The 144179-nt window shown below is 37.8% G+C and overlaps 3 protein-coding genes and 1 long non-coding RNA gene across 9 annotated transcripts in view; 2 read left to right on the forward strand and 2 right to left on the reverse strand.

Moving 5' to 3' along the window:
• The first annotated feature begins 6036 nt into the window (after positions 1-6036).
• LOC139982523 (uncharacterized) lies at positions 6037-81479 on the forward strand. The gene is made up of 20 exons (XM_071995416.1): positions 6037-6777; positions 42781-42856; positions 43028-43342; positions 43739-44386; positions 45216-45554; positions 45762-45869; positions 46345-46388; positions 47686-47710; positions 49495-51011; positions 53961-54166; positions 56236-56312; positions 60117-60169; positions 63109-63156; positions 64857-64904; positions 66427-66474; positions 73834-73881; positions 74938-74985; positions 76340-76387; positions 79285-79310; positions 79784-81479. The coding sequence occupies exons 2-20, from the start codon at positions 42802-42804 to the stop codon at positions 79818-79820; spliced, it is 3738 nt and encodes a 1245-aa protein (XP_071851517.1). The 5' UTR covers positions 6037-6777; positions 42781-42801; the 3' UTR covers positions 79821-81479.
• LOC139982522 (uncharacterized) lies at positions 11343-15230 on the reverse strand. The gene has a single exon (XM_071995415.1). The coding sequence runs from the start codon at positions 15228-15230 to the stop codon at positions 11343-11345; it is 3888 nt and encodes a 1295-aa protein (XP_071851516.1).
• Positions 81480-88438: 6959 nt separating the features above from the next.
• Positions 88439-118063, forward strand: LOC139982675 (uncharacterized). 6 transcript variants are annotated; one of them, XR_011798237.1, is made up of 25 exons: positions 89457-89471; positions 89848-90046; positions 90485-90540; positions 92131-92329; positions 92768-94598; positions 95037-95092; positions 96673-96871; positions 97310-97365; positions 98946-99144; positions 99583-99638; positions 101219-101417; positions 101856-101911; positions 103492-103690; positions 104129-104184; positions 105765-105963; positions 106402-108235; positions 108674-108729; positions 110310-110508; positions 110947-111002; positions 112583-112781; positions 113220-113275; positions 114856-115054; positions 115493-115548; positions 117129-117327; positions 117766-118063. It is a non-coding gene; the product is annotated as an uncharacterized lncRNA (long non-coding RNA). The 6 variants fall into 6 exon arrangements; XR_011798236.1 differs by lacking the exon at positions 89457-89471 and having other exon boundaries at positions 89588-90046; positions 106402-106457; positions 108037-108235; positions 117766-118058; XR_011798235.1 differs by lacking the exon at positions 89457-89471 and having other exon boundaries at positions 89588-90046; positions 92768-92823; positions 94400-94598; positions 117766-118058.
• A 2186-nt stretch (positions 118064-120249) lies between these two features.
• LOC139982124 (uncharacterized) overlaps positions 120250-144179 on the reverse strand; it is a 40108-nt gene continuing 16178 nt past the window's right edge. The window contains exons 4-19 of the mRNA XM_071994702.1: positions 142359-143009; positions 141392-141739; positions 140568-140666; positions 139162-139208; positions 137936-137969; positions 135632-137115; positions 134727-134944; positions 133897-133973; positions 133310-133362; positions 132715-132834; positions 130131-130339; positions 126040-126116; positions 124351-124415; positions 123601-123648; positions 123059-123084; positions 120250-122266 (exon numbers count right to left, since the gene is read on the reverse strand). Of these exons, the coding sequence (XP_071850803.1) occupies positions 122176-122266; positions 123059-123084; positions 123601-123648; positions 124351-124415; positions 126040-126116; positions 130131-130339; positions 132715-132834; positions 133310-133362; positions 133897-133973; positions 134727-134944; positions 135632-137115; positions 137936-137969; positions 139162-139208; positions 140568-140666; positions 141392-141739; positions 142359-143009 (3647 nt within the window). The 3' untranslated portion in view covers positions 120250-122175. The remainder of the gene's footprint in view (positions 122267-123058; positions 123085-123600; positions 123649-124350; positions 124416-126039; positions 126117-130130; positions 130340-132714; positions 132835-133309; positions 133363-133896; positions 133974-134726; positions 134945-135631; positions 137116-137935; positions 137970-139161; positions 139209-140567; positions 140667-141391; positions 141740-142358; positions 143010-144179) is intronic.

Here is a 144179-nt window from a genome sequence, read left to right on the forward strand (position 1 = left end):
TATTAAATTAATACTTCATACTGGGTATAGTCAATTACGACGATAAGTGAGGTTGTTTCTTTTTTCCTAATAGCATATATCCCAAAACTTTAAAGTGTACCTGTATTAAAGATGAAATAAAAATAGTATAACGGTTACAAAAACAACTTTGCCTTCAATAAGTTCCCTATAGTGTTACGTTGGGTGCCCCGGCTCAATAAGTTCAGGGCTGAATTATTAAATAAGTAGAATTAACAGCAGATAAATATCATCTACATACTCAGATTTAATTGTAGAACATGTGTCTGAAGTGCACTCTGTTAAGTCTGGGATGTAGGTCTTTCTCTCATTCGCAAAACAAGAGTGTTTAAGTCATTTAGCTTCATGAGAAGGGGCAACATCTCTTTGTAACATTAACTCTTTGTCTGAGATATTTACTTATAATTTACTAATGCGTTAGAAAAAGGCCTTGACTAACCACATGTTTATACACATGAGATGCAACAGGTTGTAATCTGCGGTCATGCATGAGGATTTAGTAGAAGTTTGTATGACTGTGATGTTGGTGAGTGGTGAATAAACATGGGAACATGAAGTAAGTTGTCACTCTTAGTGCTAAGTGGTATTCATGCTTAAAGTGATGTAAAGGTGATATAACTTCATACTACATAACAGTAGCCTAGAATGTGATATGTAACTACCCGTAATAGTGATGTAAACGTATGGGTGTACATATGTAGCGGACGCACTCCACGTGTGAAGTGTGGACTATATGTTTATCTTTCGATTTGCAGTGTATACGTGTACTAATATGCTGTTTATAACACACAAGATTAGCAACTGCAGCCGATGTACAATCTACCAAATCGCCACGATTCAATGAATAATTATAACAATTTCTATGCGATTGTCTCCGTTACCTTAGGCGATGAATACCAGTGTTGCTTTGTTTTACTAACCGATTTAGAAATAACACATACATACATTGTTGGTCGCTACGGTCACGCATCATTGGCTAAGACACTCTGCACTATGAAAGGATCAGTCGCGGTTAGCAGGGTTGTATTCATTTTCGTGGTTTTCAAATATGAAGCTAATAGTGTAGACTAAAAGAGGAAGTTCGAATGACTATGACGGGTAGAGGTAAACATTGAATTTAATCAGTAACAGTCTTGAAGGACAAATTTAATGTGAAATTTCCCAAAACCTATATTTTCCGGGCACCTAAAATTCCAACTTTTATAAGTAAAACAGAACTATATACTGGATTGATGAACAAATGTACATTGGTTAAGACGTTTGTCAACAGATAATAGCATCGCCCCATCATATATCCCATCACATATCCCATCATTCCATCTATCCATCCATCTATATGTGGATGTGTATATATAAATGTAGATTTTTGGATTCTGCTTCCCCTTGGAGCCCTATTGAGCTATTCAACATAATTACATTATACCTTCAACCCAATCAATATTATAGTTATATTTTGAACTAAAGCTACACAACTAACTCAACATCTTTGCCAGTAAGATGTTCATCTCACTATTTCAATGAACTTCGAAGTACTCTTTTTTTACGGTAACCTATAAAACACTACAACATGCTGAATTTGAGTAAACGTTTTGTTGTGTTTTCATTTTATGTGGCACCATTCTTTTCACAAAGTGTACAAGTTCACCAATTACTATCAATATAATCAAATCAGTGAAATTTTAAACTTTAGGGTACGTAAGTTAGACAACACGTATCATACATCGTCGTGCCCCTCTCGGCTGTTAAGACGGGGTTGTATTGGTTTGCAGATTGTAGAGCGTGCTGTGTGTGTTAAATCTTTACTGTACAACAAGAATATCAGACTGCTAGAAGCGCGCTATTGTTGTTAAATTTCATTGTTACAATGTATTTTATTAACTAGTGACTATAGATACAATGCTACTATTCGTGTGGCCATTTGATTACATTTCAGTCACAGACCACTCGTCTCGTGGATTTAAAAAAAAAGATCAGAATGTGTCGTAAAAATTGATCTTCGGTAAATAAGAGGTATTTGTAACTGATTTGAACGTATTCAGTGTATGAACTTGAATTCTTAACTTAGAAGTTTTGATGTGATTTAGTTTTCAAAATTGTTTGATCTTCAGAAGAGTGGTAGCAAACAGAATACGCGGGACAACGGTACGGTGTAACACTATCCGTTGAACGTTTGAATACAACAGACTGTACATGTGTGTAATCAGTAACAAGAAATCCGTAGTCATAACCGATAACGTGCTACTATGGTTGGCTACTGAACCGTATCATGCCTGAACAACAATTGGAATTCATAGACACACGTAGTACTGATATAATGAAATAAATCAGACAAAGGAGCCTATTCGCTCGAAATCGTTTTGCTAAAGAATTGTGTTTATACTTATATTGCGTCTTGTTTTGTTACACCGCACCGTTGCTACAACCTCAATTATGAACATATTGTTAGGATTGTTGGAGATTCCAGAAGATTACACAGTTATGGAAACGACAAACACACAATTAAGTTGCCACCAATGCATGTTGTGAAGCAAATATTAACTATTTTCCCAGCCTACTGTGTGTCTACTCACCAGTGGAACAATTCCTACCACTGACTAATCCCCTCAATGAACACTGCGGATTGATTACAACCTCATTTGAAAACAAACAACTGTTCCATGCTTTGAATCAAAATATTGTACCCTCACCTTTCTTAATGAATCCCCTCTCCCTTTAAATCATGTAATGTTACATGAAGAAGCCACGGGCATGAGCATATACATGGAAAATACATTATTGATGGGCTGATTAAATAAGCATTCTTCATTGGTATAGTACACTCTACCTTCCTACAATGGCATTTCAGGTCAGACGGTTACGCAATATATATTGTAGAACAAATGGAACTGATTAATCATGGTGTTCAATCAACAATAGCAGTCAGTAGAAAATTGTCATTTTCCTGTGTTTTAACCACTTTTGTACAGACAATTACTACTTTCTAAGTGCTAACCATATATTCACAGTATTCTGTTCACGATGTCATCACCAATGGCTTTAATAATGTAGCTATAATCCTTTTCACAGTTCTGATACCTATGTGGGTAATGACCGATACCGCATCAGAGGCATATGCCTTTTCAGGCACTTTTCACAAATTAGCAACAGACATGGTGGTAGCATCGAATGATGCAGTGTTTCCTAAAAAGCAATTATCCCCAAATTTCAAAGCGTACCTGCATTAAAGATCAAATAAAAATATTGCAACAGGTACAAATAACTAACTTTGAAACTTCATTAAGTAACCTAGTTTATTATGTGATATGTCACCCCTCGTAATAGTGATTATCGTTTTCTTTGATGTAATCGTATCGGTTTACATATGTAATGGAAGTTCACACCGTGTGATGTGTGTACTATAAGGGTTTCTATAAGTTTACTTTCGATTTACAATATATACGTGTAAAAGTGTGCTGTTTATAACACACAAGTTGGAACCATTTCAGCCAAAGTACGATCTACCAAATCGTCACACCTGAATGAATAATTATAACATAATTTCTATGTGATTGTCTCCGTTACCGTGGGCGACGAATACCAGTGCTGCTTTGTTTAACTAACCAATTTAGAAATAACACCTAAATACCATTGTTGCTTGCTACCGTCATACATCATTGACTAAGACAGACTGCACATAATATGAAGGAATTGCTCGTGGTTAGCTGGGTTGTATGCATTTTGCGGTTCTCCAAAGTAAAAACTAATAGTATGAACTAAAAGAGGAAGTTCATATGACTATGACGGGTAAAGGTGGAGATTGGATCAAATCAGTATTAGTTTTTAAGGACAAATTTAATGTTACATTTCTGAAAACCAATATTTTACCCGTGCCCGTTGGCCGTTATTCAAGCTATTTATAAATACAACAGAACTATGCACTGAATTGCTGAATAGATGTACATTAGTTAAGACGTTTTCAATAGGTAACAGCATCGCTTCCATTAATATTCACCAGGCTAGTAAGAACATATTCATATAGTGTACTGTATAACATGGACCTACCCAGCGATCGCCCCCCCCCCCCGCCCCCTTGAGTACCCCGAAAAATTAAATTTAAGTAAGAGCAGGAAGTATCACAAGAGCACTCTTTTCAGGTTGAAGGACGCTGAGCGACCGTCCTCAATTTTCCCCTGAAAGTTCATCTGCCACTACGGAGGCTCAATGGGGACATAGGATAGGGGGGAAAGATGTCCTCAAATCTCTAACCTTTTGACTTTTTATCTCAAAATATTTACTTTTAGCTTTAAATTTGGACTTTTAATAATAAAATGTTGACTTTTAAAGTCAAATTTTGACATTTTTTGGTGACTTTTGAATTCATAACTTTGAGATAAAAGGTGCAAAATTGTGAACTTAAAGTCAAAATCTTGAAATACAAATTAAAAAATTGTGAGATTTGGGGACACATTTTTTTCTCGAATTGGTTCATATTAAGTCAGCGTATATACGTAATACAATAATGCTCTCCTTATTGTTCAGTTCCTGCAAAGAGGGAGGCATTTTGGGCAAATATTTTCTTTGTACCTCATATCGCTTCAAAGTGTAATAATGTTCTCTTTTTGAAAATTCTGGCGCATCCCCTCATATTTCCAATTTCTAACCTCCTCCCTGCTGTATACATTACTGCTTAACTGTGGGATATATATTACTGTAGAGGTTAGGATTCCGCTTACCCTAGGAACCCTTTTTAACTGTATGTAGGTATGTATATTAGATCCTCCTGCAAGCAGGAACTCGCAAAGAAGCCTCATAGGCTTATTAAAACCACAAGCTGACCGAAGTCAGTCTCTTACATTCATATTTAACGTCCATAATTATGAATTGTTAATTGTCAACAACTCTGTAACTGGACGACATACATTAATCTGGGAGTGACTCGAACCGGGGACCTTATGATTGAAAGGCACGATTAAGTTTGTACACGTGAAGTTTGTTTACATGATGTTCAACATCAAAATGTCGCGCTTGCAAGGATCAGTTTCATTTGTATTCAAATACTGCCTTGGTTTGATTAGATGTAAGTGTTACAACCCCTAGAAAATGTTTTCTTGTACTTGATCGCTCTACTCGAAAAGACATAAAGGGTAAGGTTGTTACTGCAATCGATTCCAACTTTCAGATATATAATTGAAAATGGCACTTGTAAGTGTGGGATGAGGCAGGGTGGTAGCGCAGTCTTGGATTCTTGCAAGTTTTATAGTTTGTTGTTTGTGCGCTATATCTAATAGTCGACGTGTCGCATTAGTGTACTATTACTTAATTTATGTATGCATTGGTAAATCCCTGGGATATATGGCAAGGATACCTCGGATCACAGACCTTAAAAACGAAGTAACAACGGGCATTTCATGGATATACCCAAAAGAATTGGCTAGTTTTTGCTTCGATTTGCTGGTTTAACTTCTTACAATTAAGTTCCGCTGAAGTTCTACCTTGTTGGCAGGTTGGAAGGTCACACTAATCGACCACTATAGATATCCCCGAAAACTCCCCGTATGCAACACACACATGCCACAGTATGTTATGTAATAAGTAGATGTCGGCACATGATCATATGGAAATTAAATAACTCTTTGGTGTGCTATGGAAATCCAGCTGTGAAGTTCACATATTTTAATTATTTTACTACTTGTAAGAGAGAAAAAAAATGGAGTATGTGAAAAAGTGCGTGGTCACTGATGAACCAACAATTGCCTTTGGTATTTCTTTTTGCTAAGGCTTGCGAGTCCTAACAAAGATCAACGTTACGATTGACTAGTTCTTGCATAGTTGCAATCAGTTCTCACTATTAGCAAATCATCGAGTAAAGGTGGATTGGTATATTAAGTATTAAACTGTCTGTTGTGTTGTCCAAAACAATACTGTTGGAGGTCGCACGTGATGCAGTTAATGATATTTAGATATAGTCATATAAAACAATTCCGTGATCATAAATCTCAGGAGTATTCGAGGAGAATATTAACGTGCCCTAAGCAACAAATGGTAGATTCCGTATGCGTCATAACACTAAGCAATACAAAAAGTGACCTTTTATGATAGAAATGTTCACACGCCATTGCATAACAACAATGATTTGCATCTTATTAGTAGCAAATCATTACCATACACGACCATAGTATTTTTCGTATTGCTCAGAATTTAAAGCGTTGTGGGAATATAATGAAAAGTATTTGACGCAAAGGCAGTAAAGGTGAGACTCAAGTCACTACTTGGAACTGTTTAGTAACTTCGTTCGGTCACATTTGTTATTGTTAATTTATATACCTCAAAAACTTCATTAGTTTTTATAAGTTTGGAAATGTTTTGGAAACTCTGTGAGCCTACTTGTAAACAATCATTTGTGTTCGCTTTCGCCTTCCTTTGCCCAAATATTTAATTGTGTACACGTTGACAAACGATTTTTTTTCCTTTTGGATATGTAAGTTTAACAGCCTTAGATGCAATTTAAAAATAATGACCACGGAAATTGTGGAAGTGAATACCCAATATTAAAGACATTATTGAAAAAGGATTATATGACTTTAATGTTCCGTTTGAATTCTTCATCGTCAGTTGGATGGTTGTAAATTTTGATATTTCAAAAACACTAACTCGTTGTATCTTAAAATACCAGGATCTTCTCATGGCCGTGGATCAAAGAAATTGAAGAAAAAAAATTACATTTACTTAGTGTTTAATAACTCTCATCAAAGGATAGTCTGAAAGCTTTTATTAGTGAAGGTAAGTTTCTTTTTTTCGGTAATCTCCATTTTTCTAGGCAAGTCCTGGGCATATCAATATAATCGTAAAATTCCTCACGTAACTTAGACTGTAGACAACAAACGATGAAAACTGATCAAAGAAATAACAATATGTCAACTAGGCAAGACTAATATCAATTCATTGAAGAGCTCCCTCTAAACATTGCACTCTGAAACCAAAGAAAAGTTTATTTTGATAACAATGAACAGATCATAAACATCAACATTAAGATTAAAAAACAGGTATTTGCACAAAATGAAAGTGCGTTTGCGATTGGTTATGAACCACTGTGTACGAACGCAGTGAATAAGATGTTGGTCATGAAAAGCTTTAGTGTAGTTAAAAAACATCACTCAAAGAGTAAACCATATTGGTTGATGTGGAATCAAATTTGCATCGGAAAGGTACAATTTTTGAATTTATTCAATTATACGTGTTTGAAATTATTTTCATTGGAATAAATTATCTGATGGGGAAGATGATGTCACTCATAAAGACTAAAATATGACAATTTAACATTACTAGTTTATACCTTAAAACCTTGCGCTAGTTGTAGATTGGATCGTGCACAGTGAGTCACGTATGGTGGATCGTGTATAGGTAATCCTGTACAGTAAATCATATATTGTGTATCGCACACATTGGATCCTGTATATTGGATCATGTATACTGGATTATGTATAGTGGATCGTACATATTGAATCATGCATATTGGACTGTGTACAATGGCTCATTTAAATATAATCTTGTCTATAGGATATTGCGTTGGGGATCCAGCTTAGTGATCCAGTATATTGATCCTACAAGTGGATCCAGTAAAGTGGATCATGTATATTAGATCCAGTATAGTGGATTATTGAAAGTTAATCCAGCATAGTGGATCATGTAGTGTGGATCCATTATAGTTTATCGTATATATTGATCCTGCAAAGTAGATCCAGTATAATCGAACATGTAGACTGGACCTTGCGTTGTGGATACAGAATAGCGATCTTGAATATTGATCATTTGAAGTAGATCCTGTATAGTCGATCGTGTATTTCGGATCCAGCCTAGTGTCTTTTTGGATGTCACAGTTATTTACTAGAACAGCACCTGGCTTGCTGGGTGCAACATTCATTTACTAAAACATAACTTGACTTGCTGGATGTAACAGTCGTATCTTAAAACAGCACCTGGCTTGCGTGGTGTACCAGTCATATCTTATAATAGCACCGGTTTGCTGTCTGTAACAATAATTTACTAGAATAGTACTTGGCCTGCTGGGTGTAACAGTCAAGATCTCATATATGGTACCACTTGCATGCTATGCAGAAGTAATATTTCATAAGTCTTGTAGATTCTAGAGTGTCCCATATTGACGGTGGATTTTTCAAGAATTCAAAAGTGAGGATAGAGGTTGCATATATAGAGGTTCAGTTTAAAGAACTTTTGGATTGACATCAATTTGATAATGTTACACAATACATGTCAGAAGAGAAGCAATTGTGAAATATTGTTGAAATGTATGTATGTACCTTAAAGCCCGGGTTGTGTCCAAGAAAACTCCTGTTCATCGTGTATTTTGAATGGCTCATAATGGATCGTGCATAGTGTATCAGGTATTGTTGTAGATCGTCATAGCGGATCTTGCACAGTAGGTTTGTTACAGTGGATACCCTATAGTGGATCCTGTATAGTTTATCGTGTATCGTAGATCCAATTATGCTATGACAACATCTGGCTAAATTATTGCTGTGTTTTCAGTGTGTTACAAAATGTTATCATGTATGTTCTTTTAACAGAAGGCAAATGTTGAAGAAACACCTCTAATCAATATAAACCTGATCCTGTTGCTGGTTTTCGCCTCAACAAAGTGTCATTTACCTTCAACACCAAAACCTGCAAAAATGTATTTTATCGAAGGAAATGATTTTGACATATTCTAATCTTTTTGAAGATTATAATTTCCCAATTTTAAAAGACCTGTAAGAACTGTTAACAAAATGTAAGAACAGAACTGTTCATAATTTTCAACAAAGTTTGACCCAGGATAATGATTGGATCCCTACCTACCTCAAAATGTATGGACGTCATCTTTCACCTACCATCAATCCCATGCAAATAGGTTATTGTTAATGTATATGCAGATTGACCCAACCCTGAAGTACATTTAGAATAATTATCCATCGAACCCAGTGATGGGTTATATCAATTGACTGATCCATGGCTCAAAATAGTCCTGATGGAAGAGATTTCAGATTTTTCACATTGTTTTAGCATTTCTTGTTTTAGCGTTTTCAGTTATTTAAGCATTAATGGGAAAAATTAGTGATCATGTTTACTATTGCTACTCACACAACTTTATTTCTCAAAAAACACTTGATCGCGGTCATTCTTTAACTCTAGTAGCTCACTAAAGTACGATTATTGGCATCACATATTATTTGATAGTGAAATAATGGAACTTACGAACGAGATTTTAGAGTGTAGTATGGTCTTCACAAATTTTGGAATACTTTAATTTGCCAGAAGTTTTAGCATACAATAAAAAAAAAAACATTGTTAAATCAAACACCCTTTCCGTCCCAACCTATGCAACATGACTTCAAAGCTGTGCTCCTAGTATGGTTAATGTATTGAAATATGCTGTGCACGAAGCGTCTTGGCTCCCTGACGTACCAGTTTCACAGCTAGCATTACTGAATGCATTTAAACTTGTTTCACAACAGTAAAAATATTCCAACAATACATGCATATAAGAAGTTAACATAATCATATGTCATCCGACACGTCAAAACTTGATGTAAGTGTATATCTTGGTTAAATTGCTTTTGGTGTTGCTATAAAAAGTAACACTAAGAAAGTCACACCTGTAGAAAGAAAAATGCAGAGCATAACATTTTTAAGTTAATTTCACCCATTCATGACATGCAATAGCAGAGAGATACAATTTGGGACTGGCTTTTGCTTCCATAGCCTGCTTTGTAATATCTTAATTTTGAATTGTTACGTTGGAATGCGAGAGGTCTCGATAACTAATTTTTAACGAGACACAAGCCTGGGTTCGTTTCCGTAAGGAACACAGACAAATTGACGAGTCTAGAGATTTTAAATGAGAACGTAAACTATATTGAACAATGGATTTCGAACCAACAACAACAAGTGGTAATTACAAATATATAGAAAATTACTCACAAACTTAACAAGATCGGATACACTTTAAAACACGCTGGTCTCTTCCAACGGCGATATCCCTCAGCGGCCACGACCTTGACGACGACGATTCTCGGTCCGTTGTACCGCGAAATTTACTGGTCCTCGACGAAGTTTCTCGCGATCCCAGAAACAGCAGTCACCTTCTTTCCGGCGATGCTCCAAAATAGAAGACGGACTTCCAGCCACAATCGAGTGAAGCACAAATCGAACTTCTCGCCGACTAAATATAACCAGAGTCAGTCCAAAATCAGCTTTATAGCCACCAACTCCTGGCGTAACGAACTTCCTCAACGGAGACAGAAATTCTTCACCATCTCCGAAATAAAGACTGGAAAACTGTAGTTTCACAGCAAAGTCCTCTTCAAACTTCTGAATGGAACTGTAGAATCAATCTTGTAATCGATATCTCAATCCTTCAGAAACTATTGGCAGTTGAGCACTGACGATATATAGTAGAATGGTATAATATGTGTCGTCGCTTGTATTCGTACAGAAACTGAGAAACTCTCCGATCTGGGCGGGTTTATATATGATTCGCCATGTCAAGAATCATCTAGATCTTTCTCGATACACTTGACCCAGTTTCTCTATTCTTGGAAGTCCTTTGCATATCTCGCGAACGTTCCAGAGAATCCACGAAGATTGCACAGCTTAACGGGACTTCACGTAAACCGACGTTAACCCGAGACCAGCGCGTCATCATAAGGAATATACCAGAACAATCGTGTATTATAACATTGTGACACGGTAACCCGACCTAATTTCTCAAATACTGATTTATCACGTAGGCAATTTCAATTACTCTCCACAATATAACATTAGGTTTCTCACTAGCAGTGACTAGCGTTAGGCTACAATGGGCCCTCGTAACACCCTCCCCCTTAAAGGAAAGTTTGAACGTAATGAAAACTTTCTTATCTCTTACATTCCGCTATATCTTATCACATACTATATCATAAAATATGAACTTTGTTACACTTGAACAAATTTTCGTTAAACATTCATCAAACAACTTTTAAGTTATGCATAATAAATAATTCTGAGTGTTCTTTATACACATGCATAGTGACATTATCTTTGTCTTGTCATATATACAATAAATTTATGTGAATCTGGACAAAGCATCTGCCATCACATTGTCTTTTCCTTTTATGTGCCTCACATCAAGATTGTACTCTTGTAAGTTAAACTCCATCTCATTAATCTTTGATTCTTATTCTTCATTCTATGTATGAAAGTGAGAGGATTATGATCAGTGAACACAAGCACAGGGTAGACAGTAGTATGCAAATATACATCGAAATGTTGCAGTGATAACAAGAGTGCAAGACATTCCTTTTCAATAGTTAATAATTTCTCTGGTGCTTATCAAACTTCTTTGAATAATAGCATATTGGGTGGTCAACTTGATCCTCGCCCTCTTGCAATACAACACTGCCACATCCTATGTCACTAGCATCGACAGCCAATTTGAATTGCTTATAAAAGTTGGGTGCGGCAAGTATTGGTGAACCCATGAGGATTGACTTAATCTTGTGGAAGGCACGTTCACATTTATCTGTCCAACAGAATGTAACATTCTTCTTCATTAAGTCCGTCAGTGGACTAGCAATGTCCGAGAAGTTCGGACAGAACTTCCTATAATATCCGACCATACCCAAGAATCTCATAAGCGCCTTCTTGTTTGTAGGTGCTGGATATTGCTCTATTGCCTCCACTTTGGCCTTCAGTGGTTTGACTTGACCTTGACCTACGACATGTCCTAAGTAAGTCACTGAGGCATGGCAAAACTCACTCTTCGTCAAATTAACAGTCAACTTCGCCTTAGACAGTTTCTGAAACAACTGTCGAAGTTGACTCATGTGTTGCTCCCATGTTTGACTGTACACAATCAAGTCATCGACATAGGCTTCACAACCATCTATTTCCATTACAATTTGGTTAACCATCCTTTGAAATGTTGCAGGAGCATTTTTTAATCCGAAAGGCATAACTTTGTATTGATATAAGCCAAATGGCGTACAAAATGCAGTGATCTCTTTAGCATGCTCAGTGAGCGGAACTTGCCAGTACCCTTTCAGAAGGTCGAATTTACTCACAAATTTAGCATTTCTAATTTTGTCAATGCAATCATCAATTCTAGGTATGGGATATGAGTCAGTCTTTGATTTTTCATTGACTGCTCTCATATCTGCCACAAGTCTATATGTACCATCTGGTTTCGGTATCAGAATACATGGTGAACTCCATTCACTACTACTTGGCTCTATTATATCATTATCTAACATATAATTTATCTCTTTTTTGAGATGTTCCATTTTCAATGGATTCACACGGTACGGATGTTGTTTGATGGGCGTGGTGTCACCAACATCAATGTCATGAAACGCAGCGTTTGTTCTCGATGGTGTGTCGGGAAAGATATTCTGATAATATTTTACCAATTCTGTCATTTCAATTTGCTGCGTGCCAGATAAGTGGGAAAATTTTTGCTCCAAATTTCTAAGCACATCAGAGTTTTGTAGTTTTATACTATACTCTTTGTTTTTAATTCCGGTATTTGTGTCACTCGTCACATCAGGTTCAACATCCGTACCTTGGGTGACATCAGCATGCGTTGAAGAGCAGATAGGCTTTGGCACACTATCGTTTCTCGCTATGTACTTCTTTAACATATTAATATGACACAATTGTCTACTCTTACGCCTACCTGGTGTCTTGACTACATAATCTACGTCACCCATCTTCGACTCAACTTCATATGGGCCAAAATATCTAGCTTGTAATGGTTGGCCTTGAATTGGAAATAATACCAAAACTTTATCTCCTGGTTGGAACACTCTATTCTTTGCATTTTTGTCATACCATTGTTTCATTTTGGCTTGACCTTGCTCCAAATTCTGTTTGGCTATTTCGTTTGCCCTATTAAGCCTATGCTTAAAGTTTGATACATAGTCCAACAAATTAGTGGTAGATGTTTCACTGAGCCACTTTTTTTTTAGGTGTTTTAACGGACCACGGACTGTATGTCCGAACACTAGCTCAAATGGGCTAAATCCCAGCGTTTCTTGCACTGCTTCTCTAGCAGCAAACAACAACAAGTGCACACCCTCATCCCAGTCTTTCCGGAATTCAAGGAAGTACGTCCTGATCATATTTTTTAGGGTTTGGTGGAATCTCTCTAGAGCACCCTGTGATTCCGGATGATACGCACTTGAAAGGTGCTGGTCTATCCCTAATTGATACATAACCTGCTGAAACAATCCGGAGGTGAAATTAGATCCTTGATCAGACTGAATACTTTTTGGAAGGCCAACCAGAGTGAAGAACTTTGTCAAGGCCTTCACAACTGTAGTTGCCTTAATATTCCTCAGCGGAATAGCTTCAGGAAAGCGGGTCGATGTACACATGATGGTTAGGACATATTGATTGCCTGATTTCGTTTTTGGGAGAGGACCAACGCAATCTATAATGACTCTACTAAAAGGCTCATCAAAAGCAGGGATTGGTTTCAAAGGTGCAGGTGGTATTTTCTGGTTGGGCTTCCCAACCACCTGACATGTATGGCACGACCTACAGTAATCAGCCACATCACTCCTGATTTTGGGCAACCAAAAATGTTTTAGAATCCTATCACAGGTTTTCCTAACGCCTAAATGTCCTGCCATTGGACTATCATGGGCCATGCTCATGATGTCACTGTGGTACACCTTGGGTACAACAATTTGGTGTACCACTTGCCATTCCTCATCTGCAGGTGCATCTAGAGGTCGCCAATTTCTCATCACCACGCCATTTTGTTTGTAGAAGCAGACAGGGTTATCCTCCGCTTCTTGTGGGGTCACTGCCCCTTTAACTAAATCTATTAGTTCAGGATCACGACTTTGTTCTAAAATCAATTTGTTGCGGCTCAAAGGATCTTCATCCCTCCCTACCTTTTGATTATCTCCCGAACTACTTTCTGCGTCATTCAACACCTCAAAAAATCTGTCTTCCAACTTGAATACATCACCCTGACAGCTCTCAGACTCCTCCACTTCCGAGACTGCCTTTGTACTCATTGATCTATTCATTACACACGCAGGATATATTTCATCTTCCTCGTGGCTACTAACATTAGAGGGCGTATATGTAACAATGGGGTTAGGGAGAACCTTATCCCCTGCCAGGTCATTTCCAAGCATCATGGAAACACCTTTTATCGGCAATTCCGACATAACTCCAACCAGCACTTGGCCGGACACCAAACCACACTCTAGGTTTACTCTGTGTAAGGGAACACTGATAATCTCCATCTTTATCCCATGGATTAGTGTACATGTTCCAGTCGAACTCTGTTCACCAAAGGGCAACGTTTCTTCTAAAATGAGCGACTGTGAACAACCTGTGTCCCTAAAAATCTTAATTTGTTGGGGCGAACAATCATCACTAATTGATATGCTACCCTCCATAATGAATGGTTGGAATACCTTATTCACTTGATTTTTAGCAAATTCCTTCCTTTGGATTTCTTTGTCAATTCGATTCGAATTCCTCTGTGAGGCAACATATCCAACTGTATTAGGAGGTGATTTTGAGGATCCCTCCTGTTTTCTTTGAGAATTTTGATTTTGCAACAGATAACATTGTGACATGAGATGACCAGGTTTGCTACAATTATAGCAAGTAACTTGCTTTTTGAATCCACTCCCACTTGGTGGTTTCGTGCCCCCAGAATTCCCTTTGCCGCTGTTTGCCTTTGAATCGGGTGTCCCTTTTACCTCTGTTTTTATTTTGGGTTTCTGGCTCCTAGCCTGGTAAAACTTATTTGGGCTCAGTTTGTGGGTCAGGGCATAGTCATCTGCTTTCGTTGCCGCATCATGCAAGGTGTCAATCATTCTCTCATCAATATGAGTTTTGATGTCGGGGTGGATACATCTTTTAAATTCCTCAATTAGGAACAATTGTCGTAATTTGACAAAATTCTCCCCTACATCCTTAGAGTGGAGCCACCTATCAAACATTTGCTCCTTTATTCTGGCAAATTCTACATGTGTCTGATTATCATTTTTTCTAGCCCCCCTAAATTTCTGTCGGTATGCCTCTGGCACCAGCTCATAGGCTTTGAGGATCGCCTGCTTCACTTCATCGTAGTTTTCACTCTTTTCCATAGGGAGAGCCGAATACACTTCCCGTGCCTTCCCAACAAAACTACTCTGTAAAAGCAGCGTCCACACCTCTTTCGGCCACTTCATATTCGCAGCCACTTTCTCAAAATGTCGAAAATATTGATCTACCTCTATTTCGGTAAATTTCGGCACCAATTTTATGTATCTCGAGGCATCAAAATATGGTTGTGATCGATGAGCTGACGAGGATGATGATGAGTCAGATTCTCATTTATACTTTGCCCGAATTCTAATTCCTTCAGGTGTGTTTCAGATTCGAGCCGTTTTAGTTCCAGCTCCAATCTGACTTCTTGCTCCAGCTTTTGCTGTTCTAATCTGATTTTTTTTTCATTTCGATTTCTAACTGTTTTAGCTGAACGGCGTCACCGCCGATTTCTGTCAGAATTTCAACCCTTTTTTTCCAAGCATGACTCATCGAGAATTTCTTCGTCAACTAATACATCGATCAACCCATTCTTAACAATTTGTTTCCTCGTTGCTTGCTTTACGCCCAAGCTATAATATTTGGCTAATGCCATCAAATCTGGCTTCTTTAGGCCATCAAATTTCTCCCAAGTTACATCTTTGAGAAATTCCTCTGGCTCGAACTCCATGTTCTCTCACGTTTTCTCTCTAGACAATTTTCAAAACAATAATTTTCACAAATGAATTCCTTTCAAACGAATAGGTCACAAATGTTGTTACGTTGGAATGCGAGAGGTCTCGATAACTAATTTTTAACGAGACACAAGCCTGGGTTCGTTTCCGTAAGGAACACAGACAAATTGACGAGTCTAGAGATTTTAAATGAGAACGTAAACTATATTGAACAATGGATTTCGAACCAACAACAACAAGTGGAATTACAAATATATAGAAAATTACTCACAACCTTAACAAGATAGGATACACTTTAAAACACGCTGGTCTCTTCCAACGGCGATATCCCTCAGCGGCCACGACCTTGACGACGATTCTCGGTCCGTTGTACCGCGAAATTCACTGGTCCTCGACGAAGTTTCTCGCGATCCCAGAAACAGCAGTCACCTTCTTTCCGGCGATGCTCCAAAATAGAAGACGGATTTCCAGCCACAATCGAGTGAAGCACAAATCGAACTTCTCGCCGACTAAATATAACCAGAGTCAGTCCAAAATCAGCTTTATAGCCACCAACTCCTGGCGTAACGAACTTCCTCAACGGAGACAGAAATTCTTCACCATCTCCGAAATAAAGACTGGAAAACTGTAGTTTCACAGCAAAGTCCTCTTCAAACTTCTGAATGGAACTGTAGAATCAATCTTGTAATCGATATCTCAATCCTTCAGAAACTATTGGCAGTTGAGCACTGACGATATATAGTAGAATGGTATAATATGTGTCGTCGCTTGTATTCGTACAGCAACTGAGAAACTCTCCGATCTGGGCGGGTTTATATACGATTCGCCATGACAAGAATCATCTAGATCTTTCTCGATACACTTGACCCAGTTTCTCTATTCTTGGAAGTCCTTTGCATATCTCGCGAACGTTCCAGAGAATCCACGAAGATTGCACAGCTTAACGGGACTTCACGTAAACCGACGTTAACCCGAGACCAGCGCGTCATCATAAGGAATATACCAGAACAATCGTGTATTATAACATTGTGACACGGTAACCCGACCTAATTTCTCAAAAACTGATTTATCACGTAGGCAATTTCAATTACTCTCCACATTATAACATTAGGTTTCTCACTAGCAGTGACTAGCGTTAGGCTACAATGGGCCCTCGTAACAGAATGAACTGAACAACCCTAGCTTACGTGGTCAGTGATGAGCTTTTTGGGAACATCAATTCTAACAACACGAATCAAAGTTTACGCTGATGTGGATGAAAAATATGCTTTTCAATATCTGATCTTTGACATGAATTCAATAACAAGGATTACGTTTTATTCTTATCTCTGGACTGGTAATTGAACATAAGATACAGTCGGATTGAATGACTTCTTAAAATAAGTAAATGTTCTTTCCAAAATGTACACATCATTACGGTAACATGTCTCCTATAAGACTAGTGTACTTTCCTAGTCTACCAAGACGCCGCTGGTGTAATTTTAGCACTGCGCCCTCGGTGACCTCTCATACGGGTCACCGCATAAATCTCGTGCGTTTTTTGACTGCGTTTTAATACACACCTTCGCTGTCGTTTTCTAGCAGGAATCCTACAGTTTGCAACGAGATGCTTTAATTCACTGCCCAGTATGCTCTTGATTTTGACAGTATTCAGTCTCGTATTTTTCGTAGGGATTTCGCCCACTTTGTGTATTAAGATTCTACACGTGAAAGACTGCAAAGCACCGTGGTAGGCTGACGTTATGTACCGTAGCTAGGCAGACATCGCATTGCGTGTAATACTTGTATTATTGTACGTGCTTAGTTCTTCTCTCCCAGGAGTTGCGGGGTTCTCTAGGCTTCCCTTCGGAGAAAAAGGCCTTAACCAGGCGTAACTCGGGCGTTCTGTGTGGATTACTGGGACTTCGTGTCGCCAATTCTTAGGCTCTCCTCCGGAGAGATAAGCCTTAGCCCGTTGGTGTCTGTCAGACCAGCACTGCTTTCTCCGGCTCTTACAATCTCCATCTCACTGCAGTACAGATCTTGCTATAGGTGGACCCGTGCTTGTTCTGTTTGACGTTCACACAGGCGAATTTGAAGCCCTGGTTGCAGACCAAGTGCCTACGGCTATAACTCCTGCTCTACCACTTTCCCCCGTCGTCACCAACTTCAATTCTAGACGAACAATCCTTCGGACGGGACACCTCAAGCACCACGAACAACCGATCCGGAAACGATATCACAAGCGGAGACCAGCTCCAACCCTTCGGCTCATGTCAAACCAAAGAACTATGACAGAGCCAAAGGGTAGGTTCCGAAGGCCAAATCTGTTTCAACAAGTATAACCACTGCCTCGGCGTAAGTCTCCGTCATGACCTCATCCTCCCAGCAGACTCCCAGGTCCGCAAAAGACCAGACCACCACTATGTGTCGATACCAGGAGAGTCCAGGGACCGCAGCCACTCACCAGTGCGTCGTCCCTCGCCGACGCGCGATGAGACCTCTGCGGACTCTGACAGGGGTTTAGGAGGGACCCGCGGCCCGTAAGACAAGGGCACATACAGCATTGTTCCATGTAGTTGCCTCCCCCGTCCACGGAACCACCTTCCTCCGAGTTCGCCTCGCTACTCTCACGGCTTACGTAGGCCCTCCCCCCCCCCCCCCCCCGAGTGCAACACCTAGCTTGTGCGACTGCGCCCCAGCCGGCCTTAGACCAGGTAGAAGCGACGGTTGGGGAAGCCCAGTCGAGGACGTCCTGTCACCCGGAGCCGACTCAGAGGAATATATTTGAAGCAGACGGATACTACCTCCCATTTGAAATCATAGCAAGGCCGCGGCTATCTCCAAGCAGTGATTGGGCTTTGAAGACCCTCCGGCAGAGACCACGGCACCCAAGTCGTCATCTATACTGGGCAAAACGAATGAAGCGCCAGCAGACGACTCTCACGTTCCCGTGGACCCGCTTTGATTTTAACGAGTAGAGGTCCTTCAAAGGAGGTAGACTGCCTTCACCACGAAGCTGGACAGACAAAATGGGTGAACAGGGATGTTTGGAAACGGTTGTTTTGTCTTTTGCCAATCCGCGGATGGTAAGAATTGACTCTATGACTGGTTGAGCTTTAATTTAAGAACCCACATAGCATTTCACGTCGGCCTTCCTGTTGGTAAACGAAGTACTTGTGCGGAACCATCAACAACTGCCGGAGGACCTAGACCAAACCAAAGACCGCGTGGCCTCACAAATCATGTGGAATCTGCGAACACTTACAAAACTGGTCTACGACTAGTTTACGAGGATCGCTTAACGTTGTAGCAGCAGTCAGCTGGATGAAAAGCGAGTCCAGAAAAAGACTGGCTACCTCAACTATCTCAAGCTCGGCGACACATTCTGCCAAGAGCTAAACCGCCACGACACGCTCGCGAAATCGTGCTTTTCTTATCCGCAGGCCCGGAAACGCCGTCAATTGCGTAGCGAGTATCCTTACTGTCAAAAGGAACAAACCGACGTTTAATGTACCACGACCGTGGGGATGTCCACCCTGCCACGGATACAGTGTATCTGGCAGTATCGGGGGGAGGGGACACCGGTTACTCTAAAACATGGCAAAACTGGCAAAATATTGACCCAGATCCGTGGCTTCCTCGGGAGGACACCCCAATACCCACGGACCCGAGCCAGAAACGTGACCTCGAAAACTGGCGAAGTGCACGATATTGGAGGAGATGGGATGGTAGGGAGCCCTCTTTTTCTCGTTCTACCGATAGTAACCCAAAAGCTATTGTACAAGGGCTTCGTCCGGCTTACTCGGTTTCGCATAGAAAATCTCGCACTGGTCATCCCAAGCCTAACACAGGGCCTATTGGCAGCGACGGTCAAACTCAAGGGCGCGTACCTTCACGCCCCAATCGACGTCGACTCTCAAAGATTCCTCGCCTTCTTGTACAGGGGGGATGACTACAACTTCGCGGTGCTACCCTTTGGCCGCTGTTCTTCTTCGCCGCTTTTCTTCACAAGGGTAGTGGGCGCCATAGCGGACCAACGCCGGAAGGCGCCTGCCTTAACCAAAACCCCGACGACTGGTTTGTCATGTAGGCTCAAATGAATCAGACCCTCACGACAGGCACGACTCGGTTGGGTTATCAGCCGGAAAAAATCGCGTCTAACCCCAGACCAGGAAATTGCCCTGAGACCCTCGAATTCCGCGCATTAAAGGCCATCTTTGGGATAGGGATAGTGGGTGTGGTCCCATACTATCGACTTAGAATATTACATATGCAGCTACAGCTACTCAGTCACTTGAACCCGGGTCAATGAATCCTAGACACGTGGGTGCAACTAGCCGGCCTAGACAATGCCCACAATGCCCAGGAGGTCGAAGACCGCTTTCATATACCACGAATGGACAATGGACCAAAGCTGTGGCCATTTGAAAGCCATGGCACAGACCAGGAGATCCAGAGATTTACTTCACTCCTCTCTTACATATCTCCTACAACACTGACACACTAGCACTGCGCCTCCGGTGACCTTTTGCCACACGTCACCGAGCACTCTCTCTTCCTTCCGAATTTACCATTCCGAAGGAAAACGCGTGATTTTCGCTTCTTTTTTTACATTAGGATCTCGCCTCGTTTTGAATTACGGTACCTTACACGTGTTTCAGTTGTGAGAGACATTGTACATTTCACTTACGTGTTGTACCGTTAAGACCTTGATTCGTGTATTTTTTTCAGATTACTGCTCGTTAAGGTCTCTCTCTCCGGTGTTCCCATTATTGTTGGGTTCCACGAGACGTTTTTAGGGGCTTTTCGGCCCCCGTGAGTTCCTCCTGTGGAGTTAAGGCCATCACGAACTTTCTAGTTCTGTTCACTCAAGATCTGTGTAGGCCTTATTCTTTCGTACCGTGTGTTTTTTGCGGTTTTTATTTTTTTCCCGGCTTATCGTCCTTTTAAAGGAATCAGGATGTCTAAGGACGGGAGAGTTACGATTAAATGCTCGTTCTTTCGCCCGTGCGCGCCTGGGACGAGCACGCACTATTCTCGCAGTAGAGATCTTACACTTGACGGGAACCGTGTACCATCTGTGTCACTTTCACACTGGCTAATTGGACGGAATCGGAAGCCTGGCTGGAAGCAAAAGGACAACGGTTACAGCTCCAACTGGACCACCTTCTTCCCACGTTGCCTACTCCGGTGCCAGACCAGCCTGCTCTGCAGTCTACAGTCTAAACCAAAACTCCGGATGACACGCCGCGAACTCAGTGGACAACCGACCCGGAGACAGCTTCGAGAGCGGGGAAAAACTCGAACTCTAGGGCTAAGGTCAAGTACAAGACCTATAACAGAGCCAAAGGGTAGGCACCAAAACCAGTTTGGTTGCAAAGGGTAGGGCCGCTTCCACTGCGGGAGCCTCTGTTGCGCCATCTGCAATTCATGAGCGGAATCTTGGGCTGCTCAAGACCAGACACACAGGTCTGCGTCAGTTAAAAAGGAAAACGGGGCACGTAGCCACTCGCCGGTGCGTCGTCCTTCGCCGATCCCCGACGAATCTTCGGCTGACTCAGACACGGGTTTTAGGAAAGATCCCCGATCGCTACAGGCGGAACATAAACGACGTAGGTCTGCGGAGGCACCGCTTCCGCCTATAAGACCCCCTCTTCCGGTTGTGCGTGGCTGCTCTCACAGCTCATATCGGTCATATCGCCAATCGTCAAACACCTGACACCCGCCTCCCAGCGTCCCCATGAAGAACCTCAGCCCCAAAATCATCGTCCAAACTGTGATCGACCAACGAAACGCCAGAAGACGATTCCGCCTTCCTCCCTGTGGACCAACTCTGCCTTGAACGGGTGGAGGTCTTCCAGAAACAACGGATCGAATCCCGCCGACGCAACGTGCTGACAGCAGTAGGCTGGCCAGCGGGGGAGCAAAAGAGAGACTGAAGACCATCTCTATCCTGGGAGAAAACCTATTCAATAGCCAGTTGAGCAATACGGTCCAACAGGAACTTGACCAACGCTACACGCTAGCAAAATTGGGTTTTTCCCGCCCGGACGCTCGCATGGCCGATAGGCAATCACATCTTTACCGACGCCTAGAACAAGCGAAACTACCAAGGGGTAGGGAACAATGACCCGCTTACTGGAAACGGGGCAACGCCGCCAAGACTTACAGGGAGGGAAGACCCGGCAGGTCGCCAAGTGTTCCCGGGGACACAGGTACGGCCAACTCTTAGTTAGTGAGAGACCACTCCTACGGTTACAGGCTCCAGTTATTCCGGAACGTCTGCAAAGAGATGGACCCAGGTCCGTGGGTCCTGCAGGTGATCTCGAGGGATTACCCCATCGAGTTCTCTCGGACTTACCCAGAGGGAAGAGGCGGAAAGGACATCCCGACCCGGGCCGGAGATTTTCCCTCGAAATCGAGCTCTATGCGTTACTGGCAAAGAGGACAATAGTGGAGGCGACGGAAGGGGAGGGACCACTCTTCCGCTTGTAATTCTTACTAAAGCCAAAAAAGGACCCGTCATGGCGAACAATACACAACCTCAAGTCGTTGAGCAACCGTAACGTCCGGCCGACTCGTTTTCGCATGGAGACTCTCTCGATAGTCATCCCAAACCTCATTTGGGGATATTTGGGCGTCATCCGTCTACCTCAAAGGCGCATACCTCTACGTTTTCGTCGATGTCGCGTCACAACGATTTCTAGAATCCGCGAACAAAAGAAGAAACCAGAAGTTCGTGTCGCTACCTTTCGAACTCTCGACCTCACCGTGAGTCTTCAAAAGAGTAGCGGGCACCGTGGTCGCAGACCTACGCCGAAGCGGAGTGACTCTCTAAGCTTACCTCGACGACTGGCTTATCACGGGGAGGTCGCACCGAGTCGCTCTATTCAATCTAGGTCGCACGACCGAGCGCCTCAATCAACTCGGTTAGGTTGTCAACAGGGAAAATCACAGCTCCTTGACCCAAACCATTCAGTTCCTGGTTGTGATTCTAGTCTTCAACACCAGTTGGGGGACACCGTCCTCAGGGCGGGTCACCAACTCCCAATAAACCGTCTGCCGCCTCCTCAATATGTTGCCTTCGACATTGTGGACGTAGTACTATTCTGTCGTGAATTCGACCCCTCAAATTGCTCCGATCACTACGATCCAGAGTAGGACATACACGATACACGAGTTCCGCTGAACGGTGTCGACACGGCCCACCTCTCTTGGTGGCTCGCAAAGGAGAACTTGGTTTAGAGACACCCCTTATCTCTATCTCCTCAGATGCGCCCTTGCAAGGCTGGGGTTTTGTTTGGACGACGATTTCAGGGGAGTAGGAGCCGGTCTGGCGACAGGTCCATATCAACGCACTCGAGATGGAGGCACTATTCAGAGCTCTTCGCCACTTCGAGTGTCACCTTCGGCCTTGGTCAATAGGCAGGGGGACGAAGTCCCGATCGCTGTGTGCCGCGACGTGGGACATTCTGCTCTGATGCCGGAGCAACAACATCTCTCTAAGGGCCTCACACATTGCAGGGAAAGAGGGCCCACACCCCAACGGAGTGATCCCTGCAGAAAGGCACATGTCGGAACTTGTTCCGCCTGTTCTGGACCCCGAACTTTGACTTGTTCGCTTCGACGACCAACGCCAAACTCTTAGTCTATTGACGTTGGATGCGTTCTCGAGGAAGGGGATGAAGGCGTACGCCCCCTCTGCCTAATACACAAGGTGCTTCTCAAACTGAACCTTCTAGATCTTCTAGCAGGAACCCTACGCAGTCTTCTGAACTCACCCCACTTAGTGAGCTTGGGGCGGCCCGAGTTAGTCTACCTCATTTACGGTCCCTGAATTTGACGCGTGGCCGTTTTCTTATCTTCTCATAGATAAGCAATAATATTTGCCCTCACAGCAGGATAGGCCCAGATATACCGGACACGTCCACCCGGACATATTCCCCGGGACATATTCATCCTGACATATCCATCCGGACATACTCATCCGGACATATCCACCAGAACATATCCATCCAGTCCGGACACCGAACGAACCACGCCATCTACGCTCTCAACCTAACATTTACCAGGGGAGTGCCTTAATTTTGCTTATCCCTTGGGCAGGCTTCGGGCACTTCGTCGTGGATTTTCGCACCCCCTTTCGTGTTGGGTCTCCCACCCGACACGTACCTCCCGCTGCGGTTTCTTGGCCACAGCGGTATTGGGCAAATCCGGAAGGAAGAGAGAGTGCGCGGTGACCTGTGGGACCTGTGCTTAAATTATACCAGTGGCGTCTAGGTAGACTGGGATATGTGCGTTAGTGTTGTAGGAGACATGTAAGTATTGTCGTTCGTAAATACCCAAACCAGAGAGTTTTGGGGTTTCGAACGAGTGACACCGGTCCGATAACGTCTGACGGCATTGACCTGCTCCCTCACTGAAATCAATGCCGTTGAAAAGTCTGCCAAATCCCCGACATCCGCCGTAGTCGGAGAAACCTGGCAATCGGCACACCATTTTCGGTACACCCGGAATCTCGAATCGTACAGGCGAAAAGTGGAATGTCGCCTGTCGTTGGTCGCTATCGAGGCAGCCTCCTCCTAAACGCCCTACAAGTTCCACGTAACCAGGTTAAGCGACACTTTGTTATCATGGACAGTGCTCCCATGCTTCCTCACATGAGCAAACGTGGGAAATTGTACCCGTGAGGGTTGGTCCAGTCGAGGGTTAGTGCGTCCTCGACCTACTCCCCGGGGCTCAGGACACGAGCCAAAAAGCGAGCCAACTTGCAATTGAGGTCGGACGCGAAGATGTATATCTCAGGAACGCCGAAAATCTCGAAGACCCAGGTGTCGAGGGATTATTTTGTTTGCGCCTTCGACAGTCGTAACAGGGCGTCTGCAATCGAGTTGCTAGACACCGGCAACGGGCGTAAAAAGGGAAGGAGTTGAAACTAGGAGGCAACATGAATAAGCGGCAAAGAGGTACTAGGTCCAACAAGCTCGGCAGATATCCCGACAAAACCAGTCAAGCGCGGGCATGTAGCGTAGACGGCGTAGGATGGACCGACTTTTGCACCTTATCATGGGTCGGGAAAAATAGTACTCTATATATAAATGGGGGAGGGGGAGTGTACCAGTAAAGATTAGTCCAGTCGAGGGCCATTTCGTCCTAGACCCACTACCCGGGGCTCACGTGCCACATAGCAAACCAACTTGCAATTAAGAGCGGACGCTAATATGTCTATCCCGGGGACGCCAAAAGCCTCGAAGAATGTAGAGACGACCAACGTATCGAGAGATCACTCTGTTGGCGCCTTCCACAGTCGTAACAGGGCGTCTGCAATCGAGTTGTGAGACACCGGAAGGGGGATTGCCCTCAGCAAGCTACCATGTATGTCACTTGCTGTGACGGTGCCAAAAGAGATTTCGCTTTCTTGATCAACCACCTTAATATTGAAGTCACATTCAAGAATTTCCGGGTGTCGGAACAAGGTCTTCTCGTTACTCCGCCACAATCAACCAATCGTCTAAATAGACCAAAATCAGGGCTACAGTCTAATCAAGTAAGCTGCTACTGTGTGAACTAATCTGGTGAAGGTTCGGAAAGATGTGGACATGCCGAATGGAAGGGCCTAGAATCGGTAAGAAGCCCCGTTGTAACAAAAGTTCAAGAACGGGTTGTGATCCACGAAAACCTGGACATGAATATATGCCTCCTGTAGTTCAACTAAGCAGGCCTGCGTGGAACCGCAAAGGGCGGATGAAGTTGTTCAGTGGCCGTGTATTGAGAATTAGGGTCCCCAGCGGCAGGACTTCGATGGAGTTATGAGAAGGCCGGCAAACGCTCGGATTCTCCCTCATCAAGAGGGCCAGCACAAGGAGGCATGGGTCCTTCGATTAGTCATTTGCGTAAGAGTTGACCCCTCCCGGTCTCCGTTGGTACTAGAAGAAATCGGGTTTGACATTGCGCTTACCAGATTGAAACCAACTCTGCGGTGTGTTCTTTGGTCGTGGGCATCGAGGCCCCTACGGCAACTTGGAAAGCGCAAACGAACGCCTCGACCGCTCGTAAATGGTTTCATGGCTCTGCCGCGAAGTGGCATGGGATGAGTAGGTTCCGTGGTCTCACTACGTCCGGCTAAACGACCCACTGGAACGAGCCTCCGAAGAGGTCTGATCCGGAAAGTGGGGTACCCATAAGAGCGCCGGCGATGTCCGACAATCGCAGCAGAGAAAAGACGTTTCGCCGATGTAGAGAAGCCGTTCGAAGCGTCGCACGAGAAAACTGGTCACTCGAACGGCGCACAATAAGGGCCAGTGTCCTGTGCTTTAGTTTAACCATAGAGGAATCTCGGATTGTAAGGGCTCGCAAAAGCCACACCGAGATAATGTGCTGAAGTGCCGAAATCTTAAAGTCAAACTGGGCCGAACGATCGAAGCTCCTGAGGTCCTCCTTGGACCCTTGGGCCAATGGGAGAACTTAACGACAATCCACGCGATCCCACGCCTCCTGGGGCATCGGACAAGGTATTGTTCTTGCCTCAATCGTATCAACTTGCCGAGGGGACGCGGATACGCTGACCAAGCTCTTTCCGCCAATCGGGTAAATCGATCCCAAGACTCTCCATCTACGTGTAGGGAAGGGGGAGGCTAAGGTCGTGCCTCGCCCACCGGAGCCTGAATTCTGAGCCAGGAGTACCTGGCGGGCTGAGCTACGACGGGAAGTGAGCTACACTAGAAGTTACATGAAGCTGACGGACTAAATGTCCGTAGCTCTCCTCCGAGAGGACGTCCCCAGACGGCTCGACGTCCGGGCCAGGAGAGGTAAAGCGGTCATCGTCCGACGGGACTAAAACCACCTCTAACTGGACTCCGGAAGAAGACTGGTAGGAACGTGGCTATTTCTGTTAGTGCAAACACCACCTATGTCCGAAAGCGAGTCCTCGGGATGGACAACTTCCGGTTCGGATCGGAGAAGTAACAAATAGAACTGTAGCAATGCCCTTATGGCGGCGGAGGAGTCACCACTGCAAACGTGCAGAGTACCACTTAGGGCCCTGGCGAAGGACATTGACCGACTCCTTCAAGCCCATGAGGAGATAAACCACCGACGGATTCTCCGGCCGTACTGAAGAGTGGTGAGAGGAGCGTTTCCGACTCCCGTTTGCTAGACGAGGACTCAGAAGAGGAGGACGCGGGTCTCTGTTTTTTGGTTAGTCTCTGTAATGCAGCTGGAGAGCAGCCTCTAGTTTCGACAAGGGTCTGGTAACAAGCGGGTGGCTGCTCTAACGGTCGTCGAATCATGATGGCCTCGGTAACGTTAAAAGTCGGTGGTAGTTCCACTTGCTTCCTCCGACGCCGGTCCGGTTTAGTTGGCCTCGAACCCCTTGTGAAGAAGGACCCGTGTGCCGACACAAGGGGCCTACGTGATATCAAGCCCGTCTGTGCCACCACAGACATGGGGAACTCCGCGACGGGTCGGCCAACGTGGCCGACGTCGTGAGAGTGTCTGTACTAAATACTCCTATTGCTAGCATTAGCAAGCATGCAACCGGTAGAGGCGAAGAGGAGGAGGAGAAGGGGAAGAACGATCGAATCCAGACATTCCAGCGGGCAAGTCAGATTTCCCGCGTATAGATACCACGCACTCCCCCAAAAAAGTCTCTCCATCAAGGCGGAGTAGCAGCGGGACCAGACCTGCTGTTCGTGCCTCGGAAGAATTACTATTTACCTCAGTGGATGTAGCAGCGGGGTCAAAATTAGAGCTATTCAACAACTACACTTCTAGGAGCTTTCGTTCAGGAGTTAAGGGCCAAAAAAACGTGAAAACTCCCGACGGACTATATTTGAGCCCCCCCCCCCCTTATCACTTTGAGACTGAGGGAGGAGGCCAATAGACTCCTTACTAGAGGCTTACCCTAGTGTAACGTCTGAACCAAACCAGAACCCGGGTTCGGATGAGGAAGAGAAGGGGCCAAACGTTAGAGTCACCACTTCCGAAACCGTTGGAAAGAAGACCTCAGAGCTCCACCGAAGAATGGCGTGGTACTTCAAAACTGTGCCTGTGGGTAGAACAGAAGCAGGCCCGAAGGCTAATTGAGAAAAAAATCGATACAATCCACATGAACATGTTACAAAACTATAAGGAAAGGGGCACCCAAAGGATTCCCAAAGCTTCCGTAGCAAACAAGGATTACGCCCTAGAGCGCTCGAACAAGCCTAAAGGCATATGTAAAACCAAGAACATATGAAACCCTAACCTACATACAGCACGTACAACGGAGCAACAACCAAGGGGCGTAGTGGAGAAACAAGCCCATGCGAGGCCCGGAACGGAGCCGCTAATGTTCCGCGGAGGAGGGAGGCCCAAAAGGGGCTCAAATTGCCTACCTATCTCCGATCAGGGGTGGGGGGGGGGCAAAAGCACAACTCGCACCCGAGGCAAGACCGACGAACTCCCACACAAATCAATAAGGAGGGAAGTCGCCGAGCACGCTACGCTACGGCCGAACACGAGAGGAAGTAAAAACCCTTCCCCGACGTACACGTGTGGAAAATGTAGTCTCAAACGGACTAATAAGGAGTACACTCACCAAATCGGGGGTAAAGTGCTTCAATGTGAACTGAGCGAGTGCCACATTCACGCACAAAGACCTGCGATGTCGAATTGCTCTTAACAGTGTAAGTCACAGGGTAAGAATGACCAGGCCAAGGCACCGGATCTAGCCAGACGGAACTGGCTAGACCGGCTGCCATTTGCAGGCTACGGTATAGATGGTGGTAGCTTTTTGTGAGTTGTGCGCTGATGGCGCGGGAAAATGCAGAAGTTATTTGTCCAGAAATTAAAGAGTTCCCGATGTTAGTTTGGTATACACAGAGCATATTAAAGGTCGTTCACCGATATAACAAAATTTGATTAATGTTTCAGTCTTGAAAGCGTAGTATCTTTGGTTATAGTACAACTTTTGAATTTATATCTATTGTTTTTTTTCCTTCCGGTTTGTAGCTTTCCTTTATAACCTATGCAACTCTTTAAGTTCTAAGATAATCATACGAGGAAATTACCTCATTAACTTACTTATGTTTCACTTGTTCATTCTATACCGCTGTAAAAGGCCCTCTACATCTTCATGTCTTGCTTTTCATCCTCCATTTCACATATTCATGTTCACCAGACACTGCATATTTACTTTTGTTTCGTAACACCGTAGTAGTCAGGATTTTGTTAGATGATGTGGACAGTGTTTTACTGTAGGAAGTATTAGGAATAACTATAAACCACATTATAAAATTCATGGCTAAACACCATTTTAAAATATGCTCTTGAATTATACATTAACTAGATATTAATTAACATTCTGAAATTGTTGTTAAATGCATTCTTATGTTCATTGTTTCTCTTTTGTGAATCATTTGGTGAACTTTTACTAAATACCATTTCACATAGAGAGTGCCTGTGTCATGTCGGACTCTACAAATTACTATAAAAGCAGTGGATGGAATATTCCATAATATATTGTGCTGTAGTTGGTCATAATATATGTACCCTCTTATTTATGTAGGATACAGGTCACGTAACGTATGATCACCAGGTTAGCTGATTCATATATCGAGACTTGCAAATCAGTCTTCGCTCCCGTCTTGAATCGTTTGTTTCGGTATTAGCCCTGGCTCCGACTATTATGGTCGTCTTTGTATGTTTTGTGTTCGTCTTTATGCACTTTAGTTTGCATAGTTATAGAAATCTACTTCGGTATCGAGACCTCGTTTGGAACCATTTCGTTTATGTGCGTGTTTTTCTATGTATCATTAAAAGCTTCATGCCGAAGCTTTGTCTGCACCATGGCTGACTGTAGTAATAGAATACAAAATCTACTCAGCGCCCGTTCTTCGCTCGTTTAACTTTGTGTTATATTCTTTGCATGAAATAGCCAAATTCAAGGCTCGTGGTTACTAACACATAACTATTCCACCCGCTTTTGTTTTCAACAGAAATCCTCAGCAGGGAATATTTGGGTGCCACAGAATATTACACTGTATATTAGGGTTATAATAGTAGATGATCCTCGAGTTAGATAAACATTTACCGAAAGGCAGGATACTACTGTATCCTTGTGAAACAGAAAGCCTGACTATGACACGGCAATCTGTTATTACATTTTCAGCTTCCATTTTGGCCGTGTTTTGTGTTAAATGTTCAGAGAAAAAGAAAAATAACATTAAAAATGAATCACGTTGAGAATATTAAACACTGAGCGAAAGTGAATTTATAATATGTATTTCGCTATCGCCCTACAGAATCCAGAAAGGTAGAATACGTTGAACACAATAACTAATATACTTCCTGATTCTAACTCAAAAGTGTAAGTGTTGAAATGGAGGAAGCAGGATCATATCCTGGTTTTAATTGTTACATGGTTTCTTTTTACATTTTTAAAGCGTGGAAAATCAAATTGGTTTCAAACATACGGCATATCAGTGTGCAGTAAAGGGCTGTATGGATTTAACTTCCTGATTATTCCCTTAGAAATTAAATATCTGTGTCTATAGAAGGTATATATTAAATACGCTAGCTACTGGCACTAAGGGCTTAAAAAGGTATACTAGGTAAAGTTAATAAGTACGTCAATAACATACGTGTACTATTTCAGATATATATTTTCCGTGAAAGCAAGCCGAAGAAAGTATCATAATCATGCATATAGTAGTTTTCACTACACAGTGTTGGGCCCACTGATTCCAGGAATACTGCGAGTAAAAGAAATAAAATTGAGAATATAGACAAGGCGCATCATTAACCTAGACCTAAATAACACGATATCGGTAATCAGTCGTAGCATTGATTTTATATCTTCATATGTACACTACATGTATGAAGCTATGTTGTAATGAAGAACTAAGTAATGGTAAACTGATTATGTGATTTGTTTGTTCAGTCATTACTATATTAAACTAACACACTACTATTTTACTATTTAATGTCTTGATTATTCTCTTCTACACATTTGTGTAACATACGCTATATTTGTACTCCGTCAATAGAAAAAAAAAACCTGTATTATGTTAGTAACGATGTTTAAGGGAAAACAAAGAACAGAACTATTCTATCCCATGAAGCTGTTGATATATTACCATATTTCTCAAATGAACTTCTATTCTAATCGTAGTTGATATTTTAAACGAACAGTTTGTATCGCTTAAAAAATGAAACTGTGATTCTAGTGGAAATAAAAACCAACCTAGAACCATCAACAAATTCTATAACTGCAGACTTATATAATATACGGCATAATGTTAAAATATCACCAAGTAAGTGTTAAGCAAAAAACGTTCTCATTCACATGTATATCAGACAGACAGTTTGTGTTGAAGATAATGTGTCTTGACGTTAAAAAGTATTGTGCCATGCTAGAAATCAATCAAAAAAGTAAACTTTATTTAGCTGGAAATAATATCTTCCGTGATGTTATCCAGTAGTGTTTTTCCATGAGCGTTTAATATTTGCATAAGGGTTGAATGTTTGCATGATGGTTGAATATTTGAATGAGATAGAGAATTGGTAGACAATAATGCGTCAACTGTCTAGTAACATGACACAGGAATATTAAAAAATTGTGTACCTAGAATTAAACGTGATGACAGCATGCACCTACACTATAAAAATACGGGGACTCTTCCCACCAATTTTGGGGGTAGTATGACCTCAAGAACCGGGCATATCAAACTTTTCCCACGAAAATGATTTTCCTTAATTACATTTTGTAGTGAATGTTTTCCTCGGGTAGTGGAAGATTATTAGCCAATGAGCTTTTAAACGTCACGGACATTAACCAATGAGAATTGTTAACTTGTTCACGTCATATGCAAAACCACTCAAATCGTCGAAACGGTATGACACAGCCAGCTTGAAACTTATGAAAACCAGATGAAAACTTATCAAAAGATTTGGTATTGGTATGTAATCCTTTCAAATTATTCCAGGGGCGTAGCCAGTTTTTCAGCGTGGGGAGGTGCCAAAGTCAAATTTATGTCCCCATTTCCAGGCACATAGCGGTGGATCGTCGTCCTGGGGAGAGGTTCAGGGGAAGGGGTGTCCCGCTTTTGAATTTATTTTCTTGAAAAGGGCTTAGATGCAACATGGTGCTATTATTTCAATATTTTAACTACATTCTTGAACTAAAATTTTCCTTTTTTGGTGCAAAATCTTTACCAATGTTTGGGGAAAAACACCCAAATAAATAATAATCCGGTTATATGACATATTGAAAAGAAGTATATGTACATAAACATATATGGCCACCCAGAGAGACACTGCATTTACGGGCGTAACGCGCATATTTTTGAGGTTACCGTTTATTACATTCTATATGGCGGTTGCCCCCCCCCCCCCCCCGTTCATGTAGCGCACGTATTCTTGACATGACTTTCCATTACATTCTCGTTAGTAGTTAATGTCCCTTATCATCGGCCTCTATCTCCCAGGTTCGAGAACATTATATGACATATTCGTAGTCCATAGATTTACAAAATATTTTGATTTTCTTTCTCACCCATTAAAGAACATGAGCACCAAACAACAAACACACTTATCCGCTCTCAACCCCAATCCCCTTGAATCAGGACTGTGATTGTGCGATCGTCAGGTGTGTATCACCATTCTTCTACACATGATCTTAGCAACAATACAAATGAGAAGCAATTGTTCATCACATTTGTTCTTAGTTTATTATTCACGTAATGTCAGAAATAACTTAGAGCACGATATCCTGATTTAGGGTCCCATACTTGCAGTTTCCTTATTTGCTCTTCCTTTCAACAACCCATCGTTTTTGTAATAATGTATATTATTACTACATACTAGCTGAAACCTAGATACCAAAACAAAAGAAAAGTTTTTTAAGTTAAAAATTATTTCATCCAAAAAAGCCCATTCAAAGTTTAAACGTATCAAAACTAGTTATTGGTAGTATTTTCTTACCATAAGCTGAGTAGCTCACATCCAATCGTTGTTGTGAGTAGTGGCTTAAACCATGACTATGACACGAAACATTTCAATTTCTTCAGCTGTTTGCAGCGCAAATCGTATCCTTGTGGCAAGATGGTGCATTGCGTTGGTTGTAGTGTTTCTTTCTGATCGTGATAGTCCTTCGTTACCCACCGTAATATGTATTCACTGCAGATCTGCTACCAGTAGCGATACATGATACGGATGTAGTTTCATTGTAAGGAATGAAAAGCGTATCTCCATTATCAAGATATGAATGCCCGTCTGCAGTCATAGATACCGTCGATGGAACTGATGGTGACAAGAAAATTACAAAGAAAGACAAAATTTTAAGGAAATATAAGTAGCCACTGTTCAGTTATGACACGAAGCAAAAGGAATGATTGAATATTAACAAATGTGTTATTCTCGTTTGGCGATATATTATATCTGGTTGATCGGAGAATAAATTAACCTATGATGTAAAGTGCACACGATTTAACAAAAATCGTCTCATAAACCAGCAATCCCCAACCGCTCCCATTTCCACTGCTTCAAGAAAGAAAGAAAAAAAAGACCTGAAAAGGGAGCTTGGAATAATCAATCTGTGGTGGCTTTGTGACATACATGACAACACAAACTACTACAAATCTTCCAAGTCTAAGAAATACGTTAGTTTAGTCTCGTTGTTCTTGATGCATCCGTTCTTTCCAATATTGAGCAACTAGATCGGCTGGATGTTTAATGAATGATTTTGAAGAAAGTACAAGTTCTTGCTCAATTTACTGCGCATTAAGAGACGTTCCAAAATGAGAACTTTTTCTTGGAATTTCCAATCAATCAGTGTTCCTCAGTGTGACAAACATTAAACAAGCAGATTCATTATAAGATTTCGCTAACTCAATACACCAGCAGGAATTGCAGCATGAGCCATGTTAAGGAAAAGAAACTTGTAAACATACGTATATAGTTGCCTTCATGTTACTTTTCTGAAATATTGTCTGACTCAAACATCATGTCTTAGCATGGACTATAACAATCAGTGTAAATCTAATAAAGCACCGTTTCATTAACGTGAACAGTCACGTGCACACACTAAGGGACGGAGTTTGAATAATTCTCCCATATAAATCACCTTAAACGAGCTTAAACTCTTATGAACACTTTTTACACAAAGTCACTGAACAATTCTTTGTTAATTTTTACCTCAATTTATAGATGTGGTTCCATCTAGAAATATTCTTTTGAAGTACGAGCAGTGGACTTAGCTTGAATAGAGATGTAACTTAAAAGGTGACGTCACGAATCGTTACTTAGTATGTAGAACATTGCAATACATTGGTACCTAATGTTTTCATCATAAAAATAAACCCTAGCATGCTACACGATAACTGCAACTTACCGCGCTACTTAATAATTTCGTACGGCTGCCGTAGAGAGCTGGTTGAAGTGCTTTGGTGATACATGTAGGAACATTAAACTATTATGGATTCACGGGAACATCTAAGTCATGAATATTACTTAATGGAAACAAACAAGCGATTGAATAAATTGCATAGGCTTATTATGAGCAGAACCTCATTTATTCGTTTGCCAATTTTATGTGGATTCACTTCATCTTTGTTAGAAGTTTCAGCGAAATGTGTGCCCTTAATCACGTTGTAATGTTATCAAAACAATAACAATCACGTGTATAGCCATACAATACGTGATTTACCAAATTGAAAGAAAACCTATAAATTATATTATAAATTAAATTATATTAAATTATATAATTAATTTGCTGTATCTTGTAGTTTATTATATCATTTAATATGAGATAGTGGAACAGAATGTTCTTTTTTATCTTTTTAATCCAACTTATGGTAACGTACTGTTTACCTTATGATGATGCCAACGATATACCTATTACCAAAGAATATATAACTATAAATACTGAAAGCTGATACTGCATGACGTAATGTGACATATAGTGGGAGATAAATCACGTACAAATCTCAAAAATTTGGTTTTGCGTCTGATATATTTACGAATGCTTAACATATTCCCAGTTAACTTGTTTACTAAGGAAACAAGTACTCATTTTGCGTAACAAGAAGCAAAACAGGAAACAAACTCGTCAGAGTATAAGCCCGCATTGTCATCATTACGTGAAAAGTTGAAGAAATTGAAAGCTTTATAAATCATTACGTGTTTTCCAGGATATTGTTGAATAACCGGTCGCCTATTTTTTCCACTCCGATATGTCAAATGTTTCATAGTAGGCGGAACTTGTGTGTTACGTCACATATATAATTACATACACTGTACGCGGTCAGCTGCACGCGCGAAGTATGAACTGTGTGTACGTACGCACGCATATTGCACGTACAAGGCATATAAACCTGCTCCTCCTAAACTGACAGAGTTTAATAAGAAATATGAATGAGTATAGTGGTCGGTCAATGTTGTCTTTCTAGACTGAAGGTAATGGTTGCTATCAAATTTTAAATGGAGGTTATTTAACAAGTTCATGAACGCAAGTGTTCCGAGTCAGCCAGACTATGCTTGTCTAAGTAACCGACACTAGCCTACAGTGTCATTACGGGTACAAATGTGTACGGTCGTTGAAACAAACAGTTGTCAAATCGTGATTTTTCTGTTCCTGGCTATGACACGGTAATCTGTTATTGCATATTCAGCTTTATTTGCAGTGTTTTAATAATAATAATAATAATAATAATAATATAAAACATTTATATAGCGCCTAACATCACAAAGGCCACTAAGCGCTTTACAATAAAAGGTGAAACAGAAAAATACAAAACTACAAAACTGAAAATATCAAACAACGAATAAAAACACTAACAAAACATCTAAAAGATCAGGAGATACAAATAGACATGGTAAAAAGGCGGATAAAGGTATAAGAAAGTTAAAGTATGGAAAAAGTTATGAAATGTCATTGTTAAAAAGATATGTTTTTAAACGGCTCTTAAAAATAGTCACAGATGGAGCGGTTCTGATGTCAACCGGGAGCTTGTTCCAAATGTCTGGGGCTGCTGCTGCAAAGGCTCGGTGACCGTAGAACGACGTGTTGGTGTTCTTGGGGGGCTCCAATAGGGCAAGAGATGCAGAACGAAGTAACCGGGGTGGTGTGTAAGGCAATAAAAGTTCAGAGATGTAAGTAGGTCCCTGATTGTTAAGGGCTTTGTATGTAAGAAGCGAGACTTTGAAAACAACCCTGTCTCTAATCGGTAGCCAATGAAAATCTCGGAGAACTGGTGTAATGTGCTGATGGTCATTGCGCTTTATCTTAGTGACAAGTCTCGCTGCAGCATTCTGAACTAACTGGAGTCTCCCAAGGTCACGAGCCGGAAGACCATAAAACAATTTTGGGTTAAATGACCAGATGTTAAAGAAAAATAAATCAAGCGGGTATAAATAGCTTTAATAATGAAATTCCTTTGAAAATGTTAAACAGTGAGCGAAAGTGAATATATAATGTGAATATTGCTTTCGCCCTATAAAATCCAGAAAGATAGAATACGTTAAACACAATAACTTATATCACTTCCTGATTCTAACTCAAAAGTGTAAGTGTCGAAATGGAGAAAACAGGATCATATCCTGGTTTTAATTGTTACATCGTTTCTGTTTCTTGTAAAGTGTGGGAAATGAAATTGGTTTCAAGTGTACATCACTTATTTGTGTTGTAGATGGCCTTAGGTAAGGCAATATGAATTTGACTTTCTGACTATTCCCTTAGAGACTACATATATGTGTCGATATAATGTATATATGAAATACGCTAGCTACTGACACTTAGGGCTTAATCATGGATACTGCAAATACAAGCAACTGACATATTAGTACTATTTGAGATAAATGTTTTGGTGAAAATGCAAAGCAAGCTGAAGAGCAGGCTCGTAGCAAAGGGGGGTGGGGGGTGGGGATGTGGTTCAATCGACTGTTTGATGATTGTTTTATTGAAATTAAAATACTTCAAACCATCAACAATTTTAATTACTGCAGACTTAAACAATATATTTTGTTAAAATACCACCAAATTAAAAGACATCAGTAAGAAGGATGAATGAATGTAGTCACAGTTGTTTTCGAGACCGTGCTATCAACATTTAAAATAAGGTTATTAAACAAGTTAAAGAACGCAAGTGTTCCGAGTCAGTCAAACCTAACTAGACTAGTAGCCGACACTAGCCTACAGTGTCAATACGGGAACGAATGTGTACGGTCGTTAGCCACGGTTAGACTACTATAAACAAAAACCATTGTCAAATCGTTTGTTTTGTTTGTTCCTTTCAATGTGCATCTAAAGCGGTTTGAAGATACCTAATGATTCATTCTAATTTCAACTATTGTGTAAAAACTCATGTACAGTGGCGTGACCGGAAAATCGATCAAAAAGCCCCATGGTTACGTCACTACTAAGAAAAAAACATGCCACTTTTCAGTGTTGTACGTTCGCCACAAGTAGCTACGGTGTATATCGTATGTATTTAACAACGGTAAACTAGGTAACATTGGGTGTGATAGTGTATTAGTACACGTACTATTAATGTACACCCGCGATCAGGGCAATCGCCGTAAGGTTGACAATAAACCACGCCTATTATGATCATTTGGAAACATCGAAATGGGAACAAAAATTGTGCAACCTGGTTGACAGACAGTAAACAAACAAACTACGTGAGCGAGTAAGGAAACGTGTGTAATATGAGAGTGTAATGCTATGAGTCTTAACAGAGTCTCCACGTTAACGTATCTCGTAATTTTAGCAAACGCAGTGTTTTGCATACAATTGAAATTAACATTCACAACAGTAGCATGCACATGATTTCAAAGGTAGTGGGGAAAGGAATTCAAATTTCCCCTGAAAGGATTAAGAGCTGAACATCTGTGAAATACCAGAGGTGAACGACGGATGTTTTACACGTATGAGGGGATTGCTTGGGGTCATACCCTTCATCAACATATATAATTAACGTTAAATTATGGGTCATAATTTAGTCGTAATATAGGTCCATTTGGTTAACTTTTAAGGCAACATCGTGCTAGTAAATTAGTTTGGACCAAAAATTACCCCGATCGATTTAAGAAGTTACTTTAATTTTTATCATTGGAGGGCCACATGCGAATAAATTATATCATATAACAGAGGCCCTACTGCGGATCATTGAGGCCGGCCCCATCTGGGGTCATTTGACAGATTTTTTTTTTCGAAATATAAATATACTTGGAAAGGTTATCGAATTTGATTACATACCTCCAGGATTACAGATGACTTTGTAATCGCACTAGTGCTTTACTTGTAAAAATGAACGTTACTTCTCTCCATTCAATACTTCATAGTCGTAATCTGGATTATGTGAAGCCACATGTCCGTCGAGGATGACAAAAACTTGAAACAAAGAACATACAAACTGAAACAAAGAGTAAATTTAAGAAAATATAAATATATACATACATATATATATATACATATATATATATATATATATATATATATATATATATATATACATATATATATATATATATATATTATATATATAATTTTTATTATATGACACTTTCGACCCGATTGCAGACACCATCAGGAAGAACAATCAACCAACACTACATGGTCCCAAAAGTTCTAGAGTTCTATTGTTTACAGTCAATGTCTTAGACCTAAACGCATTTGCTACAACCGATGTGATTTTGAACACCAGGTATCCATTTTAACTGGTTATTTCTTGAACGTTGGATGCCCCCTTCACTTAATAAGTTGAGCCGTGCGGACTTATTAAAATACAAGTCTAAAGGTCTCAACACACGCATTCCGTTTGTTACCAGTTACAACCCCCCCCCCCCCCCATCAAATCCTTCATTCGCTCCATCAAACAGGATTTTGCTGTATTCCAAGACGATCAGTCTGTATGAGAATCGTTTAAAGTATCTCCTATGCTAGCATTTCGTCAACCCCCAACCTTAAATTTCTACTTCCTTCCGCCAGACTCCCCCACTCAGTTTCCACATCCGCAGGCAATTTTCCTTGGGATAAAACTCAATGCAAAATATGCCCCCATATTACCCCAGGCACTGTGGTCAAGATTCCTATTGTCGACTATAGTCTAAGACCCCATTCCCTCTCTTGTGATTTTATTAATGTTATTTACATTTTCTACTGTATACTTTGCAAAGAGGGCAATTGTGTAGGTGAAACAGGCTCCCGGTTCAGCCTTCGTTTAATAATCACAAAAAAAAATCTATTCGTGATAATTTTGCAAGGTTCCCAGTTTCCGAACATTTCAATCTTCATAGTCATTCTCTCAAAAACCTAAAATGTGTTTAATTGCCTCGAACTTCATGCCAGTTACTGTACGTAAACGTTAAGAAATCGATTGGATCTCTCGTATTAAGTGTCACATCGCCGGGCGTTATATTATTACCTCGTACTACTTCAACATTTAAAGTTGAATTTGAACAGTTTACACCACTAAAAAAAAACATCTTGAGTTTTGTTTTGGCTTAATGTAAATTACAATCCATCTGCAAAAAAGTTCAATGTTTTAGAAGCTTAACGAGAAAGCTTCCATTCCTCTAGGTCTTCGACGAATAACATGACACCTAGTGTTACCAATATATGATAAGAACCAGAACTGATAAGAAAAGAAAAAAAAGAGAGCAATGTTTCAATAAATACGCACACAAAAAAGCATCACACAACTAAAATGAAAGCAGGAAATACATTACAAATCACCGGTTATGGTCTTTATTGATATTGCTTTCACTTTACTTTCGAATATTTGTATCTCACAGTTTAACTACATCATTATCTTATGTACTATTACAAGGTAATTTCAGTCTTTATATTCAAGATATTTGTTACTCATTGTCTCTTTTAAGACCTTTTTATAAAGAAATATTGACTAAATGTATGGACATGACATGCTGTGATCCGGTGTTAGGTTGGGTGGGTGGTCTCCAGTGGGGATATCCCTCTAAGTTATGAGTGATTGAATGTAAAATGCAAGCATTGCTTTATTTGATAACTTATTGATAACATGTTGAAGAAATTATGTTGCGTCGAACATAAATACCATACACCTACATGATATGGTTTTAACCTAGACCAAATAGGTATGTGGGACGAGGTTACCTATATCTTCCACATCAATGTACGTGGCTGAGTCAATGGTTGTCTTGTGGTCGGTTATCCCTATTACAAAAACCTGGTGTAAAACAGACGGAGAAAAGGGGCATTTGCTTTATCAATGTCAGTGCACTCTATTCTAAATTTTCTCTCTTTTGCTACTTTCTTAAAGTAAAACATATACATTTGGGTTTGTTCTTTGGGAGCCGTGATGTTTCACAATATAACAGTTGCATTTAGTAGTGATATTTTACTATGGAGTCTAATTTAATAAAATACCGTTACAAATTCATGAATTGGGTCGCATTCAATATTGTCAGTTAGTAATGTCATTCTCTAACGTAAGTGTGGGTTTTTATTAAACTAAGATATTGCAGAGAATAGCATAACTTCCATTGAAGGTACTTCGTAGATGCTGGCTGTCCATACCAAATTGATGTTTGGATTTACATCATACATATAACACTATTATCAATATATTTAAGTAGTAAATTTGAAGCATTCAAAGAGTAAATTAGGAAACTATTTCATTATCTTCCGGTTTTTTGTTGTAAAATGTGTCCTTTTCTCATTTGTTTTTAACAAAAATAATATGTAATCAGTAAAAGCAAAGGAACGAAATACGCAGGGTCAATCAATACATTAATTTACGTTATAAAATATGCAACTAGACTGTAATATAAATTAAACGTTGTACTTAGGTTTAATATAAATAATAATAATAATAATAACAATAATAATATAAAAGTATAAATACAATATTTCAAAGTAGATTAAGAAAGTACACTTCATTTTATATATGATTTTGAACTCAAAGCATGTCCTCGCCTTAGTAGGTTTTCCCAAAAATCAGTACCTCGTTTTCAGTGAACGTTAGCTCTACACGTGATCAGTGATCTGTGTAAATTACATCAAGTTAACAGGAGTACTTACAAAGTGTTACATTTATTCCTAATCGTAATTAAATAATATTGGTTTAATTTGTTCTTCAATAAACATATCAAAGAATTCTTAAGGAAATACATGTGAGGAAGTTTTTTTACAACCCTGGTAACCTAAAAACAATGGGGCAAAAGTGCATGTTAACATTTTTCATTAATTAACATAAATACATATTTTACTAAACTGTAATATTTTAAATGAATGAAGGGCTCAAATACTGATCACCCAGTAATGGTTGTTTAAGAAACTGGTATTAGTTCAGAACTTACCAAATGAGGTGTAACGCAAAGTTAATCCATCAACTGAATGATTTCCAACACTGTTGCTTTGACAGGAGATATTTCCATTTTCATAAACAGCTTGGATAGAAACTGTTACCATCGTGTCGAATGTTTCATGTTTACCTGTTCCATGGATTATTGTAATGTTCGATGTTCCGTATACTATGTTATCTACTAGCAAAGTTAGGTTAACCTCAGGTCGACTTCCATTAGCAAAACACGTAAGCGAAGTTAGGTGATCTTGTTGCAGATAAATGTGGTTACCGCTAGCTGTGTACATCTTGCTGGACGTTATGTACACAAGTGGAGGAGCTAGGAAAGAATTTGGTAGAATCATTATTATAAATCCATGTATTGTCTCTAAACGTGGCGTCATGTGTAATATCAATATGAAATGAAGTTATGCAAAGCAGTATGTTTGTTGAGAAACATTTGGCTCGTCTAACAGTAAAGACGGTGGTACACCGATAACACCGATAAATAGGAGAAAAATTATGTAATTTATCTATACAGTTGGAAATGCTTCATTCTTTTCACAACTATTGAAACAGAAACAGCAGATTATATAACACTAAATGTTGTCTAATTTACTGTTTCTCAGCATTTACCATTTTTAAGCACTATTGTAGTTTCCCTTTTTGATGGTCATGTTTTGGAAAATCAATCTAATATAATAATTCATATTCATATTAACATGGCATCATTCCTAACGCTTTGTGATATCTTGTCGGATTGATAAATGCCAATGTAAGCTTGATTTACATAAACATCGTAGCCAACTTACAACCAATACTTAACTATTTTGAATATAAATACAGGAGCAATACAAACCTTCAACATTGACGTCGTGGTTAACAATCGCCTTTGCAGCATTGACACATACATAGGTCCCACCATGCTTTATCGATACTCGCTCAATTAAGACGGAGTTATTTGGAAGTAGCGTAATGTTATCTAATCCCGTCCCAACTAATAACCTATCATTAAGAAAGAGTAAATGATTGTCAAATTTCCACTCAACTTTTGCTCCTTTTTCGTCACAACCTTCTAAAAGCAGTGATTCGAATATAGTAACACTGTGTGAAATATAGACAGCTCGACAGTTCGAACGTTCTGCTATGTAACATCCAATTATGAATAAAATATACATGGCGTTCATTTCCTGCATCGTTCCAGTGTCTTGATACCTCACAGTAAAAAGTTTAGGAAACAGACTAAAAGACAAAATCACGGAATAACTGGAAAGACTAAAATCAGTACATAACTTCGGGAGCATTTTTTGTCTCTACACTTGTATTGGTATAGCAATCCCCGGTTTCCAAATGAGTGTGTAGCATGAACGTGTTAAGACAAAAAGTGAAATCAATATTGTAAGGATGCCTGTAATATACTGCATTGCACACAATCGTTCCTATTATACTGTATATGACATACTGCTAACACATTTCGCTGGTTTTATGGAACTGTATTATACATTTAAAGATATTATTAGTCTCGTTTCTATTCTAAATTTTTATGATTTCTTTTTTTTTATATGGTGAAATGAAGTTATCGTAGTCATTCCCTTAACTCTACCATCTAGTTGGTTAAATCGTTGCAGGACGGATCTCCTTCTAAATTAAATTCCAGTTATTAATAATTTGATCACATTTAATGAAATTAAAAAGAAAATTAATAAACTACTCAAAGATTGTTTTCCAATTTGCAGGTACGATTGCAATTTGACGAGATGGGGACTTGTGTAGTTACCGTACTAATGGTATTAGTTATGTTTACGAAATCCGGTAAGCAATAACACAATCACTTCTTCACCTAATTGTTCACAAATATATTGAATAATGCATTTACAAAATAATGTCATTTAAGGAGTTTAACTGATAAACAAATGGAAAAACATGCAACGGAACAGTAATTTACGAGCTACTAACATCTGACATGTCTTTCAAAACCATCAGAATTGATTGCTAACGACGAAGAGTGCGATCACCTACAATACCTCACTAATGGCAGGAACGGGACGATTCAGTGTTCATTCAGTGAATACTATGCCGTGTCTTGGTTTAATATCGAAAAAGACACGACAATACTTTTTTACGAAAAGGGAGTTATACCAGAAGACGGTTATGCTAGCGACGATTATGATTTATATCCAAACGGATCGCTCTTCATACGAAATGTCACCCTAGAGCATGAAACACTGTTCCTAGTAACAAAGGTTATTTCGTTAACTGAACCAACCGTGTCCTATGAAATTCGTGTTCGGATAATCGGTAAGTCAACATGAACAAAGCCATTACCACATTTTACCATATTGTGAACGTTAAATGTTTTGACATTGATGAGTGTTATTGTGTGTTTATCTTCAAATAGTATAACAAATGCCGATGCTCCATATTGCAAACGAATATGTTGCATAATTTTGAATTATTTCACTTTATTACTGGATCACTAAAATATATTTGTTCATTTTTGTATAATCATTGCTTTAATGACTTTAACAAATAATTTACAGGTTTCTGCATAAAACAGCGTCCTAGAATGATGTTTATGGTAATGGTTTGATTATGTTCAACCTAGCAAGATACCATCTTTTACAACTTAATTTCATCATAATAACCACTCCAATACTAGTTGTTGTTCTATTAGTAGTTTCTTTCATTTTACAGTTCCGCCTTCGGTCCCACACCCGGTGATTGAGCAATGTCAAGATAATTTAACCGTTTGCTACGCAATACAAGATGATAGTTCTGCTTTGAGTTGCTTCGTCCAAAATGTTCGTCCTCGAATATCCTTGGGTTGGAACCAGCGAGAAGCTGATCGTGACAAACCTTTGACATCTGAACTCACAATTGACTCGAGAAATAACGAGACATTCACGTCACGGTCTACTGTACAGATATCAGCCAAATTTCCATCACTATCAGTTTTTGTGTGCAGCGCTGAAGAAAATGCCTGGCTGTTGGAGGAAAGCGAAACTGTTGTTGTCTTAGAAAAAGAAGGTCCAGGCCGAATCTCAGAAACAAGGAAACAATACATTGAACTCCATACTACAATGCTTCTCCCATGCACTTCTTCTGATGTGCCTGTTATAGTTTGGAAACGAATGGTTGATACAGAAACCACCGAAGAAGTACTCCTATTGAGAGTAAAAACATGGACAAGTGATTTTAACGAAACGTATAATAACGACTTCCGACTGAATTCAGACGGTTCTCTATTGTTGCGAAACACTGAATGGCATCACCAGGGACGATATACGTGTCTCGTTGCTGAATATACCCCAGAAGAATTACACATAGATGTTGTTATTTTCGGTGAGTTAAATATAATAAAAGATTTTGTAGGCCAATCTCAGAACAGTTAGTGTGTAAAATAATATAACAAATTGGAAATGAAAGGATGCTAAGTGATGGTATCCCTCTCATAACTTCCTTTGAGTGGTTTTACCCACGAAAGTTTATTTTGGAAATTTCAATAACAAACACTTCTCATCCGGAGCGTAGAAAATTTCAACATGTGCAATAACAAACAATCGGGGAAATAACCATTTATGTAATACATGACGTAAGTGTCACGATGTAGTTCACTCACTCTATAAATTGATAAGTAATTATATTTATGACATTAAATGATCAATGCAATGTCCTAATATGGTAATATGTGATACGTCGTCATTGTAATGGTACTTGATCTATTTGCAAATTACAATAACTATAATGTTACATGGTGAATGGATATATAAATCCAAAATTCAAACATCAGAGAAAAACGATAGCTGTACTCTTTATCACAATTCCTCTGATTGAATACATCATTTTCATGAAAATCTCCAGGCAAGGTTACACCGTTGTCGTATATCAATACAAATTCATTAAAAATGTTTTCATATAAAGAAACGTGTTTCATAATTCCTTAAACATTTTCTCGATGTAATATAACACTAGTTAGCTCCTTCAGAAGGGAGAGTTCCACACACAATTTATTCTTCTTCACAATTTATTCTTCTATTTATCATTTTTCTTCTTCCGCTTTAAGTTATATACATTTATATAAAATTTATATTCACAAACGTTAAACTAACTGATAGTTTTCGTATGTGATATTCGGTATTGTTTTTTGCAAAAAAATACCTTGTTTCCTCAGTGATGCCAGTGCCGAGATATCTCAAAGTAGCAGGATGTGATTTCCAACAATATTGTGTCCTGAAAGTTAACCAAGGTGATGTTTTGACGTGCTCTGTGCATGGGATTCGACCCGAAGTAAATCTGGAATGGAGAGTCCATGAACCAAACACAAAAGTTTCCTTTTTACAAGAGAATCACAGAGTACAACCAAGCGGTGATAATTACGACGTAACATTGACGTCGACTATTACATTTACTCCGGCAACAGAGAATAGGGTGACAGTTGAATGCCGTGTCGTAGGAACAAATGCGGATATTTTTAATCTGTCACAGACAATTGATCTACTGATACCAAACGGTAAGAGTATCTACGTATAGATATTTGGCTAAGATAACATCATATTTATGATATCAATAACATTTTCCTGATATTACATTATTAATGAAAGAAAACCAAAATGTTCAAATTAACTATTGATGTCAGCTTCAATTCCTTTAATCATCGCATACGTCATCGTTATGATTTTAATTCAACAATAACTTTCGCTTTTCTCATCCATTACAGTACAAGCCAACAGTAACGATACTGGAGTATTAACTGCAGTAATCACAGTAGCAATTGTAGTCTTTATGGTTGTGATTCTTATGATAGGAGGGATCATTTTACGTAAAGGTAATAAAATCGTTGCCCTTCACTTGCATATACAATGGAAACATGAAGAAAAATCATAAGAAATAAAACTTGGCTTTTATTACACAGCAAAATTCATTTTTATAGATGAAAACTTTCGAATAGAAATGCACTGACTGCCTCTGAATCTTAATTGTACCAATTAAGAATTGGTCTATCTTGCGCATTTTCCGTTTCAGTCTGCTAACAGTTATGGGCTGCCTGCAAATCCTGTAATTGATGAGGTGTGTTGCAAATTGTACAACTTAACCCTCAATTACCACATTTAGGATATTTATGTACATTCTACCGGAGAATACTGTGAATACAGTTGATACTAATTAGAAATGCGATACTGATTTATGATATTCAGCAAATAGTTATTTACCTGGAGGTTTGTTTTGCCCTAATATTTCACAGAGTTTACACTAATAGCTCTTGTTAACAATGTTCCACTATTTTTTTTTTCTTTTTACAGTAATCCATTCAAATGATTCACAGGAGGGTGGTAACTTGGAAGAGGTAAATACACTTTGTCGTATATAATTTAAATACGGAAACGCTTACTTAATGTAGGTCTATGATTTGATAACAACTAACGTCGACTCTCTCCTTTATACTACACTTCATCAAAGAAGAATAAGTAGAACCGTGTCCTTGATAAGGTATAAGTCAGTCTGTAAGGTAATACAACAATGATTGCATAACCGTCTTTTTCAGGAATAATTGAAAAAAAAGGTGTATTTATCTTTATATTTACTTGCATGAGCTTTACGAACGAGCACGGAAGATTAGTTGATATATTTAACTGACAAATAGGCTAGTTATGTATATTACTTGCAATGATCGAGTACAGTATCGCATCATGCTCTAGCATACCTTAACGATATGTGCATGATTGTGATCAAATTAAGTTTAACTAAACACAGTAGTTGATTGAGATTAGTAGATACACAGATTAGTGAGTAGTACATACACAATAGTAGTATCTTGTATTGAAATTAGTTTTATTTAATAAGTCATTTTTATCCGAATACATAGTTAACATTTTAATGGTAACAATATTATTTCCTAAAGTAAACACAAACTTATGAACTTATGTGATGTTATAACATTACTGTTTTTTGTATAAAATCAGTCATTCAAGTAATGCTTCGTGTGACCACATAAACTTGAACACTTTGAGTTAACCAGAGCATTTGGTAAAGACATTAATGGAACGCCAATCCAATTCTTTCATATATGTTAAACAGTTCAAAGGGGCTAATCGGTCACCGAACTATCACACAGTCTAAACTTCTTAGTGCCATACCGTATAAGAGCACTACCACTTTTCCTATAACTTCAAAGATTTTGAAATGAAACATATGTATACAGATACTTAAGTAACAAGCATGTACTATTTTCTTTAAATATTTATCCCTAATATACAATGCAGTTTGTATACTATTATACGCAATACACAGTTCGTTAGTCACCTAGAATACACACTCCTTTTGCAATTCTCTTCATACACGACACGAGCATTCTGCTGCGAATGTATCGGTTACTTACGTTTAATTGCATCTGTCGTCATATTCTGAACAATCCATTAGCACGCATTGATTACACTTTCTTTTTTCATCAATACAAAGAGCAACTGAGAGAACGTGCAAAGTTTTAATATAACTGATACTTGTTAATAACCATAAATGTTTCAATGTCTCCTTATTTGTGTCATATTCTTTGTTGGCTTATTTAATAGTCAGTTGACTGAAGTCACATTACTTCACTGAGTCTGTTAGAATGAATATTCATTACTCATCTCTTTCTTACACAGGCGATACCAATGATGTCAACGACCGGTAAGATTAACAATAATTTCAACTTGAGTTACGTGAAGTTAGTAAGAAACAAGAGAGACATCTGTAATAGCGTGTGACAATTGTGACGATGGCGGGGAAGGGGGAAATGGCTGTCCCATTAACACTAATGACGGAATCAAACATATCACCAAGTAAATACCAAACTAATGACAGAACATGTTTGGACAATATCATGTGAGCCACGCTCTTCCAACTAGTCTCAAATCATATTGGACTAGACGTTAAGAATATATTCACCTAAATTATTCACTTTAAATTCCCTACCTAATATCTGGTTGATTCCACGACACTATTATCTCAAATTGGTTGTATCTTATATAACTTACAGCACACAACAGTGTTTGAAGAACTATAGGTAAACCTTGTTATGGACCTTGAAAAATACCTAACTTCCTTCTAACTTCAATCCCGAAATAAAGATGACAAAGAAACTAGAATGAACAAATTAAACACAACATAATTGTGTTTGTCTGGTAGTAATATATGTATAAACTCCACAATCTCTGAAAATATAATAACTGAACAATTTGCCTGAAACATTCTTCAACCACTCATAAGACTGCTACATAATTAAAGAGAGAAATATAAACAATCATCTTTAAAAAAAATGAGAACCTCATACACGTTCCGAAAGATTGCGGAAACATTAATAAAGTGAAAAAGTCCATTAGAGAACGAAATGGAGTTTCGACTTACATTCTGTCAAGATGAAGGAAATAAACAGCGATTGGTGTTAGGATTGTTTTGAAAACAATATACAGTGATAATTAGGTATGTAAAAGTATTTAGTTCAGAGGAATGTCAAGGCAATACCACGATTATGAAATGAGAATGAAGAGAAATTAGATTCGCTGCAAGTACAACAACATGTAGTCCAGGAACTAATGACCTCTGCTATGTTTGTTTGTATTTTGACCTGCGAACAACAAAATTGCGACATCTGTGTCTTTTAGCAACAAAATATTTAAATACATAATGTACAAAATAGCGCGTTTACATTTGGATAAGAAATGTTATGCAGATCAACTTCCATTGGTGATTGAACCTGTCACTCTGAATCATCGGTGATAAATTTAAGGGACTCTTTGTTTGTGAGTCTAAGGTGCACGCTAGACTAGGCCTACCGTTCGATGCCTTGGTTACAATATTGAATAATGTATAAAAGAGACTAAAAGCTAGACCAATGTCTTCACGTCTTTTGTAAGTTTACGTTTCCTTATTTCAAAGATGTAATCGGATCATTTGGGATTTTTGATATAGCAAGATTTGCCAAAGACTACACACGATATTTTGCTAGCAACAAACAGTCTTTTATAGCCCCAACAAATATGTTTCTAGAAATGTTTACATGATATGTAGGCTACAATCAGTTATTTAAAAAATAACGGGTGGTCCCAAGATACCATATTAGCCCAAAAAGAATTAAAATATAAGAAATTAAGATGAAAAATAGAAAGGATTTGACTTACATATAAAGTATCATGTTCCCCTGTTTAAAATTTAAACCGACTTGAAATGGAATTTTAAGTCCTGGAAATACCCAGGAACAAGTGATTTCCAAGGTTATAGTCACACACGTATCATTCATCAAAACGTAAACGAACATAGAGAACAATTTCTTACATCCTTAGTGTTCCTCACATCGGAGTCAAATCTAAAATGTACGCCATATGCGTTTACACATTTATCATAACACATCTCAAAGATGGGTGCGTTTGCTTTTCTCTGAGAATGGCTTATTATGAAGTATTATTTATCAGCAGAAACAAACAAGCTGGACCAGCTCATTACCGAACTGAAAGGAAAGTACAAGCTGCTTTACGACGCGGTTCAACCAATTCCCTACATAAGAGACAGGATGGTTTGCGTTGATAGGGTCTTTGTTGAGGGCGGCATTGAATATCTTGAAAAAACATCCGGCACTACTTCAAATGATATTTGGAAACCACTGGCTTCGTATCGTGAATTATTTAATAAGATTGGTGACGAATCTAAAAGACAAATATTGGAAGGCGACCCAGGTTACGGCAAGTCAACGCTGACACTACAACTAGCGTATGATTGGTGTAATAACATTTCTAATTCTCCGATAAGTAAAGTAAAGGTACTAGTTTTCTTGAGGCTGAGGCAGTTAGGTGGAGTTCAGTCAATCTACGATGCTATTAGAAAATTTATCTTAGCAAAGGATTCAAAATTTACCGAAGATGATGTGAAATCACTTTTTAATGAATCAGGTTCAGTGTTGCTTATCTTGGACGGCTATGATGAGTATCCAGATCAAGATAACATGGATACAGATGTGTCTCTCATTATTAAGAAAGAAATCATGCGAGATATTGATGTGATTCTGACAACACGATCTTCTTATCTACCCAAGCACCGTGCACCCCAGACCAGTCGAGTAAGGTTGAGAGGTTTCGACGAAACCGCACGTGATCAATATATTCGCAAAGCGGTCGTAGGCGACGATAACGAAGACGAAATTGAGAAAATTAAGCTAAAACTTAAACAAAACCCTGTTCTTGGAGATCTGTGCGACGTTCCATTGTTTTTTGTTATGTTCGCTCACATTACTCACGAGAGCGAAAACTTTGAAACTTTTCACTCAGTCACTGGCTTTTTCCGCTATATGATATCATGTTTTCATAGTCATTTGCGGAATAAAATGAGAGACGAAAATGTGAAAATGTCTGAGGCACATGAAAATGATCACAGCTTGTTAGACAAAGTTGCTTTTGAGGCTCTCAGTGGATATAGTAAAAAAATCGTGTGGAAGAAAGAACAATTGCGTAATCTATTTGGAGAAGAGTTTTATAATCAATACATCCGGGTTGGTATTTTGGTTGAAGATGATGTACTCGATTGTGATGACGGACGAGTTGCAGAGTTTCACGCTCAGTACATCGTAGAGGTTAGATTCTACCATAAACTATTTTGTGAATGGTACGCTGCACATTACCTTGCAAGAAATGTTTCGAAATTATCATCCAATGCTGATCAATTGCTAGGTAATCTAGATCCATTTGATCTGCAGTACGTATACCGGTTCGCATGTGGACTTAACAAAGATACGTCAGAGCATATCATTAAATACTTGCAGAGGACCGACGAGAGAAAAAAGTTTGCTATTTTGTGCATCCAAGAAGGAGACGACAATATGCAGAATTATGTCGAAAGCGTTACGAAGTTGGTATCTAACAACGTAGATATTCATGAGAAAGATAGCAGGCTACTTCAGAGATTGACTCTACATATTCTAGAGTTTGCATCAAAGAAAGAGGTAAACTCACGTTCACATATTAATTCATTCTGTTTTAATTTTAATATTAGTTTTTTACAGTTCCGGTAACTTCTGGTCAGATTACTGAGGGGAAATGTTTGCAACATGTTACCAGAACAATTCAGCAGATTAATTTGGTTATACTTTAAATAGTTTTGCTGTCTTCATGTAATCAAAGATACTCATACAGCAGTAACATATATAGATAGGAATGAAAATGTGCTTGTCAATGGTAACATATATATCTCGTCTATCCTATGCATTTATGCTATTTCTATTCGTTAATCCAATTGGATATAATTTATATGAGCATCATGTGCTCAAACCATTATTGTCTACCTTTCACATCATAACCATCTCTACTTTCCATCGCTTTAATGTAATGTTATCTATGAACTATATGAAATACAGCTAAGTAATGTTTATCCGTTACGACCGTAAACTAACTAACAGTGAATGGGGTTTGGTAAAATTCAGTTGCAGATTCAATATCGCAGAGCGGGCCAGATTGAAAACACCTGACCGGAATTATTTAATGCGTTGTGCCGCGGGCCTGGTCGATCGTTTGTAATGTACATCGTTTATTCCAAAACTAATTTTGAAACAGATAGGTTAAAATATTCCAGTTGTGACTTAATGTGTATAAGACGAACGAACGACGTGAACTCTGTGTCGACATATATGCTACGTAACATCTGAGGTGCCTAACATCGTCGTTTTGTCGTCTCATGCCGGCAAGAGAAAGCTTGTCCAGACTAGTTACCTCGATTAAGTACAACACGATATGGGTGTAGTTCTTTTCAACCAATCACAGTGTCCCATGCTTATCCAGGATAAACGTCTACATGATTTAAAGTCTACGTATCTCAGCTGTAGTTACTTCAATCTTCACAGACGCAAATGTAAGAAAAAACATTTAGAAAAAAGGCGCAAAATATTAAAGATCCATGAGTTCAGATTATAACAGCAACTTTACAGTAAAACATTAAGGTATCTACGTTAATTACTATCTTTTTAATTCGCAAATATAAGCTATGCGATATCATTCAAATTATTATATCCAGCCTTTAAATCATCTATAAGGGGGTGGAGTTCCCAGTGAAATGTTTTTCAATAAATATATGATATATCAATGATACGCACATGTAACCCGGATGATAAAATAACATTTACTAGTGTATACCAAATCATATTTTTCTTGGAGGGGTGAGGGAGCAAATCAAACCACGGTAATGTTTCTGTTTATTATCAAACTATTCGGCAAGATAACTATAGTGGCAAGATATTATCATGTCAGGCAACTTCTCAGAAACGGGGTTTCTCACTTCATTCAATACTTCAATAGAATGATATCATCTGCATCGTTGGTGTTCCTATTTTAAAGTTGTGATTCGTCGCTGTTGTTTTGCTCTCTCCAGGTTCATTTATACATCAAAAGAAACCATATAGCCATAGCCTCCCACCCCCCGTCCCGCACTCCCTACACACACGTACAAGCACACGCAAGCTGTCTTTCTCTAGGTAGACAGAGGCCTAATGATGAATGATAGCGCGGAACTTATGATACAAAATAGGTCTAGTATATAAATATTAGTAAATAATTGTCTGTAAAAATAGTATTACAAACATTTACCAAATATTTGTTGTGCTGCCCTCACATCGCGTATGATATGCGGCCCTACACAACCAGCTATCCATTAACGAGAAGCAGACAGGCTTAACATTTATGTATTTATTCCTCACTTGTATTTGTGTGGTAAAACTGTTAAACAAGATAAATGATACCTAATAATACTAACATATATTCGAAACTATTCACTGGCAATAAATATGACAAAGATTGAACTCAGAACAATGACATTCTAACAGGCTGGTTATGATAACTATCGCTGAGAATGACAGATACGAGAGTACCCGTTATTAAAATATAATAACCCAATAAAAATATTCCTTCAAGTTAACTAAACTTACGAACTATTTATGATGCAGGACAAAAATTCTCACCGCAAAAAGGCTGGTAGGCGTATAATACAGTGTCGCCAGCATAATACAAACTGGATTCAGCAGTGCACAACCTGCTAAAACAATATGTTACAAATGAAGTAATTAACTACTAAAGACAATTGTTGTGTAAAAGTAAGTTTTCCTGACGTTTCGATCCTTCTTCAGAGGCCAAATGACAAGTCACAGTAACAGGATTGACAAAAACAACCATTCCCTTAATCCTCCCTATGTCCCTCCACTGTTTGTCTCCTACCTCTCCTCTTCCCATGTTGGTTTCTATCTTCCTTCTCTTCATCCCTTGTCTGCTAATCCTCTTACATATATCTCTTTGTGTTCACCATGCTTATTAAACTGTCTGTATTTTGTGCGTTTTGTGTGAGTCCCAGAAATTGGGGACCTTCAACACCCTTACCCGACTCGCACATCTATGTCATAAACGCTATATTATATATGTAAGGTGTAGTCAAATAGCCTTAATTATAATAATTAGATATGACTATGGTATGTGAGCATGTATTATAGTGTTTGTGACTAATGATGTCATATACTTTAAGGTCAGGTGCCAAAGGTCTAAAACGAGAACATCAGCGTGTCGCCATTACTCAAATAACAAACTGGCAATATGGCCCAACCTTCCATACACAAGAATACATTTCTTCTCCCAATCTTCGTTGGTAACAGGTAGTAGTATCTCCATAGTTGACACCAACCAACGAACGTACAAGCTTTAAGTCGAGTGAACTAATTTCAATAAAAGCTGAATGATCCGTAGTAAATGTTAGATATATATATGTTATATATTTATTATACTAGTTTATACTATGTCAGTAATTGGATAGAAACGTATGACCTTCGGGGTGGGTATCGATCAGGGAATTATTCATTAATCGAATATCCTGGAATCATTACTAACATCATTCCGTTAATTGTCTTCCTTTCCTTCAGATTCCCATCTCCTGTCTGTATCTGTACGAGTCATTCAGTAAGATTGATGCTGGTGACGTCATTCTTCATTCAGGGCTCCGTCTACCCTGTCCTGTATCAGTGAAACAAATAGTAATATTTCCAGAGGAAGGAAGAGAAATGACAGAGACAGAGGTTGTTGACATATTGATGTTTGTACAACAGTCATACATGTTGGAGGAGCTAACGTGAGTATTATTTTTAGCGGTAAGGATTTTCTGTCGTTGTAATTGTTAACTTCAACATCAATTGGGTCCTATGCAGCAGTTTCCAATTGGTTTCGTTTGCCCTTGGTGTATGATATATTGCTAATGGTTCTATGTATACGCAAGGCGACCGACGTTTTACTCCTTGTGGATGCGGATGCATGGTTAACCGAAATCGTAAATATGCGATAGCCTTGACTTCTCCTTTCTGATAAGATACAAGTACGGGTTTGAACGAACGCTTTGATCCATAATGTCTAACGATGTAATTTCTGCTTCTGTAAGTTAAACTGTAATTGGCTTTAACCTTAGTAAGCATTTTATCAGTTGGAATTTGACACAATTTAATACAAGTGTTAGCCCCCCCCCCCCCCGAAATGTCTGTAACCTTCATTTTTGCAAGGTAATAACGGTAATCAGCGGTAAATATTCAAAAACAGGAATTCCACTATGGTAGTTTGTGACTCGTTAAATATACGCATGCACGGTTAACCGTTGTTGTAAATCTGCGTTTTCTATTACATTACTTATTTTTTTTTTAAATACAACAAGTACAGGTGCTCGAACTGCATCTTGCCACCCAAATCGTCATCGAGAAGATCAGTAAGAAAGGGATACATATCCACTAGCGTGCATAGCGTGGTTATGAACAGAAAGCCGAAGGAGAGCATGCCTATGTCAATTTGGAGGAAAAAAGAAAACGTGCTAGCCATGTTGGTTTCTAAACCGATATGTAGCTTAACGCAAATTCAGCCTTATATTTTACCGCACATTCGTTTTGCACGTAACAACTGTTTCTATCAATCATTTCATTACTTTCACACGTTTGATTACAGCTACTTAATTTTCATTTTGAAGATTGTATTCTTTTACGCTTGTATATAAAAGCAGTTCGACTTTTTTCCTCACAACTTACTATATCCTCTAATATTATGATAATTAAAATTTCGACTGTTTGAAATTGTTTCTTTTTTATCAAATTTTGCCAAGTAACCTGGAACGGGACTGTAAGGTGGTAGCCATTTTGCCAGACAAAATCCGTTGTTTGTCCCAACACAGGGTCCCGAACTTTTACATAACCCATTATTCAAGCTCAAATGTCATGGATGCCGTAGTTTATCAACAAATTGGATACAAGTCATTATATTCTACTCAATTAATCAGTCGAAATTCAAAGTATTATGACAATATTACAAAAATAAGTTTTGTTGTCCAAATAGTGTCATAAAATGCCAAAAAACGAGAAACAAAAAGTTTCCAGACATAATGTAGATATATCGGAAGTGACAAGCAAAAAACGCACTTTCAGCCTGTCAGTATCAAGTTTCTTGCACACACACTGCTAGTGATGATCTGATATTGCATAAATGATATGTTTGGGCCTAAAATTTTCAATCAAACATGGTAAGATTTGTAATTATTTTCGTAATCGTACGTCGGGCGACCATCATTCTACTTGGCAGCCTGGATGGATCATAGACCTGACAAAATTTCGAGTGTTCCGTTTTTTCTTTAAAAAAAAGTCATGATGATAAATGAAACGGTCTCCTCAACAACCATCAAACCGAAGAGACGAAAATAGTGTTTTACCCCCTCCCCTGCCCCTCCCCTCAAAATATCTTTTGGGGGTTTTGCATTTCAATCAGTAATATCATAATCATTAAGAAAACCCTTCCAAAAAGAAATATCTCGATACAATATAAATTAACGAATTATTTACAATCGCACCTGATAAAGCTAAAGACAGATATGTACAAAGACTTTTCTTTCCGATTATAGTGAAATATATTTAACAAGATTAACGCAATGTATCAGCCATATCCTGAAGCCACGTAAGAAACGGAACGGAATAATTTGTTTATAGAAAAGTTATTCTAATGCGTCAAACGCTCACACGACCATGTAGTTTCGGTTTCACAGTGATGTAACGCGTATAGGAAATAATTGTTTGCGTTAAAATTGAGAGTTTGTTGCAACTAGCTTATGAAAATGTTTTCATTTGATTTCATATTCACATTACTGACCGGATTAGTTTCTTCTTTATTCCGTAGGTTCTGGTGGTGTCAGTTACCCCAGTCTATCCCTGCTGAGTCTATTCCGTCAATATTAAAGTCAAGGAATGTGAAAGGTAAAGTTTAAAAAGCTTATGTAAAACATATCGATTGATCAGTATTATCATGTTTATACATTAACTTCATGATCTGATGCTGTAGTGTTATTGTATAAATTCACTGAAGTATAATTCGGAGCTTACGAATTGTACATAGTTGTTAGCAACTATTTCCAATGGTATTTGTCAGAAACCAATCATGCCGCCAAGGTCCTGTTCTCCTTTTGGCTGTTCTATACTCTGAGAATATCACCGAAGACTAGCATATAATGAACATGGCTCTACAGTAATACAAACATTACAGACCTGAACGTATTTACCAGAAGAAGACTACTGAATTATTATTCTTACAAGACACTAAACACTCCATTCATCCAGATTCCTATATTCTCATATCTTATTTACTTTTTTTATTTAGCATTTTTATTACAAGAATCTTATCTAGTAACTCTTTGTATAGAAGCTAATTAATTAATAAATTATCACAAATATGACATTACCCTTTTAAGCAGCAAATCTAACCTATTTTTGATCGTCCTAAACAGGCGGTATATAAATTAATCGAAGCAGTAGGATTATATATTTAAAAGAAGTGAAAAATAAAGTAAAATCATGTATTTGACACGGTAGCGTGTCAATGAGGGAGTTATCGCCGGTAATTGTCCAACTACACGCATCCTGACGTTATCACAATACTAAAGTATCTTATGTGCCAGCGGTTTTAAACAATACTACAAAATGTCCACACGTTTAAAAAAAGACAAACACAGACACAGACACAGAAATAATCCTTCGATGGTATTCTGAAATATGCATGGAAGATAAAACATAACATTGTCTCCCACACTGCCTTCAACTGTAATGCATAGTTCTACTGACAAAGCAGCAACTTACCATATATATTGAATAAGACAACACAAATTATAAATATGTTTATCCAAATCACACCCAGATGAAACGAAATAACGTTTTCCAAGAAATACAATTATAGAACATATGCTAAATACACACTTTAAATTGTGAAATGAAGATCATAAGTGTGGTCCTGGTCCTATTTCATTCGTAGAATATTTAAACTTACAGTTATTTTGGAGGTCCATGTTGAGCCCTGGAATCTGTAAGGGTTCAAATCCCCGTGTTCGAACAGTATCAATCTGCAATTCAGAAATTTGATCCCGTTTACATGAAATATCCATCCGTATCTAGTTTAAAATAAGCCCAGATAAGCAACTAGATCTCGATTCGAATTACATTAACTGTAAACTGTATAAATAGGTGAATCCAAACATAAAATACCATGATAAGATCGAGTAAGTCTTGCCAATGTTGTTGATCGAAGTTTGATCGAAATTTGATCGAAGTGTCGTATTAGTGCGCTTAGGTACTTGTTGATGTTGTTTACTTTGTGAGCTACCGTTATACCAGGGAGTTGTTATGGAAAGAACTCCATGGTTATACCCATGGGTATTTGTTAGCGAGATTTTAAGCACTCTGGCTCTCCCACTATTGGCTGAGTTTAACAGGTATTATCGCGTACTGCGTCAAACGAGAATCTGTGTGGGATTTTCGAATAGCCGCAATCTATTAAGGTTTCCAGAATAGTTGTACAGATCGAGTACAACTGATATTGTTCTTTTGTTTTATTCTTCGTAATGATTAATGCTTACAAAATAACATAATTTTGTTTTATTTGGCAGTTCGCAGTTCATGACATAGTTTTTGTTATCTGCGTAAAGACGTAAAATATTTCTAGAAAGCACCCGATAGTCAAACGCTCATGATTTATCACGGAGATCGGATGGAGGGCAGCGCAACAAAATAACAGAAAGTATACTAATATGGATAAATTTAAATCGGTTTTCGAGGAGAAGTCGATTCTGAAGTATGATGGAGTAGTGAGCGCTCTAGATAAGAGCATTACAAGCAATTTATTGACCGAATTTGTGTTCAACGATTTGGAATAGATTATAGCGGAATGGGAAGGTTGGGTATTTCTGATGTGCAAAAAATATATCAATGCAGATTTCTTGGAAAGAAATATTAAGCCGCAGGTGAGAAGCCTAAATAGACTGTTGTCGCCGTGTAACTGTTCTACGTTACAAGCAGATAATCATGTCCAATACACCAGAACTGGAACTGATTCGTTATGTTTTAAATTGAGAAGACTGCAAATATTAGTAATATAATATAATAAACGTTTCTCCAGGTTCCAAGGCATCATAAAAATGATAAGGATTTGTTGTTTTGCCTTTCAAGTCACTTAATTTTTCAATATGATTCTGTGAAATACGAAACTATATATTTCATTCTCTACGGCAAATGTAGATATTCGTTTCAAACACACCAAACTGAAAACAAAATATGGTGTTTTACATTGAAGAGGACGGTACAATAAACTTAATCTGACCGTTCACGATGGGTCCCTCTGCCTCAAAATAGGGTATTTGTTTATAGTTGTTGAACCGATGAATCACTTTATACGTCTCTGTCTGGTATGAAGGGGATAGAAGGGGGGAGGGGGCACGCAAGTACTATCCATATCGTACTTCATTGATGCCTCACCTCCTTCCAATACTCTGTTGAACCCGGAAAGTATCTTTGTTTAATAATGTAATTATAAGCGAGTTTGACTAAGTACTTGCAGAAAGGCTACGTGAATTTGTAAGAAACAATATAATATAAACAGATATTGGAAGGAAACAATAAAGATACCATACCATGTTGTCACAACATAGTAATGACGTAATTGTGCAATGGTGTAGCAGCGTATTGCAGGCTTTTTGTTCCTGATATCAACTCAATTTCCTCATCAAATTCAACCTGTTCAACTCCCTGATACTGCTGGTACTTGACGTTGCCTATTTTTGATGTGTAATTTGACCCTGTAATGAACTGTCAGGAATCGGAACATCCATTTTGTTTATTTCCTTTCCGAATTGTACCAAGTCTCGTGTTTTAAAGGGACAGAGAAAGAGAGAGGTGGGTGGAGAGAGGTGGAGAGAGAGGGAGGTGGGAGGTGGCGGGCTATGTGTTCAGTAACAATCGATATTTAAAAAAAAATCACTCAATGCTATATTAGGCTTTAACGAGTCTTTAAAGAAAAATACGTTGTAAGAAACATCAAGTAGGGTTCTTTAATGAGACGAGATTCTTGTTATTTGCGTAATTGATCACCCGAAGAAGTCGCCAATCCCTAATAAGCACCATGCCTACTCGCACTCATACAAATAGACACTTTAAATAACATAAATTCCCAAAATATATATTTTTACAACACGTGATGCACCATTAAATAAATAAAACAATACCGAGTACCATTTTTATTAAAACTAGGCTATCCAAATTCACATAGTTATTTCCAAAATACATATAATGCAAAAATGAGATCGTGGTAACGAACATGAAATCAATGTCCGAAATAAAATGCATGTATCAAAAACAAAATTCAGTACAATGATTTCATTTTTGAATGTCAATTTAACTTTAACCATGACAATTTCGTTTACGATATGTCGATGTCACATTGAACATAAAGCTATCAGTTTTGATAGTTTTGGAACAAATGGCCCTTAGTCAATCAGCCAAAAAAAGATAGCGAAGATATAACGATTTAGCTACATGTAAATGCGATGAATTTGTTCTGTTTTTATAACTTTTGCTCCAATTTTACATGATCTCATTGATAATCTTATAAGCTCCATGCTGATCTATATAAGCAGAATAATTTGCAGAGAAATGTTAACACTTATGAGATTAACTCCACAGAACATTTTTAACAACTGTTTTAAATTCTATTTTGTACATCTTTCATCGGAATTATAGTCTCATGGGGGGAGTGCAGGTGTTACCTCAACCTTCAATCTGGTAGATGGATGGTGAGTATGAAGTGGTTTATTTATTTTTTATCGTTGCAGTATTGAAGTTACATTAACTACCAATGTCAACTAATAATATATATATATATATCGTTGCGGATTATGATGTTTACGTAGTAATGTATTTTTTATGCAATGTATATTTGCGTAAAAACAATCGCCTAGACTACACTCTTCTTATGTAGTGTGGACTTCTTTATCATCAATCTGGCTTTTGCAAATACTGTTAAAAATTAAGGACGAAATATTAACACAGGATAAGACAGAGACTTGTCATATATTAATTCTTCCTCACGGTCATATCCGCACAGCTCAAAGGATATAAACTTGTAATATAAGCAAACGGTATTACCAAGATCCACGTAATTTTGGGATTATTACCAACGATCATGTAGGTTTGGGAAATTCAAATCATTTTTCTATAATAGTAATTCACTATCTGATAATAGCTCATAATACAAACGTACGGATTAGGATGATATAAAATTTAACCACAATACAGCTATTTATTTCTATTAAAATTGTAAATGCATGAGACATTACTCAGTCCAAAATGAAGGTTTTCAAAATGTGTTTATAAAAGTCCCTAGACAAAGCTGTCACATTATGTATAATGTTAAGAATTGCTGACTTCCTATAAAAACTAAGGCGACGCAGTATTGGCCAAACTATCATAATATAGTCATATATAAGGAATTGAAAGTAGGAACGGCCAAAGACAATATATGTAATGAAATAGATAAGCAGCACGGAAAAACAACATGGCACTACGCAAATAAAGTAAATCTTTGTAATTTATTATATTCAATATAAATAAAATATTATATACACTATCCAACACAAACACCTGGAATTTAGATATACCCAAGTCCGAGGTTAACATGAAATATCATTAGCTTCTTTTACTCGTTTAACATATCTATACGATGCGGTAGGTCTTGTAAAAGAAAGGAATATTTTGAGATTTCCACCTCTAACCTCACTATCTGAGAGAAGAACCGAGGTAAGGAGGTACAACTAGCTATTATTCCAGTCTTGAAACATGAAATATTTTGGTAGAAATATGATTATGTATACTTATATATGAAGAAATCCATACATGTGTACAATCAACACAAATATAGACAAATTGACAAACATGCGCATTGATTCAAAGCCGTTATTGTTCTTTAAGAAATAAACTTTACTCAATTTCTTTTATTTTTAATCAAAGATGTATTTTATGCTGATCACCTCATATAAAAGATAAACTTAATGTTTTATGTTTTTATTGTTTTATCCTAGTCGAGTATTTTCTCTCTTTTGTTAAAGAAAGGAAAAATGTCCTGATTCGACCGTCTCTATGATGTTCATGACGTCATATATGTATATATTACTCTGATCACCGTGTTTCTTGCTTTTCACTACAGCACAATACACCTAGACAGGAGACAACAGATACAAAATATAATTTTAAGGTATGTTGATACGTTTTGTGTTACACTCATTTTCAGTGGTGTGATCCTAGAATGTAAATAGATGACTATCATATACAAATGTCTGGAAAACAATCAGTGCGCGTACAGTCACGATATCAGAAAGATCGGTATAGTGTGGACTTTATCATAAATCTGGCATTTGTAAATACTATTAAAAATGAAGGACAAGATATCAATACATGATAAGAAAAGGACTTTTCATATATAGAAAACTTAAAAATATATTATTTCTTCCTCATCGCGGTCATATCCGCCCACCTCAATGGATGTAAACCTGTAATATTAGCCAACGGTATTAACAAGATAATTTTGGGATTATATACAACGATCATGTGGGTTTGGGAATGTCAAATCATTTTTCTGTACTGGTAATTCCCCATCTAATAATAAAACTGAACTCATTATACCAACCTTAGGGATGAGGTTGATATAAAACTGTACCACAATACAGCACTTTATTCCTATTAGAAGTGTATATACATGTGATTTGTGACATTGCTCAGTCAAAAATTACAATTAAGTTTTAATCAAAATGTTTTTTTTAAAACGTCCCTAGACGAAGCTGGCACATTCTGTCTACTGTTAAGAAATGCTGACTTGCTATGATACTATGGCGACGCAGTATTAGCTAAACCAGCATGATATCGTCAAATAAAAGGAATTGAGCGTAGGAACGGCCAAAGACAATATATGTAATGAAATAGATAAGCAGCAAGGAAAAACAACATGGCACTACGCAAATAAAGTAAATCTTTGTCATATGATATAGCCAATATAAATAAAATATGATATACACTATCCATCACAAACTCCTGGAATTTAGATATACCCAGGTCCGAGGTTAACATGAAATATCATTAGCTTTTTTTTTAACTCGTTTTACTAACGATCACTTCTGCGGAGGATGGAACTTGACCACTGCCCACCCCATGTGTTATGACACTGGTTACAGCCAATGAAATATGCATATCTATACGATTCGGTATAGAGCTTGTATAACAAATGAATATTGTGAGATTTCTACTTCTCAAGTCCCTATCTGAAAGATGAACCGAGGTAAGGAGGTACTACTAGCTATTATTCTAGTCTTGAGATATGAAATAATTTGGTAGAAATATGATTATGTATAATTCCATATGAATAGATCCATACATGTATACAATCAACACAAATATAGACAAATGGACAAACATGCGCATTGATTCAAAGGAGTTATTGTCCTTTATGAAATAAAACTTTACTGAAAATATATATGTAGTTTTCATCAAAGATGTATTTTATGCTGATCTAATCACCATACATCAAAGATAAAGTTAATGTTATGGTTTTATCCTCGTCGAGTATTTTCTCTCTTTTGTTAAAGAAAGGAAACATTTCCCGATTCGACTGTCTCGATGATATTCATGACGTCATATATATATTTATTAGTCTAATCATCGATTCTCTTGCTTTTCACTACAGAAAAAACAAACTAGACAGGATACAACAGATACAAAATATAATTTTAAGGTATGTTGATATGTTTTGTATTACACTCATAATCAGTGGTTTGATCCTCGAATGTAAATAGATGGTTATTATAAACAAATGTCTGGAAAAATTCAGTGCGCGTACAGTCACGATATCAGAAAGATCGGTGAAGTGTGGACGTCTATATCATCAATCTGGCATTTGCAAATACTTTTAAAAATTAAGGACGAGATTTCAACTCAGGATTAGACAGGGACTTGTCATATATCTCTAAAAATGTAGTAATTCTTCCTCAACGCGGTCATATCCGCCCACCTCAATGGATATAAACCTGTAATATAGCAAACGGTATTACCAAGATCCGCGTAATTTTGGGATTTATTACAAACGATCATGTGGGTTTGGGAAATTCAAATCATTTTTCAGTACTGGTAATTCCAATCTTATAATAAAACTGAGCTTATCACACACACCTTACGGATAAGGATGTTATGGAAATGAACCACAAGAGAGCACTTTATTTCTATTAAAATTGTAGATGCATGTGATTTGTGACATTACTCAGTCAAAAATTACAATTAAGTTTTTAAAATGTTTGTTTTTAAAACTTCCCTAGACAAAGCTGGCATATTCTATCTACTGTTAATAAATGCTGACTTGCTATCCAGCTATGGCGACGTAGTATTAGCTAAACTAGCAAGATATAGCTGTTAAAGCCATATATAAATTCGAAAAGGGTATATATATATATATATATATATATATATATATATATATATATATATATATATATACATATATATATATATATATATATATATATATATATATATATATATATATATATATAGAGTAGGTTGGCGTCTATCTTGGCGAAGAGTGCTCTATGTCCATTGGACAGAGTGGAATAAATGTTGATACTGGATGAGACTAGTAGAACACTAGTAGTTGTAACTCGGAGTTTACGGCCAAAGACAATATATGTAATGAAATAGATAAGCAGCACGGAAAAACAACATTTCACTACGCAAATAAAGTAAATCTTTGTCATATGATACAGCCAATATAAAAAAAATATGATATACACTATCCATCACAAACACCCGGAATTTAGATATACCCAGGTCTGAGGTTAACATGAAATATCATTAGCTTCTTTTACCCCTTTAACTAACGATCACTTCTATGGAGGGTGGAACTCTACCACTGCCCACCCCATGTGTTATGACACTGGTTACATCCAATGAAATATGCATATCTATACGATTCGGTAGGTCTTTTAAAATAAATGAATATTCTGAGATTTCCACCTCGGTATCTGAATGAAGAACCGTGGTAACGAGGTACTACTAGCTATTATTCTCGTCTTAAAACATGAAATGTTTTGGTAGAAATATAATTATGTTTAATTCTACATAAATAAATCCATATTATCAACACAAATATTGTCAAATGGACAAACACGCGCATTGATTCAAAGGAGTTATTGTTCTTCAGGAAATGAAGCTTTACTGAAAATATATATATATTTTGCTTATCAAAGATGTATTTTATGCTGATCACCTCATATCAAAGATAAACTTAATGTTTTATGTTTTTATTGTTTTATCCTAGTCGAGTTTTTTCTCTCTTTTGTTAATGAAAGGAAACATTTCCTGATTCGACTGTCTCGATGATATTCATGACGTCATATATGTATATATTACTCTGATCACCGTGTTTCTTGCTTTTCACTACAGCACAAAACACCTAGACAGGAGACAACAGATACAAAATATAATTTTAAGGTATGTTGATAAGTTTTGTTTTACACTCATAATCAGTTGTTTGATCCTAAAATGTAAATAGATGGCTTTCATATACAAATGTCTGGAAAAAAATCAGTGCGCGTACAGTCACGATATCAGAAAGATCGGTGTAGTGTGGACTTTATCATCAATCTGGCATTTGCAAATACTGCAAAAAATTAAGTACAAGATATCAACACAGGATAAGACAGGGACTTGTCATATGTGAGGATAAGACAGGGACTTGTCATATATAGATACTTCTAAAAATATATAAATTCTTCCTCATTGCAGTCATATCCGCCCACCTCGATGGATGTAAACCTACATGTAATATAAACAAACGGTATTACCAAGATCCAAGTAAATTTGGGATTTATTTCCAACTATGATGTGGGTTTGGGAAATTTAAATCATTTGTCTGTACTGGTACTTCCTATCTAATTATAAAACTGAACTCATAATACCAACCTTACGGATTAGGATGATAAAAAATGTATCACAATACAGCACTTTAATCCTATTAAAAGTGTAAATACATGTGATTTGTGACATTGCTTAGTCAAAAATTCAAATTAAGGTTCTCAATGTTCTTTTTAAACGTCCCTAGACGAAGCTGGCACATTCTGTCTACTGTTAAGAAATGCTGACTTGCTATGGAATTATGGCGACGCAGTATTGGCCAAACTATCGTGATATAGTCATATATAAGGAATTGAGAGTAGGAACGGCCAAAGACAAGATATGTAATGAAATAGATAAGCAGCACGGAAAAACAACATGGCACTACGCAAATAAAGTAAATCTTTGTCATATGATATAGCCAATATAAATAAAATATGATATACACTATCCATCACAAACTCCTGGAATTTAGATATACCCAGGTCCGAGGTTAACATGAAATATCATTAGCTTTTTTTTTAACTAGTTTTACTAACGATCACTTCTATGGAGGGTGGAACTCTACCAATGCCCACCCCATGTGTTATGACACTGGTTACAGCCAATGAAATATGCATATCTATACAATTCGGTATAGGTCTAGCAAAAAAAGGAATATTTTGAGATATTCACCTCTCACCTCTCTGTCTGAAAGAAGAACCGTGGTAAGGAGGTACTACTAGCTATTATTCCAGTCTTGAAACACGAAATATTTTGGTAGAAATATGATTATGTATAATTCTATATAAATAAATCCATACATGAATACAATCAACACAAATATAGACAAATGGACAAACATGCGCATTGATTCAAAAGAGTTAATGGCCTTTAGGAAAATAAAACTATACTGTAAATATATATATATTTTTTCATCAAAGATGTATTTTATGCTGAGCACCTCATATCAAAGATAAACTTAGTGTTTTATTTTTTTTATTGTTTAATCCTAGTCGAGTATTTTCTCTCTTTTGTTAATGAAAGGAAACATTTCCTGATTCGACTGTCGCCATGATATTCATGACGTCATATATGTATATATTACTCTGATCACCGTGTTTCTTGCTTTTCACTACAGCACAATACACCTAGACAGGAGACAACAGATACAAAATATAATTTTAAGGTATGTTGAAAAGTTTTGTTTTACACTCATAATCAGTGGTTTGATCCTAGAATGTAAATAGATGGCTGTCATAAACAAATGTCTGGAAAATTTCAGTGCGCGTACAGTCACGATATTAGAAAGATCGGTGAAGTGTGGACGTCTATATCATCAATCTGGCATTTGCAAATACTTTTAAAAATTAAGGAAGTGATATCAACACAGGATTAGATAGGGACTTGTCATATATCTCTAAAAATATATTAATTCTTCCTCAACGCGGTCATATCCGCCCACCTCAATGGATATAAACATGTAAAATAAGCAAACGGTATTACCAAGATCCACGTAATTTTGGGATTTATTACAAACGATCATGTGGGTTTGGGAAATTCAAATCATTTTTCAGTACTGGTAATTCCTATCTCATAAAACAACTGAGCTCATCACACAAACCTTACGGATAAGGATGTTATGAAAATGTACCACAAGAGAGCACTTTATTTATATTAAAAGTGTAGATGCATGTGATTTGTGACATTATTCATTCAAAAATTACAATTAAGTTTTTAAAATGTTTGTTTTTGAAACGTCCATAGACAAAGCTGGCATATTCTATCCACTGTTAACAAATACTGACTTGCTATCAAGCTATGGCGACGTAGTATTAGCTAAACTAGCAAGATATAGCTATATAAAGACATATATAAATTAGCAATGGGTATATATATATATATATATATATATATATATATATATATATATATACCCATTTATATATATATATATATATAGATATATATTTATATATAGATATATAGAGTAGGTTGGCGTCTATCTTGGCGCAGAGTGCTCTATGTCCATTGGACAGAGCGGAATATATGTTGATACTAGATGAGACTAGTGGAACACTAGTAGTTGTAACTCGGAGTTTCACGCTTTGTAGCGATCTTCAGACAACTGGTAGCTTCAAGTTATGCTCCATGAATATATAGGATCCTCGTCGGGATTACCGGGGATTATGCGGTTGTTGGTGTATTGTTCTGCCTGGGTATTCTCTTTCGCGTCCGTTCTGTTTGTGGGTTTGTAAGACGATGTGAAACAGAACAACCAGCCATTCACTATCAATTGGTCGATCGCCAGCAGAGCCAAAGCCTACAGCAACGAGTCGAAGCGGTGCAACCTCTGTCTCACTGAAAAACTCATCATTATCAACACAGACAAACGGACCCTCCTGAACAAACGCCCAGAGCTCATATCGAAGTGTCGCCACGAAAACAAGTTCTACATAATCAACTCCAGTCCAACCACCAAACACCGCCAAGAGAACCACACACAACTAAGGAGCGAGCACAACACAACAACAATAAAGGAATTTACCCCTGTTCGACCTCGCAAGAGGTCCTACGGGGGATAATATTTAAGTTTTGTAGAATAGACACTTTTTTTTTTTTTTTTTTTTTTTTTTTTTTTTTCTAGGGAAAGTTGTCTATTATTCAAACAGGGAGATGCTGAGAAGTGAAGTATTGTTCGATTAACATTGTTAAGAAGCCATAAGTACACAGGAGGTCGGAGCTGAGGAGCCAATTAGGTATGGATCACTAAAGGGGGAGGAATTTCTATTTAAATGGGATAAAGAAGACAGAGCGGATTCTATTGTTTTGGTCGGAAGTGGTTGCTACTTAGTGGGATTAATGGAGTTGTACTTAGAGTATAAGTACACCTGGAGTTTGTGGTTAGACCCACTTAGGAAATGGACTTTCTAAAGAGGAGAGGCTTTAGGTAAGAAGTTTGAATACAGAGAGGTGGTGGTTTTTACGGAAGTAAGTTAATGCTACATTATGTTTCAATAGAAGTTTATTGATCAATGGATCATTCTCTAGGTTGTTTTTGTATAGTTTGGTATTAAATTCTAAGAGTAGGGTGAATAAGGATTTTGTATTTCCTGCGAGGAGAACGTGAGAGGTAGCTATATAAGAAGGGATTTTTAGGGCAAGTCGGTAAGCTGTAGTGTGGATTCTACTTAGGATTTGTTTATTGGAGTCTGAGATGGTAAGCAGAGAGATGCTTCCGTAACTGAGAATTGGTTTTATTTTGGAGTTGTAGATTTGGATAGTGGTTTTCGCAGGGAAATTATACTTATGTGAGAGGATTTGGATGTATTTAAGGTGGGACCAGCAGCGGCCTGCGGTTCTAGTACAGTGTAGGTTAAAGGATAGTTTATTATCAAAAGTGATACCAAGGAAGGTTGCATTGGGAGAGGCAGTGATTGGGGAGTTGAACAGGTTAATTTTGGAAATATAGTTACGAAGTTTTGAGTTTTTAAAGGAGAAATTGACTAAGTTAGATTTTGAGGGGTTTATTTTTATTCTCCACATTGAGCACCAGTTTTCGAGATGTGTAATTGCTTTTTTGAGATTAAGTTCCGTTATATGAATATTTTTACTGGTGCTCCAGATGGCTATATCGTCAGCGTACTGGCTATAGTTGCAGTTTGAGAGAGGGGGGATGTTTAGATCATTTACAAACAGGGTGTAGAGGAGGGGACTGAGAACAGCGCCCTGAGGGGTGCCTGCACGAAGTGGAATGGGGTTAGAATGATGGTTTTTGTAGTAAATTTTTGTGTTGCGATCATTAAGGAAAGAGGAAAGGAGTCTGGTGTAATTGGGGGGAAGATTATAGTTTAGTAGCTTAATTTTTATGCCGTTGTGCCAGGTTTTGTCAAATGCTTTTTCGGCATCAAGGAAGAGGGCAGTGGTATATTGTTTTTTAATGAATCCGATTCGGATTTCTTCGGAAAGACGAAAAGTTTGATTTAAGGTAGATTTGTGTGTACGGAAACCTGATTGAGATGGGGAGAAATAATCATTTAGTTCTAAGTGAGTTCTAGTGCGGTTATCTATTATTCTTTCAAAAATTTTGCCAAGGGCTGGGAGGAGGCTAATTGGGCGGTAGTTTTGTATTTTGGTGCGGTCTTTATTTGGTTTAGGTATTAGAATCATTTTTGCGTATTTCCACGGGGTTGGGAAATAGCCCAGTCTAAGTAAATCGTTAAAAAGAGGGATAATATGAGAGTTGATGAAAATTGGTGGGGATTTTTTAAGCATTAAGTAATTAATATTGTCAAGACCAGGGGAGGAGGTATTTTTGCATTTTTTTGTGGCGCTATACCAATCGTTTAAGTCTATTTTTTTTAGTAGAGGGATGTTATCGTTGAGATATCCTGAGGAGTTGGGGGTAAAGCTGATTGCATTTCTGCTAATTGTTTGGTCTATTTCTTGTTTGAAATTGTTATCGTAAGGGGGGCCATCAAAGATATTAAAAATATTTTTAAAGTGTGATTCAATTAGCTTAATTTGATCTTGTGTATTTGTGATCAGGTTACCTGCATCATCTTTAATGCCTTGGTCTGAATTACCAGTGTTTGGGGTTAGAATGGGATTTATGATGTTTTTTAAGTTTTTCCAGAAGTGTTTTGGGTTTTTTTCATTTATGATCGAATCGCATTTGTTTTGGACTCGTTTTTGGTCGTCCGCCAAAATTTGTCTATTTATTTGTTTTTTAAGTTGGTTAATTTGGGTTTTTAGAGTTGGATCTCGAGAGATCATATAGGTTCTGCGAAGACGGCGTCTGAGTTTAATTAGTGTAAGAATATTCCTATTTAGTTTTCGATTTTTGTTTTGTTTTGTTTTTAACGGACAATGTTTTTTGAAGATATTGAAGATATGTTGGGCAATGCTGTCACAGTAGTTGTCAATATAATTTAGATCGTTGTTGTGGTTTTGGTAAATGGGGATAGTGTTATATGTTACAAGTTCCTCTTTAAATGTTGTCCAGTTTGTTTTATTGTAGTTATATGTTAAATCGTTATTTTGAATGCGATTTAGGTTTAAGTCTAGCTCAAAGAGGAGTGGAAGATGGTCACTAATTAGGTTATCTTCTAGGATTTGAGTTGAATGAGTTTTAGTTGCGAGGTGGTTTGAGGTTATGGCGTAGTCCAGTAGTTCAGTATTATTGTTTATTGGGTTTATCCTAGTTTTGGTATTTTGGTTTTTTATAGTTAAGTTGTGTTTATCACACAATTCTAAGAGGGATATGCCCTTTTCAGTTATTTTGGAGCTGCCAAAAATGATGTGGTGGGCGTTTAGATCTCCTAGTAGAATTGTGTTTTTGTTAGAGCATTTTTTTATTATATCAGTTGATATGGGCTCTCTTGGGGGACTATAGTAGCTAATAATGTGGAGAGGCTTATTATCTCTTTCGAGTACGATTTCAATTATTTGATTATTTGTTTGAGTTGGGTTGGAGAGGAGAGTGGCATTGAGATTAGTTTTTACAGCTATAAGTACTCCTCCTCTAGAGCGGGAGATATCATTTCTAAAAATTTGGTAACCTGGGATGTTCAGGTGGGATTTTGGGTTTAGTTTAGTTTCATTTAGCGAAATGACATCAGGGGAGTGGTTGGTAATTAAACTTAGTAGGAGACTCAGTTTTGGAAGGATACTGTTTATGTTTAGGTGGAGGAACTTAATCGAAGGTGGGAGGTTGTTTGTCATTTTGGTGATTGAGGAGGGCTGAATATTGAAGGTTGATGGAGACGTTCCATAATTAAAGTTTTCGGGATATTTAAGTTGAGGTGTTTTAATGCTAGAACGGTGGAGTAGCTAGCAAGGTCTTCAGGTTTAATGCTGATGTTGGCTTTTTGAAAGGTATATTGAACTAATTCAATTACAAATGTAGTGATATTAAGTTTTTCTTCGGTTGCGATTTTGTTTGTAATTTCGATTTTAGGGGCAGCTTTTGTGACATTTGCATAAGTTTTCTGTACTTGTTGTTTGTTAATTGCTTCTGTTTTGGCTTCTTTAAATTTGGGGCAGCCTTTGTAAAGGGCGGCATGACTCCCTGAACAGTTTGCGCATTTCGTATTTTCTTTTTGTTCTGGGCATTCTTTGACCCGGTGGTTTTCTCCACATCTTAGGCATCTGGTTTGATTTTTGCAGGTGTGATGAGTGTGCCCAAAGAGCTGGCATTTGAAGCATTGGGTTACTTGGGGGGGTTCGTTATATTCTTCAGTTTTGTGTTTGGAATATCCTAGGTAAAGGCCTTGTTTGATCAGTGTTTGTTGCTGTTCTTTATCTTCGAAAGTTATTTTTACCTTCCAGGTAGGGTTGTTTGTTGCTCGACTGATTAATCTTTTTGTTTGGGTTGGTGAGTATTCTTGTTCTTTTAGTTCCTCTTCGATATCTTTAATTTGGATTTCGGGGTTTATACCGCAGGCAACTACTGAGAAATTTCTTGATCTTGTTTTTTGGGGGATTCTAGGTTTGGGGTTGCCTAATTTAGTATTTTGTGTCCATGGTTGAAGGAGAATATTTGCCGATTTAGGGTCATGGGGGGTAATTAGTATGTCGTTACTGCGGAGACGGTTTATGTTTAGTATCATGGCGTTTGGTTTCTCTTCGTTGATTAGTTTAGCTAGGGTTATAGGGTTATTTGATGTTTCTGGGAGGATACCTGAGACGATGATTGATTGGGCGGATTTTTTTGGGGCTGTCTTGGAGTTTGGGGATGGGTTTGCCTCAACGGAATTAGGGCGTTGTCTTTTCCTACTGTTTTGAACTGGGATCCAGTCATTTATATCAAAGTCAAGAAGGTTAAGGTTGTCATCAAGGGGGTCAGTTAAAGTTGGGTTAGGGGTTGCCATAATGGCAAAACAGCCCCTCCCTTTTGGATCTAAATGGCTTCTTGTACAATGAAAAATCGAGCAAAACTTCACTTACCAGAGAAAATTTGTCTCCAGCCTAAGGCGGCGGACGGAAAAAATAAAAAACTCCTTATGATGAGGCACTTATGGATTGAGATTGGCTTCGTAGCACAGTAATGGTAGCAAAGGACGCGTATTGGAGAAAGTGGCGGGTAAGTCCGGAGTGAAGGCTCACGGGACGGTGTATAATACTGCTGACGTGAACGTAACCATGACAACAAAGGAGCGAGCACCGAAGGAAGACAAAAAACCCCAACAACAGATCGGACGCAAAAGAGAATACACCAACAGCCGAACACCGAAGAAAGTCTTACAAACCCACAAACAGAACGGACGCGAAAGAGAATACCCAGGCAGAACAATACACCAACAACCGCATAATCCCCGGTAATCCCGACGAGGATCCTATATATTCATGGAGCATAACTTTAAGCTACCAGTTGTCTGAAGATCGCTACAAAGCGTGAAACTCCGAGTTACAACTACTAGTGTTCCACTAGTCTCATCTAGTATCAACATATATATAGATATATATATATAGATATATATATATATTTATATGCGTGTGTGTATTTGTATTTGTATTCAATTGTGTATGTATTTTAGGTGGTGGGGGTGAGGTGGGTGGGTTATTCGTATGTTTTTGGTGTGTGGGTGGATATAAGTGTTACTGTTTTTTGTACTATTCTTTTTATTTATTTATGAGAGCGCTCTACTAGACTAGAATTTTTGGAATGCTTATTTCACAATTCTCCCTGTTGTTGATATGTTTAGTCACTTAGTTAAATTCCTTGTATTTATATTGCGAAGAAAAAAATAAATGAAATGAGTTGTGGAATTGAGAGTTGGAACGGCGAATGACAATATATGCTATGAAATAGAAAAGCAACACGGAAAAACAACATGGCACTACGCAAATAAAGTAAATCTTTGTCATATGATACAGCCAATATAAAAAAATATGATATACACTATCCATCACAAACACCCGGAATTTAGATATACCCAGGTCTGAGGTTAACATGAAATATCATTAGCTTCTTTTACCCGTTTCACTAACGATCACTTCTATGGAGGGTGGAACTCTACCACTGCCCACCCCGTGTGTTATGACACTGGTTACAGCCAATGAAATATGCATATCTATACGATTCGGTAGGTCTCGTAAATAAATCAATATTTTGAGATTTCCACCTCGGTATCTAAATGAAGAACCGTGGTAAGGAGGTACTACTAGCTATTATTCCAGTCTTGAAACACGAAATATTTTGGTAGAAATATGATTATGTATAATTCTACATAAATAAATCCATATTATCAACACAAATATAGACAAATGGACAAACATCCGCATTGATTCAAAGGAGTTATTGATCTTTAGGAAAAAACTTTACTGAAAATGTATGTATTTTGTTTACCAAATATGTATTTTATTCTGATCACCATATATCAACGATAAAGTTAATATTATGCTTTATTGTTTTATCCTCGTCGAGTATTTTCTCTCTTTCGTTAAAGAAAGAAAACATTTCCTGATTCGACCGTCTCTATGATGTTCATGACGTCATATATGTATATATTACTCTGATCACCGTGTTTCTTGCTTTTCACTACAGCACAATCAAACTAAACAGAAGACCACAGATACAAAATATTATGTTAAGGTATTTTGATACGTTTTGTTTTACACTCATAATCTGTGGTTGGATCCGAGAATGTCAATAGATGGCTATCATATACAAATGTCTGGAAAAAAATTTCAGTGCGCGTACAGTCACGATATCAGAAAGATCGGTATAGTGTGGACTTTATCATAAATCTGGCATTTGTAAATACTTTTAAAAATTAACGACGAGGTATCAACACAGGATAAGACAGGGACTTGTCATATGTGAGGATATGACAGGGACTTGTCATATATAGATACTTCTAAAAATATATTAATTCTTCCTCATCGCAGTCATATCCGCCCACCTCGATGGATGTTTACCTACATGTAATATAAGCAAATGGTATTACCAAGATCCACGTAATTTTGGGATTATTACCAACGATCATTTGGGTTCTGGAAATTTTAAATCATTTTTCTGTACTGGTAAATCCTATCTCATTATAAAACTGAACTCATAATACCAACCTTACGGATTAGAATGATAAAAAATGTATCACAATACAGCACTTTATTTATATTAAAAGTGTAAATGCATGTGATTTGTGACATTACTCAGTCAAAAGTTAATATTAAGTTTTTCAAAATGTTTCCTGGTTTTAAAACGTCCCTAGACAAAGGTTGCATATTCTATCTATTGTTAAGTAATGCTGACTTGCTATTAAGCTATGGCGGCGCAGTATTAGCTTAACTGGCATGATATAGCTATGTAGAGCCATATATAATGGTATATATATATATATATATATATATATATATATATATATATATATATATAGGCCTATATAATGGTATATATATATATATATATATATGTATATATGTATATATATATATATATATATATATATATATACATATATATATATATATGTATATATACATATATACATATATATATATATGTATATATATGTATATATATATTTATATACATATATATACACACATATATATATATATATATATATATATATATATATATATATATATATATATATATATATATATATATTACTCTGATCACCGTGTTTCTTGCTTTTCACTACAGCACAATACACCTAGACAGGACATAGCAGAGACAAAGTCTAATTTTAAGGTATGTTGATATGTTTTGTTTTACACTCATAACCAGTGGTTTGATCCTAGGATGTAAATAGATGGCTATGATTAACATCTGTCTGGAAAAATTCAATGCGCGTCCAGTAACGATATCAGAAAGATCGGTGTAGTGTGGACTTTATCATCAATCTGGCATTTGCAAATACTGCAAAAAATTAAGTACAACAGGATAAGACAGGGACTAGTCATATATCAGGATAAGAAAAGGACTTGTCATATATAGATACTTCTAAAAATATATTAATCCTTCTTCATAGCGGTAATATCCGCCCACCTCAATGGATGTAAACCTGTAATATAAGCAAACGGTATTACCAAGATCCACGTAATTTTGGGATTTATTACCAACTATCATGTGGGTTTGGGAAATTTAAATCATGTTTCTGTACTGGTAATTCCTATCTCATTATAAATCTGAACTCATAATACCAACCTTACGGATTAGGATGATAAAAAAATGTACCACAATATATTTCTTTATTCCTATTAGGAGTGTGAAAATACACGTGGTTTGTGACATTGCTCAGTCAAAAATTACAATTAGGTTTTGACCATTTTTTTTTTTTAAACGTCCCTAGACGAAGCTGGCACCTTCTGTCTATTGCTAAGAAATGCTGACTTGCTTTCAAGCTATGGCGACGCTGTAGTAGCTAAACTAGCATGATAACGCCATATATAGCCATATATAAATTAGCATGGGTAATATATATATATATATATATATATATATATATATATATATATATATACACATTTTATGTACAGTTGGTTACAATGAAATGTACGGTAGGGCTTGTATAACAAATGCATATTGTATGATTCCAACACCCTCCCCACCCTCCCTCTCCGAGACAAACAAATACCGAAATGCGTAGATACTACTAGCTATTATTTCTGTAAAACAAGCAACATTTTGGTAGATATATATTTATATATATATATATATATATTTGTGCGAGTGTATGTGGGTGGGTATATATCTACTAAAATGTTTCATGTTAAAAAAAACCATACATGTATATAATTAACATAAATAAGACAAATTGACAAACAAGCGCATTGATTGAAAGCCGGTGTCGTTCCTTAGGAAATCAAGTTTTCTTTAAAATATTTGCTTTTATTAATTATGTCTTTCATGCTGATCTCCTCATATGAAAGATAAACTTAATGTGTAACGAATGATGTTCATCTTGTTATTGTTTTTCCTAGTTGAGTATTTACCCTTTGTTTTTTTCTGAAACGAAATATTTCATGATGACCACTGTCTCGATGATGTTCATGACGTCATATATTTATTAGTCTGATAATCGTTTCTCTGCTTTTAACTACAGGACATTTATACTATACAGGAGATATCTGATACAGAGTATAACGATGCGGTATGTTGATGGGTATTTTATTATACTCAATCAGTGGTTTGATCTTACTAGAATGTAAATATATGGTTATTACATAAACAGTATGGAGAAATGTATTTCAGAGTCCGTACAGTCACAATATCAGATTTAGCAAGGACTTGTATATCATCAATCTGACATTGGCGAGTACTGTTAAAATAGAGATGAGGTACCGACATATTTTCTGCATAAAGATGAATCAGAAACCTAACTTGAGAGCTTCTTCGAATTAATTAAATATCATAATAGGAAAGGATTTGTTAAGTCTACGCATGCATAACACGGACGATTGTACCTGTATGATATGTAGTAATCTGTGGTAAATTGGTCTCAGTCTGCTGATATTAGACATTAAAATGAGAGAAACGATAAATAAAAACGCTTGAAAATAGTCTTACATCAAACAAATTAGGAACGTAGGAATTCATAATCCCACCCCTCCCCCCCCCCCCCCCAAAAAAAGAGGAAAAAAGAACAAACACCTGATAAACAAAATACAAACATTCAACTCTACTTTGTGAAAAACAATAAATACTTTAAATATTAATATCCGAAAGACTAATTATGTTTATTGTAACTGGTTCACAACTAGCTAGGTATGTCTTATATATGGTCTCTCAGATTGATCTCATTGATGTTATCGTGGTGTTGTGTGAATATGACCTGTTGTAAGAATGTGGTAAATTTTAATGTCAAACTCATCGAAAATTACCCAAACTAGAATAAGAGCCACTTGCGATTGTGCAAATATATGTTTCGGGAGAAGCGGACGATGTGTATACGACATTTTATGAGTCACACATGATCAACGGAGCACTTTTTTAGAACATGAGCAGACTTTCCCGCAGAAAATAAAAATTAAACAAATGGAAAATTAAACTCTTATCAGTTTCCAAACTAGTAAAATATCCTTAAAAACTGTACAACTATAAGACGAAATATTTCATTCGAAATAAGAATAAAAGAAAATAGATAGAAAAAAAAATAAAGTTGAATCAATAAAAAATAAAGATATATGAAATAAATAACTTCACAATTAAAAACTGTCATTGACACAGTGTGAATATACATTTTCCATTGGCTAATAATATGATATCGTCAATAATATTGAAAATGATCATCACAACTATTCGTGTTATTGTTTTGTCGCATATTTTAGAGAGCGCTTTTACACGATGGGCAGTAACATACTATTGAGCTTTAAAACATGACGTATGTCTGAGATACTCTTCCAGCCTGATATGAGGACGGGACGTGAGGATCACTAATGCTGTGATGGTTCGGCGCGTTATCCCTTATAAGCGATGATTGAAAGTGAATTTTGAGATTACCAGGCTCCTTCACATACTTAAATATGCTAATTATGCTAATAACTCTAGAGTAACCAAAAGTATAAACCGGAAAAATGATACATTATTGAGGCATTAATTCCAAAAAATAAAGGGGACAAAATTAAGGTATATAACCACGAAAGCGTTTCTTAACTAAATGATTTTCCTGATGTAGATGTTAAAAACAACGTCGAAGCAATTAAATAAGAAAATAGCTATTTGTTTACCATACCCCCCCCCCCATTCTGACTGGGTGCGATACAGACCCTCATACATAACCGCAGGACCCTCCAAGACAAAGGCGTAAAACAAAAATCACCATTATGCAATGGAGAGACGAACTGTATTGGTTGCAAAGGATATCACAGTGAACATAAATAGTCGTCATCAACAAAATCTGATAAACTAGAAGAGATTTTAAGACCGAGAAAGTCAATAAGTCAACTGAATACAACTCTTTTCTTTTTCCGTTGCGCTCTGCGATAAATGCTACCCATAATGAGAAGCGTACTATAACAATAGTGACCACAGTAACGGTTGTACGTGTAGGAATTACAATACATTTATGAAGATGTTTAATAAAATCTTTGGACTAGGAACGCAACACAGTAGGCACTAAATCCAGCCCAGCTCTTCCGGATTGTCATTGTAGCCTCTGCCCTAGACGTCGCTTCCAACATACGCAATCAAGTGTATTCTATGCTGAAGTATCCCTTCTCATATTTATACATCCATATTTCTGTTGTCTGTAAAGTCCGATAAAAGCACTGTTTGCTTTCTGGTAAAAGAGAGCGTACATATATCTTAACTGCTCCCATCTATCCCATTACGACACAGACCAATCGTGTTGAATGCTACTTTGTACTGAGCTAGTTCGTTATATGTTATATAAATAACTCGAGATGTTTGTTTGACTGTTTATTATTATCTGATTAACTTAAGTAAGGTACTAAACTTTTAACGAATAATTTACAGCGTTGTTTGTTAACTAACTTACCAACATCATTTACAATCTTAATAATAGTTAGACAACGGATTGTTGGAATTTAGGGTTGAAAGATAAATAACACAAACCTGTGAACTGTCGACAAATTTGTTTATTCATATTACGATTCTAATAATACAAATTGTATAACGTTCGTGACTGCACAGTTTATCCTTGTGAGTAAAAATATATGACTATTTATCAACGAAATCTAGAACTAATGTACATAACGTATTACATATTGTATATTATAGCAAAACGAATTTTAAACCAACATAAGTTAAGAAAACAATATCTGTGCGACATATATTTAACATATAAATTAATGAAATTAACAATGAAAGTAACAAGTCAATTTGTCAGCAATTAAAGTTTCAATGACGACCGTCTTGATGTCCTATAAAGAGACGTATCGACTGTCATGAAAAAACAGCCGTTTATAGCATCCACCTTAGCCATAGTTCACCTTTGTCTGAAAATTGTCATGCGAACAAGCATACCAAAATACTACTTATAACGTCTTAATATTCACCAACACTATATCATGTTATTATTGCAAACAGGTGACATCGTTTCGGAAGGACTTAAAGTAAGTTATTGCTATATCCTTTCATGTAATATGTGTCGTTCAATGATCGTACATTGTTAAACTGTGCTTATGTATAATAATTATTTAACTTTACATGTTTATCTGGTAACAACAGATCAAAGGACCCGACGGGAAGGGTAGGATTATTAAGTATAATACATGGGAACATTTATGGCACTACCCCTATAGTTAGGTCTATGTTAAAAACAAAAGATCAATCATACAACTTTACACAAGTGAGGATATAATTATCTTCTTCACAACATAGCACGATGGTGATTTGTTCTGATACCATTAGCAACAATAATCCACACTACGTCAGTATAATATTTCGGGGTATATTGTGTGCTAGATTTAATTTAACACTATCGTTGATTGTTATTAGGTTTTGAATGATCTTGCAGTCGCTCTACCCCACACCTTTAATATAGCTACTAATATAACTATTACTATACAATTTATTTTTTCCGCAGAGATACAGAATGGCAGAAGGCTAGAATATCACCTTAAAAGTAGTAGAACCTGAGAGTGAAACTGACAATGAATATAATAAGTAATATAGTTGTATATTCGTATCTACGACATCCCGAGATCCGTAGTTCGGTTTATTTATGTAACTTTAACCGTGTATACTATGGCATTCAGTGGCAAACTTACAACTCGATGGTATAACTGTTGTTACGCGGGTTTGTTGTGGATTAATGAAGGAAACTCTCGCTTTGACATGACTATGAAAATCGATTGCGTCAAACAGATGCTACTGGAGAGTTGGATAATCACTTTCGTGTTCTAGAGGTGTTATTGACAGATGAATCTCTCGAAAAAAATATGGATACCCTCTTCTATTAGCTGTTGAAGTTTTTCAGCAAAACAAGCTTCGTCAACACTATGTGTAAATACAAACAGTCGTTATTATCATTCCATGACCGAAATCATACATGTTACCTTTCTGATCATTTTGACACACATAGTCGTAACAGGAAGATAGTCCCACCGTCTATATAATTCCACGGTTTGATTTTGAAACGAGATGGCACAATTGTCACCATACGTCAAGCTATAGCAGATGAGTAAATTCGATCTGCAATGTCACGGTTTTCTCTACTTGTACTTTTATGTCGTGTCATTTGAATTTTCAGTGTTTTATGATTTATATCCCTTAATTATGTATGATACATTTTAATGAAATTAACAATTAACGTTTCCATCGATACTTAATGGTATATTATGTACGATGTACACGTAAGCCACATTTAAAGAGCTTTGTTGCGTCTACATTGTCCGCGTGTTGTACAAAAACAAAGAAATCGTTCATAATCGATGGATAATAAGTTTACAGAGTAATGAATTAATAATCATAAATTTACAAGTTCTAACTTGATAATAAGCAACACATTTAAGATTCTCAAAATACTTAGGTTTTAATTCGTATTTTTTTCATAATTTGACTTGAACGAGCACTGTTTATTCGAGCTCGATTCTACCGAACTGTTCGAATACTGCAGTATTCAATCAGAATAACAAAATATCAACGACGTCCATAGGTATTGAGTGTAATGGCACATTAAATGAATCAGCGGTCTGTACTTACATCGTTTATATTAAAGAAGTTAGGGCATTTATGACAATTCATTGGATTTTCTGCAATTATCTGTTAAATACATTCATTTGCGTAATTCAGAAAAGACCAGATTTAATCATTCCTCTATAGCTCGTACGTATATTAATTAAGTATACTAATATGATAGTTTTGATTGATGAAGTAAACTCAATAACAATATTGATCATATAATTAAATACTTTGATCAACATGACTTCAAGACGGTTCTTGTGCAATTTGGGGTATCCATTGAGTAAGATATATTTTTATTTCTTTTTATACTTTTATTATTTACTATTGAATAAATAAAACGCTTCGTTAATCAATGGTCACGAGTGGCTAACTTTGTTTTCTTTCCTGGTGTAACTAGTCCACATTCGCTTAATAATCTAGAGTTAGGTTACAATTTTATTATTGTATAACATTCAATATTTTTCGATAATGCAAAGAAGAGAATTTGTTTCTTTCATATCTTTATCTATTTTCAACGATGTTTGTCCTTGTATAATATAAACCGATTTTTCATTATTTGTTTTTGATTTTAATATGCTTAGAATGGGAAATATCAGTTGCTTACTGTCTTGAACCCGCTTTCATGGGATAATAATTGTATAAATAAAATGATATTTGAATGAAAAAGAAACAGTTATTGTACTCTTTTTGTATCAATACTCTGTACTCCTTTCAGATAAAGATAAAGTGTATTTGTAAGAGGTTTGTTACTTTTGTGCCGAAAAGACGTGTGTTGCTTGCTGGTTCAATGTTCTGGGGGGTCTTGATGTTTGTTGTATGCTTCTTCTCTGTTGGGATCGTTTCCAGTTCGTATTGCCGCTTTGGCAGTGATTTTATTCTTAGGGTATCACGTAAAACAACACAACCCGTTGTACAATAGTATTGGTATGGAATGAAATGATGAATGAAATGATTATAATAATTAGGGTTAAAATCTTTATCATTTACGGTGAAACAGTTGCCTATGATCACGACTTCAAGCAAAACATTTTTTTTTGTACAGTAAATACGGAAAACGTAAACTGTTAGTGTATGACAGTGTTATTTTCTATTTACATAATAATTGAGTAGTTTGTTTATTTAACAAAATGTTAATCTAATCAAAATACTTTTAATTGCTATACTAGAGACACGATTTGTCACATATTTGGGTTATCGTATCGTTCCGTCGTCCTGTGATGAGAGAGAGAGAAAGGTGGAGACAGAGAGAGAGAGAGCTGCAATTAGAAAGTATAAACGTGTGGAATTTTGAATGTTTAATGTTAATGCTAATGACATGAGTAATATGCGTAGTGGCTATGAAGAGTGTGTTGGTTACATCAGCTTAACTTTATGTCCACGGAATGACCGGAGAAATGTTATACGAAATATAAAAAGTTTACCAAAAATAAGCTAAAAAAAGGTTATCTTGAACACCCCCCCCCCACGCCACAGCTATCAATTATCATTCAGAAATTAATGCCCTAGCTTGCACGTTTACCATATTATTATATTATAATTCCATAATCAGGGTGTTGTTAAGAACAACTAGTTTTCATATTTGTCGATACCCATCCAAATATCATCCTCTGCCTTAGTGGTATGACGTCATTGTTCATTTACCACGCTATATGATTGAACATGTAACTATCATTTTCATTCGTGTTATCACAACTTATACCTATTTATTACGCGTTTATGTATGCTGCTCGCTAATTATTTTTCATCGGGAATAGTTTTTAGTTAACATAATACTGGAGAAGGTTCAGAAAAGAGAGCAAGCATAAACTGTAGGTAGTTTCGGTCATTGTTCTCTTTCAATTAGAAACATTTTATAAATTCTTTCTACAAACCTGATCATAATATGATGTTGTCATGGTAAACAAGGATCGTGATATCGCAAAATATACCAACTGATGTTTTATTTTCCAGTGATGCATTAAATGGTTGTAACTTCCCAAGATTATTTACTGTTCGACGACAGCGTTCAGGAAGATTTCTGCTAAGCATCCAAAACTTTGTAATCGCAACCATTAGAGACTTAAAAAAGAGAGGTCAACGAAATAGGAGAATAAAACACGTTCTCAGTAACTGGCATGTCTTTACCAGTATCTTAGATACTTGGATGCAATATCACTGATAATAGTGATTGTGTTTTCATTCGGCCTTCTTAAATGCCAAAGACACGTAGACAGTTTCTGCGAGAGAACTGGTCTAACTCATTTATCTCCTTTAGCAAACGATCACATTTGTCTTCCAACATTCTGATTTTGTTTTTAATTTCCTGCATATCTTTCGACGATTTTTCCATCGTTACCTCTATGTCGTGTACTTTGCCGGCATGAGTTTCGAGTCGTTCAAGTATTCCGTCCATTTTTTTTTAGCAAAAGCCCTGTCAAGACAGCTTTGGAGCTTTGCTTCGAATTCTACACTTTCAAACACTTGGCTTATTACCATGGAAACAAGTTCCATTGTCTCTTTTGTTTGCAGTCTTGTGCCGATGCTTTTACTCATTTTTGTTAGTTGCCGGAGTGAAACCAACGTAGACATTTTGGTCAGACAACGGTTGTTGGGTTAGAACACAGCTTAGGCTATGTTAGGATGGGTTCTTCGAAGCTTTGGAATCACAGCACTTTAATTGTATAGTTTTATAGTATATTTGTTCACTTTAGATTGCGTTCTTTTCTTCTGAGAATTGGTAACACTTTCCGGTGGCCATACGTCTCGGTAAACAAGTCTTCCAAAGGTTTACACGATAATAAAATCTCTAATATTTACTAGCACATTATCAAACACTATAGTATCGACACATTCATAATTTTACTTTTGGCGCCAAGTCATTAAGTTATGTTGTGTTATAATCGAATACTAAATTATTAAATATTTTCTTCGACTGAAACAAACCTGGGTAGAAAATTAAATCAGATATTTACAGTGATAACTAACCAATTTTAAATTTATCTCTAAATCTTTACGCTTTATTATACAATTTCGACGCTTTATGTTGAAAATACCGAAAGGGTACCACAATCAATTAGATTATGATCTTTTTTCTTTGGGCTATGTATCGTTACATTAAAGTAAGCAATACTCGAACCAAAATAAGCACGTTATACTTGTAAGTAGGAACTCTTCAGTTTCTTCAAAATGGGATAACCCTCTTTCTTTGTGCGTGTGTGTGAAATAGTATGTGCGTTTAGCCCTGCATTCCGTATCAACTGTACTGAACTAACGTTCCAAGCATATTTTTGTTCACATGGTGCTACATCTATTTTTAATGATTTAAACCACTATCCCCAATACAACACACACAAATATTATAAACTGGTATATATCCATTGGTGGATATGGTGGATATATGTTAAGGGACACCTGTTTTTGCCATCTCGCAGGCTTCTCACTCTCTGCCAAGAAAGTATAGTATTAGTACCAGGGACGTCGCTAGAGGGGGGTGTGGGGGGTGTCTCACCCCCAACCTTGGTAAAAATGACGATAGTTGGAAAATTTGAGTGCGACAGTCGGAATTTCCGACTGTCGGAATTTCCGACTGTCGGAATTTCCGACTGTCGCCAGCTTCAATTCGGAATTTCCGACTGTCGCACTCTAATTTTTCTGACTGTCGCACTCTTATTTTCATATGTTCTTGTAATTTGTGAGTGGCATAATATTTTCGATCAAAATTGACCTTTAATCAGTCATATTTACCACGTTTTCCTCGTCACATTGAAAAATTGTATCTCGCGATCCTTATACTCCACCATACAAAACTTCGTATGATTTTGAAAACTCTAAAATAAAAACGTTCGCCAGCTTCAATTCGGATCATTTATGAATTAATTTTGCTATTGGGTGGGTCGACCCTGTTTGCTAGCTTCAAGTAAGTTCAGGATATACCAGGGACGTAGCCAGGGGCAGCAGGGGAGCGACTGCTCCCCCCTTTGAGTGTCGAAAAAAATGTTTAAAAACTGTTGTTTTTTAGCATGGTATTTTGTCAGTGCTCTTTTGATCTTGAATACTTGTCAGCTCCGTTAACTCGATTATAATCGTAATAACATTCAGGCCTACTGAGTCAACTACTTACTTAGTTTGGCATATGGCAGATGCTAAATTTAGCCTGTAGCCTTTTTCAAAACTACAGTTGGCCACTGCGTAATAAAATACACATCTACCTAACCTCACTCGATGGAATGTCACGAATTGTATGCACAACGACGACGGCAACGTGCGTTCTCATCCTTTCTATGATTCTTCCTATAAGTTGTTGCACGAACAGCATGTTATGAAGCTAAGCTAGCAATCGTACGTGATACGCACTTCCTGCAAATAATTATTACACTGCTAATACACGGCGATAACGATATTTTTTTTTTAGGCCACTGCAAATCTGGCTGTCTTACAAAATATGAAAGTTTATATTGTCCATCAGTCTGTTAAGTTCGTCAAATGTATTGAAGTTCAAACATTGGACAATAAACAAGAATCATCCTTCTGGAAAAATTGTACAAAAGCACTATGTTTGTCTTTCTGATATATTATGTAAAAGTACATGTAAATGAATTCAAACAGGAAACAAAATCTGCTGATAATATGATATCATATGATAATGATGAAACTGGCAACAAATTTCACCAGATCGCATCTAAGAACCTTCAATTGTTCAAAAATATCTCAAAGGGGAGGGGAACACCCCCTCCCCTTACACCCCTCCCCCATATCAATCGCAAAAAGTGCTCCCCCTTTCAAATTCCTGGCTACGTCGTTGGGATACATACATTGCCTCTATGGTATACAATTAAAACATTCAGTGCTAATCTACGGAAGTTTAAAAGTGCCATCAACATAAGCAAAAACTTTGCCCCATAAGATACAAATGTATCGAAAAAGTTCGGAACAAAAGTGCAGTCGCAAAAGATGGGGTGTCTGACTGACACTGACCGTATCGTTGACGATTAGTGCGGGGGGAGGGGGGTAAAAGGCAGCAGTCGGAATTTTCCGGCTCCAAAACCCATCCAGTTGGAATTTCAGCCACTACACCCCCCCCCCCCCAATCATCAGGCGTTAGCTACGTCCCCGATTAGTACTAGTAGGACTAATACGGGATTCCCGGGGCTTGGGCTACATCGCGTGCCGTATCATTATATTTTAATTTGGCGGCTAAGCTTGGCCTTACACAATGGTTTTCAGATTGCTATTTCCGGATAGAAAGTTCAATCTTTATCGGCCAGATTAAAAATGAAAGACCGATTAACAGAAGACAAGTCTGAATGGAAATTCTTAGTTTAGCGTGCAAAACACCATGAAAAGCTTCCCTAATTAGTTTGTTACCTACTTGAATGAGATGCCTCTTTTGCCAACTTCAGTAGGAATGACACCTTGAGACGGCCAGTCACAGTTCACGAATAACCACACCTATCCTTCCATTAGCTAAGTTGACGGACATGTTTCGATTTGAAGTTAGCATACATGTTGGAAGAGATAGCTTTCCATAAAGGTACCACACCGCAATTAGCGTATAGTGTTTATCCATCGTCAGGAAAAAGAGCTACAATGACCTAAGGTAATGCTTGTTTTAGCATATTTGCAGTTGTCATCATTGTTTTTCTGCCTTTATGCAGTGGCGTCGCCAAGGGGGGGGGCAGGGGGCACATGCCCCCCTGGAAAACCCAGTGCCCCCCGAGTGCCCCCCCATCTGAGATTTGGGTTGGTAAAAAAATAGATATATATTTTGTTATATTCAACTCCCATCATCTGAGTTGGCTTTTCATGAGGACAAAGAAGCACAGTAATTCGTAATTTCTTCAAATGAGCTGCGAAAAAATGAAAAAGTTTATCCTTGAACGTCGGGTATCGAAGTCGTGACCTGCGCCATCACAACAGGTGTCGATATTTACATTGAATGTGTCAGTGCTCACGCCATACCAGCGGATATACACGTACGCTTCGCGAGCTACATGACTGTGAGAAGGGAGGGTACTGCAATATGTTGCCTTGGTCTGAGGTTGACAGGTTAGGAGCTGACGAAATGTGAGAATGTGAGGGTCCGCAGGCACCATACTTGCCTATATTTGTGGACCCATATATTAACCCTGTTGTGTAGGGGTGCAGAGGTCATTTGAGGTTAGATGCTTGTAGGAACAAATGGCGAATGTTCACACCTGCATACTGAGCCACACTCGATGTGTGATCAAACTTTGGATTGCATGGTGAGATCCCTGATAGGAGCCAATAACGATGCTGGAACCTGTTACATCTTAAGAGATAATGGGCGAAAACGAGAAAGACAAGAAAGGAGTCGGGGGTCATGCACACATTAATTCAACAAATGTAGGTTCTATTGATATAGGGTTAGGCATAATATCGACAGCATGTGGTTCATATCTTCTGCAAAATTTTGCCCCTTGTTAAAATCATTACCTCAAAAATAGCAATTTCTGGAGATATCTTCAGATCAAATTTAGCATCAAATGTGGCATCATTTTGCATCTAGCCCATCCTCCGTATGCGAAAATTTTCCAAAGGGGAGGGGGGCAGTGGCGGCGGCACCGGGGGGGGGGCTTGGGGGGCTCAGCCCCCAATGAAAAAGTTGAGGGGGCAAATGCATGATAAGCCCCCCCCCCCAATATTTACCAAGGCTCCGAAACGTGCATCTGCCCATTTTTCAATGCATACTTGTCGATCTGTCCGATGCACACGTATACTATATAGGTGTAATAATTTTAGTAAATGCTAGGGGGACCCTTGGCCCGTCCCCTGGCTATAGACCACATTGTCACCCCAACCGCGTCTTTACGCCCCGTGAAAAGTGGAAGCAGTGAGTGTGAGTACCGGTAAGCGCAACACAACTTCGTCTTAGGCCAATGACTTGCTTCATTTTAGCCAGTTCTCCAACATCCCCTTACTACACTCAAAAACGTCTTTGCGAGTACACTACGAGTAATAGCTACTCTCTTAAAGCACCATCGAATATACAAATTACAATGTTTTTACAGACTTTTACGTGCAATCTGAGAAATTGCAGGCTTGAGACCCATATTTTAGGGCTAGGTATTCGCAGCATAAAACACTCGGGAAGTGCCGTTTACGGCCATCTGGGGGTTTGAAAAACCCAAAAATTTCTTGTACGCTCCGCGCCGACCGATGGTGGCGCTCCGCTTAGATAGTCTCTACACATTAGCCCCCCCCCCCAATAATTCTCCCGTTCTGCCGCGCCTGGAGGAGGCACCCCCTCCCCTGAGACCCCTCCCCAGGACGGCGATCCGTATCCACCTAAGTGCCCCCCCCATCAAATGCTGGTGCCCCCCCTGTGCCCCCCCAGACTGAAAAGTCTGGTGACGCCACTGCCTTTATGTGAAACAGCATAAGTTATTCATCAAAAGCTCTGTGAGAGCTCGCTTTCGGGAACACAATACAAGAGGAGAAATGAGTTTTTGCATTCTCTTATCGAAGTATATCTCTTCTTCCTCCCCCCCCCCTCCACCCGCTCCCATCCCTCTATGGATGTCACTATCAGATATTTCTAGCAATCCGGTCCTTTCAGAAAGAAGTACTTTCTCTCGTTGGTGAGTAAAACTGTTGTATCCTAATATTCAATAAACCACGAAAGCAGGTGTCCATTTCTTAACTGAAGTGAGTTGCCAGTAGGTTTACATAATCTGTCCCTAGACCGTCCAATTATGGTGGCATACTCCTATTAGAGTCTATATCAATCCGCTCGATTGTTCTCCTTCAGGAAAAGTGCCAAAAAGCAGCGGGAGAACATCTTTTGTGACCTGTTATCAATCATAATCTAGTTTTTTGTGGCTTTCATGTTGAAGAGCATGAATGGAAGTACATGTGGTGAAAAAATTGGGTCAATTGAGGCAATTTTAGACCCCTTTAGGCTTCCCAGGAGCAGCGTAGGAAATTTGTTTACCACTGAGTGAAGAGGTTTGTTTACAAGTGACGAAAACTTCCGGCTCGGATAGCAAAAAATTTTCACGGTCATGGTACGGAAAATTGATGGTGCCATGAAAGGCCAACTTGTCAGCTATCCGGTGATGGGTAGCGTTAAGCTAGTGAAAACTTCTATCTAGACTTAGAGACCACATTACTTTTGTGATTTAGTGTGTAAGTCAATGGGGCTTTTAATGGGCGTATGCTACCTTAAGCAAAAATGCCAAATTTTTCATTTTAAGTGCTAGAAGTCCCAATTTTGGATCAAAGTAGTTGCTATGGTGTGTAAAAATGGTTTTCAAGCAAACGTCAGAAAATTTCACGCTTGGGTGATTTTTACGCATAAATTAGTATTACAGCCTTAAAGTACCACAAAGAGCATGTGCGTGTCCATACATTAGACTAGAACAGCCTTCTGAGCATTTCTAACCAGTTTTCCTCCCCAATAAACTATTGGGTCATTAAGCCTTGACCTACCAAAGCTTCCGTATTACGATTCCTGCCTTGAATCTGCTAAGTAGGTGCCAAATGCACGAAATTCAAAATCCTTCAGAATCAGACCAAAATGCCTGCAGTGTGTTTGACGTGAACGACTAAGTTCAGTGAAATTTGACATCTGTGGGCACCTAAAGTACATGGTAATCATACTTTGGGTTATTTTTGCTAAAGTTGGAAGTACCTGGTGTTTAACTAAGGACAAAAACTCAGTTTCAATGCATGAAATACCCCTAATGTTGTTAGCTTATGTTAGCTTAGGCCTAGGCCTCAGGTTCATAATGGCGCTACGTTAGTATCCTAGACCAAGTCTACACCAGCTGTAGCACAATGTTGTATGAGGTCTGTATCCTAAGTGGAGTGGCTGCTGAGGGCTAATACCTTGCACAGAGAATGTTTTGAGTCTTATTTAGCAAATAATCCACAAAGGTATGCATATTCTGCTTCTGCCAATGTGCATCAAGGGGTTTTTGAGCCTATTCACTCCTCATTAGTTTTCTGTTGTTTTGTCAATTTCAGAGAAAGTTGATGTGCTAAGTCCTCAGCATGCACAGCGATATACTTTGAATGGGTGCGGTATCAATGGACTCAACTGGTTAGATGAGGTAACAACAAATCCCAAACAACTCTGACAGCAGAAAGAGATATCCTGATGCTTCCATGGGAGATCGACTGTAGTAACTATAGGAACCAGTGCTTGCCACCAATGGAGAATAAGGTAATTTGACGTTGTTGTTCTCTGCCGAGCAACAAATTTGAATATTGTATCATGAAATGTGCCCCCCTATCCACCTCTCTTCTCTTATAACTGTCTTTAATACATTGTAACAACCTATGCAAAAACCTTTAAATGGACTGGATATGCTATTGAGGTGAACAGTGTATCTAGATAGCATTCCAGTAAGCTTTCCTTTTTGACTGCTGTAATACTGTTACAGTGAGGCTGTTGTTTACAAATCCCGATGATCCAGTTTTGGCAAAGAACACCTTCAATTCTCTTCTTTTATTCTTAGTAACTTAACAGTTGCACTGGAGTGACATGCAATATCAGTTTAACATGTTCCAAACAGTTCAGGAATACATTGGGGTATGTCCTGTGGGTCAGTTTGTGAGGAATCTGCTGAGCTAAACAAAAGTAGTTTTCATCACTTTTCAGAGCCAGAGACGAAAAAGCCCTCACCGCTAACCCTTCTATGGATGATGTTTCTGCAGGTAGGGCAAGCCAGACCAAGTGGATTGTGATCAGGGATACCAATAATACCTGCAAGAATCATAGATGCACCCAAATTGGTCAAGCTTCTCAAAATTGGTGACTGGAAGTGTTGTTGCAGACATAGACCTGGTTACTGCTTACACAGTATTGCTCATATGTGTATTTACACACTGCACCGTGCATACTGAAATCTCTGAAAATACATCTTTATGGACCTAAAATGATAATTGCATATAATTCTGTTGTGGTTTATATTGTGACGACTATGAAAAGCATCATTTTGGAAAAAAAAAAAAAATTCAACTCTCACTTAATTAAGGTGGCATACTCCTATTAGAGTCTATATCAATCCGCTCGATTGTTCTCCTTCAGGAAAAGTGCCAAAAAGCAGCGGGAGAACATCTTTTGTGACCTGTTATCAATCATAATCTAGTTTTTTGTGGCTTTCATGTTGAAGAGCATGAATGGAAGTACATGTGGTGAAAAAATTGGGTCAATTGAGGCAATTTTAGACCCCTTTAGGCTTCCCAGGAGCAGCGTAGGAAATTTGTTTACCACTGAGTGAAGAGGTTTGTTTACAAGTGACGAAAACTTCCGGCTCGGATAGCAAAAAATTTTCACGGTCATGGTACGGAAAATTGATGGTGCCATGAAAGGCCAACTTGTCAGCTATCCGGTGATGGGTAGCGTTAAGCTAGTGAAAACTTCTATCTAGACTTAGAGACCACATTACTTTTGTGATTTAGTGTGTAAGTCAATGGGGCTTTTAATGGGCGTATGCTACCTTAAGCAAAAATGCCAAATTTTTCATTTTAAGTGCTAGAAGTCCCAATTTTGGATCAAAGTAGTTGCTATGGTGTGTAAAAATGGTTTTCAAGCAAACGTCAGAAAATTTCACGCTTGGGTGATTTTTACGCATAAATTAGTATTACAGCCTTAAAGTACCACAAAGAGCATGTGCGTGTCCATACATTAGACTAGAACAGCCTTCTGAGCATTTCTAACCAGTTTTCCTCCCCAATAAACTATTGGGTCATTAAGCCTTGACCTACCAAAGCTTCCGTATTACGATTCCTGCCTTGAATCTGCTAAGTAGGTGCCAAATGCACGAAATTCAAAATCCTTCAGAATCAGACCAAAATGCCTGCAGTGTGTTTGACGTGAACGACTAAGTTCAGTGAAATTTGACATCTGTGGGCACCTAAAGTACATGGTAATCATACTTTGGGTTATTTTTGCTAAAGTTGGAAGTACCTGGTGTTTAACTAAGGACAAAAACTCAGTTTCAATGCATGAAATACCCCTAATGTTGTTAGCTTATGTTAGCTTAGGCCTAGGCCTCAGGTTCATAATGGCGCTACGTTAGTATCCTAGACCAAGTCTACACCAGCTGTAGCACAATGTTGTATGAGGTCTGTATCCTAAGTGGAGTGGCTGCTGAGGGCTAATACCTTGCACAGAGAATGTTTTGAGTCTTATTTAGCAAATAATCCACAAAGGTATGCATATTCTGCTTCTGCCAATGTGCATCAAGGGGTTTTTGAGCCTATTCACTCCTCATTAGTTTTCTGTTGTTTTGTCAATTTCAGAGAAAGTTGATGTGCTAAGTCCTCAGCATGCACAGCGATATACTTTGAATGGGTGCGGTATCAATGGACTCAACTGGTTAGATGAGGTAACAACAAATCCCAAACAACTCTGACAGCAGAAAGAGATATCCTGATGCTTCCATGGGAGATCTACTGTAGTAACTATAGGAACCAGTGCTTGCCACCAATGGAGAATAAGGTAATTTGACGTTGTTGTTCTCTGCCGAGCAACAAATTTGAATATTGTATCATGAAATGTGCCCCCCTATCCACCTCTCTTCTCTTATAACTGTCTTTAATACATTGTAACAACCTATGCAAAAACCTTTAAATGGACTGGATATGCTATTGAGGTGAACAGTGTATCTAGATAGCATTCCAGTAAGCTTTCCTTTTTGACTGCTGTAATACTGTTACAGTGAGGCTGTTGTTTACAAATCCCGATGATCCAGTTTTGGCAAAGAACACCTTCAATTCTCTTCTTTTATTCTTAGTAACTTAACAGTTGCACTGGAGTGACATGCAATATCAGTTTAACATGTTCCAAACAGTTCAGGAATACATTGGGGTATGTCCTGTGGGTCAGTTTGTGAGGAATCTGCTGAGCTAAACAAAAGTAGTTTTCATCACTTTTCAGAGCCAGAGACGAAAAAGCCCTCACCGCTAACCCTTCTATGGATGATGTTTCTGCAGGTAGGGCAAGCCAGACCAAGTGGATTGTGATCAGGGATACCAATAATACCTGCAAGAATCATAGATGCACCCAAATTGGTCAAGCTTCTCAAAATTGGTGACTGGAAGTGTTGTTGCAGACATAGACCTGGTTACTGCTTACACAGTATTGCTCATATGTGTATTTACACACTGCACCGTGCATACTGAAATCTCTGAAAATACATCTTTATGGACCTAAAATGATAATTGCATATAATTCTGTTGTGGTTTATATTGTGACGACTATGAAAAGCATCATTTTGGAAAAAAAAAAAAAATTCAACTCTCACTTAAGGTGGCATACTCCTATTAGAGTCTATATCAATCCGCTCGATTGTTCTCCTTCAGGAAAAGTGCCAAAAAGCAGCGGGAGAACATCTTTTGTGACCTGTTATCAATCATAATCTAGTTTTTTGTGGCTTTCATGTTGAAGAGCATGAATGGAAGTACATGTGGTGAAAAAATTGGGTCAATTGAGGCAATTTTAGACCCCTTTAGGCTTCCCAGGAGCAGCGTAGGAAATTTGTTTACCACTGAGTGAAGAGGTTTGTTTACAAGTGACGAAAACTTCCGGCTCGGATAGCAAAAAATTTTCACGGTCATGGTACGGAAAATTGATAGTGCCATGAAAGGCCAACTTGTCAGCTATCCGGTGATGGGTAGCGTTAAGCTAGTGAAAACTTCTATCTAGACTTAGAGACCACATTACTTTTGTGATTTAGTGTGTAAGTCAATGGGGCTTTTAATGGGCGTATGCTACCTTAAGCAAAAATGCCAAATTTTTCATTTTAAGTGCTAGAAGTCCCAATTTTGGATCAAAGTAGTTGCTATGGTGTGTAAAAATGGTTTTCAAGCAAACGTCAGAAAATTTCACGCTTGGGTGATTTTTACGCATAAATTAGTATTACAGCCTTAAAGTACCACAAAGAGCATGTGCGTGTCCATACATTAGACTAGAACAGCCTTCTGAGCATTTCTAACCAGTTTTCCTCCCCAATAAACTATTGGGTCATTAAGCCTTGACCTACCAAAGCTTCCGTATTACGATTCCTGCCTTGAATCTGCTAAGTAGGTGCCAAATGCACGAAATTCAAAATCCTTCAGAATCAGACCAAAATGCCTGCAGTGTGTTTGACGTGAACGACTAAGTTCAGTGAAATTTGACATCTGTGGGCACCTAAAGTACATGGTAATCATACTTTGGGTTATTTTTGCTAAAGTTGGAAGTACCTGGTGTTTAACTAAGGACAAAAACTCAGTTTCAATGCATGAAATACCCCTAATGTTGTTAGCTTAGGCCTAGGCCTCAGGTTCATAATGGCGCTACGTTAGTATCCTAGACCAAGTCTACACCAGCTGTAGCACAATGTTGTATGAGGTCTGTATCCTAAGTGGAGTGGCTGCTGAGGGCTAATACCTTGCACAGAGAATGTTTTGAGTCTTATTTAGCAAATAATCCACAAAGGTATGCATATTCTGCTTCTGCCAATGTGCATCAAGGGGTTTTTGAGCCTATTCACTCCTCATTAGTTTTCTGTTGTTTTGTCAATTTCAGAGAAAGTTGATGTGCTAAGTCCTCAGCATGCACAGCGATATACTTTGAATGGGTGCGGTATCAATGGACTCAACTGGTTAGATGAGGTAACAACAAATCCCAAACAACTCTGACAGCAGAAAGAGATATCCTGATGCTTCCATGGGAGATCTACTGTAGTAACTATAGGAACCAGTGCTTGCCACCAATGGAGAATAAGGTAATTTGACGTTGTTGTTCTCTGCCGAGCAACAAATTTGAATATTTTATCATGAAATGTGCCCCCCTATCCACCTCTCTTCTCTTATAACTGTCTTTAATACATTGTAACAACCTATGCAAAAACCTTTAAATGGACTGGATATGCTATTGAGGTGAACAGTGTATCTAGATAGCATTCCAGTAAGCTTTCCTTTTTGACTGCTGTAATACTGTTACAGTGAGGCTGTTGTTTACAAATCCCGATGATCCAGTTTTGGCAAAGAACACCTTCAATTCTCTTCTTTTATTCTTAGTAACTTAACAGTTGCACTGGAGTGACATGCAATATCAGTTTAACATGTTCCAAACAGTTCAGGAATACATTGGGGTATGTCCTGTGGGTCAGTTTGTGAGGAATCTGCTGAGCTAAACAAAAGTAGTTTTCATCACTTTTCAGAGCCAGAGACGAAAAAGCCCTCACCGCTAACCCTTCTATGGATGATGTTTCTGCAGGTAGGGCAAGCCAGACCAAGTGGATTGTGATCAGGGATACCAATAATACCTGCAAGAATCATAGATGCACCCAAATTGGTCAAGCTTCTCAAAATTGGTGACTGGAAGTGTTGTTGCAGACATAGACCTGGTTACTGCTTACACAGTATTGCTCATATGTGTATTTACACACTGCACCGTGCATACTGAAATCTCTGAAAATACATCTTTATGGACCTAAAATGATAATTGCATATAATTCTGTTGTGGTTTATATTGTGACGACTATGAAAAGCATCATTTTGGAAAAAAAAAAAAAATTCAACTCTCACTTAATTAAGGTGGCATACTCCTATTAGAGTCTATATCAATCCGCTCGATTGTTCTCCTTCAGGAAAAGTGCCAAAAAGCAGCGGGAGAACATCTTTTGTGACCTGTTATCAATCATAATCTAGTTTTTTGTGGCTTTCATGTTGAAGAGCATGAATGGAAGTACATGTGGTGAAAAAATTGGGTCAATTGAGGCAATTTTAGACCCCTTTAGGCTTCCCAGGAGCAGCGTAGGAAATTTGTTTACCACTGAGTGAAGAGGTTTGTTTACAAGTGACGAAAACTTCCGGCTCGGATAGCAAAAAATTTTCACGGTCATGGTACGGAAAATTGATGGTGCCATGAAAGGCCAACTTGTCAGCTATCCGGTGATGGGTAGCGTTAAGCTAGTGAAAACTTCTATCTAGACTTAGAGACCACATTACTTTTGTGATTTAGTGTGTAAGTCAATGGGGCTTTTAATGGGCGTATGCTACCTTAAGCAAAAATGCCAAATTTTTCATTTTAAGTGCTAGAAGTCCCAATTTTGGATCAAAGTAGTTGCTATGGTGTGTAAAAATGGTTTTCAAGCAAACGTCAGAAAATTTCACGCTTGGGTGATTTTTACGCATAAATTAGTATTACAGCCTTAAAGTACCACAAAGAGCATGTGCGTGTCCATACATTAGACTAGAACAGCCTTCTGAGCATTTCCAACCAGTTTTCCTCCCCAATAAACTATTGGGTCATTAAGCCTTGACCTACCAAAGCTTCCGTATTACGATTCCTGCCTTGAATCTGCTAAGTAGGTGCCAAATGCACGAAATTCAAAATCCTTCAGAATCAGACCAAAATGCCTGCAGTGTGTTTGACGTGAACGACTAAGTTCAGTGAAATTTGACATCTGTGGGCACCTAAAGTACATGGTAATCATACTTTGGGTTATTTTTGCTAAAGTTGGAAGTACCTGGTGTTTAACTAAGGACAAAAACTCAGTTTCAATGCATGAAATACCCCTAATGTTGTTAGCTTAGGCCTAGGCCTCAGGTTCATAATGGCGCTACGTTAGTATCCTAGACCAAGTCTACACCAGCTGTAGCACAATGTTGTATGAGGTCTGTATCCTAAGTGGAGTGGCTGCTGAGGGCTAATACCTTGCACAGAGAATGTTTTGAGTCTTATTTAGCAAATAATCCACAAAGGTATGCATATTCTGCTTCTGCCAATGTGCATCAAGGGGTTTTTGAGCCTATTCACTCCTCATTAGTTTTCTGTTGTTTTGTCAATTTCAGAGAAAGTTGATGTGCTAAGTCCTCAGCATGCACAGCGATATACTTTGAATGGGTGCGGTATCAATGGACTCAACTGGTTAGATGAGGTAACAACAAATCCCAAACAACTCTGACAGCAGAAAGAGATATCCTGATGCTTCCATGGGAGATCTACTGTAGTAACTATAGGAACCAGTGCTTGCCACCAATGGAGAATAAGGTAATTTGACGTTGTTGTTCTCTGCCGAGCAACAAATTTGAATATTTTATCATGAAATGTGCCCCCCTATCCACCTCTCTTCTCTTATAACTGTCTTTAATACATTGTAACAACCTATGCAAAAACCTTTAAATGGACTGGATATGCTATTGAGGTGAACAGTGTATCTAGATAGCATTCCAGTAAGCTTTCCTTTTTGACTGCTGTAATACTGTTACAGTGAGGCTGTTGTTTACAAATCCCGATGATCCAGTTTTGGCAAAGAACACCTTCAATTCTCTTCTTTTATTCTTAGTAACTTAACAGTTGCACTGGAGTGACATGCAATATCAGTTTAACATGTTCCAAACAGTTCAGGAATACATTGGGGTATGTCCTGTGGGTCAGTTTGTGAGGAATCTGCTGAGCTAAACAAAAGTAGTTTTCATCACTTTTCAGAGCCAGAGACGAAAAAGCCCTCACCGCTAACCCTTCTATGGATGATGTTTCTGCAGGTAGGGCAAGCCAGACCAAGTGGATTGTGATCAGGGATACCAATAATACCTGCAAGAATCATAGATGCACCCAAATTGGTCAAGCTTCTCAAAATTGGTGACTGGAAGTGTTGTTGCAGACATAGACCTGGTTACTGCTTACACAGTATTGCTCATATGTGTATTTACACACTGCACCGTGCATACTGAAATCTCTGAAAATACATCTTTATGGACCTAAAATGATAATTGCATATAATTCTGTTGTGGTTTATATTGTGACGACTATGAAAAGCATCATTTTGGAAAAAAAAAAAAAATTCAACTCTCACTTAATTAAGGTGGCATACTCCTATTAGAGTCTATATCAATCCGCTCGATTGTTCTCCTTCAGGAAAAGTGCCAAAAAGCAGCGGGAGAACATCTTTTGTGACCTGTTATCAATCATAATCTAGTTTTTTGTGGCTTTCATGTTGAAGAGCATGAATGGAAGTACATGTGGTGAAAAAATTGGGTCAATTGAGGCAATTTTAGACCCCTTTAGGCTTCCCAGGAGCAGCGTAGGAAATTTGTTTACCACTGAGTGAAGAGGTTTGTTTACAAGTGACGAAAACTTCCGGCTCGGATAGCAAAAAATTTTCACGGTCATGGTACGGAAAATTGATGGTGCCATGAAAGGCCAACTTGTCAGCTATCCGGTGATGGGTAGCGTTAAGCTAGTGAAAACTTCTATCTAGACTTAGAGACCACATTACTTTTGTGATTTAGTGTGTAAGTCAATGGGGCTTTTAATGGGCGTATGCTACCTTAAGCAAAAATGCCAAATTTTTCATTTTAAGTGCTAGAAGTCCCAATTTTGGATCAAAGTAGTTGCTATGGTGTGTAAAAATGGTTTTCAAGCAAACGTCAGAAAATTTCACGCTTGGGTGATTTTTACGCATAAATTAGTATTACAGCCTTAAAGTACCACAAAGAGCATGTGCGTGTCCATACATTAGACTAGAACAGCCTTCTGAGCATTTCTAACCAGTTTTCCTCCCCAATAAACTATTGGGTCATTAAGCCTTGACCTACCAAAGCTTCCGTATTACGATTCCTGCCTTGAATCTGCTAAGTAGGTGCCAAATGCACGAAATTCAAAATCCTTCAGAATCAGACCAAAATGCCTGCAGTGTGTTTGACGTGAACGACTAAGTTCAGTGAAATTTGACATCTGTGGGCACCTAAAGTACATGGTAATCATACTTTGGGTTATTTTTGCTAAAGTTGGAAGTACCTGGTGTTTAACTAAGGACAAAAACTCAGTTTCAATGCATGAAATACCCCTAATGTTGTTAGCTTAGGCCTAGGCCTCAGGTTCATAATGGCGCTACGTTAGTATCCTAGACCAAGTCTACACCAGCTGTAGCACAATGTTGTATGAGGTCTGTATCCTAAGTGGAGTGGCTGCTGAGGGCTAATACCTTGCACAGAGAATGTTTTGAGTCTTATTTAGCAAATAATCCACAAAGGTATGCATATTCTGCTTCTGCCAATGTGCATCAAGGGGTTTTTGAGCCTATTCACTCCTCATTAGTTTTCTGTTGTTTTGTCAATTTCAGAGAAAGTTGATGTGCTAAGTCCTCAGCATGCACAGCGATATACTTTGAATGGGTGCGGTATCAATGGACTCAACTGGTTAGATGAGGTAACAACAAATCCCAAACAACTCTGACAGCAGAAAGAGATATCCTGATGCTTCCATGGGAGATCTACTGTAGTAACTATAGGAACCAGTGCTTGCCACCAATGGAGAATAAGGTAATTTGACGTTGTTGTTCTCTGCCGAGCAACAAATTTGAATATTTTATCATGAAATGTGCCCCCCTATCCACCTCTCTTCTCTTATAACTGTCTTTAATACATTGTAACAACCTATGCAAAAACCTTTAAATGGACTGGATATGCTATTGAGGTGAACAGTGTATCTAGATAGCATTCCAGTAAGCTTTCCTTTTTGACTGCTGTAATACTGTTACAGTGAGGCTGTTGTTTACAAATCCCGATGATCCAGTTTTGGCAAAGAACACCTTCAATTCTCTTCTTTTATTCTTAGTAACTTAACAGTTGCACTGGAGTGACATGCAATATCAGTTTAACATGTTCCAAACAGTTCAGGAATACATTGGGGTATGTCCTGTGGGTCAGTTTGTGAGGAATCTGCTGAGCTAAACAAAAGTAGTTTTCATCACTTTTCAGAGCCAGAGACGAAAAAGCCCTCACCGCTAACCCTTCTATGGATGATGTTTCTGCAGGTAGGGCAAGCCAGACCAAGTGGATTGTGATCAGGGATACCAATAATACCTGCAAGAATCATAGATGCACCCAAATTGGTCAAGCTTCTCAAAATTGGTGACTGGAAGTGTTGTTGCAGACATAGACCTGGTTACTGCTTACACAGTATTGCTCATATGTGTATTTACACACTGCACCGTGCATACTGAAATCTCTGAAAATACATCTTTATGGACCTAAAATGATAATTGCATATAATTCTGTTGTGGTTTATATTGTGACGACTATGAAAAGCATCATTTTGGAAAAAAAAAAAAAATTCAACTCTCACTTAATTAAGGTGGCATACTCCTATTAGAGTCTATATCAATCCGCTCGATTGTTCTCCTTCAGGAAAAGTGCCAAAAAGCAGCGGGAGAACATCTTTTGTGACCTGTTATCAATCATAATCTAGTTTTTTGTGGCTTTCATGTTGAAGAGCATGAATGGAAGTACATGTGGTGAAAAAATTGGGTCAATTGAGGCAATTTTAGACCCCTTTAGGCTTCCCAGGAGCAGCGTAGGAAATTTGTTTACCACTGAGTGAAGAGGTTTGTTTACAAGTGACGAAAACTTCCGGCTCGGATAGCAAAAAATTTTCACGGTCATGGTACGGAAAATTGATGGTGCCATGAAAGGCCAACTTGTCAGCTATCCGGTGATGGGTAGCGTTAAGCTAGTGAAAACTTCTATCTAGACTTAGAGACCACATTACTTTTGTGATTTAGTGTGTAAGTCAATGGGGCTTTTAATGGGCGTATGCTACCTTAAGCAAAAATGCCAAATTTTTCATTTTAAGTGCTAGAAGTCCCAATTTTGGATCAAAGTAGTTGCTATGGTGTGTAAAAATGGTTTTCAAGCAAACGTCAGAAAATTTCACGCTTGGGTGATTTTTACGCATAAATTAGTATTACAGCCTTAAAGTACCACAAAGAGCATGTGCGTGTCCATACATTAGACTAGAACAGCCTTCTGAGCATTTCTAACCAGTTTTCCTCCCCAATAAACTATTGGGTCATTAAGCCTTGACCTACCAAAGCTTCCGTATTACGATTCCTGCCTTGAATCTGCTAAGTAGGTGCCAAATGCACGAAATTCAAAATCCTTCAGAATCAGACCAAAATGCCTGCAGTGTGTTTGACGTGAACGACTAAGTTCAGTGAAATTTGACATCTGTGGGCACCTAAAGTACATGGTAATCATACTTTGGGTTATTTTTGCTAAAGTTGGAAGTACCTGGTGTTTAACTAAGGACAAAAACTCAGTTTCAATGCATGAAATACCCCTAATGTTGTTAGCTTAGGCCTAGGCCTCAGGTTCATAATGGCGCTACGTTAGTATCCTAGACCAAGTCTACACCAGCTGTAGCACAATGTTGTATGAGGTCTGTATCCTAAGTGGAGTGGCTGCTGAGGGCTAATACCTTGCACAGAGAATGTTTTGAGTCTTATTTAGCAAATAATCCACAAAGGTATGCATATTCTGCTTCTGCCAATGTGCATCAAGGGGTTTTTGAGCCTATTCACTCCTCATTAGTTTTCTGTTGTTTTGTCAATTTCAGAGAAAGTTGATGTGCTAAGTCCTCAGCATGCACAGCGATATACTTTGAATGGGTGCGGTATCAATGGACTCAACTGGTTAGATGAGGTAACAACAAATCCCAAACAACTCTGACAGCAGAAAGAGATATCCTGATGCTTCCATGGGAGATCTACTGTAGTAACTATAGGAACCAGTGCTTGCCACCAATGGAGAATAAGGTAATTTGACGTTGTTGTTCTCTGCCGAGCAACAAATTTGAATATTTTATCATGAAATGTGCCCCCCTATCCACCTCTCTTCTCTTATAACTGTCTTTAATACATTGTAACAACCTATGCAAAAACCTTTAAATGGACTGGATATGCTATTGAGGTGAACAGTGTATCTAGATAGCATTCCAGTAAGCTTTCCTTTTTGACTGCTGTAATACTGTTACAGTGAGGCTGTTGTTTACAAATCCCGATGATCCAGTTTTGGCAAAGAACACCTTCAATTCTCTTCTTTTATTCTTAGTAACTTAACAGTTGCACTGGAGTGACATGCAATATCAGTTTAACATGTTCCAAACAGTTCAGGAATACATTGGGGTATGTCCTGTGGGTCAGTTTGTGAGGAATCTGCTGAGCTAAACAAAAGTAGTTTTCATCACTTTTCAGAGCCAGAGACGAAAAAGCCCTCACCGCTAACCCTTCTATGGATGATGTTTCTGCAGGTAGGGCAAGCCAGACCAAGTGGATTGTGATCAGGGATACCAATAATACCTGCAAGAATCATAGATGCACCCAAATTGGTCAAGCTTCTCAAAATTGGTGACTGGAAGTGTTGTTGCAGACATAGACCTGGTTACTGCTTACACAGTATTGCTCATATGTGTATTTACACACTGCACCGTGCATACTGAAATCTCTGAAAATACATCTTTATGGACCTAAAATGATAATTGCATATAATTCTGTTGTGGTTTATATTGTGACGACTATGAAAAGCATCATTTTGGAAAAAAAAAAAAAATTCAACTCTCACTTAATTAAGGTGGCATACTCCTATTAGAGTCTATATCAATCCGCTCGATTGTTCTCCTTCAGGAAAAGTGCCAAAAAGCAGCGGGAGAACATCTTTTGTGACCTGTTATCAATCATAATCTAGTTTTTTGTGGCTTTCATGTTGAAGAGCATGAATGGAAGTACATGTGGTGAAAAAATTGGGTCAATTGAGGCAATTTTAGACCCCTTTAGGCTTCCCAGGAGCAGCGTAGGAAATTTGTTTACCACTGAGTGAAGAGGTTTGTTTACAAGTGACGAAAACTTCCGGCTCGGATAGCAAAAAATTTTCACGGTCATGGTACGGAAAATTGATGGTGCCATGAAAGGCCAACTTGTCAGCTATCCGGTGATGGGTAGCGTTAAGCTAGTGAAAACTTCTATCTAGACTTAGAGACCACATTACTTTTGTGATTTAGTGTGTAAGTCAATGGGGCTTTTAATGGGCGTATGCTACCTTAAGCAAAAATGCCAAATTTTTCATTTTAAGTGCTAGAAGTCCCAATTTTGGATCAAAGTAGTTGCTATGGTGTGTAAAAATGGTTTTCAAGCAAACGTCAGAAAATTTCACGCTTGGGTGATTTTTACGCATAAATTAGTATTACAGCCTTAAAGTACCACAAAGAGCATGTGCGTGTCCATACATTAGACTAGAACAGCCTTCTGAGCATTTCTAACCAGTTTTCCTCCCCAATAAACTATTGGGTCATTAAGCCTTGACCTACCAAAGCTTCCGTATTACGATTCCTGCCTTGAATCTGCTAAGTAGGTGCCAAATGCACGAAATTCAAAATCCTTCAGAATCAGACCAAAATGCCTGCAGTGTGTTTGACGTGAACGACTAAGTTCAGTGAAATTTGACATCTGTGGGCACCTAAAGTACATGGTAATCATACTTTGGGTTATTTTTGCTAAAGTTGGAAGTACCTGGTGTTTAACTAAGGACAAAAACTCAGTTTCAATGCATGAAATACCCCTAATGTTGTTAGCTTAGGCCTAGGCCTCAGGTTCATAATGGCGCTACGTTAGTATCCTAGACCAAGTCTACACCAGCTGTAGCACAATGTTGTATGAGGTCTGTATCCTAAGTGGAGTGGCTGCTGAGGGCTAATACCTTGCACAGAGAATGTTTTGAGTCTTATTTAGCAAATAATCCACAAAGGTATGCATATTCTGCTTCTGCCAATGTGCATCAAGGGGTTTTTGAGCCTATTCACTCCTCATTAGTTTTCTGTTGTTTTGTCAATTTCAGAGAAAGTTGATGTGCTAAGTCCTCAGCATGCACAGCGATATACTTTGAATGGGTGCGGTATCAATGGACTCAACTGGTTAGATGAGGTAACAACAAATCCCAAACAACTCTGACAGCAGAAAGAGATATCCTGATGCTTCCATGGGAGATCTACTGTAGTAACTATAGGAACCAGTGCTTGCCACCAATGGAGAATAAGGTAATTTGACGTTGTTGTTCTCTGCCGAGCAACAAATTTGAATATTTTATCATGAAATGTGCCCCCCTATCCACCTCTCTTCTCTTATAACTGTCTTTAATACATTGTAACAACCTATGCAAAAACCTTTAAATGGACTGGATATGCTATTGAGGTGAACAGTGTATCTAGATAGCATTCCAGTAAGCTTTCCTTTTTGACTGCTGTAATACTGTTACAGTGAGGCTGTTGTTTACAAATCCCGATGATCCAGTTTTGGCAAAGAACACCTTCAATTCTCTTCTTTTATTCTTAGTAACTTAACAGTTGCACTGGAGTGACATGCAATATCAGTTTAACATGTTCCAAACAGTTCAGGAATACATTGGGGTATGTCCTGTGGGTCAGTTTGTGAGGAATCTGCTGAGCTAAACAAAAGTAGTTTTCATCACTTTTCAGAGCCAGAGACGAAAAAGCCCTCACCGCTAACCCTTCTATGGATGATGTTTCTGCAGGTAGGGCAAGCCAGACCAAGTGGATTGTGATCAGGGATACCAATAATACCTGCAAGAATCATAGATGCACCCAAATTGGTCAAGCTTCTCAAAATTGGTGACTGGAAGTGTTGTTGCAGACATAGACCTGGTTACTGCTTACACAGTATTGCTCATATGTGTATTTACACACTGCACCGTGCATACTGAAATCTCTGAAAATACATCTTTATGGACCTAAAATGATAATTGCATATAATTCTGTTGTGGTTTATATTGTGACGACTATGAAAAGCATCATTTTGGAAAAAAAAAAAAAATTCAACTCTCACTTAATTAAGGTGGCATACTCCTATTAGAGTCTATATCAATCCGCTCGATTGTTCTCCTTCAGGAAAAGTGCCAAAAAGCAGCGGGAGAACATCTTTTGTGACCTGTTATCAATCATAATCTAGTTTTTTGTGGCTTTCATGTTGAAGAGCATGAATGGAAGTACATGTGGTGAAAAAATTGGGTCAATTGAGGCAATTTTAGACCCCTTTAGGCTTCCCAGGAGCAGCGTAGGAAATTTGTTTACCACTGAGTGAAGAGGTTTGTTTACAAGTGACGAAAACTTCCGGCTCGGATAGCAAAAAATTTTCACGGTCATGGTACGGAAAATTGATGGTGCCATGAAAGGCCAACTTGTCAGCTATCCGGTGATGGGTAGCGTTAAGCTAGTGAAAACTTCTATCTAGACTTAGAGACCACATTACTTTTGTGATTTAGTGTGTAAGTCAATGGGGCTTTTAATGGGCGTATGCTACCTTAAGCAAAAATGCCAAATTTTTCATTTTAAGTGCTAGAAGTCCCAATTTTGGATCAAAGTAGTTGCTATGGTGTGTAAAAATGGTTTTCAAGCAAACGTCAGAAAATTTCACGCTTGGGTGATTTTTACGCATAAATTAGTATTACAGCCTTAAAGTACCACAAAGAGCATGTGCGTGTCCATACATTAGACTAGAACAGCCTTCTGAGCATTTCTAACCAGTTTTCCTCCCCAATAAACTATTGGGTCATTAAGCCTTGACCTACCAAAGCTTCCGTATTACGATTCCTGCCTTGAATCTGCTAAGTAGGTGCCAAATGCACGAAATTCAAAATCCTTCAGAATCAGACCAAAATGCCTGCAGTGTGTTTGACGTGAACGACTAAGTTCAGTGAAATTTGACATCTGTGGGCACCTAAAGTACATGGTAATCATACTTTGGGTTATTTTTGCTAAAGTTGGAAGTACCTGGTGTTTAACTAAGGACAAAAACTCAGTTTCAATGCATGAAATACCCCTAATGTTGTTAGCTTAGGCCTAGGCCTCAGGTTCATAATGGCGCTACGTTAGTATCCTAGACCAAGTCTACACCAGCTGTAGCACAATGTTGTATGAGGTCTGTATCCTAAGTGGAGTGGCTGCTGAGGGCTAATACCTTGCACAGAGAATGTTTTGAGTCTTATTTAGCAAATAATCCACAAAGGTATGCATATTCTGCTTCTGCCAATGTGCATCAAGGGGTTTTTGAGCCTATTCACTCCTCATTAGTTTTCTGTTGTTTTGTCAATTTCAGAGAAAGTTGATGTGCTAAGTCCTCAGCATGCACAGCGATATACTTTGAATGGGTGCGGTATCAATGGACTCAACTGGTTAGATGAGGTAACAACAAATCCCAAACAACTCTGACAGCAGAAAGAGATATCCTGATGCTTCCATGGGAGATCTACTGTAGTAACTATAGGAACCAGTGCTTGCCACCAATGGAGAATAAGGTAATTTGACGTTGTTGTTCTCTGCCGAGCAACAAATTTGAATATTTTATCATGAAATGTGCCCCCCTATCCACCTCTCTTCTCTTATAACTGTCTTTAATACATTGTAACAACCTATGCAAAAACCTTTAAATGGACTGGATATGCTATTGAGGTGAACAGTGTATCTAGATAGCATTCCAGTAAGCTTTCCTTTTTGACTGCTGTAATACTGTTACAGTGAGGCTGTTGTTTACAAATCCCGATGATCCAGTTTTGGCAAAGAACACCTTCAATTCTCTTCTTTTATTCTTAGTAACTTAACAGTTGCACTGGAGTGACATGCAATATCAGTTTAACATGTTCCAAACAGTTCAGGAATACATTGGGGTATGTCCTGTGGGTCAGTTTGTGAGGAATCTGCTGAGCTAAACAAAAGTAGTTTTCATCACTTTTCAGAGCCAGAGACGAAAAAGCCCTCACCGCTAACCCTTCTATGGATGATGTTTCTGCAGGTAGGGCAAGCCAGACCAAGTGGATTGTGATCAGGGATACCAATAATACCTGCAAGAATCATAGATGCACCCAAATTGGTCAAGCTTCTCAAAATTGGTGACTGGAAGTGTTGTTGCAGACATAGACCTGGTTACTGCTTACACAGTATTGCTCATATGTGTATTTACACACTGCACCGTGCATACTGAAATCTCTGAAAATACATCTTTATGGACCTAAAATGATAATTGCATATAATTCTGTTGTGGTTTATATTGTGACGACTATGAAAAGCATCATTTTGGAAAAAAAAAAAAATTCAACTCTCACTTAATTAAGGTGGCATACTCCTATTAGAGTCTATATCAATCCGCTCGATTGTTCTCCTTCAGGAAAAGTGCCAAAAAGCAGCGGGAGAACATCTTTTGTGACCTGTTATCAATCATAATCTAGTTTTTTGTGGCTTTCATGTTGAAGAGCATGAATGGAAGTACATGTGGTGAAAAAATTGGGTCAATTGAGGCAATTTTAGACCCCTTTAGGCTTCCCAGGAGCAGCGTAGGAAATTTGTTTACCACTGAGTGAAGAGGTTTGTTTACAAGTGACGAAAACTTCCGGCTCGGATAGCAAAAAATTTTCACGGTCATGGTACGGAAAATTGATGGTGCCATGAAAGGCCAACTTGTCAGCTCTCCGGTGATGGGTAGCGTTAAGCTAGTGAAAACTTCTATCTAGACTTAGAGACCACATTACTTTTGTGATTTAGTGTGTAAGTCAATGGGGCTTTTAATGGGCGTATGCTACCTTAAGCAAAAATGCCAAATTTTTCATTTTAAGTGCTAGAAGTCCCAATTTTGGATCAAAGTAGTTGCTATGGTGTGTAAAAATGGTTTTCAAGCAAACGTCAGAAAATTTCACGCTTGGGTGATTTTTACGCATAAATTAGTATTACAGCCTTAAAGTACCACAAAGAGCATGTGCGTGTCCATACATTAGACTAGAACAGCCTTCTGAGCATTTCTAACCAGTTTTCCTCCCCAATAAACTATTGGGTCATTAAGCCTTGACCTACCAAAGCTTCCGTATTACGATTCCTGCCTTGAATCTGCTAAGTAGGTGCCAAATGCACGAAATTCAAAATCCTTCAGAATCAGACCAAAATGCCTGCAGTGTGTTTGACGTGAACGACTAAGTTCAGTGAAATTTGACATCTGTGGGCACCTAAAGTACATGGTAATCATACTTTGGGTTATTTTTGCTAAAGTTGGAAGTACCTGGTGTTTAACTAAGGACAAAAACTCAGTTTCAATGCATGAAATACCCCTAATGTTGTTAGCTTAGGCCTAGGCCTCAGGTTCATAATGGCGCTACGTTAGTATCCTAGACCAAGTCTACACCAGCTGTAGCACAATGTTGTATGAGGTCTGTATCCTAAGTGGAGTGGCTGCTGAGGGCTAATACCTTGCACAGAGAATGTTTTGAGTCTTATTTAGCAAATAATCCACAAAGGTATGCATATTCTGCTTCTGCCAATGTGCATCAAGGGGTTTTTGAGCCTATTCACTCCTCATTAGTTTTCTGTTGTTTTGTCAATTTCAGAGAAAGTTGATGTGCTAAGTCCTCAGCATGCACAGCGATATACTTTGAATGGGTGCGGTATCAATGGACTCAACTGGTTAGATGAGGTAACAACAAATCCCAAACAACTCTGACAGCAGAAAGAGATATCCTGATGCTTCCATGGGAGATCTACTGTAGTAACTATAGGAACCAGTGCTTGCCACCAATGGAGAATAAGGTAATTTGACGTTGTTGTTCTCTGCCGAGCAACAAATTTGAATATTTTATCATGAAATGTGCCCCCCTATCCACCTCTCTTCTCTTATAACTGTCTTTAATACATTGTAACAACCTATGCAAAAACCTTTAAATGGACTGGATATGCTATTGAGGTGAACAGTGTATCTAGATAGCATTCCAGTAAGCTTTCCTTTTTGACTGCTGTAATACTGTTACAGTGAGGCTGTTGTTTACAAATCCCGATGATCCAGTTTTGGCAAAGAACACCTTCAATTCTCTTCTTTTATTCTTAGTAACTTAACAGTTGCACTGGAGTGACATGCAATATCAGTTTAACATGTTCCAAACAGTTCAGGAATACATTGGGGTATGTCCTGTGGGTCAGTTTGTGAGGAATCTGCTGAGCTAAACAAAAGTAGTTTTCATCACTTTTCAGAGCCAGAGACGAAAAAGCCCTCACCGCTAACCCTTCTATGGATGATGTTTCTGCAGGTAGGGCAAGCCAGACCAAGTGGATTGTGATCAGGGATACCAATAATACCTGCAAGAATCATAGATGCACCCAAATTGGTCAAGCTTCTCAAAATTGGTGACTGGAAGTGTTGTTGCAGACATAGACCTGGTTACTGCTTACACAGTATTGCTCATATGTGTATTTACACACTGCACCGTGCATACTGAAATCTCTGAAAATACATCTTTATGGACCTAAAATGATAATTGCATATAATTCTGTTGTGGTTTATATTGTGACGACTATGAAAAGCATCATTTTGGAAAAAAAAAAAAAATTCAACTCTCACTTAATTAAGGTGGCATACTCCTATTAGAGTCTATATCAATCCGCTCGATTGTTCTCCTTCAGGAAAAGTGCCAAAAAGCAGCGGGAGAACATCTTTTGTGACCTGTTATCAATCATAATCTAGTTTTTTGTGGCTTTCATGTTGAAGAGCATGAATGGAAGTACATGTGGTGAAAAAATTGGGTCAATTGAGGCAATTTTAGACCCCTTTAGGCTTCCCAGGAGCAGCGTAGGAAATTTGTTTACCACTGAGTGAAGAGGTTTGTTTACAAGTGACGAAAACTTCCGGCTCGGATAGCAAAAAATTTTCACGGTCATGGTACGGAAAATTGATGGTGCCATGAAAGGCCAACTTGTCAGCTATCCGGTGATGGGTAGCGTTAAGCTAGTGAAAACTTCTATCTAGACTTAGAGACCACATTACTTTTGTGATTTAGTGTGTAAGTCAATGGGGCTTTTAATGGGCGTATGCTACCTTAAGCAAAAATGCCAAATTTTTCATTTTAAGTGCTAGAAGTCCCAATTTTGGATCAAAGTAGTTGCTATGGTGTGTAAAAATGGTTTTCAAGCAAACGTCAGAAAATTTCACGCTTGGGTGATTTTTACGCATAAATTAGTATTACAGCCTTAAAGTACCACAAAGAGCATGTGCGTGTCCATACATTAGACTAGAACAGCCTTCTGAGCATTTCTAACCAGTTTTCCTCCCCAATAAACTATTGGGTCATTAAGCCTTGACCTACCAAAGCTTCCGTATTACGATTCCTGCCTTGAATCTGCTAAGTAGGTGCCAAATGCACGAAATTCAAAATCCTTCAGAATCAGACCAAAATGCCTGCAGTGTGTTTGACGTGAACGACTAAGTTCAGTGAAATTTGACATCTGTGGGCACCTAAAGTACATGGTAATCATACTTTGGGTTATTTTTGCTAAAGTTGGAAGTACCTGGTGTTTAACTAAGGACAAAAACTCAGTTTCAATGCATGAAATACCCCTAATGTTGTTAGCTTAGGCCTAGGCCTCAGGTTCATAATGGCGCTACGTTAGTATCCTAGACCAAGTCTACACCAGCTGTAGCACAATGTTGTATGAGGTCTGTATCCTAAGTGGAGTGGCTGCTGAGGGCTAATACCTTGCACAGAGAATGTTTTGAGTCTTATTTAGCAAATAATCCACAAAGGTATGCATATTCTGCTTCTGCCAATGTGCATCAAGGGGTTTTTGAGCCTATTCACTCCTCATTAGTTTTCTGTTGTTTTGTCAATTTCAGAGAAAGTTGATGTGCTAAGTCCTCAGCATGCACAGCGATATACTTTGAATGGGTGCGGTATCAATGGACTCAACTGGTTAGATGAGGTAACAACAAATCCCAAACAACTCTGACAGCAGAAAGAGATATCCTGATGCTTCCATGGGAGATCTACTGTAGTAACTATAGGAACCAGTGCTTGCCACCAATGGAGAATAAGGTAATTTGACGTTGTTGTTCTCTGCCGAGCAACAAATTTGAATATTTTATCATGAAATGTGCCCCCCTATCCACCTCTCTTCTCTTATAACTGTCTTTAATACATTGTAACAACCTATGCAAAAACCTTTAAATGGACTGGATATGCTATTGAGGTGAACAGTGTATCTAGATAGCATTCCAGTAAGCTTTCCTTTTTGACTGCTGTAATACTGTTACAGTGAGGCTGTTGTTTACAAATCCCGATGATCCAGTTTTGGCAAAGAACACCTTCAATTCTCTTCTTTTATTCTTAGTAACTTAACAGTTGCACTGGAGTGACATGCAATATCAGTTTAACATGTTCCAAACAGTTCAGGAATACATTGGGGTATGTCCTGTGGGTCAGTTTGTGAGGAATCTGCTGAGCTAAACAAAAGTAGTTTTCATCACTTTTCAGAGCCAGAGACGAAAAAGCCCTCACCGCTAACCCTTCTATGGATGATGTTTCTGCAGGTAGGGCAAGCCAGACCAAGTGGATTGTGATCAGGGATACCAATAATACCTGCAAGAATCATAGATGCACCCAAATTGGTCAAGCTTCTCAAAATTGGTGACTGGAAGTGTTGTTGCAGACATAGACCTGGTTACTGCTTACACAGTATTGCTCATATGTGTATTTACACACTGCACCGTGCATACTGAAATCTCTGAAAATACATCTTTATGGACCTAAAATGATAATTGCATATAATTCTGTTGTGGTTTATATTGTGACGACTATGAAAAGCATCATTTTGGAAAAAAAAAAAAAATTCAACTCTCACTTAATTAAGGTGGCATACTCCTATTAGAGTCTATATCAATCCGCTCGATTGTTCTCCTTCAGGAAAAGTGCCAAAAAGCAGCGGGAGAACATCTTTTGTGACCTGTTATCAATCATAATCTAGTTTTTTGTGGCTTTCATGTTGAAGAGCATGAATGGAAGTACATGTGGTGAAAAAATTGGGTCAATTGAGGCAATTTTAGACCCCTTTAGGCTTCCCAGGAGCAGCGTAGGAAATTTGTTTACCACTGAGTGAAGAGGTTTGTTTACAAGTGACGAAAACTTCCGGCTCGGATAGCAAAAAATTTTCACGGTCATGGTACGGAAAATTGATGGTGCCATGAAAGGCCAACTTGTCAGCTATCCGGTGATGGGTAGCGTTAAGCTAGTGAAAACTTCTATCTAGACTTAGAGACCACATTACTTTTGTGATTTAGTGTGTAAGTCAATGGGGCTTTTAATGGGCGTATGCTACCTTAAGCAAAAATGCCAAATTTTTCATTTTAAGTGCTAGAAGTCCCAATTTTGGATCAAAGTAGTTGCTATGGTGTGTAAAAATGGTTTTCAAGCAAACGTCAGAAAATTTCACGCTTGGGTGATTTTTACGCATAAATTAGTATTACAGCCTTAAAGTACCACAAAGAGCATGTGCGTGTCCATACATTAGACTAGAACAGCCTTCTGAGCATTTCTAACCAGTTTTCCTCCCCAATAAACTATTGGGTCATTAAGCCTTGACCTACCAAAGCTTCCGTATTACGATTCCTGCCTTGAATCTGCTAAGTAGGTGCCAAATGCACGAAATTCAAAATCCTTCAGAATCAGACCAAAATGCCTGCAGTGTGTTTGACGTGAACGACTAAGTTCAGTGAAATTTGACATCTGTGGGCACCTAAAGTACATGGTAATCATACTTTGGGTTATTTTTGCTAAAGTTGGAAGTACCTGGTGTTTAACTAAGGACAAAAACTCAGTTTCAATGCATGAAATACCCCTAATGTTGTTAGCTTAGGCCTAGGCCTCAGGTTCATAATGGCGCTACGTTAGTATCCTAGACCAAGTCTACACCAGCTGTAGCACAATGTTGTATGAGGTCTGTATCCTAAGTGGAGTGGCTGCTGAGGGCTAATACCTTGCACAGAGAATGTTTTGAGTCTTATTTAGCAAATAATCCACAAAGGTATGCATATTCTGCTTCTGCCAATGTGCATCAAGGGGTTTTTGAGCCTATTCACTCCTCATTAGTTTTCTGTTGTTTTGTCAATTTCAGAGAAAGTTGATGTGCTAAGTCCTCAGCATGCACAGCGATATACTTTGAATGGGTGCGGTATCAATGGACTCAACTGGTTAGATGAGGTAACAACAAATCCCAAACAACTCTGACAGCAGAAAGAGATATCCTGATGCTTCCATGGGAGATCTACTGTAGTAACTATAGGAACCAGTGCTTGCCACCAATGGAGAATAAGGTAATTTGACGTTGTTGTTCTCTGCCGAGCAACAAATTTGAATATTTTATCATGAAATGTGCCCCCCTATCCACCTCTCTTCTCTTATAACTGTCTTTAATACATTGTAACAACCTATGCAAAAACCTTTAAATGGACTGGATATGCTATTGAGGTGAACAGTGTATCTAGATAGCATTCCAGTAAGCTTTCCTTTTTGACTGCTGTAATACTGTTACAGTGAGGCTGTTGTTTACAAATCCCGATGATCCAGTTTTGGCAAAGAACACCTTCAATTCTCTTCTTTTATTCTTAGTAACTTAACAGTTGCACTGGAGTGACATGCAATATCAGTTTAACATGTTCCAAACAGTTCAGGAATACATTGGGGTATGTCCTGTGGGTCAGTTTGTGAGGAATCTGCTGAGCTAAACAAAAGTAGTTTTCATCACTTTTCAGAGCCAGAGACGAAAAAGCCCTCACCGCTAACCCTTCTATGGATGATGTTTCTGCAGGTAGGGCAAGCCAGACCAAGTGGATTGTGATCAGGGATACCAATAATACCTGCAAGAATCATAGATGCACCCAAATTGGTCAAGCTTCTCAAAATTGGTGACTGGAAGTGTTGTTGCAGACATAGACCTGGTTACTGCTTACACAGTATTGCTCATATGTGTATTTACACACTGCACCGTGCATACTGAAATCTCTGAAAATACATCTTTATGGACCTAAAATGATAATTGCATATAATTCTGTTGTGGTTTATATTGTGACGACTATGAAAAGCATCATTTTGGAAAAAAAAAAAAAATTCAACTCTCACTTAATTAAGGTGGCATACTCCTATTAGAGTCTATATCAATCCGCTCGATTGTTCTCCTTCAGGAAAAGTGCCAAAAAGCAGCGGGAGAACATCTTTTGTGACCTGTTATCAATCATAATCTAGTTTTTTGTGGCTTTCATGTTGAAGAGCATGAATGGAAGTACATGTGGTGAAAAAATTGGGTCAATTGAGGCAATTTTAGACCCCTTTAGGCTTCCCAGGAGCAGCGTAGGAAATTTGTTTACCACTGAGTGAAGAGGTTTGTTTACAAGTGACGAAAACTTCCGGCTCGGATAGCAAAAAATTTTCACGGTCATGGTACGGAAAATTGATGGTGCCATGAAAGGCCAACTTGTCAGCTATCCGGTGATGGGTAGCGTTAAGCTAGTGAAAACTTCTATCTAGACTTAGAGACCACATTACTTTTGTGATTTAGTGTGTAAGTCAATGGGGCTTTTAATGGGCGTATGCTACCTTAAGCAAAAATGCCAAATTTTTCATTTTAAGTGCTAGAAGTCCCAATTTTGGATCAAAGTAGTTGCTATGGTGTGTAAAAATGGTTTTCAAGCAAACGTCAGAAAATTTCACGCTTGGGTGATTTTTACGCATAAATTAGTATTACAGCCTTAAAGTACCACAAAGAGCATGTGCGTGTCCATACATTAGACTAGAACAGCCTTCTGAGCATTTCTAACCAGTTTTCCTCCCCAATAAACTATTGGGTCATTAAGCCTTGACCTACCAAAGCTTCCGTATTACGATTCCTGCCTTGAATCTGCTAAGTAGGTGCCAAATGCACGAAATTCAAAATCCTTCAGAATCAGACCAAAATGCCTGCAGTGTGTTTGACGTGAACGACTAAGTTCAGTGAAATTTGACATCTGTGGGCACCTAAAGTACATGGTAATCATACTTTGGGTTATTTTTGCTAAAGTTGGAAGTACCTGGTGTTTAACTAAGGACAAAAACTCAGTTTCAATGCATGAAATACCCCTAATGTTGTTAGCTTAGGCCTAGGCCTCAGGTTCATAATGGCGCTACGTTAGTATCCTAGACCAAGTCTACACCAGCTGTAGCACAATGTTGTATGAGGTCTGTATCCTAAGTGGAGTGGCTGCTGAGGGCTAATACCTTGCACAGAGAATGTTTTGAGTCTTATTTAGCAAATAATCCACAAAGGTATGCATATTCTGCTTCTGCCAATGTGCATCAAGGGGTTTTTGAGCCTATTCACTCCTCATTAGTTTTCTGTTGTTTTGTCAATTTCAGAGAAAGTTGATGTGCTAAGTCCTCAGCATGCACAGCGATATACTTTGAATGGGTGCGGTATCAATGGACTCAACTGGTTAGATGAGGTAACAACAAATCCCAAACAACTCTGACAGCAGAAAGAGATATCCTGATGCTTCCATGGGAGATCTACTGTAGTAACTATAGGAACCAGTGCTTGCCACCAATGGAGAATAAGGTAATTTGACGTTGTTGTTCTCTGCCGAGCAACAAATTTGAATATTTTATCATGAAATGTGCCCCCCTATCCACCTCTCTTCTCTTATAACTGTCTTTAATACATTGTAACAACCTATGCAAAAACCTTTAAATGGACTGGATATGCTATTGAGGTGAACAGTGTATCTAGATAGCATTCCAGTAAGCTTTCCTTTTTGACTGCTGTAATACTGTTACAGTGAGGCTGTTGTTTACAAATCCCGATGATCCAGTTTTGGCAAAGAACACCTTCAATTCTCTTCTTTTATTCTTAGTAACTTAACAGTTGCACTGGAGTGACATGCAATATCAGTTTAACATGTTCCAAACAGTTCAGGAATACATTGGGGTATGTCCTGTGGGTCAGTTTGTGAGGAATCTGCTGAGCTAAACAAAAGTAGTTTTCATCACTTTTCAGAGCCAGAGACGAAAAAGCCCTCACCGCTAACCCTTCTATGGATGATGTTTCTGCAGGTAGGGCAAGCCAGACCAAGTGGATTGTGATCAGGGATACCAATAATACCTGCAAGAATCATAGATGCACCCAAATTGGTCAAGCTTCTCAAAATTGGTGACTGGAAGTGTTGTTGCAGACATAGACCTGGTTACTGCTTACACAGTATTGCTCATATGTGTATTTACACACTGCACCGTGCATACTGAAATCTCTGAAAATACATCTTTATGGACCTAAAATGATAATTGCATATAATTCTGTTGTGGTTTATATTGTGACGACTATGAAAAGCATCATTTTGGAAAAAAAAAAAAAATTCAACTCTCACTTAATTAAGGTGGCATACTCCTATTAGAGTCTATATCAATCCGCTCGATTGTTCTCCTTCAGGAAAAGTGCCAAAAAGCAGCGGGAGAACATCTTTTGTGACCTGTTATCAATCATAATCTAGTTTTTTGTGGCTTTCATGTTGAAGAGCATGAATGGAAGTACATGTGGTGAAAAAATTGGGTCAATTGAGGCAATTTTAGACCCCTTTAGGCTTCCCAGGAGCAGCGTAGGAAATTTGTTTACCACTGAGTGAAGAGGTTTGTTTACAAGTGACGAAAACTTCCGGCTCGGATAGCAAAAAATTTTCACGGTCATGGTACGGAAAATTGATGGTGCCATGAAAGGCCAACTTGTCAGCTATCCGGTGATGGGTAGCGTTAAGCTAGTGAAAACTTCTATCTAGACTTAGAGACCACATTACTTTTGTGATTTAGTGTGTAAGTCAATGGGGCTTTTAATGGGCGTATGCTACCTTAAGCAAAAATGCCAAATTTTTCATTTTAAGTGCTAGAAGTCCCAATTTTGGATCAAAGTAGTTGCTATGGTGTGTAAAAATGGTTTTCAAGCAAACGTCAGAAAATTTCACGCTTGGGTGATTTTTACGCATAAATTAGTATTACAGCCTTAAAGTACCACAAAGAGCATGTGCGTGTCCATACATTAGACTAGAACAGCCTTCTGAGCATTTCTAACCAGTTTTCCTCCCCAATAAACTATTGGGTCATTAAGCCTTGACCTACCAAAGCTTCCGTATTACGATTCCTGCCTTGAATCTGCTAAGTAGGTGCCAAATGCACGAAATTCAAAATCCTTCAGAATCAGACCAAAATGCCTGCAGTGTGTTTGACGTGAACGACTAAGTTCAGTGAAATTTGACATCTGTGGGCACCTAAAGTACATGGTAATCATACTTTGGGTTATTTTTGCTAAAGTTGGAAGTACCTGGTGTTTAACTAAGGACAAAAACTCAGTTTCAATGCATGAAATACCCCTAATGTTGTTAGCTTAGGCCTAGGCCTCAGGTTCATAATGGCGCTACGTTAGTATCCTAGACCAAGTCTACACCAGCTGTAGCACAATGTTGTATGAGGTCTGTATCCTAAGTGGAGTGGCTGCTGAGGGCTAATACCTTGCACAGAGAATGTTTTGAGTCTTATTTAGCAAATAATCCACAAAGGTATGCATATTCTGCTTCTGCCAATGTGCATCAAGGGGTTTTTGAGCCTATTCACTCCTCATTAGTTTTCTGTTGTTTTGTCAATTTCAGAGAAAGTTGATGTGCTAAGTCCTCAGCATGCACAGCGATATACTTTGAATGGGTGCGGTATCAATGGACTCAACTGGTTAGATGAGGTAACAACAAATCCCAAACAACTCTGACAGCAGAAAGAGATATCCTGATGCTTCCATGGGAGATCTACTGTAGTAACTATAGGAACCAGTGCTTGCCACCAATGGAGAATAAGGTAATTTGACGTTGTTGTTCTCTGCCGAGCAACAAATTTGAATATTTTATCATGAAATGTGCCCCCCTATCCACCTCTCTTCTCTTATAACTGTCTTTAATACATTGTAACAACCTATGCAAAAACCTTTAAATGGACTGGATATGCTATTGAGGTGAACAGTGTATCTAGATAGCATTCCAGTAAGCTTTCCTTTTTGACTGCTGTAATACTGTTACAGTGAGGCTGTTGTTTACAAATCCCGATGATCCAGTTTTGGCAAAGAACACCTTCAATTCTCTTCTTTTATTCTTAGTAACTTAACAGTTGCACTGGAGTGACATGCAATATCAGTTTAACATGTTCCAAACAGTTCAGGAATACATTGGGGTATGTCCTGTGGGTCAGTTTGTGAGGAATCTGCTGAGCTAAACAAAAGTAGTTTTCATCACTTTTCAGAGCCAGAGACGAAAAAGCCCTCACCGCTAACCCTTCTATGGATGATGTTTCTGCAGGTAGGGCAAGCCAGACCAAGTGGATTGTGATCAGGGATACCAATAATACCTGCAAGAATCATAGATGCACCCAAATTGGTCAAGCTTCTCAAAATTGGTGACTGGAAGTGTTGTTGCAGACATAGACCTGGTTACTGCTTACACAGTATTGCTCATATGTGTATTTACACACTGCACCGTGCATACTGAAATCTCTGAAAATACATCTTTATGGACCTAAAATGATAATTGCATATAATTCTGTTGTGGTTTATATTGTGACGACTATGAAAAGCATCATTTTGGAAAAAAAAAAAAAATTCAACTCTCACTTAATTAAGGTGGCATACTCCTATTAGAGTCTATATCAATCCGCTCGATTGTTCTCCTTCAGGAAAAGTGCCAAAAAGCAGCGGGAGAACATCTTTTGTGACCTGTTATCAATCATAATCTAGTTTTTTGTGGCTTTCATGTTGAAGAGCATGAATGGAAGTACATGTGGTGAAAAAATTGGGTCAATTGAGGCAATTTTAGACCCCTTTAGGCTTCCCAGGAGCAGCGTAGGAAATTTGTTTACCACTGAGTGAAGAGGTTTGTTTACAAGTGACGAAAACTTCCGGCTCGGATAGCAAAAAATTTTCACGGTCATGGTACGGAAAATTGATGGTGCCATGAAAGGCCAACTTGTCAGCTATCCGGTGATGGGTAGCGTTAAGCTAGTGAAAACTTCTATCTAGACTTAGAGACCACATTACTTTTGTGATTTAGTGTGTAAGTCAACGGGGCTTTTAATGGGCGTATGCTACCTTAAAGGTGACATCATAACCTATTAACCATTACTCAATTTGACCTGTCACTGATACTCTGTATAAAGTGCCCAGAATTGAAATATCAGGACTTCTTGTTTGCTCAGTCAAGAAAGCTGTTGTGTGTATTTTCTTACGAATTATTATAAAAATTCCACAAAAAGAAGTAATGAGATGGTTATAAGATTTGTAACTTAAACAAGTATTTTGTTCAGCTAGAATTCGAACTTTTAAGTTTAGGAGTCGGGACCGAATAATTATTGTACCCAATAGTTCAACTAATTCAACCTCTAGCGAACAAACCTATGAATGTTTACGTCGCTATACAGTGATCCATGATACTGTACATTTGGCTGGACCATTCTCGAGGAGGGGCGTTCCAGATTTCCTGAACATTTCAGAACGACTAACTTCGTGTTATTAATTGACAGCGCACATGATGAATATGTACAGGTATTGCTGCCGTTGCATGTTCAACGACTGCATGAGTAAACAATGTAGGTATCGCACCACAATCGGAGTAGTGCACGTCCACCTGAGAGGTTAATCATTGTCGGAATATAGCCCTAAAGTGAACTTCCGTATTGATTTTTTTGGGACATTTTCTGAGTCATCACCATTATTTCTTATGCTTGGATGTTAACATGGATGGTCTAAAATTCTGGAGGATTGAAAGTTTTAGAATATCTTGGGCGAAACAAGAAGATTCCGCAGCGACAGCTGGAAAGCACTATAATGATAAACTTAGAGCTCTTCTAGCTCAAAATCTAAATGGTGGAAAAGGTTGAAATGTTTCACGATCGCCCAAGCCATTAGATACCATATGGGGTGAGTAGGACATGTCATTTGAGAACTTCTATCTATGCTCTAGCGGCCTTGGAATGTGACGAGTTTATAGTGTGTAGTTTAAGTTTGGGAGCAATTAATTGTGGTGCGATACCTGTAAATACTTCATTGTATGACTTGAGAGCAATACAGCTCTGATCGAGAAATGACAAGGAGCGCGAAATGTGACAAAATATCACTTGAACATACTATACGATTTTTAATGGATTTAGTTTAAATGATATTGGTAATCCTAAATGTGAGGCGTTATGTTAGATATTTTCGCCGTCATCCTCTTTTTTCTTCTGATTAAGTGAAATCTGCGATACATAAATGTAACTTTAAAGAAAAGTAAATAATTTTGATACATGAAGAATGACCGATAAAGAAGTAAAATAAAAGATTTTCAATTAGTAGTAGTTTGTGTGGCATTTTGCAATTCCTTAACAGCAAACTTTTGAAAATCTGACAAAACTGAAATGAGTGTCTATGACGCGGGAGACTCTGTAATATTATTGGTCAGATTAATCCTTGAATTGATCTAAATTTGGATCAATGAGACCAGTCCATCATGACTACCACGTCAATGACTGGTGAACTTTCACATCCTCCTTATTTCCTCACTAAATCATTTGCACCCATGCTAAAGGCCTTGCTTTTGAGCCCTTCTTTGTGAGATTACGAGATGGTACTCCCGATAGCACGGAGTAGCGTGGGTAAGCAGATAGGGAATACTGATCTTGCATTGGGGTTTAGTAACGGTTAGGCTAAGAAGCCTTCATATCAGTTTCAATAACTCTAATAAATGATTAAATAGGTCAAGATGATTATCTTTATTTGTTCTCACATAGTTCTTGAATAAGTGATTTCAAAAACAAAATGACTTCTCCCAGGTTACTTACAAAGTCGTCATGTAAAAAAAACAAAATTTTATAAAACCTTCTGGTACACATCACCACTTTTAAAATATTACTATTGCTCTATTTAATTAAATGCTTCAAAGAACCAATCACAAGTGAAGTCAATATATTTCCAGTTAGCTCGGTCTGACGTACACGCATGTTCCCTGATATTAAAAGCATTTGCCTATAGTATCATTGTTCTGAAAGACTAAAATGTAGGTATTACAAAATATTTTTTGTATACAAATTCTTAGCCTGTTCTTTATATCCAAAGTTAAAAACTGGATTTAATACGTTCCAAGGATGCAGCAAACGAAGTTAGCTTAAATGTATTGCATGCCATAACATGACATTCTCTTAAAGAGAATGTGAAAATGTATATAACAATAGTGGATGCAAGAGAGATCTCATGAAGTGTTAATATACAATATAAAACTGCATTGGCAATTATAGTAAATTGCCTAAAATATCAAACATATCAAAATTGATTACGAATAAAAACAAAATGAACGCAAACCAATGCCTTTTTTCTAAAGGGTAGGGATTGCGATCAGAACCAGAGAGCCATTGTGAAACAAAATGATGACTTTTCACGGCACAATAAGTTGGCACAAAAGACCTGTCATAGTTAATAGATAATATGTATCAGTTCATGGACCAAAATAATATCCTAAAAGATGAAAAGGCTTCATATGGCCTACTAGTAACAAAAACAAACATAATTGTGAAGATGTTAACAAATTGAGGTAACATTTTGTGTTTTGTGTGTGTGAGTGTTATTGTAGATGTAATATTGTAGTTTCTTGGATGATTTTTTGAAAATCGACAATGCAAATATAAAGTGAGTTTGGTACATTTATGCTTAAACAGTAAACAAAGTGCTAACTTCCGACTTTGATGAGATTTATAAGAATAATATTATAAGTTGAATTGTATCAGTCATAAACGTGCTCGGCTGCTTCATTCTCTGCTTGATGAGAATTGTTAAATTTGTTAAATTTAAATTGTTTTATACTGAACACTTTTACAAATTACACAAAGTGTTTGATCTCTTAACCATTTCTAAGTAGTCGATAATGGATTCTTCTCTTCTTGGTCATTTTTCCCTATAATAAGACCTCGAATAAGCTATGTTGTAATCAAATCTCCACCACATCAATAACGTTGTTGGTCATGACGAAATAGTGTAATTTCATGTGCCACAAACGTTTAATGTTATTCTTCATACCTTCTTTACTTAAGTTACGTATGTGAAGAGCGTAAGTTACGTGAATAAAGAGTGGAACTGAAAAGTTCAATGTAATATCAATTAAGTGCATTGGTAATAATTTGAAACAAAATGTTGAACTGCAAAATTGTAAGCAATGGTTACATCGAATGAAAATGGGTGTGATTCCTGCATGGCCACACGATATGCAATGTATCCATTTGAACATGCACCCTTTAATACGACTGCCATAACAGTTTACCTGCCTCGAGCATTTTAATAGGCTCTCACAGTAGATCACAGCTTCTGACTAGCGACCCCAGAAGAAATGTCAATTTAGGAATCATTAACACATTAAGGCTGGGTACCTCAGTTTCTATACCGCATTAGTTGTGATGCTGAGGTGACTGGTTCAAATCTGTCCATTAAAATTGTTATTTGCTCTTCTCCATCAAAATGAGCATGTGTTATAGTTTCACTACTCAATGTACTTGAACATAATACCTACTTAATCCAAGCCAAGAATGTTGCACTTATTTAGTCATTTACTTCAATCGTTCATTCAGTACCAATGTTATAAGATCGTTGTTGATTCCTGTACTGATTTATACTGATGTGGCAGTTACGTGGCTGATTTATACTGATGTGGCAGTTAGAAGTGGCGTCAGTGTATCATCATCTGGTACCTTCAGTTTCCTTTCTCTAGCCTTTTGACAGTCTGTACCCCTGTAGTAAGATAAATTGCAACAGTTGCAACGAAATGTAATCATAGATCTACGTTACAATGCAAATAAAAATACACATTTTTTTACCCAATTCTATTCAAGAAAATATAGTTTTGGCTTTGCTGGTTTGAACAGGCTGCAGTGACGTCATCTATAATACATTCTTAAAAAGATATTGTTATGTATACTATATATATATATATATATATATATATCAATTACGTATGGCCGTTACTGCATCCTATTTGATATACACAACTTACATACAAGTGTGTATCCTTTGTTTATCTGAAACCTATAAGTAGTATATATCATGCTACCTCAGGGGGGGGAGGGGGGGTTGAAGTAGCACAATGTATACTACTCCCTTATTGGTCAAGCCTGTCTATAGAAAAACAGTCCTCACTCAGGCATTAATAGTTTGTTACTTGATAGCATAAACTACCCCATAAGGATTCATCCTTGAGTGCACCTATTTAATTGACCAGTCACCTATAAGATTGTTAACACAAGTGCCCACATGGCCAGATTTACTTTCCAGTGTGCGATGAAAAGTTTGGCTTGACACTGAAATGATACACTGTGTGTTTAATCGTGAATTTGTGCAGAAGAGCGTTCAGTATGGCTAGCATTACCAACTCCGGTAGATATTCCATCTCCCTTTTTTTGGCCAAAAACAGGGGATTTGGGTGGTATTTGCTATAAGCAGGGATGGTCGTAATGATGGGGGTTTGTGTATTTTAACTCAATAAATCACAAATCGTACGAAAAAATACACATAAAAATTACTTACTGCCATACTTCCTGGAATTCCCTAACCTGTACGAAAGAAGTAAATCAGAAATGATAGCTGTAAGTTTATCGGACAAAATAATTCAATTTTCAAAAGTATGGCTATTAGGGATTTGTGATTAGAAAATATTGAGCAATCAACTGAATGTTATCCTTACTTTTTCATAGTAATATGATTTAATAGTGTAACATTAAGAAGCCAATTGTTTGGTATGTCTTTGTATTTACCTATTATATAACTCTAATGAATCCGTGAATCACTAATGTTTTCTAAGATCTAGTAGCTGCCTTATGTAACTTATATTTAGACAACAAAACTCCACATTTCCTATTTGCGATATGTAATCTATTCTTTTGATTTCAAGGTGCACACAGCAACCATCTTTTTTAAATCGTTCCTTTCAAACATTATTATATTTCTATACATGCCAAAAAATGTTCAGATTATTTTGTAGGTTAAAGATAAATCTCCTCCATTACATTGTTAAGTGAGATTAAATCAATGATTGTGTGTATTGTAATACATTATACTTAACTACCTACCTCCTTGCTGTAAACTGCATCTGTCACATCGAGCGTACGATCATCATACTATAAGTTAGATACAATAGGAAGGTTTATGAGCTTTACCAATATGACGTCACAAAATCACTCCAACAGTTATGAGGCGAATCAAGAATTAATTTTCATTTCAATTCAAACAAAGAAGGAAATTTGCTACAAGAAAAATGTTACTTTGGGATGAATACCAGAGATGCTTGGGTCAAAGTAATATCAATAATATCCGTCATGTGAAACTTTGAAGACATTAATATACAAACTGCAATAAGGAGCATGTATCTGGTCATTTACAGGAACAAAGGTGACAAGAATGAATGATCTATCAACTGTTCTTTGTTGCCTCTTAATCTTTTTGATATTTATGTAACGGTATCGTAGACTAACGCTGATCCAAAGTTAATGTAAAGACTATATGATACTGGACACACACGCAGCAGCAGTTGTAACTGACAGTGTGAAGCAAATGATTCTGGATTCGAAAACTCAACTGTAATACAGTAGATAATTGCATGAGGTTTTCAGATTTTCAGAAAACATGAAAACAAACCGGTTAAACATTTTTTCATATACCCCTGAACTGTTAATTGAAATACAATCAATCGTATACGAACACTGGCCACAGTAAGGTTGTACTGACATGATGTTATTATGTTTAATTTTCTTTGTTACTTGATTCATTCATGTGAGTCCACAGGTTAGTGGAACATGTTTTAATAAGTTCTTAATACTCACCATCCATTGACCAGATTCAAGGTTGAGGTCATAAATTTTGCCACTATCGTACGGTAACCAAGTGACTAAAATGAAAGAGGTAACAATGCCATGATTAACAAAATAAAACAAACAACATCATTATTTCACTCCCAGACATCCCAATGACCTACACTACAGTCACATAAGCCTTGAGAAATGTGTTGTGAAGAGATTTTACAAGAATCTGCTGAGCCCAGCTATTTTACATTATTACATTAACATGTAGAACATGTGCAATCAAGTCAGAAGGGCACGTTTTGACATCATTCTCTGTTCTGTTATCGAGTGAAAATGTAACTTTCATTTATGCTGAAAGCTTTGAAACGGGATAAACCAGTTTGTGTATCATTGTTTCTTAAAAACATTTAACCTGACATTCTTTAGAAAAGCATATCATTGGATTATAGTTAGATGATGGTCTCCCCTTCACTGGCATGTATCATGCAATAGGCCAATGTGTGATGCACAGCATATGTAAGATACTGGACATATTTCATGTTAACCCTGATCTGGAGATATTCCCAGTCTTAAATTACTCTCACTGCATAATGTTATTGTAACTGTAGAACTTCCTGAGTCTGCATGGTTCTTAATTCCTCACCATATCTATGTGGTGGTATGTTTGTATTAAGACACCTACTGTAGTGTATGTATAATTGTCTAGCAGTGACAGACACTTTGAATACAGAAGTCAAAACAACAACATCTCAGCCAGCTGTACCACCTCTATTGAGTCTTGTATCAAACTTATTACTGCATAGCTATGTAGCATTTATATATTAGAAAAAATACATCTACTGAATATAAGACTACACACTTTAACCTTCCCAACCATACCATGAAATTACATGTCCCTACAGGGGATTGTTTCCTTAGGTAGCCACCCTGACCTAGTACGAAACAGCAGAGAGAGACTGTGGATGCAAAGCCTTCACACCATTCAACCTCATGAGCTCCACATTCAGGAAGGACATGACTAACTTTTCTGCTGTCCACGCCCCCCTTTCTCCCCTGTCACTCCTCTTCCCGTAGCTCTCTTCCACCCCCTTTTTTTTTCTCCACACATTTCTGTCTTTGTCCTCCAGTTTATTCACTACCCTGTTCCCTTAATCCTCTCTTTGGATCTCCTACCTCTCCTCTTCCCCCCGTTGGTTTCTTTCTTCTCTCCATCCCTTGTCTATTAATCCTCTTACATCTATCTCTTTGTGTTCACCCTGCTCAATAACCAGTTTGTATTCTGTGTGTGTTTTTGTCCCTTCTGTTACTGGTACTTTTCATTTAGCCTCTGAAGAAGTTCTTGCTACTGTAGGATTGAAATGTCAGGCCAACTTATTTTTACACATTCTCTTACACAGGCTCCTTAGTGGATAAGCAGCATGCTAACAGTTTTATTTCATTTTGAATATAAAACAAGTTAGAAGGCTTGAGGTCTCCATCATATCAGAATCGTCTATAAATATACACCCATTTGCTTGACGTTTTACATATTTAATTTGTTATTTTAATGATAACTTCAGGCAACCAATGATAAGTAATACAATTTACATTATTGAATACAATGATTGGATGCTTTATTAATAGTAATCAGTATCAGATCATAACGTTAATGTACAAACTGTTGATGTTGATCAATCGACAGAGGTTAACCTGAGCATTCGCATAAAGTACCTTTCACTTTCCTCGACTTCAATATTGAAGGAATATCCTTAGCAGCGATAGACGGAGGTAACAGACAAAATAAGAACCTGTGAAATAATAAAGCACAACCATGAGTCGGTCAATTGCTTGAACACAATTCACAAAAAAGTTATAGGATTTCAAGTTTGGACATTTTTTCAGCCAATTAATGTCAATGACCTGAACGAGTAAAGCATTGACAATAACACAGACGATAAAGATAACCTGTATATCATATATAAACAATGAGTAAAAGCTATTCATTAGAAGGAAAGTCATTCAATGATATAGCATTTGTTTTGCGAGTCCCTAAAATGACTTATCTTCTTTACAATTAACTTGAACAAAGCACCACTTCTGATCCAAATGATGAGTTTAACAACTAGGCCAAGGTAAACAAGAGCATCAATGATGCAGTATCTCAATACTGGAAGTTTTAATTTTGATTCCTAATTTCAAATCTTTGCTCTGTCTCTACAATTATCAATATCAATCATGGTACAACAAATATATAACTTGCATTTTTGCTACTTTGCCACGAATAGTCTCTGCAGGTTACACTTTATCCTGCTAGTCTTACCTTTAGCGCTCACTGCCTGTTAGTCGAAAGAACGACGTTGCAAGGTTTAGTAATGTCATAGAATATTTAAGAACTTGTTTTTCATGTGGTATCCTTCATCTTAGGTCAGTCTCTGTTGGACTTTTTGGTCATATAGTTTGATGTCAATGACAACAGCCAAATTAGAAGAGGCGAACAACTCGACCATATTCTTGATGCCTGCCTTGAGAGCTAGGCCTATTGACCTACTGTATGTTACTGTAGACTGTAGTGGTGACTACCATCAAAACTGTGTCCACTTCTAGATATCAAAACAACCCACGTTTTTCCATCTCAATTTTTCGGACATGAAGATTTCATGGATTTATGACTTGGAAAAAATAATGTAAAAGAAGATTACAAGTTTTTATATGCAAGTGATGGGTGGCCTCCTCTTCCCCTAATAGCCACCTCAGTTCCTCTCCATTTTGTTATTTTATTTTAATTCTTTGTACATTTGATGTCAAACATTACAGGTTCAAAAGAAAGCTAAACATACTTCTTATAACCTTATACATCTTAGGCCTATATCCTTATAAATAAAACATAACCTTATACAATTTTTATAGTCTTATCAAAGTTGTGATGCTATGGCCGGCTCCTCTTTTATACGTACCCATCAAACAAACTTACCCTGGTCCTTCCTAGGAAAAGCTGTCTGAACACCAGTACAATGCTAATGTGGCTATCACTGAAAGCCTAATAGGCCTAGTGGCCTATATATTTTTAAATTGCACTAGGCCTACAGTAAGTAGCCTTCAGAAATACAAGAATGTGTATACGTAATTATACAAAATACATGAAGGGCAATCAAACAAACTTATCATGGCCCTTGCTCTGAAAAGCTACCTGAACACCATTATAGTGTTCAACCGATTATGCATAACAGAAAATACCGATTACTGATTATTTTTTTCATAATCGTACCGATTACGATTATTTGAAAATGAGAAAATATCCCGTTTATACGAAATCGGCAATAAAGTTTGACAGAAACAATTATTGTTGTGATTTTCCCCAGTTTCCTTTTGCTTCGTTGTTATACAAGGCTCTAAGGTATCATTTTGTATGTACCAAATTACCTCTGGAGTTTCTCGGAAAGAATTTTTTTTTTTTTTAAATTTCCAAAATACGGAGATATGACATCCTACCTAGTCAGCACTGTGCTAAGCGAATGGCCTAACCACCTCGACGTGAATGTCACCTGTTAATGGCTTGAAATGGGCTACGAATAGTTACTCAAAATATCCATCTCAAAAAGTATCTCAGACAAACCATCTATCTGCAATCTTTACCAAAGTGTAAATTTTAATGACATATTGCCTTCATTCCGACATTATTTTGTACTTATTTTCAGTATTATACCGTTTATGAACAAATAGAAATGTTACGAACTTGAAGTTAAACATACCTATTCGTTACCTATATAACTCCATTCAGGTTCAATTAGAATGTGTAAGCTTAGGCCAATCAAACTGAAAAGCAAATTGTACCATCGTAACTTGTTTAAAATTACTCTAAAGTGTAATACCAGATTGATGTAAAGAAATAATAACAACTAGAAACTACTCCAATATAAAATATAACATTCCCTCTATAAGACATATCACTTACATTACCTTCCAAACAAATGCCGATTTCCAGCAAATTGAAAGTTGTAAACTAAGCTACGCAATTTTTTTTTTTTTTTTGCAAACCGATGGTTAGGCTACATTTCCCATTGACTTAGTGTGGTTGTTAGGCTAACATGTGGTCGAAGATTGCAGTTTCCGTGGATATTTTTAGTTTTTATTTGCGACACAACTAGAGCGAATAAACAGATGTCAAGTTTAGATTTCCATGCAGTTGATTTAGTGTGAAGTAAGGCTACTATGTGGTCGGAGATTTGTGAGGATTTTAGGTTATTTTCGCTGGTACTGCAGGCCGTAATTTACCACGGGAAGTTCCCGGTGATTGTGCGCGACCCTCTCGCACTGCTTCAAATTTTGATGCGGGGTGAGAAAACTGTTTGCGCGATTCGCGATGCAACTGCAATTCCTAGCTAAAGCAAACGCATGTCACAATTAATTTTACACAGACACCTGATATAAAGAGGGCGATTTTTTTATATTTCATTTTTCTTTTTCGCACTCGTAATTGTGCTTTAGGAGGGCTTTTTAGCACTTGCGAGGGCGAATCGCCCGTTGCCCCCGCTTATTTCCTACCCTGTCCAGCACATTCCTGAATTCGCGAAATTGCTATTGCTGCTATGCTTACTGTGCCAAGAAATATGCAGCCAATAACCACGAAGGAAGCAAAATCGGCGACCCTGGCAGCCTAATTTGATGAAAGTATACACTGTGAAAGACGTATAGAGGGTGTCTTATTTTAATATTTCGTAGTAAAAGAACAAACCTAATTCATCAGTTGATATTTTCAACTTCCATATGTTTTTGAATAATGATATTTTCACCTTCCATATGTTTTTGAATAATCGGTATGACATAACTGGTATTCCACGTAATTTTTACCGATTCCGATTATGTACCGATTATGCAATATTCGTACCGATTCCGATTCCGATTAGGTTAATCGGTTGAACACTACACCAGTACTATCCTTAAATGGATGTTACGTAGAATTCAGCAGTACAGAATGTAATTAGCATGCAATACACTAAAACCTCGCGTACCTAACTACAGAACAGAAAATTGTTCGCGAGGGTAGCCATTTTCGTATATCTAACATGTAGCTGTTATGAGTCATAGCCAATCTGCTACAAAACAGACTTGGGGGCGGGGCTTAATCATCAAAAACGGACCTTTTTACTAAAAGTAGGGGCGGCAGCTCAGTGTTGTTTTAAGAAAGAAAAATCATTTAAACATCAAATAAAGCGAATAAAAGCCATTAAATGTCATATACATGTAGTAAAATTCTTATTAATACCTACCTGTAAACAACAAATGGAAGTTTAAAATTTTAATAAAATATATAATACATAGGACCCTATCTTAGACGATACGACTGTTGAAAGACAGTTCTATTCTATTCTCTTTCATAAAACATAAGTTTTGGAGCGTGTGCAAAACAGGTCTGTCAAAGTGTGTTTTCAGTCCAAATTAGCCCGATTTGGACATAAATCGGTGAAAAAGTCACAGAATGAGATACAATTCTGGAATAAAAAATAGTAACTTTTGTTGGTCTATATGATATATTCTTGCTCTGGAAATTCCAGAGAAAAAGAACTTTGTTTGAAGACGCTGAAAAATTTTTAAGAGAAGAGAAAGTCCCACTTACTGTTACAATAGCTCTATACATGTAATGTATTGAGATAAAAATGTGTCTGTAAATACTCAATTCAGAAACAATAAAGTTCTGTCCTGTGAGAGTATCATTCCATTTGGCATCGAGTGATAAAACTTTTTAGGCATTTACAGTATGCCTATTTAAAGTGTGAAAGCATTATCTAGGTACACATTTCTAAGATACTCATTAAAATACTCACATTAGCTTTTCCAATCGCTGTGACTGTTGTGCAAACATCAATATGCCAGCAACCTCTGTCTCTGTCAGTTCTCTTCCCTCCTCATATGTATCTATTGATAGCTTCTTTAATGACACAGGACAGGACAATTGTAGCCCTGAACAGAGGATGATGTTACCAGAATCAGCCTTGGAGAAGGATTGTAGAAGCTCCAGATGGAAGATGGGGATCTGAAGGAAGGTAACATACGATTCAATCAACATTGAAATGATTTAGAGCTATGTCAATTATACGATTATAACCTACTGTGGCCAGTAACTTTCCTGAAGGTATCTCATATCCATCTTAATACTAGCATAAATCCACTCCTCGCATTATTACGATTAGGCTCAAGTTTGTTTATTTAAATCTAAAATATATATATTAACGGAAAAATTTGTCTTCACCATTTTTAAAATGGGTTGATCCAACTTCTTTATCTAACATAATGAACAACGTATACAAAAGACAGTAACACTAAAGTGTATGAATGCATGAAACATAAAGTGTGCAAAATGACTGATATATGAATCATAACCAGGATGAAATATGGACTGTTAGGCTAGGAATGTAGTAAGAAAATGTCTTCATATAAATTAGTTATGTTAAACGTGATGTGTTATCGTGCCATACCACATGCCTAATGTGTTATATATATATTGTCACTACGGAGTGATATGAAATCTTTAAATCATCTTGTGTTATGTGTGCCACTATCTGGAGTACTCCTTGGAAAAATACTTCATTATTATGTGATTACCTTATGTGTACATTTAACGTGAAAGTTAGTACACTGTGAAGACCAGTATGGTTTCTAGGATTAAAAGTTTAACAGCGATTGAGTCTGCTCAGAAAAACTAATACGTCCTTGTAGTCCTCCATGAAAAATGCAATGTAAAATACCTGACCAGGAACACATAATACTGAGCTATAATGACCCCTGAAAGCACATTGGCTTGTGCGCAACAAGAAGCCTATACTGATATGCCTATACCATGCACGAAATATCATCAATTGATGAAATCTGTAACTATTATATATTTCCGAAGCTGGAAATCTTACCGTAGACTAGTTACCATATATGCTTACCTATATCACACAATCCATACTACTGCATGCTAAACAACTTCCTTACAAAGCGCGTGTGAAATGTTATATATATAGGCTATGAATATGCTGTGAATGTTGGAACTTCATGTTTAGAAATAGGAGTGCCTAGAGAGAACATGCTAAAGTTTAACTCATCTAATTAAGCCCCTTAAATTTTGTAGAAAATACAAATAGATCTCAACGACACAAAAACACATCCCTAAAGTCCTAGAAATACTTGCTCACAACTTTTATGAAGCCCTGTCGTAAGTTACCATCAACAGTTCCCCAATGCAAATTTATTTATAAGTTTTATTTAAAAATGAATAAATTTTCCCTTTCCTCAACCACCATTGGCAAGTTGGCCCAACCCTGGCCAGTTCCGACCCATTGCCCTTAAAGTATGTAAATAACTCTTCACACAATGTCCATTAAAAACGCAATCTTCAATAGCTACTTTTGACGATGTATGAATGTTGCACAAGAAAAATAAATCACTGGCGCGCATGGTCAAAGACAGTGCAAAAAACTTTGCAACAAAGAAATTATTGCGGTGTGAATTTTACTTCAGCAACTCTCGCGGAGAGAACAAACATACTGTGAGATGAAAATCCATTTCAGTATCAGCAATGTTAGCTTCCCAAAAAATTCATAACTAGTCTCAACTCAACAATTTTGTGATCAAAACAATGATTGAAATATTACATGATATTGTTACATAAAACTCAACCAAAACTTTGTATCATGACTGCTTTCTGTTGAAACGTGTCGTCAACAAGGCCTAATGTTAAGATATTTGAGTGCACACATATGATAGCCTATAGCAAAAACCTTGTTATCTCTTCCCCAGAAAGTAATGTTATATGTAATTGTTGTTATTTACATAATTTGTGTTCATTGAGCACTGCAGACGCAAGAATGTTTCCAGACAATGGGTAAGGAACTATTAGCCATTTCAGATCATGGGAAGTTCGGAAAAGGACCATGACTATTGCTTGCATGCAAATCTGTCTAATGTAAATGTTGAATGTACCTTGTGGTTGATTGCTGATTTATTTGCTTTAGAACAAATTCAATCATTGGAATGATTGGAAGAAAGTTTGGTTCTTCTGAGGTTTGGTTTTTTGGAAAATAATGTTCATTCAAATGAAGTTCATTCAAAAAATGTGTTTTGTTATGTTTGCATATAGGCCTAGTTGTGAGTGTGTATACTTATGGTTGCCATTCACCGGACACAATTTGAAGCTTTTGCGTCCATCTCTGAAACTTTCTTTGTCACAATGTTAAAAGACAATGAATCAAGTTATCAAATAATTTGACTGTGAAATGCAAAATGATACTAGAGTATCTCCATAAAACACTTAATAACATAATGGGGATGACATATCTAGTACATAATGGGGATGATGTATTTTGATGTATCTAGTCCATCATAGGGATTTTGATATATCTAATATATAACAGCCTACTGACTTACACCATTGGTACATGCGTTCTTCAGTAGCTGCAAAGTACAATTCTGTTGTAAGTTACTATCTTTGGTCCAGATCTGTAACCTGTCTGAACACAGTGACTCAATAATATTGATATTATCAACCTGAAGAAAAACACAAAATGAAGCAGTGTAAACTTTCCTCTCTGTTTTTACTTATTTTACTCTTCTATAATTGTAGTATCGTTAGTATTTCTATAGATTAAAGAAAATCCATTGTTATGAAAATAAGTCCAAATACATACAGCAAACCAATCATTATTGAACTACCTGACTTACCACAATGTACAGAAAAGTTAAAAATACTCTCAAGAGAAAAGAAACATCATACAGGGTTTCCTTGAGTATCTTCAGTTGCTTAATTATCTGAATTAATTAGTAATTAAAACTTTCCAATGACCAACTCATATTTTAAATATTGCTTACAAAACCTAGATCTACACATTATATTCCCTAAGCTATGTCACAATCTCTGTCGTTGTCAATTGGTTGTCGGCATTTACACTACTTTCAAGTTGTTCTGCACTAATGGACACACACAATAACAAAAAGCCCTGGCGACAAGAAAAAAAAATCATACCTCCCAATCACCAGAATGGAGATTCAGGCTGTAACCGTAGTCTCGCCAGTATACTAAAATGACAAGTATGTTAAAATATGTTAAATTCAAAGACATCTAAGGATTTATGAAGAAGAGAAGTTAACTTTTTCACATAAATGAAACAGATACCTCTACACTAAAAAATGGAACACTTAAGACCTAACTTTGAATTTGGTGCTTTTCATCCAATAAATATGGCTTGACTTAAAACGACACAATTTTTTCTGTGTTTAGACTTAAAGTAATGTTCTTAAACAGCTATCATAAGCAGTAAGTTAATAACATTGCCATTACAGTAGCTTGTACCAAAGGAATGTGTCGAGCATAGGACAAATCATGTAGGCGGTTAACATTTACTGCTCCTGAAATCCATGTAATCCTGATGACAAAGCAATTTATTTTGTCATTTTTTTTCACTTTTGCATCATTCTTGCTTTTAACAAAGGCTTACAATCTGCTTTTTGTACTTCTAATGAAAATGTTACAATGTATTTTCTCTTATATCAACTCCTTGATGACTAGATTTAGTCATATAATCAACCAATACTGACAGAATCGATAGTTACTTTTTATTTTCCTAGATATCATCTCTGCATTGATAGACTCTAGAGAGGGCGAAAGAGGCAGCAGACATTCACTGAACCTTTGAAGTAGAAACGAAAAAAACAAACCAACATGAGAGAAAGATAGCAAAACAGTCTTGCTATGAAGCAAATTCAATATAGGAAATGCTTAGGAAGTGCTTCAAAATGATAGGAAAAGAAACACCATACTGTCGACATGATTTTGCTGTTTAATATGAGCAAATGAGCCCATAACTGCAGGAAGGTAATAATGTAACGTATGTTTAGGCTCGTCCTTAGGTCGTGCTAGGAGTCTATGGAATTGGTGTGCAGACAATCTGATAGATTGTAAAATAGACTCGTTGGTTATACAATTCCACGCAGTATGTTGTCCTATGTTCTAAGAGTGGGGGATTATCTCATACTACCATATTACTGAATAAAACTTCCAAATTCATGAAGAAATTTTGGGGTTCAATTACACCTTGGCCTCTTTGATGATACTTATCATATCATGTAAGACATTTCCCAATAATATATGAAAAATATTCTTACCTTCCAAATTCACAACTGTCATTGTTTGTTTTTGTTATAATTAACATACAGTAGTGATGGCTAGTCATACCAACATAAACAATTCATCATTTTCATGATCGTAACTCTAAAATTTTTGATTACAATGTATTTCTTGATGATACATCATTTCTAATACCAGTTTTGTCAGAGCTCTGTGTTTATCTCCATTACTTTGGTAAATCAGTTATTTTAATTGTAACAAGAGGGGATACTTTTAGGTGCATAGTATGATAACAATAACATGAGATTCAACTTACGACAGCTCCTTAACAGACTGACAACGAAGCGCAAAACGGAATATGTTTGTTAACTGTATCTTTGATATTGTACGTGGTTCATTTCCCTCCTTCTCCATCTCTATGTGTATCTTTTCTAATGTCACTAAAGGACAGAGAGAGAGGTCAGATTGGAGTAAAATAGTGTATCCATCACACTCCTTGAAGGCCATGGTCAGGTGTAGGCAAGCTATGGTAATCTGTTAGAGAAATGAACAAGGTTAATGTATTGTAGTTATCCTCTAGTTAAAGAATCATGCTACATTATGAAAGGATTGAGGGTTTTATGTTATTGAATTAGACCATACAATTACATTGTGAGGTCATAATGACAATTCAACAGTAGCTTACCATGGCAACGAAATGCTACTGCATGAAACGATTTGGCCATTTACTTTTAGGGTTGTTTTTTTTGCTTTTTTTCAGTAAAAGTGACCTCACAATTAAAACTCAATTTATTTGAATAATTTCAAGGTTTGGATGTCTTTGTCATAGTGTGTTCATTTATGGCCACATGAAAGCAATAAATAAATTACACTATTGGTAGCGACAACAATTGGTAACGTCAGTAAGTGTTGTTAGCATTTGAAATTGTTTACGTTCGTAGGGTCATTGGGCCATTATTTTGGGATTCAACCTCCAAAGATATGTATTGGGAATCTGACCTCATGAATCAAGGACTTGGCGGTAAAATAAACCAAGCACTTCAATACATGAGAGGGCCCAGGTTCGAATCCCGGATGAGGCTGGAAGTTTTGCACTGTTTCTGTAGGTATAATGACACACTGATTATAACTCTATTGTACAATAACAGTAAAAGACCGTGACCACATGACCACAAACCTGAGGAAATATATCTTGATTGCAATGAAAGAAAATGACTTCACCTGTTTTGCACTCGCGAATTCCAAAACTTGTAAAGTTGATCTCTGAAGTAGTTGACTGTCATCGCCATTTACGTGGACCACTTTAGAAGCCAACTTTGTGATTGCATCAACAATCTTCTCATTATTATAGTCTTGTTCCAGCATACACATCATAGCAAACTTTTCATGTTGAAGGTTGTCTTGCAGATAATTTACAATTTTACCTGAAGCAGTCTTATTAAGACCACAGGCAAATCTGTAAACATAGTGAAGTTCAAAGGGATCCAAACAATGGAGCAGTTCAGCTACACTCTGACTCTCTGTTGTGGCAGAGGTTGAAGATTCTTGAGATAGATAATCAGCAATGTAGTGGGCAGCATACCACTCACAGAACAATTTGTGGTAGAATCTGACTTCCTTTTTATAGAGAAATTGATCACCAGTCAGAACATCTTCCTCAAAAAATATTCCAGTTTTAAGGTACTGCTCATAAAAGTCATCCCCAAGTCGATTTCTCAGGGAAGTACTATCCCACACAATCAGTTGGTTTCTACCACTCAATGCCTCAAAAGCAACCTTGTTCAACTCATCATGTTTTGGGCCAAAATTAACCTTTTCAATTGTTTTGTTCTTCAAATGACTATGGAAGCAAGCTATCACATTACGAAAGAAACTAGTAACGGATTTGAATGTCTTCAAGTCTTTGTTCTCGTGGCTCATGTGAGCAAACAAAACAAACAACAAAGGAACTTGACACAAGTCACCGAGTAGAGGGTTTCGTTGGAGTTTAAGTATTATTTCCCTGGCAGCTTGTTCGTCACCCGGTACAACTGCTTTTCTAATATATTGATCTCGGATGTCCTCGTTGAAACCTGTTAAACGTATACGATCAGTATGCGGTGCAAATTCCTTCGGCAAGTAGAAAGGCCTGGTAGTCAGAATGACGTCTATTTCCTGCAACATTTCTCTCCGAAGGATAAGAGAAATATCAGTCTCTAGATCATCTTTATCAGGGTATTCATCAAATCCATCCAAAATAACCAACGCACCTGAACAATTCTTTATGATTGATTCCACAATATCCTCACTCACATCTGAGTCTCTGGGTAATATAAAACGCCGTATTGCTTGGTATATTGACTTCACCCCTCTCAGTTGTCTTAGCCGCAGGTAAATAAGTATCGGTACATTACTTAAAGGGGATTTTGGAACTCTTTGGCACCAATCATATGCAAGCTGTAGTGTCAGTGTTGATTTTCCATATCCGGCTTCGCCCTCTATAATTTGCCTACCACAATTCTCAGGTTTCTTTAGTAGCTCATGATGTGACTCTAAAAGTTTCCAAATTTTGTTTCCATGTCCTTGTTCAACTAACCGTTCAATGCCGCTATCAACATATACATTATCAACACAATACATGGTGTCTCTGATGTAAGGCAATGGTTGTACAGAGTGATAAAGTATCTCATACTTTGCCTTTAATTCCTTGATGAATTGTTCCTCCTCTGTAAGAAACCAGAAAGTGTGATTAGTAACAAACTTATTTTATATCAGGAACAAATTCAATAATGAAAATGGTCAGAAGAAAGTTTTTTTTTTTTTAAATTGAAATCTCATTATTGGTAGCTATTCAACCAAATTTCTAAAATGTCTTGATATTTTCAGTTAATTGTTAGACGTTAGATTTGTTTCTCAAACTAAATGGCTATTTGAACATCTGTGTTAATTACAAAGAAACAATTGATTCCAACATTTGGCAAAGATGTGTACAAACGAAATTCTGTCTTTGCCCAGACCATTCGGGAGTCACCATTGGGTAATAATTGTTATATGAAGTGGGACTCATTCTGATGTTTTCAGAATGTTCATATCTTATTTTCAAAAACCATAAATACTGAAATACAAAAGGACCTGTGAAATTAATTAATCACCATTTGGTAAAGTTAACTGTAACATTAATTTGATATGACAGCAATGAAGTCACTAAAATAATCAGTTTCAGATTTACAAATTCTCATTTGAAGAGGACTAATACGTTGAATATTTATTTTAATTCATGTCTGGTATTGAACAGTATCTTAAAGCAATATAAGTTATTGTTTGCAGCATTCACTGCACTCAGCTTGCAATAACTTGTACATCAGACTTACCGCGGGTGTCAGGTGGAATCAGTTACAGTATTACAAATTCTCATTTGTAGAGGATATGTATGTTGAAATTTATTTTAATTTATGTACGGTATTTAACAGTATCTTAAAGCAATTGAAGGTATTGTTTGCAGCATTCACTGAAATCAGCTTGCAATAACTTGTACATCAGACTTACCAGGTGTCTGGTGAGTCTCAGTCATGGGCACCATCTAAACAAGAGAGAGGGAATGATACTTTCAAACATATTACCAAGAAAACTATCAATTTGTAGTCACTATTTGCAAATAATTTGATTATGTAATTAACATTTTCTATTGAATAGGATACAAGTTAACATAATATGATTAGTGTAGCTAAGTAACTGTTGGTTGTACCTTATTCTTATATAAATGTACTCTAGAGTCTACATGACAGTCAAGCCTGCCTATAGAAAAACTGTCCTAATCAAATTCACTCAAGCATTAATAATTTGTTACTTGATAGCATAAACTTCCCCTCAATACTGTCATTAGGATTCATCCTTGAGCGCACCTATTTAGTTGACCAGTCACCTGCATGATTGCAAACACCACTGCTGTAAAGGTTAGTACTACTTTCCTGTGTGTGAAGACAAGTTTGGCTTGACCACTGAAACAATACACTGTGTGTTTAATCATGAATTTGTGCAGAGGAGAGTTCAGTATGGCTAGCATTACCAACTCAGGTAGATATTCAATCTTCCCAGTTTTTGGCTAAAAACAGGGAGACTGGTGTGTTATTTGCTGCAGGGAAGATCGTAATGTACAAGCTATTCTCAACACAAAACTGGTAGGGAAAGGATTTCATGACAGTTGCTTGTATTACTTATATCTATTACAACATGAGACTATCCATTGGAAGGAATGTTATTTCAAATGAGTATAGTGTTACCTTTTTGTTGCAACATATATTGTGCATTGCTTGATTCAGTTGTTGCACTTACTGCTGCAAAACTGCTCAATAAATAGAGATACTGTAGTGCAAGTTAATATAGTATACGTATATGGTAACCTACAGCATGTTTAATTTCTGAGTTTCCCACCTGTGTGGTGATCTTCAAACAAGTGACATGTTTCTAACTACTTTCTTTATGGTCTGTACCTTGGCTGATTGTACTAATAGATTACAACATCTCAGCGGGTGTTTCTTTACTAGTTTATCTATGTGTTATATTCTTTGCATGTAATAACAAGATTCAAGGCTCGTCGTTACTAAAATACAACCACCCAAGCCACATTTGTTTCCATACCACCACCAGTCCTCAGTGGGGAATATTTAAGCACCCCAGAATCTTAGACTGAATTAGCCTTACAGTATGTTTAACAGCTTGATATATTTTGTTTCCCATGATTGACTTTTTAATTTCAGATATAACAGTCTTACCTCTTCGTCTTCCACAATTTTCCTCTGACTCCTTCGGTAGATTAACACTGCAGGAATAATTTATGTAAGGTTAAATAACCAGAATGCAAAGATGCATTGTTGTTTCGATGTTGTAACATGAGCAGTTATATTCATGAATCTGACGAAATGTATAGTGAGGGTGTACAACATACTTGATCTTAGTAATATAGTGAAAAAAAAAATGCACAATGACACAGGCTGGCCTTAAATGACCATTGACCTCAACAACAGGCATCTTGTTCTAAATGTGATACATACATCAAGATACTTAATATAACATCGGTCCTTGTTGAAATATTGTGTAAAACAAGGGTCTCACAATTTGACACCTGGTGAACTCAAACGACCACTGACCTCCGCCCAATGTTCTCACTGTGGTACAATTACATACCAAATATGCGATATGTCAAAGCTTCCCTTTTGATATTATGTTAGGAAGGTATGTTAGTGTAGAGAGACAGGTAAGAGGGGAGTGAAGTAAATGTTGGTGTTTGTTGACTTCATATGACCTTAGACCTCCACCAAAAAAAAACATCCACACACCAAATATGAGATCTGTCCAAGGTTCCCTTCTTGCAAGATCATGTTTACAAAGCTTTCACGATTTGACCTGTTGTCCCAAGTAAACCTTGACCTCCACCAAAATCAATGGGCTTCTTTTACTCAATGTTATACACCTTCATACCAAGTATGAGATCTTCCAAGGCTTCTAATATTGAGATATCATGTTTTACAAGGTTTTCATAATTTGACCTCTGATGACCCCAAATGACCTGCGACTTCCACAAAAACAATGAGCTTCTTTTAATCAATGAGGTTCTCCGTCACATTAAATGTTAGGTCTGTTCATGCTTCCCTTCTTGAGACATGGTGTTTACAAGGTTTTCACAATTAAACCCTAGTGACCCCAAATGACCTTTGACCTCCACCAAAAACAATAGGCTTCTTTGACTTAATGTGGTTCTTATACACATCAAATATGAGGTCTGCCCATGATTCCCATCTGAAGAAATTGTGTTTACAAGGTTTTCACAATTTGACCCCTGGTGACCTCAAATGACCTCCACCAAAAACAATATGCTTCTTGTACTCAAAGTGGTACATCTTCACATTAAATATGAATTGGTCCGACCTACTGTACCCTTCTTGAGGTATCATGTTAACAAGCTGGGCATCACAAACGCGCACATACACAAATACGACATCATTACTATTATCATGAAAATAAAAAAAAAAAACAATTTTAGATAAACAAATGGTTATTATACTTTTCGGTTAGTCAATAAGGATAATGTAGATGCAATAAAAACAAATAGAATACAAGAAAATAGCTAACAAACTTTACTATATTGCAATGGAATTCTGCTATGCATCATGGTACCTACCTATCAGACAGATGAACAAAAGCACCAGAATTAGAAGTACTGCAATTATGGTTGCTACCACAGCAACTTTCGATAAACCGGAGATCCCCATGTTGCCATCTGTAAATAGGAACCAGAAAGCCTGTGGGCTTATTGTGATTCCTTGCCAATTGAGATTATAACACCAAGCTTTCTTCATTGTTGATTAAATTGATCAGCAAGGTTCTTTCACTGACTGTGGACCTATCTACTAAATATGTTAACGTATCATGTTTACAAGCTACTTTTAGCAAAAATCAACTGAAGTCCTGCCCCCTAATAAATGTGCATAATATCGAGTTGAACATACATTATCATGTACCCGCTATCTACCAACCACTTCACACAAAGTATGATTCAATTCTGAAAAGTCAGATTTAGAAACCATAAGTCGGATCAAAGAAGAAGTCGCTAGAGATGCAAACTAGCCATTCATTTAGAAGCATAACTTCTATCAGATATCAAATTCACTGCTATAAGAAAAATAAAAGCTACTGAACATATGGACTGTATTCTTACTACACCAGCAGGCTACTGGATCTCACAATTGCAAAATCATTCACCTCTTAGAACTAGATAAAAGAGAATATTTAGATCAATTCTGTTGTAATCTCAGGTCAATAAACCCTGGCTACTTGATCTCTCTGAATCTGAACACCCTTATCGTCAAGTTCTATTTCATATCTTGAGAGATGGGTTTACTGTCTTCTGCTATGAAAAACAAGATTCCCTTTCTTAAATATAACATATCGCAAACAGTTTAGTCTTAACCGAGAACAAAGCATCGATAGCAAACAAACACCTACCATATGCCACATTAAGGTCTATTCTTGCTGCTTTTATAGGAGGCTTGAACACATCTGAATTCTGTCCTACTATAAAACACTCTAATGTGATCCCTCTTTCAGGTGCAGATAAAATTTTGAAGTTTGTTGTAAGAGAAATGTCAAAGATTCCTCCCTTTTCTGTTGATATCCTTTCCAGCTCTGTTAGAGATAAATCAGGATAGTTCCCATAAGTTCTCCACTGTAGTTCAACTTCTGGTCGTATTCCACGAACTGAACACGTCAGGTTTCCTTCTCTTGCGACGTCAAGTACACAATACTGTGTATTGTCACATCCTTCTACAGTTATGTACGGCGGGCTTGGATAGGCTATTCAAGAGAAAAGGAGAAAATTGTGTTTTTATTTCGCAATGACTGGTTAATTACTTAAATATAGTCAATACAAACTTAACATGTAAAGAGGTCTGTACATTAAAGAAACATATATTAGACAGATCATATAAACATATATGTTCCATTGTCCACATATGTTGCATTACAGTCCATTCATATTGTGAATGAGTATATTGCATAATTGTTATCACTTTATAGTTATGCCATGCGAGGAGTAGATGTTAAATGGCTTCTGTGTCTATATCTTCTAACTACCAAAGATTTATATTCTTCATCTAAGGGTAAGTTTTATTAAAGTTCAGGCCCTTGACAGGACAAGCTCGAAGTCGTACGTTTCAACAATTAGACACATCTATACATGAATTAACAAATGAACTCTTTTCGTTACAATAGATGGATCTAAGTGCAATTGCTTTACTACAAATCGTTCTTACTGTAAGTTACAGAATCTGTGGATAGATGGACTCGAGCGTTTGCAGGTTTCAATTAGACATTTGTTCTTTGATTCAATTATGTTACACCTTTTATGAAGTCAAGGTTATTCGGTTACTAGATGAGGGTTTTATAACATTTATGTATACATCAAAGTACTCACCTAAAACAACAACATCTATTGTTTGTATATGATCCATGTCATAATCGCTGGAGACACAAGTATAAATGCCTTGGTGATACAATTCAGTCTGTGGGAACATCAGTGACCCATCAGGAGTCAATCTGAAATCCTTGTTGTATGTTTCATTAAAAACCTCTTTCCAGGTTTGCACTCTAATTAGAATGACTTCTGGGGTTTCCGATCTATCAGTGGATCTCTTCCAAACTAGAATCCTTTCGTTAAAGTCATTACAGGGTAGAGTCATAGTAGTATGAAGCTCAACAGGATGTCTAATAGGACTGTGTGATATGTCAGCACTTCCATTCTCTAAGATAACTATGGTCTCATTCTCCTCCAAGATCCAAGTGTTCTCGTTTACGCTACATACCAATACTGACAATAACGGGGAGTCTTTATGTATTTTAACAGTCGAACGAGTAGTGAACGTTACTTCATTGTTTCTGATTTGTGTCATATTCGACTCCAAAAGTTTATCACGCTGAGAGTTTCGCTGATTCCAAATCAAAGAAATTCTAGGACGGACATTTTCGACAGAGCAACTCAACTCCAGAGGGTTTTCGTATAACATGTAGCATATTTCACTCTTATCTTGACACTCTTCAATCACAGGATATTCAAGTTGCGGCTTAACTGTTGAATGTAAGGAAATGAAATTAGCGTGTAGTGAGTAGTGAACGAATAGGATTTTGTACATCTATTATGCATCAAAGCAATCAACTTATGTTAAAGGTCCACTTAATACAGACAAATAGAAAACTACTTAAAAGTGTTAAATAAACATCAGCTTTACATAAGGGCAATTCTTAGTATGGTTCTGGCAATCACTCCAGCCTCCTGGACTAACATGTTTGTCTTTATATAATTATATATATCGATGTTGAATGTTTGATTCATCACATGTACATACACGTTACATAAATACCTTGTCTCATCGTTTCATTGCATATCTGGGTCATTCCGCCTCAAATCAACCAATTTTCTGAAAAGTTCCCAGGTGACCCTCTCAGAATTAGATGAAATTTCATCAGAATGATTGAGTTTGTCCCAAATGAACACATACAAAAAATTAAAATCATACTCCATGTCGTTTTCGAGATATGGCCCGATGAAATGTGGTCGTTGTGGCCATTTTGCTCGTTTGCGATTCGCAAAAAGTGACTTTTGTGATATTTTCCGACTTTGAAAGCTCATAATTCAGTCTTTGTACCAGGTAGAGAGCTCAAATTTGGTATTCTAACTTACTTCTTGCCAAAATTCATGAATCTGCACTCAATTTAACTGTATCTCCTTTATATTTCTGGTTATGATCACCCAAAGTAGGCACTTTATTCTGTCAAAAATGTTTTTTGTGATTTTTAAGGTCACCCTGTGCCCAAATGAGAGGTCACATGAATCCTATATTCCTTGGGTATTATTTATGGTTGCATGTCTATACCCATAAGCAATTATAAGCCCACCAATGCATTAATTAAGAAATGGCATGGGCCCAAAGTTGGCTCCAGCCAGAAAAAGGTCAAAAAGACCCCGCCCTTCTTGACCTCGCTTGACCCCGCGATCAATTGAAACATTTGAAATTTACACCAGTTAAATATATATATTATATCTACTTGTACATCAAATTTCAGCTTTGGCACTCAACTCCTTCATGGTATGGTGGCAATTTCAATATTAGACGTTTTTCGCACATTTTTTAACAACTCCATACACTAAGTGAATATCACAGTGTATTTCAAGTTTGAAGCTTGTGTAATGTATTTTTTGCAGTTAAAAAAAGTTTTTATTATTGTTTTTAGAAATGGG

Source organism: Apostichopus japonicus, chromosome 16 (assembly GCF_037975245.1).
Source record: "Apostichopus japonicus isolate 1M-3 chromosome 16, ASM3797524v1, whole genome shotgun sequence".
Classification (NCBI taxonomy): domain Eukaryota; kingdom Metazoa; phylum Echinodermata; class Holothuroidea; order Aspidochirotida; family Stichopodidae; genus Apostichopus; species Apostichopus japonicus.

What these genes read in the sequence shown, in the direction of transcription:
- LOC139982523 (XM_071995416.1), top strand. Translation starts at nt 42,802, where the DNA reads ATGGGGACTTGTGTAGTTACCGTACTAATGGTATTAGTTATGTTTACG. An exon ending in AGGGTGGTAACTTGGAAGAG is followed by an intron (nt 46,389 to 47,685) that starts GTAAATACACTT and finishes TTTCTTACACAG; the next exon opens with GCGATACCAATGATGTCAAC. An exon ending in AGTTTGCATCAAAGAAAGAG is followed by an intron (nt 51,012 to 53,960) that starts GTAAACTCACGT and finishes CCTTTCCTTCAG; the next exon opens with ATTCCCATCTCCTGTCTGTA.
- LOC139982522 (XM_071995415.1), bottom strand. Translation starts at nt 15,230, where the DNA reads ATGAAGTGGCCGAAAGAGGTGTGGACGCTGCTTTTACAGAGTAGTTTT.